Raw genomic sequence first — 121,896 nt, 5'->3', positions numbered from 1 at the left:
AGAACAGAAGCAGTGCACAGAAGCCCAGAATGACCTGGGTTGAAAAGGACCACGACAATCATCTAGTTTCAACCCCCTGCTATGTGCAGGGTCGCCAACCACCAGACCAGGCTGCCCAGAGCCACATCCAGCCTGGCTTTGAATGCCTCCAGGGATGGGGCATCCACAGCCTCCTTGGGCAACCTGTGCCAGTGTGTCACCACCCTCTGTGTGAAAAACTTCTTCCTAATATCTAACTTAAACCTCCCCTGTCTCAGTTTAAAACCATTCTCTCTTCTTCTATCACTATCCACCCTCGTAAACAGCCGTTCCCCCTCCTGTTTATACACTCCCTTCAAGTACTGGAAGGTCACAATGAGGTCTCTCCAGAGCCTTCTCTTCTCCAAGCTAAACAAGCCCAGTTCCCTCAACCTTTCCTCACAGGAGAGGTTCGCCAGCCCTCTGATCATCTTAGTGCCCTCCTCTGGACCCACTCCAAGAGCTCCACGTCCTTCCTGTAGGGGAGGCCCCAGGCCTGGACACAGTACTGCAGATGGGGCCTCACAAGAGCTGAGCAGAGGGGAAACTGACATGGAAAACATCTGAAAATGAATGTTTGCCACTGCTAATGGGAATGATCGGTGGGAATGCTCAGCTCTTGGCTCTGCTCCTGCTGGACTCCAGAAAGCTGGCAGTGTCACCACCTGCTCCACAACTGCAGGACAAAGCGAGATGCTGCTGAAACTGGGAGGCTTCCACTGGTTGCTACGTGAAACTTGTACACCGTAGCCAGAGACTCGAAAGCACCAGGGAACTACCGGACTACACCTCCCAGCGGGCCGCGGGGCGTGCACCGGAAGAGGAAGTATACCGGAAGCGGGTGGAGTACACCGGATGTGTAAGGACACCGGAAGCAGAAAGGCGCCGGAAGCGGAAGGGCGCTGCTGTCAGTGCCGAAGGAGAAGGGGGTTCGTATTGGTGCAGTGCTTGTCTTCGCGGCCGGAGCTGCGTACTGAGGGATGAAGGCGTTCCGTTGGTATGTAGTGCTCTGCAGGTCGGCTTTTACAACGGGCACTCTTGTTTGCCGTGATGGATTAGGGACTGATTCTCTTTCAGATCAATGCTTTCTGTAGATAAGCACGTTATATCTGTAGATAGACGTTCTTTGTCCCGGGCTGTGTGCGCGGGGCCCTCTAGCAGCGTCTCGCCTCTTCCCCGGTAGCGGCCAGAGCGGGGCACGAGAGGTGCATGGGGCTTTGCGGCAGCGGCACTCCTGGTGGGTAAACGGGTGGGAAGCGGGTAGGGGCTGCCGACCGCACGCTGTGGAGGCGTTCTGAAGCGCTGAATGATTTTTTTTGTTTATTTATATATATTTTTTTCTGTTAACTAGCATGTCGTTTTGCTGTCCCCAGTTATGTTTTGCATCTAGGTAGTTTGTTGACTCCAAGATTTACTTAAGAGTCACGCTGAACGTAATGCTTCCTAACCTTTTTCTGTGGAAACTACAATGGTTTCAACGATGTTATTTGATAGAGCAGATTCTCAGCTACGACAATGCAGTCACCACCATTAGTAGTGCATTTTTGCTAACAGTGAATAAAAACCTGCTTACCCACACTTGTAAAAATCTTTATGGGTGTCCAAAATATGGCTTGTCTTTCTTGTCTCAGTCACCACTGCTGAAATACACCACCCACCTTCTCACTGTACTCACATCTGCTGTTTGATCTCCATCAACACTCAGCACATATTAATGAATGTCAGTGAGTGCAGTTTTTTCCCCATGGAGGAATTTGGTGGTGCACCTTTGCTTCATGTGCACTTCCATGTTAGACACCATTCTGTCATACTGCCCCTCTGCTGCCATTTGTCACAAGGCAACAAAATGTAACAGAATGCTGGTGGGAAGGTTCAACCTGTACTGACACACCATCAGCATTTACTTTTGATGTTATGGGCCAACGTAATAGAATAGGAGGCATTACTTTTGGAACAGGCTTGTGTATGTTGTGAAAGGAAAATCACATGTCAGGAATAGTTCCATGGAGCTTGCAGAAAAAAGAGGAAGTAACTGTTGGAGAGGGTCCAGAGGAGGGCCACAAAGATGATCAGGGGACTGAAGCACCTCCCCTGTGAAGACAGGCTCAGGGAGCTGGGCTTGTTCAGCCTGGAGAAAAGAAGGCTGCAGGGTGACCTCACTGCAGCCTTTCAGTACCCAAAGGGAGCCTACAGACAGAAGGGGAATCAACTCTTTGAAAGGGTTGACAACTGCAGAACAAGGGGAAATAGTTCTAAGCTGAGGTAGGGAGTATTTAGGTTGGATATCAGGGGAAAGTTCTTTACTGTGAGAGTGGTGAGGTGCTGGAACAGGCTGCCCAGAGAGGTTGTAGATGCGCTGTCCCTGGAGGTGTTCAAGGCCAGGTTGGATGGGGTCCTGGGCAGCCTGGTCTAGTATGAAATGGGGAGGTTGGTGGCCCTGCGTGTGGCAGGAGGGTTGAGATTCATGATCCTTGAGGTCCCTTCCAACCCTGGCCATTCTGTGATTCTGTGAAGGATACAGAAGTGGTGCATGTGTGGGCACTAGCAGCAAAACTGAGCTGAGGAAGGACCCAAGCTTGGAAAGTTGTTTTTCTGGGGTGAGTGAGGTTGTTCAGTAAGTGAAGCTACTTAAGAGAGAACTTCTTACTAATGAAGTTTTGTCCCATATTTGACTTTTTCAGAGACAGATGCCTTTATCTTAAATCATAAAGACTTACCAAAAACTGACAACAAGTAACATACTGAACAAATTCTGTTTGTTCTTAAGCTAGGAGACTAAATCGTCTATCTCTGTAACCCAAACAGTTACGAAACTGGTCTTTTTCAGAGGGTGTTCTGGAACCAAAAAGATACTGTGTCTGTTCCAGTTCCATCTTGTCCAGGACTGGTTTCCCATCTGCTCTCAGCATGGCAACATCACTTAGGGCTGTGTGGTCCAGCTGTCTCTGGATGCGTTCAGTAGCTGCTTGTAAGCAAGTCCCACTACGAGGTAAGGGATATGGAATTGAAATCCTATATTAGCATTTATTCTTTGAGAGCTTCTTTATTATACTCTGTAGAATCATGGAGTGGCTTAGGTTGAAAGGGACTTTAAAGATCTGTGTTATAAAGGTTTGACATCTTTATAAGTAAAGATGAGTTTATTTGGGAAAACTGAAGCATGATGGTGCTGATCAACATATAAATGTAGAATTTTAAATTCTGAAATACATCTCAATTTCTAGATAAACTTGTGTTTGAATTTTAGAATTTAACACATGAAAATACTTCTAAAAGGAAAACATCTGCAGAAAAGTTTCCCCTTGGTTCTTTGAATCTTCCCAGCTTTACTGCACTGAATTTGTCTCCACATCCATCTTGGGCTGCTAAGAATACCATTTATGGCTTGTAGAAAGCAAAATGCCTATGGTACAGTTCCTATAAAAAGTACTGTTGCTGTTTATCACCTTATGCAGTGGAATCATGGGAAGGCTCATTTGGAGGGGTCCTTGGGTGATTTCCTCGGGTCAAACCTTCTCTCAATGTAGGCTCAGCTGTGCATCGATTCCAGGATGCTCAGGATTCTGTCCTTCTGGGACAAATCTGCCCAGATGAAAGACAGCGCAAACTCCCTGTTCCCTGATTACCTTCAAGGGGAAAAGTTTTCTCTGTCTAGTCAGAGCCTCTCTTGTTTCAACTTACTTCAGTGTTTTTTGTCCTCCCACCACATAGTGCTCTAAGCAGCCTGGCTCCCCCTGCTCAGTCACTCGAACCTTTATGACCTCTGGGGTCTGTTGTCAGGTCTCTCCAGAACTGTGGCTTAAACGTTTGAAACAGCCTTGGTCCCTCAGTCTCTCCTCACAGGGCAGATGTTGCAACTAAAAGCCATTGTGGTGGGCATTCACAGCATTTATTCCATTTCACTTTTACTGAAAGGGCCCAAAGTGGCCACAATATCAAGATGTGAATGCTGAGTGCAGGGTGAGAATCTCTTCCCTTGGTCTGTTTGCTAATATAGTCCAGTATGCTGGTGGCCTTTACTACTTGTAATTCTTGTGATTGCTTTCCTTGGAGTAACAGGAACTTGTGGAAGGAATTGAGTTCTCTAGTGTTAGAGCAGCCAAAGCATTATAGTTTTGTATAGCATATACACCACGCTTCAGCAAAGCAAAAATTCATTTTAACAGTGACTGTTACTATGAATTAAAGGAAAAATCAGATAATCTTCCCTGTAAATCGTATGATGATGTTCTTTGCCCTTTCAATACTATATGACCTCAAAATGGGTCTATTTTGTTAATGTATTTATAAAGGTATAACAGTGTTTTGTTCAAGCTGTGTTTTTTTCTTTAGGAATACAGTACAATGGAAATACAAAAGTAGGACATAGCTACGTAAATGCTGCATTTTTGATAGCACTAGAAATCTTCATGTAAAGTGAGCTTCTATTTAGACAGTGTTTTATACTTGTTTGTGTTTTCTTTCCTTGCAGTTGGAGCTGTATGTCATGCTTGTCGTAAATCGACGTACTCAGTGCTCCCTGAAGACTACAACTGGTACGTCAGCGTGCCCTGTGTGGCCTTCTCATGTGATGTATGTTGCATGTTACTGGCTCTGCCATCACGTTGTCATCTGATGGTATCAAACACACCTTCTGCCACTTTTGGATATAGATGCATAATAATTTAAAGCGAAGTACTGTTTCCAGTCATAATGATTGTGAAGCTACTGTTTCAAAAATGAGCAGAATGAACAGTCATGCATGACTCATTCTAAATGTGATGATGACCCCAGGAGCACTTCGGTTTTAATTGTGGAAGAGCTAAAGAAAGAGCACTCGCTTTCACAGATACTTATTGTTAAGACAAAGCCCAGGTAATTTTGTGCTGCTGCATGGGAAACTGCAGTAGAAACTGGAAAAGATGATAAAAATATAATGAGAATTGCAACATGTGCACTGCAGAAGTTTTTTGGAAGCTAATGTGTCACAGAAGTTAACAGGGAAATAAGGTGAGAAAAGCTGTAGTCCCTCAAGGAACTTGTCAGTAGAACTTGTTTATCATGCTTACCATCATTTGTCAAATGATGGAACCTGGAGCTTTATTTCCTATTCTTTCTCTTAGTGGTACCACACTTCTTATAAAGGCACGTTGTAGATATCGCTGACATTCATTACCTGCTGTTAGTTTTAATGTGATTCTTCAGTGTCCTATGGCTTTTCCAAGCCACATTTCCAGCTGTCTGTACAGCTCCATTGTATCCCTTTGTTCTCTTCCATCAAAAAAAAAAAAAAAAAAAAAAAAGAAGAAAGATGAAATAGTTGGGGGAAGAAAGAAGTTCAGATCGAGTACTTGTGAGCCTTATTTTTTCAGGTTTTATTTGATAGAAGATTTACAAAGAATTCATAAATAGAGGATGAAATCGGGTTTTCTTTGGGAATTGGGCTGCTCAGTCAGTCAGCATTTCTGGAAATTGTAAGGGATTGTAATAATGTCACTTTTTATTTTCATAGCAAAGTGGAACTTGCCTTGACATCAGATTCGAAGACAATTGTCTGCTACCACCCTTCACTCGAGATTCCATACGAGCACACACAAGTATGTCCAACGGTACACATTGCTTAGTCATGTAAAAGCATAGGAAGTTCTGAGTCTTCAGGACAACTGTTTGTTTTTTCTTGCAGTTTGAAATACAGAGCTACTGTTCTTTCCACGAGCAGCATATCTGTGAAGTGAGTGATGAGTATAGCTGCTGCTCTAAGAAGGACTTTTAGCTGAAGTGACAGAAAGCTACAGGCAAATAAATGCTCAGGTTCTTACAGCATTGCTCAAAGTGAATTAAGTGAGGTACTCAAATAGTTGTGCACTACAGAGAAAAGCAGTGTTTGTCTAAGAGCATGCTCCTCAGAGAAGGTGTTGGAAATCTGGGCGATAGCTCGTACATCCTGCTGTGTTCAGTTGCAGCAGCATGGGGGACATGAAGAAGTGCTGTTATTTTAAACTCCATTCAACTCTGAGTTCATAAACTTCACAGGAAAACTTTCAATAAGAACTTAAAAACTTAGTATGATAAAATGGTGGTCGTCAGTATGAACAAATGTGTAAATAGCAATAATGTGAGTATTTTATGTTAGTAAATTGATGCTTATGGTTCAGCTAGTGGGTTGTAAGTATGAGAGCTCAGCAGTAGCACTGACAGTGGGACACAGTAATCAGCCGTAGCACCTGCAGTAATGAGATGTTTCTGGAATTCCTCCCCAGAGTGATGTGGTTTTGATTGAGAAGGGAGGGAGCCTTTTATGATGCTTTCTTTTTTTAGTTCTTTTGTTCTCAGCTTTAAAGAGTAAACAGTAATGTTATCAGTGCAGCTTGAGTGTTCTTCCTAAAGGGGAAATTTACATTCTTGTTTTTGTAGCCCGTGCCGCGACCAGATCCGGTGAATAACAAAGAAGAAACTCTAGATCAAATTTTAAAATCCAGATTGAATGAAGAAGAGCTAAAGAATGATAGAGGACTTAGAATTGAAAAGCTCAGCAAAATGTTTTACACTACAAAACATCGGTGGTACCCTGTGGGACAGTAAGTTTTCTTTTTTTTCAGTGTGTGTTCCTTTTGGGCATAAAGAGAAACACAGGCATGATTGTAATTTATCCAAACTCATCCTATGAAATACTCTTAGCACGTGGGCTATTACATAGAGTTCTAAATGCAATGTCGTGTAAATGGAAGACTGTATTATCTTGTTTTTTAAAAATTCTGCCCCTTCCATAGCCTTTGCAACTTGATTGGTAAAATACCATGGAGTAGAAATTTCTCATATTGTGTAATTAGCTGCTGCTCCACGTGATTTGCTAAAATTGCATAAGTGAAATCACACTCTGAGTGAATATAGCCAATACAGCTTGAAACCATGTAATTATCAGACTTAACAAAAAAAAAAAGGTTTTCAAATTTCATTTGAAATGATGAGAAGTGTACCTTGGTGCACTTTGTATTCAGAAAGCTGTAAGGAGAAGAGATGTAACATGCCTGACTGAGCTTAAGGAGAAACTCTGTGTGTTGAGGTACACCACTGGAAACAAGTAGCATTTTAGTTTGTGCAGCTCCGCTCCAGTCTGTATTATTACATTGTATGGTAATTGCTGATTTCATAGCTATAGAAACTTGATACACTGCAAACCTTTTTAATTGTTATGTTTTGTGAACAAGTGAAGAAAACAAATGGTAGAGCTCCCTATGGCCAGAGGGTAGTTGTCACTTAATGAGTATCGTACTGTATTTCCCTTGTTTAAGGGTGGCTAATTAAGAAAGTAGGGATGCAGTTTATCTTTCTTTGCTGTGAAGAATTTTTTTGAATGATATGACTGCAGAATATTACACTATTTAAAGTAAGGTCTGACATAACTCCTTCTTGTACCCCTGATTATTCTGTAGCAGTCATTTTGGTCAGAGGAAGCCCTGACTATACAGTGAAATTAATCTCACACAAAGGATTAAGAGTAAAAAGCAGCCTTTGTATCTACAGTTGGCTCTACAGCTGAATGGATTATTGCGTGCTTGCAGCAGATGTGCAGCAGCAATGAGCAGTGTTGTGTAACTTCACGAACAACAGAGATGGCAGCTAATGAATGGTCATGGGCTGTGTTTGTGTGTATTACATTTTGCTTACTTGTGTAACCTCCAAACTGCTTCTGGAGGGAAGAAGGTCAGGAAAGTCAAAGATTTTTCCAAAACTTACATTCACAGCAGCATTTTTTTTTATCTTCTAGGTATCAGAGAAGACGGAAGAATCCTAATCCTCCTAAAGAGAGATAATTAAGATGACTTCTTGCTCATGAGCATGTTGTTATTGATCCTTATTTGAAATAAAAAAAAATACAGAAATGTTTTTCTGTTCCACATGTGTGTGTTTTAACGAAACCGGGCTTAACTAAATTTGATTTGTCCTGTTACAGTTAGTTGATAATAGAAAAACAACAGAAGTGCACTGATGACATAAAGGCTCTGAAGAATATTGTGCCTGTAGGGTCAGAGAATGTGCCGGCCTTAGATCTGGATGTACCAGATGATGGAGTGCTCTGATTAAACTAGGTCAGAGGCTTATAAAGTCAGCACATAGAAGCAGTATTTCAGAGTGGGAGTTCTAGAACTGCACGTGCTGTGGTTTCTTATTTTAGAAATCTAATACTTAGAATGCAGATGAGCTTTGAATACTGAGGTTTAAAGAATTTAAGGCTCTTTTCTTATACTGAAAGTTGGATGACTCAGTTAAACTTCAGCTTCCGAGGCATCACTCACTCTTTGATCATTCGGCATTTGCAAATATTTGAGATATTTGTGTACACTTCTGTTGTTATTTTTGATTTTAAATTCATCCTAACTTGTTCAGTGAGGATGCTATGTATGTTCCTATAAATAGGTGTAGCTCAGGGAGGAATAGTTCTTTAGCCCAGCAATCATTTAGTGAAGATACCGACTCTTTCCAGCTTACCAAGGGGGAAGGACTGGTCCTTCAGATGCTTTAAATTCAAGAAACGTGATTTTAATCTGCTTCATAGCACCTTGCAGTGCTTAAACGTTTCTGCTAATAAAATATTGTCACCTACCGTTTTTCTCAGAAATGTGAAATTATTTTCTCCAGCCTTCAGTTTTAGGCATCAGCCTTCTGACAGAAAGTGCCATCTTGGGACGTTGTGCCCCCACAGAGATCCAGTAACATTACTGTTATCTTTGCACATCTAAATAAATAACGATGGGGGAAAAATCCCAAACGTCATACATTCTGATCATACTTCCTTTCCAAGGCAACTTGGATAAGACAGGGAGGTACTTGTTTCTTCCATTCATCTGGTGTCATTTTGCCAGTTTGTGTTATCCATATGTCTTGCTAGAAGGTGAGTACCGTATAAAGTCTAATTCTGGTCATTTCAGTGTGAAGTGCATCTGCTTTTTTCTAAACAGTTTGTTTTTCCTGAACACTTTGTGTGAAGTTAATGTCAGCTGCGACAGGCTAGTCTGAGTATTTGATGGGTGTTATTTTTAACATGTAAGGCCAGTTAGCCCATCATGATTTATCCTGGGATAGCATGAAATAGCGCTGCTACGCTTGTATGTTAATCTGATGCCATGTGTAATCCTACGTCAGCACAGCGATTCTGGCTTTGTGTGATACAGTGTGTCATCAAGCACTCTGTCATGAAGGAATGTTTGTTGTGTTTCTGGAAAGGATGTCTGCTTACTCTGCAAATCCAGTTGAACAAAAGTAATTTTTCTGCCCATAGTACGACTTTTTTGAAGGGTTTTAGGAATTAAAAAAATTTAGTAATAGTAATTACTAAAAAAAATGTTAGTAATAAATTTTATTATTTGCATCAGTTTGTGGTGACTGTTACTGACATAGGTCCATAGGTGAGAGGCTTACATCTATCTATCTATCTATCTATCTATCTATCTATCTATCTATCTATCTATCTATCTATCTATCTATCTATCCATCGCTCATTGTTTTGTTATAATCCACCATGTAAAACAACCACCATTATTTTCGGAAAGCTGAGACCTAAATTGTCTGCCTGGTTTCATTCCAATTTAAAAAAAGATGTTCTTTCTTGGGTTCAGCTTTCAAATATTTATCCTCCCCCCCAAACAAATTCTTGCTTACGCCTGCATAATGCTGTTAAGACATTTTCCTTTGCAGATGCCTTTTGCCATCGCAGTACTACTGCGTTTGTCTGTCCTTGTCTGTCAAACTTGATGCTTCATCATCTGCAGTCGCTGCAGAAATGTTGTTACATTTCTCACTTTTTCCCAAATGTTTTTGAACACTCCTTAGGTATTTGGAGCACTAAAAATCTGTTGTGTGTGAGACTGCTATCTGATTTAAAGCACTTCCTCTTCTGAGCAGTTACTGGGAACTGAATGAGTCTGAAACACTCACTGCATGTACCCTCTGCCAATTTGTTGTTACGTTAATCCATAAAATGGGTGTTTTAAAATCCTTCCCTGCACTACGCTGCCAATATTTCTGTTTTCTTACACTAAATCTTTCGTCTGGGTCATCTGAAGCGTGACCCAACTAAACTCCTATTCCCACAGTCATTTCAAGTTGTCCTCCTGGCTTTCATCATCTTGAACAGCTACATAAAGCTGTCTTTAACTGTGTGTTTCTCTTTACTTGAAGACTTGGAATTGGAAATCCATCTGCTGGAGTCTTTTCCTGCTTTTACCTAAAAGAACAATCAATTTGAAAGGTAGTTTGGGACTTTCTGTTGTCTTTTCTCCTCTTGTTGCTAACTTTGTAATTGAAAATCTGAGTTACATAGAATTGGTAGAATGGGAAATCTGCTGTAGTGCTTTTGTATCCAACTTAAGGCACTCAGCCATTTCCCTTGTGCTTAATAGCTATTGTTTCAGACTTCAGGAGGCTCACTGCTGCGGATAGTGTGCAATTGGGTACAGCTTACTGATTTTTAGCTTTTTTTTCACATTCTGAAAGTCTCTGAGCTTTCCTTGTTAGTATTCTATTCCACTAGAAAGCTGTGCTTCGGTCGCGTATCAAAAGGTTTGTCCTCAATTCAGGCCGTTAAAATCACACTGAAATTTTCCACTTACTCTACGTAGACCTGAATTCAAAAAGGAAGCGTTCCTTTCATACGGGTTTTTTGCCTTTTCTGTGTGCAGCTTGTGTCATTCTGCAGGTTCGTGGTACCACCACCGGGAGGCAACCTTGCACAGTGGCTCTCCTGGATTTGTTCGAAGCCGTAGACGGTGGGACTTAACACTATGAGAGACACGCGCCAGCTGTTACTTAATTAAATTTGCAAGTACTGACGAATAAGAGATTTCCTGGGAGGTCTGAAAGTGCTTGGATTCAAAGGGTCAAAGGTTCTTTTCTAGCACTTTCTTGTTTGCTTTGAACTATTTGACTTTTCTAATGTATCAGAGTTGCATCTTTCTTCATACATATTCAACAACAACAAAAACACCCAACCCTTGTGGTTTTGAAAAATTGAGTCAATAGTACAGCGCTGCCAAATGGGCCCATTTGACGAGTTTCATGTCTGTGTGCTCAAGCTCCTCGGGACAAGAATGGAGGGAGTGGTTAGCCACCCCATCCCCCTACCCCTATTCAGCCCCATGGAAAAGCTGGCTGTTGGGAGGGCCTGGATTTCACCTGACATCTTCAAATTCTACTGTGCCTCCACTACATCTCTGCTGCAGCTCTATAATGTATCACAATAGGAATTTATGTTTGACTTCAGTGCTTCCTCAGTTATTCCAGTTTTCATGGTGCACTGTTACAATTTCCCATGTGCTCATTCCATCGTGAAAAATAGTACAAAATTACATGAACAAGCAGACATAGGCTGTGCAGGCTGCTTTCCTCTCCTGTAATGGAGGATGTGTGTCTCACTTTATTACTACTGTAGAATAAATTGACTCAGAGCCCAGTTTTCATAAGAATGAAGTTCAGACTAATTGTATACCTATAATATGTAAGAGCTAGATTTGTTTCGTAACACTGAGGCAACTACTAATTAGACATGTAAATCTGAGTTACCTGTCATAGACTCACCTTATAGTCAATAGGCACGCATACAAAGTACCTCAACAAGGCAGTAAATCCTATTAAAAGGTTGGAATAAGCCACACATTGTTTTCTGGAGGTGCTTTTCTCTCTTCTGTGAAGGGAGGAGGAGCTTAGTAGAGATTTAGATATCTATTTCATAGCAAATAAAGGTAGTTTTATTGTGTTTGGAAATTATTTTTTGGTTGGTTGAGTTGGGAGGGTAGGGCAACAGTTTGAGAGCAGAGACAGAAATACAGAAGTACTCTGCTTAAAGGTGAAGACTTCTTTTTTGCTGTTCCTGCTAAGCTTTAGTAGCATGTAGTCCATATACAGAAGTCCTGAATGAAGAGATGAGAAAGTCAGCAAAATATTTTAAAGACTAAGCAGTTTTCTCTTGCTAAGCAAATGAAGCAATGTGTTTTGCCTTCACTGCAACAGCTTTCTAACTTCCTGGTTTTTGTTCTCTGCATGCAGTAATGCACATGCTTAATAACCGTGTATAGGATTTTAATCTCTCACCTCCTTTTGTTTCATCAGCTCTCCAATACTAAAAGTTATAGTGAAGCTGTTAATCTTTTTTTCTTTCATTCTATTTATTCTGAATAAACAAGAGGTGCTTATTTTATGCATCTCTATACTCCCTCTTCTGATGAGCCCATGATTCTCTGTTACCTCCAGGTAGCTACACAAGACACAAACAACAAATAACAAAATGGCTGTGCTGCAGACATGCTCTTCTGCTTTCATTAAGGCACTCTGAGGCTTCCAGTCAATACAGTAATTCCAGGAAAAAAAAAGGTCTGCTTGTTTACATTTGTTTATGGTAATATAAAAGTTCATATTCCCTCTCAACTTTTTGGTTATTCTATATTTTTTAGTCCTTACTTAGAATCATAGAATCACCGAGGTTGGAAAAGACCTCCAAGATCATCCAGTCCAACCATCCCGCTACCACCAGTATTTCATCACTAAATCATGTCCCCACTTTGATGTCAGGATTTGCTTGTTGTTTTCTATGAATACCTTACATCTTTATAAAACTATCTTACTCCCATCCCATTTTTTATGCCGTTAAAATCTTGCATTTAGTGATGGGGAAACTGACCGTGGCAACGAGTTCCATGGATTTTAGAAATTGGTTAAGAAAAAGGATTTCTGATCAAGGGGAAAGGCACACACAGTGCAAGCAAAGTGCTCGCCATACAGGGAGAATAAGAAAAATGGCCCAGCACTTCTCTTCCTAGAGCATGTATTTGTATGTTCAAATCTACTGCAGCAAACACTCCACGTGTGTTGTGTTGGCCCTGCGGGTTAAAATTCATTGACTTTATACAGCTGTATTTGTTTTATTAAAAAAAAAAAAAAAAAGACTTGAAATGAAGCCCAAAGAGGCCAATGGTGGCTGAAAGGCGACGCGGTGACAGTGGTTGGGGCACCGCCTGTGAAGGAGGGAGGGTGTGGGCAGCCCTGAGGCAGGTGGCAGTGGTGAGCACCCCAACACTGCTTGGCTGGTCCTGGCCCTCGAGCTGCTGGCTGTGTTGCTTCAACATGGCTGGGATTTTAACCCGTGACTTGAGGAAATGACCCCTTAGAAGCCCTGTGCTTCCTTAGGAGTGAAGCACACCACCTGCAGAGCGCCACTCACACCCAGCCAGCTCGGCCCAGCAGCAGGCAGTCAGGCTGGTCCCCGTGAGCCTGAGCACCGAGCTCAAGCTTGGGGCTGCTAAGCACCTACACTGCTTCACCATATACCCCTCAGCCCTCTCCCAGCCTCTCCCAGCTGGACCCCCCAGCAGTGAAGAGCCTGCTCCCGAGGCCAGGCCTTCTTGTGCCTCTGCCCAGAGCAACCCAAGATGGCTGCTCACCCTCAGACATTACCACGCCCCAAAACACACGTGTACCTCATGTTCACATTAGGGAAGCACCGTTCTCGGAGGCTGCAGAGCTGTTTCACCTCATTTCAGGCACTCTAAACTGAAAGAAACACAAAAAGGCATCATTCCACATTGGACCCACAGAGCACCAGAGTGCAGGCAGTGCTGTGGAGTGGGGAAGCAGGAGGAGCCCAGGAGGAGCCACGTTGGCACGGCGGTAACATCAGGAATGCTCTTATACAGAAGTACAGACATGCCCTGTGGGAGCAGGTGGCTGTTCTCACAGACAACCCAAGCTCAAGTCCTCTTTGCTCCTCTTATAAACACTGGCACAGGCACGTCAGGATGTGTGAAAGCAACAGCTCGCATGCAGTTATTGCTCCCTCCGCACAGCTTGAGTCCTCAGCATGGTCCTGCCCTGTTCACAGGTGTTCCAGTTGAGACGGCAGTAAACATCAAAGTATTTTTCTTCTGAATAAGCAAAATAAAAAATACAGTAACATAAAAAACAGCCCGGATTTAGGAACACACAGCTCTCAGCGGTCTGCATCAGAGTAAATGGAGTGAATGAAGGGTAACTAAATATCAATGTTCTGTAATCCTGAGCCTTCAGAGGATCCAAAAGTCTAATGAAATAGCTCAGGTTGAGGCATTTGGGAAAATAATGAGGCTTCTGGACAAAAATAATAATCGAACATTAATTTCTTGAAATCTTCATTGAGGCATTTTAAAATAAAAAGGCTGTATTTTCATTTCAGAGCTAGTGACATTACAACAAAAGATATATCAGAGCATTAAAGAGCTCCCTTTCTTCTCAGGATGCAATAGGTTAATGCATTTAAAAATCTGCGACACTGGCAGATAAGCTTTTCCCTCTAAATTACTTGCCATTTTTTCCCCTGTTCAGCTGCTCTACATGACAAATTAACTTTGCCTGGAAGGCACTACCAGCACAGCTCCTCTCCTCACTTGGCACCCTGCTACCCCTGCAGCAGCCCCAGAAGCCAGAGCTGAGGCTGCCTCAGGAATGAAGTTGCCTCCACAGTGCATCGGAGCATGGCCGTCAGCATCAGCAATCCGTCCTGTGTGGGGATTCCAGAGCTGCAGCTGTATACTTTTGTCAGCCAGTCCAGAGGGGTTTCATTAACCTCTCCCCAGTACCTCTGTCTAAGCATGGATGGTGACTAGATTGTGAAACTTCTAGAAAAAAAACTATTTTGAAGTGTTAAGTACATAAATGCAATTGAGTGGAAACAGCTGTTATTTACATACGCTGAGCACAGGATTCTGCTCCCAGATGGATAGAAAAAAACTTGCCACTACAGGAAAAAAAATTGGAAAAATATGGATTTAGAAAAAATACATGCAATGGACCATGCTGTCAAGTTTTATAAGCTATCACAGCTCCACAGGTTTGCCACAGTGATGGGATACAGCCCATCGACTGGAGGGCTACGTGCATCCCTGCAATAGAGCACTAGAAGGAGTGGGCATGCTGCTGGGCACAGTGAGGATGCATGGGCCATGTGTCAGCCTTGTACACAAAGGCAGAGAGCCAGGAGTCTTCACAAATAGTCTCGCAGAAAACAGACCCCTTCACAACCAGATTTTGCCATGGACTTCTGTAAATTCAAGATTATGTTCTAGTAGAGAAATAAAAAAATTAAAAAAAAAAGAAAGAAAGAAAAAGAAAACAAAGCAAACTTTAGAACAATGCAAGCAGCATAGAACTGTGTGGCTAAAAGTGGTAGATGGCTGGGAATGCCCATCCCATCCCATCCTGTCCCAGCAAGCAGCTGGCCCCAGGACATGAGGTGGCTATGGCACTGTATAGAAAGGGGACACAGACCACCTTGGTACTCTCCACTGGGAATCAGGTTGGGAGCTTAGGTGGGAAGGTTTGGTTGGCTTTTCCTCATAGGAGCTGCTGTGAGAAACAGCAAAAGCTCAGGCAGAGCGAAAGCTCAGGCACAGCAAAGCCGCTCAATTCTTGGAGCTTGCCATGGGATCTCCTCCAGGATCTGTTGTGTTCCAGGGCTGCTGTGTGTATCACTGCACACAGAACTGATGCAGGCACATGTGTGGGACATAGGTGCCACCTGTCCCACTTCAGATACAGACCCCCCACAAGCCAGCCAGCAGAGGGACATCGGGCAGCTGAATGTGTGTGGCCGAGCAGAGCTGGGCCACGACAGCAGAGCTGGTTCCATCAGACACAATGGGGCCCAAAATGCTGGGGCAAAGTGTGCCGTGCCCTAGGCGGCTCGCTGGGCCAAACTCATATCCAGAGGGATAAGCTATCAGGGGAGGGAGCTCTGAAGAGAAAGCTAAAAATAGTGTTAACATTTTGAAATATGGGACAATGGCACTCACAGTCAGAAGGGACCCAGCCCCAGACTTAACACTTTTTAAAAAGCTCTGCCTGTTTTGTAATAATCCCAGATATTATTTCCCCTCCCCCATCCATTTACAAAAGCAGAAATAATAGCAAAAACTTCAGCAAATCTAAACCCGGTTACACGGAGCCATCTGTTAATTCTGGTCCATGGCAGCAGAGGGCATCTGAGGATTTCGAGCCACATCTGGCGCGGGGCTCAGGCAGATAGCTGAGATAGATGCCCACGATCCGGCCTCGGTCACGGCTCGTCCCAACCAGGGCTCCCACAGCCGGGCGTCCCCAGGCTCCGCACCACAGCGTGTGACCGAGGTGCTCCGAGCATCCTTGGGCAGCAGGCGGGCGCTGGGCAGCTCACTGAAGTTGTGCAGCGCGTGGGGCTGTGCGAGGCCATGCCCAGCCCTGCAGGCCTGCAGCCACGGGGCCTCGGGCAGGCCGTGTTCGTTGCCTGCTGTGAGCGCTCTGAAAACACGCCTGAGGTGAGCACTGTGCACAGCCCCAAGCTGCACGTTGTCACTGTGTGGAAGAAGTTTAAAGTTACAGCGATGCAGTAATACCCATCTGATGCCCTGTTATTCAAGCTGCTAAGTGCAGAAGCACGTCAGGCCCGAAGCACTCTGCAGCCTCCCTCCGAAGTGTAGCAGTGGCTGAAGCCCAGGAGAAGGCTCTCCAGCTCCCTCCGTGCCTCCCAGCACTCCCAAAATGATATCCTCCTGCTGCTTCCCGTGGCAGTGCTCGCAATCACAAACACGTAATTGTAGGAATCCATCCTGGAGACCAAACAGCTCCGAGTGAGTTAAACATCCTCAGGACAAGAACTAGAGCAGTGATGTAAAATAAATCCTGCTCTGATGGGAGAGCATTTACTCAGAGCCACGTAACCCAGTTTCTGCTGCATCCCCGTTTCACTTTGCGCTCCGAACCCTCTCAGTCAGAGCCAGCCACAGCTGCACCTATTTTAATTTTTCCCTCTTAGTTTCAGGGCTGCCCCTACCAACCAAGGTTCTGTACTAACGCACACAGCACCCCGGAGAGCCTCCTGCCCGCTGGGGGAAGGCAGCCGCACAGCACGGGCTGCCCCTCACGGCGCAGACACCGACCCGTCCTCGCTCAGAGCGGCCGTGTTGTTTCTGGCAGCGGCCGGGAGGAGAAGGCAGCACTGCACAGCACTCCCAGCCGCTATCTCGGTGGGCTTTAAGAAGCAAAGCCGGGGGTGCGAGTGCCGACAAACACCCGAACTTCAAAGAGCGCAAGTGTGACCAGCGGAGCCGTCGGCGTGCGGCTGGGTGCGCGCCTCTCAGCCGGGAAACAAGCTGAACAAACAGCACGGCCACGGCACCGTCTGCTACAGCCTGAACGCTACAGCTACAGCCCGTCACACTCTCCCAGCAGCAGTTTGAATGACCGCTGTCAATGTGGGGCTTGCAGCAGCCTCTTTTTCTGCCGTGCTGATGAAAGGAAGGACTACCGGGGAAGAAAACGCTGTCAGAGCACCAGTATCTGCCCGTGAAACCCTCCGTACCTCTGTGCGGTGTTTTCCCCATCCCAGCCGGGGACGCGGCACCTCCATGTGATGGCAGTGACCCAGCAGATGGGGCTCTGAGCACACTGCGACCCTACACACCAGGTAGGCACTGCCAGGTACTGCACCAGGTGGGCACTGCTATGGAAATTCTCTTATTTATTATTTTTTTAAAATGCTTATTGCCCTATGCCACCACATGTCTTTTTTCCTTAACAAGCAAATATTTTCATGTTGTTTTGTCTTTGCTTTAAATCATAAATAATAAATTGGAGAAGCTATATAAGTACTGCATGCAGCATGGTTCTAATTAAAGCTCCCAAGAGTGTGTGAATCTCGCTCGGTGCAGCAGAGGCCTCTGTGTGCCACCAGGAATTTCTACAGAGGAGAGGGCACACGGGGAGAGGGGCAGAGGGTCCCGATGCCCCTTCCCAGGGGCCGAGCTCTGTGCCTGCCATGTGCTGCATGTACAGCGAGGGCAGGGGGACCGACCAGCCCTTTCCGGGGGAAAGCAGCAGGACCCAGCACTGTCTCCACACTGTTTGCTTTCTGATTCCGAATGCTGCTTTCTCTCAGGACAGCACTGGATCGTAGGAATTATTCACCCAGTTTTTGATATCTCTCCTCGAGCAAATATATATTCTTAAGGAAGAAAAAGTGTTTGTGTCTGAACAGATCAACATGGCAGGAAATAAGGTGGCAGCTGGTTAAGAGTAAAATTGTTTCGTATACATCATCATTGATTTTGTCAAAACATTCTGTTTCTCGGGCAGCTGGGAAGAGCAGCGTGGTCCCACTTAGGGAAACGCTTGTTTTCTCTCTATTTATTATGTTTTAGGAGCTCTTTGTAACAGAAGCTAAAACCTGACTGCAGGGCGAGAAGTTCCCCAGCCCCTGCCCGCGGGGTGCACCCCATTAACTCACCCTCATTTGCTCACAGTGAGGGCTCCATGCTCCCATCTCTGTGCCTGGGGCCGGGATGTGGCAGAGCAGGGAGCTCCTGCTGCAATCTGTATGAGCCCAGCAGTGCGTGGTTGATCCCTTAGCGTGGGACACGAAGCCCCCAGCCCTTTGGCTAACGCAGGTTGAGCTGAGCACAGGGCACGCTGAGGGCAGTGGGCTTTCTGAGCAGCATCCTCGGGGAGCAGGGATGCAGCAGCAAGGAGAGGCCCCTCTGTTCTGGCCAGTGAGATAAATGAGCACGTAACTTTTGCAGCACAGCACTGCAAATTTAGCCAAATCGGCTGCACCAGGGACGGAGAACTCCCCCCGTTCCTCCTCACATCGCATTACATAAATAAAGCGGTGCGAGCTCTCCAGTGCATCTGGCACACTTTTCAGGAACAAAGTGAGAAGCATTTCTAGCAACAGCCACACTTCACACCACTGCAAAAACATTGCTGCATCTTCCCTCGATCATGGAAGGGATATTTGCCTCAGGGAAAAATAAGCAGGGAACCTCCTCGTCCCGTTCCCCCCCCCCCCTACCCCCCGCACTCGCCAACGTTCCTCTCTGGGTACATCCAGAACCAAGTGAGAAATGCGACACACGCTCCATGATTCCAGGAGCTCCCCACTCTGCTGCGGATCCGAACCTCCATCTCACACGTCTACCGACGGCCGACGCACTGCCCGACTGAACTGCTCGTGTGCAGGGGAAAAGATCTGGGAAAGGAATCGAACTTTCTCATTCCTCAGCCTCAAACCTCCGACGTTTGTGCCCTCGTCCCGGCCGGACACTGCATGCCGGGTGTTGGCAGCGGCTGTCCCCGAGCCTCACCGGCAATATATAAAGCACGCTGCCCGGGCAGCATTGCCCATTTCAGATCCCTGCTTACAGACGGTCATTTTCCTTTCGTATCAGTAACCCCGATTAGAAAATTATTGTTTATAGCACGGCAAATTAAAGCCGGATTTTGTTTACATGGAGCAAAGCAAAGCTCTCAGAGCCCAAGATTTCTGTGCGTCTCCCGTCTGCTTTTCCTCTGCATCCCATCTCTCTCCCACCACGCACTTTCTCATCCAGCAAAGCACTCGTGCAGACCGACCGAGCCCGTATTAAACGCCCTAATACCAAAGAAGCTACAAAGTAGCTTAAAGTACTTTAATACACCGCATGTGGCCCGTAATCCCCAAAGTAATTTAATTTAATCGCCTTTTCTTCCACCACCGAATGGTTTTTTCCTCCCTGTGACCGTGCAGGAGTCTCACCCCGAGGCGGGATGGGGGTGGGGGGGCTGCGAGGAGCGGAGCCCGAGGTCCCTCCTGTCCCCCGCCCCGCCCGGGGGGGTCCCACCGAGCGTCCCCGCACCGCTCCGCTCCGAGAGGGAACGCCGCGGTCACGTCGCTGCCTCGGACCTTCAGCGCTGCTTTTAAACAACATTGACTTCTCGTGAAAAGTTGAACGCGAACACGTTGAGAAAAGCCCCCGCTGGAGTTTTATCGCAGCTTTTCTCGTAACAATGGCCGGAGCCGGTAGCAACGCCCGTTCATTGCATTCCGTCGTTCCCGTTCCGCCCCCGGCTCATGAATCGCGGCGCTCCCCTCCGCTCTTCGGGAGCGGTTCCCGTACGGCTCCGAGCGGCCGAGAGAGCGGCGGCGGCGGGGAGGGGAGCGCTGAGAAGCGGTGCTCCTAAAAGTGCCGCCGACAAATAACGCGGGGGGACGGAAGTGCGGCAAAGCGGCACAGCACAGCTCCGGCTCGGGGCGGGATGCACCGCCCCACGGGGAGCTCCTGAACGGCAAGGGGAGAGCTCCGACTGCAATGCTATAATCATAATATAGATACCGCAGCAAAAATAAGTAGCGTCGCAAAATATATATCACTGCAAAAATATACCTCGTAGCCGAACAATATAATCGTGAGCAAAAGCTCTGTATCTGCGTATAGGGAATTATTTTAGGAAGAAGAACGGAGAATATTGCTTTCTTGTTTTTTTAAATGTAGTTTTCTGGACGTACTGCAGCCGATGTGAAGCAGTAAGTCGGGCTCTGCACAGGCTGCCCCCCCTCCCGCCGCCTCCCCACTCGCCCACCCTCGAGCACAGCTGGGAGCGCGGCCGAGGCGGGGGACCGGAGGGGCACCGACGGTCCGCGGGCAGCGCGTACGGCACGGCCGCCTTTCCGAAAAGCCCAACGAGTGAAGTGCCCGCACATCGCACACACGCGGAGCCACGCCGACCACCTCGCTTAACAACCGTTATTCTTTCACACGAATCGCTTTAATTACTAAACGCACCGCTTGTGGCTAATTTTTATTATTTTCTTTCTTTCTTTCTTTTTTTTTTTTTTAAGGGAGAATGATTAACCCCGACGCTCCTCGCTCACACCCTGCAGAAGCGCTTTTAAAACTCCTGAACAGCTTGAAGCGGCTCCCCCCGATCCCGGCGTTGCCGGAGCTCAGTTCCCGGCGTAGGGACGGCGCGGCCCCCGGTTGGGGCTCAGCGGAGCCCCCGCGCACCGTCGGGGCGTCCCGGCCGCGGCCTTCTGCGCCGCGTTCCGCCGACGAAGGGTCCTCTGCACACCCTTCCCCTCCCCCCCCACCAGACCACCACACATACACGTGCTATTAGTAGATCTGATTTTGCTGTGACCGATACCGGCCTATAGCAAACCTAACGGCCCAATGCAACCCCGATTCCATCCTTTTTCAGACCCGAAAATTATCTCCTTCCCAACACCGCGGTTAATTTGAGGGCGATCCCCACCCTTCGCCAGGGACGAGCCCGGCACAGCCGCGTCAGCTGTCTCTTTGCTCCCTTTTGTTTCCCCGTCAGACCCCCCCGCACCTCGCACCGCGCGGCCGCTCCGCGGCACCGCGCCCGCACCGCCCCCCTCCCCCGCCCCCCTCCGGGTTCTCCCTGCCCCGAGGCCGCGCCCCCCCCACTCGCTCTCAGGTGCCGCGGCCGCGGAGCTCCTGCTGCCCGCCTCCCCCCCCCCTCGCCCTCCCCGGCGGGCGCTGACCTGCGGTGGCGGCGGCCTTGCGTCTCCGCGCGATCTGTGCGGCGCGGTGCGAAGCGGCGGCCCGTGCGGAGAGGGGGGTTGCGCGGCGATGCGGCGGAGCGGCGCGGCCCGGGAGCGGTGCGGCTCGGAGCGGGTCCTGTCACATGATGCGGTTCCTGGAAAGTTCCTGGAAAGCGGCCTTTGTATGGAGCCGGGCGGGGGGAGGATGCCCGCGCCTCCTCATCAAAGGCGCGCGGAGCGCTCGCTCCTGCCCGCTCCCGGGGAAGGGGGCGGGCGGGGGGTGCTTCCCCCGGAGCGCGATCCTCCTCCTCTTCCTCCTCCTCCTCCTCCTCCTCCTCCTCCTCCTCCTTTCGCGGCGGTAGCCGCCCGCCTCTCTGTCTGTGTCCGTCCGGCTGCGGGAGGGAGTGCGCTCCGCCGTGCGCCCGCACAGCCCGCACCGCCGCGCCCCGCCATGCCGCCGGCCCCCTGACGCCGCCGGGAGCCGAGCGAGAGCCGCGCCCCGCCCGCGGGCGGCCCCGTCCCGCCGAGCCCGGGTGAGTGCCGACCCCGAGCGCCCGCCGCGGGGCCGCGCGTTCCTCGACAGCGGGCGCGGGGCGGGGGGGGGCTCGCGACCGCTCCGTCCCCTTCGCGTCTCCTTCCCGAGGTTCCCCACCTGCGCCTGCGGCCCCGCGACACCTGCGAGTGCCGGGCGCCGCGAAGTCAGCTCCGGGAAAACTTTCGGAGCTTCGCCGCGGGCCGTGCGGCGGGAGGGATCCACTGCGCTCTGCACCGCAGCCCCCGCAGCACCCGCCGCCCTCTCCCCGCCGGCACCGCCCGGCCCCGGCTCGGCCGCGAGGTGACAGAGGTGCAGCGGTCGCTCGCGACTTTTCCGTCCCCGCAGCCGGGCGGACGGGAAGGCGATTTTTCTTTTACGATATCCCAATTTAATGGAACGGGGAAAGCGCCGCGTCCCCGCCCCCGGCGCGCCGCGACTCGCGTGTTCGGGAGCCGCCGAGCGCTGCCCCGCGCCTCTCCCAGTCCCGTTCCTCGAGGTCTCACCGTGCCCGGCGTCGCCTCAATCCGGGGCGGTCTCCGGGCGCAGACCCGCGTGAGCACCCTATCCCCCCCACCCTCGGCACTGCCCAGGCCGAGACCCCGCTCTCCCCGGTCCCTCTATGAACGCGGGGCGGTCCCGAAGCGCCGCGCGGAACCGCTCCGGGTGCGCCTCCAGCGCTATAACCGCTCTTTTCTCCGCTCACAGGCGGCGGCGGCCGCGGGGCCGGGGCCATGCCCCCGGCGCGGCGCTGAGTCCCCGACCCGCCGCCGCCCCCCATGACCCTGCGCTCCGCCGAGTCCCTGCGGAGCGCGGGGAGCGCCGGGCCGCGCTGGGGGAGCCCCGAGGCGGCGGAGGCGGCCGCGCCCGCCGCAGAGGAGTGCCGGGAGGCGGCTCAGCTGGTGGCGGCCATGGAGGAGCTGCGGCGCGCAGGTAAGCGGGGCGGCTAGGGGAGAACGGAGGTGCCGCCGGGAGCGGCGGGCGTGCGCGGGGCGCTGCGCGGCGGCGGCCCCGCGGAGGCGGCTCCGAGCGCCAGAAGCGAAAGCGGCGGCAGCGCCGCGCCCCGGCGGGAGCCCGGATCGCCGGGCGGTCCGGCGACGGGGAGCGGACAGCGGCGGCATCCCCGGAGCCATGCCCGCCGCCCCGAGGGGTGCGCGGTGCGGGACGGGAGCGCCCCTGCGATCCGCCCTCTCGCTCCCCTCTCCCCAGGAGGAGCCGCTCGGGCATCGCGGCCACGCGGTGCGGGGCCGTTCCCGCGTGTCGCCGAACGGAGCGACTCCACGGGACGCGGGGGGGGGGGGTCCGGGGGTCGTGCACGCACTGTCTGGCAACAGCCGCCGGCCCGAGGGGCGCAATAAAAGGAAACGCGTCGTAAGGCAAATTATTTTCTATGGCAAATAAAACTTTACGATGCCTGCAGGACTCCAGCTTGCGAGCAGCGCAAGAAGTGGGTTAGTGCAGATCTGTCGGGCAAGGAGCAGGCTGTTAAACAGACAGCCAGCAGCAAATCGATCTGTGCTTTCTCCCCTCCTTTACCAGGGTGGTACTGGGGCAACATGAGCGTTGCCGAAGCCAAGGAGAGGTTGCAGGATGCCCCCGAAGGGACTTTTTTGGTTAGGGACAGTTCGCATTCCGAGTATCTGCTGACCATCTCGGTCAAAACCTCGGCGGGACCGACCAACCTGCGCATCGAGTACCAGGACGGCAAGTTCAGGCTGGACTCCATCACCTGCGTCAGATCGAGGCTCAAGCAGTTCAACAGCGTCGTGCACTTGATCGAGTACTACGTTCTGATGTGCAAGGACAGAACCGAAACGCCTTCGAATGGGACGGTCCACCTCTACTTGAACAAACCCCTGTACACGTCAGCCCCGTCTCTGCAACATCGCTGCAGAATAACTATAAACAAATGTACGAACCAGATCTGGGAGCTGCCGTTGCCAACAAGGCTAAAAGAGTACTTGAAAGAGTACCGGTACCAGGTATAAATGTCTTTTCTAAATGCCTCTAACGTAGAGTAACTTTTAAATGCAATTCTTAAAATCAGCCAAAGAACTGAGTAACCAGTTGTACAACTCAGCGTGGAATTCACTATCAAAACAGTGGCAGTTCTGGGGAAAAGGTTTTTATTTCAGATGCCACAAAGGGAGACTTTATGTAGAATTATCCCCGCTTGCATCCCTGGGGTTGGACAAGGTGACACGCTGTCCCTGCAGGGGGAGCAGAGCCAGGAGGCTGTCTGCATGGCATTGCTTTGTCAGTGGGGTAACATAGTACCGTGTAAGGACAGAATGCTGACTGAGAGGGATGGGGAGAGGCTGCGGAGTGTCAGAGATGCGCAGGAGTGCATGAGGAGCTCAGCTGTCTAATTCTGAGATTCATGTGGTGCCGGTGTTCGTACAATCCTGAAAGTTTAATTGGATCACACTGTGATAATCTTGCCAAAGTTATGCAACTAATCAAATCCAGTCAAAAGAGTGATCATCTATTCAGTTTTTATTGAACTCTGATTTTTGTGCTTTTCTGCAAGGAAAGGTGTACTGTAAGCAGTTTTAAACCTTGTTTTTCAAAGTTCTCTAAAAGTTGATGTTAAGGAGCAAATGCCACATCTTTCACAGGAACCCAGTATGTTGCTGATTATACCAGATTGGTATCCCAGAGTCTTTGTTAACATGTTAACATCTTCCCGGTGGTGAATATATCCATGTTGTTACTATTAAGCCTCTTTTGGTTGAGGCTTTAGGACTCCACGCTGCAGAGCTGCAGCCGCTCAGTTCCGATGTCAGAACATGGATATCAGCAGATACAGCTGTCTTCTACAGTGTAGAATGTTTTCTTCAGCTTGTTTCCCAAAATATGGGGATATTTGGATTTTTTTTTTTTTGAGGGGAATGGTTTTTGTGGTTTTGTTTTGTTTTGTTTTTCTTCTAATTCACGAATGTAGCTCTCAGACTATTACTCAATAAAATCAATCAGATTGCACATCTATCTTCATCTCTGTATGTATGGATCTGCTACTCTTCAGGAAAGAGTGACACTAAGAACCCCTAGCATTTCCCATCTAATACCTACATAAGTGGACATGTATCAGTGATGATGAGTACCCTCGCTTTGCCTCTGTGGTGCTGCTCACAGGTGCAGCTGCCTGGTGTTCAGATTACTGCCTTATAAGCTGCCTGCTGAATTCCTATAGTTAATTAAGTCGAATATTAGCATAGGACTTTGATTTGTGTATTACAGCAGTCCTCCGAATGGGAAGATGGGGCCAAGACCCTCAGTATCCTTTCCTCTCTCTAAATGTAAAGCATTTAACAGAAGAAACATTCCAATTTGGGAGTAATATGGGATCAGTGAAGAGCGAAACTAGAGCATAGATTCATTCTCATTAACAGTTTCACATTTTTAACGCTTTTCCTAGCTTAACTTAATTAAAGCAAAAAGACTTGTGTTTGAACAAGGAGAGTTGTCAAGACTTGCTGCAGTCTAGCCCTGCCCAGGCTGAAACAGAAACAACAGAAAACAACTTTGTTTTCCCTGTGCCTTAGCTGCTCTGCAGCGCTACTGAGCATAACTGAGTAAATAAGGGGGAACTGACCAGCTCATGGCATTGCACCCAGACTTCTCACGCCAGGCACTGCGATTCCAACAAGCACATGGGCATGGGAGACCAACAAAGCTGAGGGGATGTTCCCTGAGCACCACGAGTGCTCAGTGTGCCGTTGTTTCCTCTGTGGAAAGGTGACTTCTCTCCTTCACTCAGCTTGCATTCTCTGCCCGAATTTCATGTAGAGATGGGCTGGGGGCAGTCTTCTCCTGGAAAACAAAACAAAAGATTTTGTTACGTAATTTTTTTCCCCTTGCCCTGCCAAGATGCAGCAGTGCTGGAAGGTTTCCACCCTCTGCGTCCCACCCCAGCAGAACTGTGGCACCGCAGGGACGTATCACCGCGACCTGCCTGCCCTGTCCTTGTCACCTTGCTGACTGGCACCTGTCATCTCAGCACGAGGAGCAACTGCTGTGGTCAGCAGAAACACTTTTCATTCCAGTAAATGTGCATTTTTTACAGCTCTTGCCTAAGCCTAGCCCAGAGTTGAGGTGGCTGCTGTGTGGAACAAGCAGCGCCTGTCAGGGTGAGGAGATGCCCTGGCCCACTGCCGTGCTCACTGCCCGTTCATGGGCACACACCGCCAAGATGGCGCCCGCCACTGCACTGTGGGACTCGGTGTGAGCACGGTGCATTCAGCACCCCTACAACACCCTTACAACGGGTTCCCTCCGGACAGCCCCTGGCTTAGCGATCTGAAACAGAGAGCAGCTGAGAGAGGCTAGTGAGGTATGGGGAACAGTGGGGGGCAGCTGGAAGGGCCCGGTGCCCGCTGCCAGCCGTGGAAGCTTGCCAGGCCCTGCCCTGTCCTGCCCAGCGATGCCAGGCTGAGGCATGAGAGGGCAGAGGCTGTGCAGCCCTCGGGTGTTCGGCACCGCTCCACGAGGCACACGGGCTGAGGGCGAGGGGTGAAGAGGGGGAAAGGTGGCAACGGTCGTAATTAAGCGGCAGAGGTCCCCGTGCTGCACAGTCACATTGCAAAACGCGCAGCACCCCGACAGGTACTTCCTCTCCTCGGTGTTGGATGCTGGGAGGAGGGAGCAGGGTCTGCAGCAGCGCTGTGCTGGAAGCAATGAACAATATTTTGAACAGACTGGAGGGGGAACTAGACCTCTTTGTATGAGAGCAGAGCTCTTGTCCTCATTAGGATGCCAGCCCTAGGGCTGATGCACTCACACAGCTAAACTTTGCTTGGCTTGCTGCAAGCTCTTCTCCATCCTAGCGCAGCACAGGGGAAGGACTTGCTCTGGAATAAAAAATACAAAGATAGCACATGATTCAGATCACAGTGGTGAAAAAATCTTGCATGAAGACTCCTTGATTTTTCAGGCATGATCATTTGCCCAAACATTTTAAAGAAAGACCCATTGCTTCTTAAATTTAGTATTACTTTAACTGCTGGCCCTTCAGATCCCCAAAATGACTTCTAACTGACAAATGTCAACCTGAATTGCAACCACAGAGTGTTTGGTGAAGGCAGTCTCACAGATTTAACACCTCTGAGTCGACCAAAAATCATCATCAGGACTTTAATCACAAGTTTCTTTTCCTCTCATTTTTCATTTTTCAGTCTTGAGGCTCCTGATTTTTCAGCCTGCACCTGAATGTTAGTGTCTGAAAATGCCTTTGCTTTGATAAATGAAAGGTGAGAAACCCACGACTGTAAAAGTAAATTGTAAAACCTAATTTTTATTTTTATTTTTTTGTGAGATGGATGGTGAAAGCAGAATTGTGCCGGGATATAGCTGAGCGCTAACGCCAACACACATGTGAGATACGGCTCCATTTCAGCTGTTCGGGCATTCCTCTGCCACCAGCATTGGAACCAGAGACAGAAAATGGTTCAGTACAGGATAGGTGGGCAGAGTGGGAGTATAACCAAACAGCTGCATTCATTGCATTCTAATTAATTTTATTTCCCTCTGATCTCATCAGCATCGTCCTAATTGCAATTTATGTAACCACGTTCTAGATGTACAATATGTAATTACTGGTGAGCAGGAGAACGGTGCACTGGAATATGAGGTGGGAGTTGTTTATTTTTAATCTCTGAACAATCTGCCACTTGCACCTCGCTATAAGCTGTGGAGTTTTGAAATCTAAAACCTTCACTGAATTTCACCCCCTTAAGAAAAAAAAATCTAATTACAGTAGGAAAGAGTGCTGTGTAGCTGCATGAATTTGTGTATGTTGGTATATGTTACCTCTTGTGTCTTAGAAAAGTGTTTCTCTGGAGAAATGATCTTGTTGCAGAGTGTAGAAAAGCTTTATTTACTCACATATTCTATTCTATTCAAGAGTTTTTCCATGTATTCCTGGTACAATTCCTATGGATTTTTGCTTGTCGGGCAGTGTATTGCTTTGTTCTTCACCCAAAGCACACGATGGGTATGGGTGGAGACGTGGGTGTTGTGTCTGACAGTCATTTGAAATAAAGTAAAACAAAACCTCAGCCGACTTTGCTATTACTGAAATAAATCTGTGTGTCGTACTGACTGCTGGAGGAAATAACGGGTCGAGGGGCTCTGAAACTTGTATTACTGGTTCTCAGGGATTGTAAGGAACTTCTCTGTCAGAGGGGCAATTAAACAACTACAGAAATACGGGAAACTTGTAGCAGATAAAAAAATGAAATTTCCAAATAAAATAACCAGGACGTTACTTAAAAGATGCAGCTAGTTAGGGCTGCGCACAAAAGCGTGGGGGATGACAAGCTCCCTCAGCACAGCCCCTGGAAACTGCTTCCTCAGTGCTAACTTCAATACGACTGAGAATGCCTGGAAACAGCATTGCACCGACACATCCCTTCAGATCACCCAGACCTGAGCTCACTTCACAACGCCATGGCGATTTGCCACGGTATTGCTCAAATGGGCTAATTTCCACAAAGGGCTGAAGATCAGCCAAAGGAGTGAGAAGGCGGCGTCGCTGTTAGCGGGGCTGGAAAGGTCATCGGTGCCAAACACCCTCAAGACGGAGGGCAGCTGCATTCTCGGTAAGGCACAGCACGCGTGGAGCCGGTGAGAGCTGCTCTGCTCATTGCACAGGCAATGACCCGCCTGGTGTCCGAGGAGGGCTGGCTTCAGTGGGGCAGAGACAGCAGGGAAGGACACGGCACGGCCGGCACAGCTGCAGGGCTATGGGAAAGGGGGAGCCTCAAAGTCAAGGGAGGGGGGGACAAATATCTGCACACAACTGTGAGCTGCACACCAAGTCTGTCAGAAAACTGAACTTCGGGAAAAAAAATCAGCTTACAGCAAAACCAGTCTGTCCTTGTCCCAGGGTTGCCAAGGGGATGAGGGATTAACCGTGTTTATTCATCAGGTGTCTATAAGGGTTGGAAGTAGCCAGTTCTTCTGAGAAAGTCTATGGGAATGTAAAAACATAGCACCGCAATTATGGTGCTTAATCTCCTTGATAAACTGGATTTTATTCTACTTAAATCCCACTGAAAGAAGGACTGCACCTGTTTTGTTTTTTTATAGTTACTCTTTTTGGGTTTTTTGTTGTTGTTTTCCTCAAAGTTGGAGCTGCTAAAACTATCCAGGGAGTGAAACATCAAAATGATATCATTATTTTTTATGGCACAAAGGAGGAAAAAAAGTGCAGGAGCAAAACCTCCTTAAACTAGCATGAGAACTAAGCTGGGTTTTACCAGGAAGGAGTTCAAATGGATAGGACTGGGGACAAGTTCCGTGCTGTGTGCTGTACAGAACAAAATACATGAAAAAAAACCCCAATTAAATGTGCCTGTCTTAATTTCTCTTTCATTGGCAGGCAGGGTTTATGTAAGTGAATCCTTTTGTTTTCAGACAAATTGTTACATAATTGATGTTTCATAGCCGAAGACTGTAATTCGGTGCTCTGTCAGCTAACAAATGGTAAAGGCAGAGAAACGGTAAATGTGGGAAAGATTTAAAGCCCTGAGCAAATTCTTCTTTCTACTTTCCTGGAGTTATTATTTATCAGACTTTAGATCGGGCTCAATAACAAGAAATAAACTAGAAACAGCTGTGGGATGGACATTTCAAAGCTCTAACCTCACTTTTCAAAATGCTTTGTTAAAATTTAATTGTGCCTCTTTAGGCTGCGGTCCCAAAACAGGATTCGTTCAGCTCAGCCTCTGTCCCCACACCCAGCCTGTCTCAGTGGGAATGCCCCAACCGGAGGGCTTCCTCCGGACACCTCTGTCACTCTCTTACCTACCGTGCTGCTCACTGACACAAGGCAGAGGAAGCTGTGGCTCAGCTGTGGTTGTTCGTGGAACTTTTTGCTGCCACATTTTCTTTTCAGAAAAGCAATATTAAATGTAACCGAGCCCTTACTAGCTGCAGTTTCCATATCTGTAGGGCAGGAGATCGACTTCATATTTCCTAGTTTTTTAGTGTGGGTGAAAAATGGCTTATTTTTCAATTAGCATTTACTCCACAACAATGGTGATCTGCCCGAGCAGCTGCTTTGCTCTGCAGAGAGCAGAAAATAAGTAGGGGAAGTGTGCTGCTTGTCTGCCTCCATTGCAGTGCCAGGGCATCGCAGCTCCTCTGTGAGCTGAGTGCTACACACAGAAGCACTGCGAGGAGATAGCAGCTTCTGGAAATCATCAGTTTCCTTTGAGTCCCTCGTTGGCAGATGCAGTGCCCACTCGAGGCTGCTGAGCCAGCGCCCTGCAGCCATGAACCACACAGGTTTCATTTTGCAAAAGAACAAAATCGAGCCTGAGGACTGTGAATTGAAGGGTATTTTTTATTGGAGAACAGGACATATGGAAGAAGTATAAGCACAGCTCCAGCTAGGCTACCTGCAAAAACTTTCCATGAGTCATTACCAGCTCCTGAAAAACTTAACCTGAAAGCAAGAGCCTTTAAAAAGAGATGCACTGTATGTGAGTTTGTGCAGCTCAAAGCCCGAGAAAGGAACTGAAGATGACAAAAATCAGTGGTTATTCTCCTCCCAAATAAATCCTGCGCTCTGTATGGAGTACTAGGCAGGCAGTTCCTGCTCTGGAACTTGCAAATAAAAGCAGTTTATTCTGGGACAGGGTTTTAGACCTGAATCTGAAATTCTTTTTCCTTATTTCTAAGTATTCAATTTTCAGGCTAATTTGTGATACTTCTTTACTCTCCCATTAGTAAAATGGTTGCTTTGCCTTAGAAAAAAAAAAGTTTCCAAAGTCAAGAATATTTCAAGGCTTTCAGTATTTAATCTCTTTCCTGAAAGCATCTTTAAATTGAACTTCAAAATAGAGGAAAGCATTAATTCATATGCTTAAGAAAAATGGACTACAAATTCCTCGTAGGAGAAATATTGAGTCACATTTTGCAAATATGCATTGCAGGTTTTTTATTACAATTCGCTGCAGAGATTCTTTTTCTCTGGAATGAACGTGCCAGTTTCACATTCGATGCCTGCTCCTTTTCTTAGGAGTCTTCTACGTCTGAATTTTGGCTGAGATCATTAGCACCAAAGTAAACAGCACTAAGAATCAATTCCTCACAGCACTGCTAATATTTATTTACTTCATTTTATTACTGAAACAAATGTAAAAGCACAGATGCTGCGGGGTCACTGCAAACCCCAGAGGTTTGATGCTTTGAGACAGTGCTTTACCTACATGCTACCCATGCCTTTAAATAAAACAACACGTTTACAAACGTTGATGACGTGTCACCTACATTTTACACCCTTTGCTCTCTTTGAAGTGCACTTAACTCCAAGCCCTTATCGTTAAAGTTGGGGGGGAGGGGGGGGCTCAGGAAGCATCAGAATAGCCCAACGTGCAGGCTGGGGGCTGGCTCCCTCCCACCCCACCGGGTACAATCTCCCCACAGCCAGAAAGAATAGGGCTGTCGGGGCTGCCCACTGCCCTCAGAGCCTCTCTGGCACCAGCCAGCCTTTGCAGCAGCACCAGGTTTTGGCGTGAATGACAGCCAGGCTTGCCGAGGGCAGCATAGCAAGGGGAGGCTGAGGAGAGGGTGAGAAGGAAGGGATGATTCGCAGGACCCTCATCTGCTCCTCAGGCCACAGCATTTGGGCCACCCTGGCTCCTATTTTAACAGAAACGTTCTCTGTGCTCGTCTGTCTAAAAATGACAGGCAGCCCTATAATGCATGTTTCTTTTTTCCATCTTCATTTTGGAGGTTTTGTGAGAGATTTAACCAATTAGATGTGTTTTTAATAAACAAATATTGAGGCTCATATTTCTTTTCTTTTGTCCCTAAAGTTGGAATGCTGTCCTAAAGACAATTGAAAACAGCATAGTCCTAATAGATTAAATCTGGTTGCACGAGTTTTAAAAACACAGTTTGGCTCTCGTTATCAGCAGAAACAAATTAGTATGTAGAAAACAAAGAAAATACATCCACGCTAGGATGGACCTCAGCTCTAATTAGCAGAGAGGATCCTCTCAGAAGATATATATACTTTTTGATGGACTTACTACACTTGTAGACTTTCTAAAAAGATTCGGGATTTTTTAAAATGTCTACAGTACATTTAAAAATCTGACATTCTCATCTGCAATAGCAGACATGTAAAAGGGAATAGCCCTGTCAGAAGAGATGCTGTGTAGCTTGGTTCCTATAGAGTTGGACTTAGCTCTCAGAGTTGGACTTGCCGCCCTGATCTCAGTAGTCCTCAGCAGCATGGCCTGAAGACCAGTAGCCATTCCCAATCCCACAGAACCACAGTGAGCAAGGTTTTAGGTCAAATGTCCTAAATGCTGATGTGTGGGATTGATCGTGGTGCACTGACCTACACAGACCGGGAGATACTGTTTTGATCTATGTGTTTAACCAAGGTCAGAGCATTCAGACCCGAGCAGATAGCAGACAAATGAGCCAATCCCAAACTGGATCATGTGGTGTTTTTTTTCCCCTAAAACTGGGATGGAACTGAACTGTTCTTCTGCAGTTTTGTTGAAGTTGGATCAGACCTGGAAGAACCACAGTCAGAGCTGAACCTAAGCAGAACTGCTAAGTGTGAGGGCTTCTCTCCCTGTGCTGTTCTGTGGCAGCAGGGTGAGCGTGGAGTGCAGTCACTGCTTTGTTTGTGTCACTGCCGATGGACCTGAACAATTCATAGCACTTCCAGCTTCTACCGGTGAATTTACGACACTGCTTACAAACCATTGGAAAGAACAGGAAACACCAGATTTTCCCTTTAATCAAGTCTGGACCTCTGCCGTTCCCCTCTTCCTTCCGAGGCTTATCTCCTTCCTCCCACCACTCTCCTTCTCTGCATGTTTAGGCTGTAAGCAGCGACGTGACCAGTGCTGGCTGTGCTAAAGACAACGAGGCTGCTGCTATTTATTAGAGAGGGAACCGGAGCTGCTCTGCACACATCCATATGTTTTGCTAACTTTCTAAGATATTCTTGGACAGTATAAAATAAATAATCACAATTGCTTCAACTGGCAGAAAGAATGCAAGCTATCTAACGAACTGCTTGTGTCCCTTCTCTGGGCTAAGACGTGGGCTCATTGTTTGCACAGAAAGCAGCTGCCAGGATGGCAGTGGGGTGGTAATGGAAGTCCCCAGGTTTGGTCCCTCTAAACACAATACAGTCCCTTCCATGGTGACTAGAACTGAAAAACAAAGCAAAGCAAACATTGGCAAGCAGAGGTACAGGAAGTTAAGAAAGGAAACTTTCAGCAGTCAGATGGCTGTGTGCGAGGGATGATCTTATCCATTGATTGTGGCGTCCTCCGCCCCCCGATGCCACTCTGAATCGCTTACAGATGCGTTTTCGCACCGCAGTACTACGGACGGCCCGAGACACAGAAACGTGACAGCCGTATTGCGGCTACAGGGCAGCCGGCTCCTCGTCACTCAGCGGCTGACGGTGCCTCCCCGTGCGGTTTGCAGCTAAGGTCACAGCGCATGTAGGCTGTCCCGCCCCCGTTCCTAGAAGGCTGAGGTGTGCCTGAGACAAAGCATTTATCGCGGTTTGACGGACGTGCCGAAATGCAGCATCACCTACCAGTTATTTAAAAGCAATTTCAACCCCTTGCGTCGAATTTATTATCATCTGCCCGCCATCCCACACCGACACGCGTACGCCGAGCGACCCAAAGCATTGTTTTGAAGCCGCCTCGTACAGCGCTATGCGTGAAAGTGCCGGCCGCACAACCACCACTCGCGTCTGTCAGAGGCAGCGCGCCCCGCGCCCAGACGGCCCTCCGCGCCCGCTGCGCGCATCGTGTGCCCCCCGGCGATGCGCGGCTTCCGCGTACCGACCGAGAGCGGGGGAGCGGGAGGGGGGTAGGGTTCCCGCAGGCGAACGCTCTTCGCTGCGGGCCGCTCGGAGGAGAGCGGGGAGGCCGAGCGGAGCCGGCTCGCGACGTCCCCCTTCCCGCGGCTCTCGTTCGCCTCGGCGGCGACCCACCCGCCCCGTTCAGGGACAGAGCCACCCCCGCGGTCCCCGTGGCCCCCGCCCCCCGCCGCGCCGCCCCCGCTGCCCACAAGTGACATGGCGGCACCCCCCGCCCTCGCCGTCAGCGGGGCCGGTGGCGGCGCTCCCCCGGGCGGCCCGCGGCCGGGCGGCGGCTTCCGGCGGAGCCCTCAACAAAGATGGTGCTTTCCGCGCCGGGTCCGCGGTTGCCGGGGCGCCGCGTGTAGTTCCCCGGTTCCCTCTGTAAGTACGGGGAGCGGGCGGAGGGCTCCCCCGCCCAGCGCCTTCCGCTCCCGGCCCGCTCCGGGGCTCGGCTAGCCGGGGAACCGCCGCCGCGGGCCGCGATCCCCCGTTCCGGGGGCGGAAGAGCGGCCGAGCCGGCTGCCGGCGACGCCGCGGGGCGCTTGGCTGCGGCCCCCCGCGCTGCGGGGCCGGGGCCGGGGGCGGGCTTCCGCGGGGCGGGCCGGGGCCTGCGGTAGGGGCCGCCGCGACGCCGCCCCCGGAACGGAGCGGGGCAGGACGGGGCCGTGCGCTGCCCGCCGGGCTCGGCGCTCCGCCGCGTGCGAAACCCGAGTGCGTAGGGCCGGGGAAGGACGGGGCCGGGGGCTGGGTGGGCCGCGACCTGTCAGAGGGCGCAGGGCCGCTCAGTAGCGTCGCGGGCGGCGTGGAGCGTTTGGGGCTGGGAAACGCCAGCCTGTGACCAGGGCAGTGTGCGTTTTGGGTTCGTCTGCCTTAGTGGACGGGTCACTTAGGTCCAAAGAAGCCCGGATCTGTGCCTGCAGGTGTGGGGATGAGTCAGGGATCGTGGGATGTGGAGGTACGGTTCCTAAGTTTGGCTCTGCAGAGGAGAGATGTACATTTAGGAGTGTTTGGGAAGGACTGAACTGTGCCATCCTGCAGCTAAACTGGAGTCGCGTCTGTTAGTTTCTTTTCAGCAGCAGCCTTACAAGGAAAGTTTACTTCAGAGCTCACCATGGACCTCTAGGTACAGATTAATTAGAATTAATTGAAGATGTTTCCCTGTTGCATTAAACTTTGGTCCTATACTTGCCTGCATCAAAATCCTGATAACAGCTCTGTATCTGTCTGCCTGGCTCTTTAATCAAAAGCGGTAAACACCCTTAAAGAAACACTAATCCATAAAAAGACCGTAAATATCAATAAGCACTAGCCTGGCACTTGCTGGGCTGCTGACCTTGGTGGTGAGCGGCCCTGCAGGCTGTGAAGCCTCCATCGTGCTCAATCCCTGAGTTTGTGGGCTGGGCACATCCTTCAGCAGGCATTGCCACTGCCACTTCATAATCTAGTCAGCATTTCCCAGTGCACAAAGGTGCAAACATGGTTTGGAAAGGGTTTGTTTGTGGGAAGCACTGACCAACTTGGTCATGAGAGCAAGGAACGGGGCACGTGTTCCATCCATGGTGACTGGAGGCCTCTGTTTCCGTTGTTCAGTGTGTGGGGGAGGCCCATGAGGCTACTAATACCCGTGCATAGGAGGAAGCAGGAGGGTTTTGTGGCATCAGGAAGAGCTTTCTGCTTGGGTTCAGCACAGGATTTACAGAGGTGCCTGTTTTAGGCTCTGCAAGCACATCATGAGCTCACAGGTCAGTAGGGAATCTGGGAAGCAAGAAATTGCAGGGATCTGCTTTCTGATTCTTGGGCTGCTCCCACATGTATAAAAGCATCTAGAGACCTAAAAAAAGCATCTAGAGATCTAGAATGTTGAGTTTCACCGATCCCTAATGAGCGTCCTAACACTAGACACTGTTTGTCTGCCTCCTGTCTCTCACTGTCACCACACTCCATGGAGTTCAATGTTTAGGTTGCACCCCTCAAACCAGGCCTTGTAAAAAACATGTGCCAGGGGGGAGCTGCTCAGCTCCGAGATGGCCCAAAGCAGAAGGTGGGCACTTCAAGATTCAGGGTAACCTCCTGGGCAGGTGCCATTAGTGCTGCATTCAGCACACAGGGAGAGTGTTCTCAGAAAGCTGCTTTGTCAGAGGGTGTCGCAGATGGAGTTTTCCAGTCCCTCCCTTTTGGCTCTTGCGTTCTGTGCAGAACACCATTTGTGTGCTTGTATGTTCTGCTAATTAACTGCCCTGAATGTCAACAATTAGGCCACATAGGCATGTCTTTAATGGAGAGTTAACGGGCATCTCTGACAGTAGAAAAACTTAAGCAGAGCTCTTAAAAATCTTGGTCTCTCTGTATCTTCGAGCTAAATGAAATATAATTCCTGTACAGTCGAGCTGTTATAACAGCAACTTCTAATTTAATTACTAGAAATTCTCCTGGTAATCACATTCAACACCTGCTACAGTTTTTTGGCTTCATGATTTAATCACAAGAAAGTATTTAATTGTATTACTAAGTCATTTTCCTTTGCAAGTGCCATTAATGGTCCTGGGGATATGTTTGTCATTAGGGACTAGACTAGACATCTTGATTTAGTTCCTAGCTCTGGCACTGGCTCTTGATTTGATCTTGGATAAGTTGCCTGGTCTCTCTGGACCTCGATTCGTCTTTCTCAGAACGGCTATAAAATGCATCTTTTCCAGCTTTTGTCTAGTTGGAGCGTTAGTTGAGTGAAATGGAAGCTGGCAGGCAGCACCCAATTGCTTCCTATAAACACATTAGAAGGGTGAATACCAGGGAGGGAAAGGAGCTGTCTAGGCTAAAGAATGATATTGGCAGAAAAAACGCCTATAAATAGAAGGTGAATGAATTTAAGATGGAAATTTGAGGAAAATTTCTCATCACTGGGTCAGTCAAGTCCTAAAAGAGCCGTCCAGGATGGACTGGGGGAGAGGACAACCTGGTGCCTGTGGTACGTTTCCACCCCTGCTGAAATTAGAATGTGTTGGATTGCCAGGACCACTTGCTGGCTGGCGGCAGTGCAGCAGCTCTCATGTCTCAGGTGTTGAGACCAGAGGTTAGGTGTGACACTGGGTTAACTTTTTGGGGGTAGAGTCTCTCATGGACTGGCAAATGCTCCAGCTGCTTCAGGGGTGGACTTTGGCCAGTTAGTGAGCCAGGTACTTTGGCATGGTTGTCATTCCATCTACGCACTGGTATTCACAATGCCAAAAGTTCTCTTCCTGTCTAATATTTCCCAGAAATGGCTGTGTTTTAGCTTGTGAGACTGTATGATTTGGGCAGAAAGGAGGTGGTGGAGATCGTTAGTACTTTTCCTAGGCTGATGATTTTGAGAATGGAGTTCTTTCTGAAGAATGTTGGGCATCAAACATCACTTGGGGGTGTTAATGGTTCGTGTTTTAATCTTGCATTTCCCCAATCCCTTCCTTATGTTCTAGGTAGCCAGATGGATGCCAGAGACAAGCAGCTTTTGCGCTCCCTGCGCCTGGAGCTCTGCACGGAGGTGCTGGTGGATGGACTAGTTATTCAGTATCTCTATCAAGAAGGCATTCTCACTGACAGTCATGTTCAAGAAATAAAATCCCAAACCACCAGCCAAAGGAAAACCATGATGCTCCTTGATATTCTTCCTACTAGAGGACCCAAGGCTTTTGATGTGTTCCTGGATTCCTTACAGGAGTTCCCATGGGTTAAGGACAAGTTGAAGGTGAAGCGTAAGGAAATGACAGTACAAGATCCTGCAGGTAAGGCCAGGGTTGTTGTTGCTGATATTTTGAAGCTTGTTCTCAGCTGTAGTTTTGAAAGTGTTGAACATACCAGTAATTTCAAGTTATGCATCGTGTAGATACAGAGCACGATAGCAACATAGGGTACAGCCTGAATTTCCTGGAAGCCAGACCAATGCCAGGAAGCATTGCCAAGCTTGGGGTGTGAGCAAGGCTGAGTTTCTGGGTATGGGGAGACAGCAGCTCAACTGAGGCTGCCTTTGGAGAGCTGGGAGATGTAAAAAGACCCAGACTCCTTTACTTGAAAGAGATAAAAAGTAGTTTTCCCTAGCTGAATAATGGCCTCTTTGCTACCCATACCTGATTAATGTGTATTCTATGTATGTTGTCTGGTATTTTGTTTCTGGATTGACAGAATTTTTATTTACGTAACTTAATTATTTTAATGTCGTTTTAATTTAGTAGCATATGCTAATTTAGAATTACGTGGTTTATCATGTTTATTGGAGTGCAGATATCTGGGATTATTGCCACCAAAATTACTAGCTGCTGCTTAGTTTTAAAAAGAGTTTAGGAGTTAACTGATGTAGTGTATGTTACGTAATCTTGTTGAACCTCTGTTTTTCTGACATTTAAGCATACTTCTAAAACAAGTTTTCTGGATTTGATGTTTATTCTGAAACCATTTCTCTACCAATACGTGTATGCAATTACTAAGCTGTTTTGAAGTCAGGAAGATCGCTTAAAATACATTTCCTTGCCCTAGTTTCTTGCAACATGTGTTAGTTGTTAAATAGTTAGTTGTAGGTAATAATAGTTAAATAGTGAAGTAGTTCTCATTTGGGAACATCTTTTTCTGAGCAGTTGGATTAACTTTCCTTCCTTCCCTCCCCTAGCCTCCCCCCTTTCAGATTTGGTCATATTATGATGTGTGATCTTTCCAGTGTCAGTGTGCTTTGCGTGAGGCTCTAAGTTTGTGAAGATGTGTGACTCAGGACTGTTGAACATCATGTGCACCTGCATCTGAATTAGCTGCATGCTGGAGAACGTTTTGTCAAGATCTGCTGGACAAATATGGCATTATCTTACCTTAGGACGTTTTTAATGAAATGTCACGACAGCTTATCTTTCTGCTGGGTCTCTGTGGAGACCTGCTTTATGCTTGCTCCACAGCTGCGGAAATAGTAAATAATTTTCAGAACTTTTTAGAGATGAAATATCATGTGGTGCCCATGGGTGAAAGCACTGTGAGTTCTCAGCATGGTGCAGACTCGTGGTGTTGAAAGTGTTGGAAAAGATGGTGCTGTTATGACAAATCCTGTCATGCTCGTGCTCCTTACTTGCCTTACAAATGAGAGCGTGTGTCTGTTTGCTGATTACTGGTTAAGCTATTGAGTAATCCTCAGAGTTCTTCAAAAACACACGCAGCTATCAAGTACAGGCAAGGTCCCATATTTTTTTTACTAGAAAAATGCTCTCTGATTTTTATTCTTTTGGCTGTTTTGTGGATTGCTTGTTTCCATTGTGACTAACATAATGTATTCATGCATATCAGGTTCTTTAGTTTCGAGTGGGCTGATTGTACTTGATATTGCCAAATCTCATGTATAAAGAAAAGATTTCCAGATTAGATCAAAGGTTACTGTCATTTTGTACTGTGGCAATCCGGAGTGTAAGAAAAGGGTAAGCTTTAATATTTGGGCACGTTCTTTAGTAGCCAAAGAAAGAGCACCATCTGGACCCTAATAAATGATGAGTGCATCCTGCAGTGAATTGGAAACTATGGTGACATCATCAGGGCTGATTACATGCAAGAAAATGTGGTTTGGGATAAAAAGCCTCACTTTGCATTCAGAACAACAAACTTGTAAGCTTTTGTCTCAGCAGAGTACTTGAGCATATGCTTGGCTTTAAGCATGGAAAAAGCCACTGCCTCTAATAAAACTGTAAGCATGCTTAAAATTAAATGTGTTCTTCAGTGCCACGCTAGATAACTTCTACCTTACTGGAAACAGTTCATATAAATGATGATTTGTCACTGGCAAATTGTTTTAAAGAATCTACTTCTAGTGAAAAGAGCCTCCTACATACATCTTATGTTTTTTAAAATTGTAAGACCTTTAAAATTGAAATCTGTTTCATGGTCTCAGATTTTAAAATCTTTATTCCTTGGAATCATGCATACTTATGGAAATGGCATGCCTGCTGTTCACTTGTTTATGCTCAATTAAAATTCTGTTTCCTCAAGCAAAATATCCTCAGTTTTTGCAGATCTTTTGCAGGATTAAGGACTGGTGGCAAGTTGTTTCTTGGAGGAAGGCTTTATTTTGTAGTCCTTCACTTCTTACAAACTAAACTGCACACAGGGTTTTTTAAAAGTTAATGCAGGCACACAATTACTTTATCTGTAGGTGAAAACTCTGGCACACGCACAGTGATTTTTCTATTTAGGGCTTCGGACTGTTGTGCATTTTGCTTGAAGAGATCAGGCTTTCTGATCTCTTCTGTGGATCAGCTGAGAAACAGTTTGTTGGTTACCGCTTCAAAAAAAAAAAATCACAACTGTAAATGTTAAGAAGCTTTTAATTTATTTTGTTCTCCTTGTAAAAGCAAAACAAAACAAACAAAAAACAAAAAACAAACAAACAAAAAAAAACCCAAACCCAAATTAAACAGGAATTTTAGGACAGAAATAAGAACACTTTTGGTGATGCTCTGTAGTTATGATCTGGTGGACTGAGCAGCTACGAGATGGAAGCCAGAGTCTGAGACATAAACAAGACACTTCTACTGACTCATCGTGAGCTTTGGGCAGATTTTTCCAAGGCAATGCATTTGTCAATCGCAATTTGTGTAACTCAGTGTAACGTTCATGGAGCGGCATAGATTGCAACTGTAAATTGGCCTGGGATTGAACCCAGAGTGTGCTGCTTGGCTGCTTGCAAATAAATGAGCCTTAAAAGCTGTGACATCCTGAGTTTCATTGTTTAGTATCAGTTTAGCTTTAAAGTGGTAGTTTCAGATACGGTGAGCTGCTGTAGTTACACAGAGCACAGAAGACCCTAATCCTGCAGAGCTCGAGGAACAGTTTCTGCTGGCATCAGGAGACTGACTGCAGGTAGGGCCACTTACATCTATATAAGTCCAGCAAAGAGATCAGAGATTGCATCCCTTTGCTTGTTTATGCGGAGGACAACCTTTTGTCTAAGGTAGCTTTTCTCCTCTCCTATACAGTTCTGCCAGGTGGCTGCACCCTGGGGAAACCTTTCTTAAGGTAGGAAAAACATAAGTGTAAGCCCAAAAGGATCAGGAAGAAAACTTCAAGTCATGTGCTTTGGAGGTAAACACTCAGGTCTTTGATCGATTTCAAGATGATTAGGATGTACTTCTTGTTTTTTTAAGAACCTGAGATAGAGTAGCTGACCCAGTGCGGTGTCAGTGCTTGGCTTACGAATCGTTATAAAGATCAACCCCAGTTGTGGGTGTCTGTTTTTGAAGGTCATAACTTCTGCTGTAATGAGAGTTAACAGAAATAGCACAGGTCTTTTAGAGGACGATTGTTTTTTTCTGCCCTAGTTTGGATAGCTTTAAGCCTTTGTCAGGAGCATAAATCTTCAATATAGTATTATAAGTCCTCTGAAAAGCTACAGCTGTTGGCAACAAAATTCCATTCTTTCTAGGAACAGCACACAGTTACCCAATATTTTTTGCTCTGAGGAAAATAACATAAGCTTTGAAGGCGTTTGTTTATCAAAGTGCCTTTCTACTCTCTCTCTGCTCAGGAATTTCTCTACCCAAGTATTATATTTCTATATATACTGTAAGCTGCTGTAAAATTATTTACTTCAAAAAGTGTTAGTACTGCACCTCTTTGTAGTATAGATTATTTCTCCACTCCTCAGGAAATCACAGCATATTGAGAAAGAGAAAAATGTGAGATACAGTGTTTGCCAGTGGAATTCTGCAGCAGCCGTTGCTATCCTGGCAAATGTTAGTGAATGTGGGGCACTGAGTTACACAGAATCATCTTGGGAAAGCTGTTTTGTCACATCTAAGCCAGGAATATTTTCTGATTAATGATTTCTTTTTCTTTGTTGTTGTTCTTTTTGCGGTGCCTAGTGAGCGGTCTGCACTAGGGTCCTATTAGACTCAGGTGAGGTTTTATGTTTTAAACAGATTTTAGTGGGGTTGGGGTTTTTCCCTGGACCTGTGTGAAGTGCATGTTTTTGTATAGCTCTATAAAACTCCATGTTGTGTAACACTTTGGATGAAGCATGCAAATACAAAGCAAAACAAGTACTTCTACTGAGAAAGCCATCCTTCCCTCCACCCCAGCTTTACCAAAGTTCTTTTCCACAGCTGGGTTGTAGATTTATAAGAGTTTTGATTCAAATGCAGCAGCATTAGGACATGGGGAAGTTTAACATCTCTTCTTACCTTTCTTGGCTGCTTCCTGCCCTCTTCCTATCCTGCTTCCTCTCACCTCTAATGCAGCGAGGAAACAAGCTGGTTTCTGCCTTTTCCATTTGGATGTGAGATAGGAGAGCAGCTGAGGTATTTCATTTCTTTTCTTTCCCTAAAATGGTGGACAGAAAGGGGTGTTTTTTTTTCTTTCTTCTCTTTCCCTCCCCTCTCTTGTATAGCCCAGTGACAGAAGGGGGAGTTTCCTCCCATAGAGGAAAGGGATGGGCTTAGCAGTTTTGGCTGCACTGAATTGACCTGGATGAAGGAATGCCCTTATGCCACATCCCAATGCCTGAAGGCTGTAGAAAAAGTACTTTAGTTCTCTGGAGAGATTCAAATCCATCTTTGTAGGAGAATTTCCCAAACTCTTTTCCATATTCCCATCTCCCCTGAAAATCGGGTGTTACATTTACGGCTTTGGCTTTGCTCCTGACCGCAGTGAGATCTGGCATTAAGGGTCTGTGCACACACTCAATAAACAGCATACATTGTGATATGGACAAGTAATCAACTTCCCTGGTTCTCCTCAGTGTTCTGTGTATGTATTTTAGTTTGAATGTGCATATGACTGTAAGTTTTTTTTTTTTAATTATTTTTTTACAGTTTAAGGAATATTTTTATTGTTTTTTTTTTTTTTTCCCTGTTAATAAGCAGCCATGTTTTCACTGTTTACATTTTTCACATTGAGAAGCCTTAATCATAGGCATCACTAATGAAAACTGTAACATTCCCCATCAGGTCTCAAGCAGTTTCTTTCATGCAAGTTAACAGTCATATTCATTTGTAATAGGTATCATCCTTAGTAACACAGGTATGTGGGACTAATGGTAACTAGAGACTTAGTAGAATGTTTAGTGCTCTGGGAACAGGAGAGGAGTGAGTTCTGGCAAGAAAAGTGTTTGGGCCAACTCTGTCTGGTCAACTACTCATAAGCAGTGCCAGTGGTTTGTAGGAAGCAGTGGGTAACAGGGATTGAACACTCCCTAGCACAAGGAATGGGAACATCCATCTGCTGACCAGACCTAATGACTTCCGAGGCTTGCTGCTTTCCCAGGGACTGGATCCAGGACATCATGGAGGTTGCGAAGGCCAATCATCAGACTTTGCTACTCTTTCATGTAGGCACTAGTAATACTTTGCAGGTTGAGGATGACTGCAGGGCTCAGTGACCCAGAGTGAAGAGATGAAGAAATGTTCTCCATCCTGGGCAGGAGTGGATGCATCCTGTGTTCTCACACTTTCCTGTGTACCTGGTGGCACGGTCATACAGGACTGTGTGGCCACAGGATCCTTTTCAAGAAGTGGGGATTGCTAGGGACCAGTGGTATCAACTGAACAGTATGGGGCAAAAGTGTCTTTATCAGCAGGCAAGCTGGAAAGAAGTGGCTTTTACATCGTGCAATGATGTCATTTTTGCATTTGAATTTGCAGAGACACGGTGGGAAGTTCACACAGTTGCTCTTGGACAGAGGTGCTATTGGAGTCTGGGCAGCAGGCTGGTCAAGAGCTATGGGTGAGGATCAGATGGGGATCTCAGTACAAAACATTGTGGTAGCATCTGTGGTCAGCTGGCCTTGCTTCTCCAGATAAGGAGCAACAGTTTAGGGATGTGATAGTTGAAGTCAGTCTTGGCTGCAGGTACCATGCAGTACAGTTTCAGATCGTGAAAGAAGTGAGGAAGGCAAATGGTGAGCAAAGATCATGGACTTCAGCTTGTTTGTGAAACTGGTTGATGTGGCACTGTAAGGGACAGTTCTGAAAGACAAAAACATCCAGGGGACATGATTGATTATCAAGGAAAACTTCATATCACCAAAAGAGTCCATTCCTGTGTGCAGAAAAAGGAATTACAAGAAGCCAGTTTGACTGTAAGAGGAGCTTCCAACTGAACTTACGATACAATGACTACTTTTCTGGATGACAGGGGTAGATTTTGTTTACCTTAGGGCTTTCAGCACAGTTTCTCTTAGTATTCTAGCTATGGAAGTATGGACTTAATGCATGGACTGCGTGGTAGGTGGAAGAAAAAAAAAAAGCTGGACCATCAGGCTCAAAGGATGATGGTCAATGGTTAATTAATTAATTCTTTGTCTGTTTTGCTCCTTAGCTTGTATCATAATATAAAATCATGCCAGTGTTTTTTATGTCCAAAACCATGCATAATTGCAGTCCTCTGTGATCCTTAAGATCTTTAGTTAATTGTTGCCAGCTTCCCACTGTTGGCCTTGTCTCAGAATGTGGCATGGGAACCACTGAAAATGCTTTGTGCAGACAATAATCATTGTTTTCTGAAACAGAGGAGAAATGTTCTGCTAAGTACCTACAGCTTGATAAAGCCAGTTGTAAACTTAAAAAAAGATGCAGTTGTTATTTTTGCATTATGTTATATACCTGTACTGACATTCTGTTGATACTGATTAATGACTCTTGGGGCCAATATGCACACACTAATAAATACTCCTGAGGAACTGAGATCAATTCCTATTTAAGTCTTTTAAGATCTCTTTTCACAAAATTTTTCTTAATGGATATTTTCTTTCAGAGCTGGCCGGCAACTTTTTTTACCACCTCCAGAACTGCCTTGGAGCTTCATCTGAAAAAGTTTGTTTAATGCTTGTATTCCCACTGTGTGGAAAAATCCATTGTCTTTTATAAATTAAGACTGTGAATGCTATTTTTAAAAAGAAATTAATCAACAAACCACAACCACCTTAGTTTGCATGTGTTGTGGAGGCTGCATAGCTATCCAGAGTCAGTAAAAATGTTGTCTGATGTGTTACAGTAAAAACCTGACTTTGCTGAAGTCACAGGATGCTGTTGGCTAGAGGAGGACCACTGGTAACTTGGTGATCAAGGATGCTGAAGGTCTTGGCACTGATAACTGAAATGTTCCTTCCGGTGGGGAAAGGATGCACTGCTGTCTTCCCTACACTGACAGGGCACTGTGTCTTGACCTTCAAAGCAACATCTTTTCTGCAGCTGAAAAGCTATTTAGTTCAGACTGCCCGTGCTGTGGCATTTTGCCTGTTGACTGAGAAGATTAGCAGTGTCAGAATTCCCTCTGACTGGGAAATGTCATGTGTATGACAAAGATCAGGAAGTTTCTCTGAGATCCAGGTAGTTATTTATGGTTATTATATGTGAGAAGCCTCCCTGCTTTGCTATGCTCAACTAGACTTTCCTTCCAGATTTGTTTATTTGCTTTTGATCATATATGTTTACATAAATGAGAAAACAGAATTGGTTGTAACCTCAGGGGGATGCTGCTTCAGTTTATCTTTTTAGACTTAAGATTTTGTATACAGGACTTTAAAGGCAATTTTTATATATTTGGCAATTGTCTGTGTAAACAGAAAACCAGTTTTGTTGCTTTATTAAGCCATTAAACCTTGTTCCACTGTACTGTCAGGTTTTCTTAAAGTTTTCTTCCTGCTCTTGCCTTGCCTGTGAATAGATTTGTGTTCCGTTATAGACTGATGTATTGACGAGGAGTTGTACACGTGTTTTGATAAACATTTCTGTTTCACAATGCTGTGAACTAAAGCTTTACCGTTTCTTCCAATCCACATTTAGAGAAGGAGCTGATTTGATTTATACTACACAGTTTGTGTGTGCGGGAAATAAGCATTAATGCATCAGGTCAAGGGGAATAAATTGCCATTAGTGCACCATTTCTTCTGGCAGCCTTCTTAATCTTAGTGTTTCACCACCTTGCCTGGGATTTGCAAAGTACTCAGAGTTAACCCAACCCTCCACCCTTCAAGGTCAAGGGTAAGCTCCCTGGGCTTTAAAGAAGGCAATTTTAGTCCTGCGCTGATGCTTTTGAAAATCTTACCTTTCATTTGTGGTTAATGATGTGTTGAGCTCTTTAACGAACAGCTTGTTTCAGTCTTTGGACCTGTCTAATACATGGGCTACGATTGAGTGAAGGGGCTTTGTGCGAGTTCAAACAGGTAAAGGGTTAACAGAGCCCCTTGCCAGCCCCTGGGCTTCCAAATAGGCAGCAGATTCCGCCTTTATGCAGGAGTATGTGAATCCTCAGCAAAGTAACTGCTGAGAAGGGACAGCTGGACCAAAAGGAAAATCAGTACTATCTAGTATTTCTGGGTAAAAAATGTAATTCTTCCAATATGTTTTTATTTACTGCAGCTGATGGCTGTGTTCACTCAGCTTTTTGAAGAGACATTTCATTCCTACTCCTCTTCTGCTTAATTAAGAAGTCATGTGTTTCTCTGTGATCCAGTTCTGCCACATCCCACAAGAGATGAGCTTTTTCTTGGTGTCTGAAGGCAGTGACTGCTGCAGTCATGATTGCAGGACACTCCTGATCTCCTTGTTTTGTGTGCTCATGGGGCATCTGACAAGTTTGTCTGCAATGCCCACATTTTAGAAGCAACTCAAGGTTATAACTGGAAGTGCTGGCTGGCTGTTTGTCATAGAAGTTAACTCAGGATTATGGCGACGTTGCCTTTGCAGGCACTCTGATCCCAGAGGGGAAGCCTTAAATCATTCCCCAGGGAGCAGCTGAACGTGCTGCAGCCAGGCCTCTAGGCCTTGCAGCTTTTGCTCCCCACGTCCCTTGTCACCCAGGGCATGTCCCAAGGCTATCTGCCTCTTGGCAGCAAGGTCAGGCATTTCTCCAGCCATCTGTCTGCGTCGCCTAATCCAGTGGACATTCTTGACACTGCTAGAGGGCTTGGGCAACCTCTGCCAGCAGCAGGGCAAGGAGCCTGCACTTCCATTTTGTCCCATGTTGCTGCATGGATGGTGGATCCTGTGCTGAAGGGCCCGCTAGCTTTATAGGAGAGGGCTCTCAGTCCTTAATGCCGCAGCCCTTTGTGCAGAACATTTGGCATTGATGTGGCCCAGCCATGTGACAGGTAGATGCTCCTTGGTGATTTGCCTCTTAGGCACTTCCTTGGGGTGTGCACCACTGGTAGATGTGTATGTGGCCACTGGCCCCTTCAACTGTCTTTAGCAAATCTGGAGTAGCGGAAGCACTCCAGGAGAGCTACGCAGTGCTTTGTGGCCATTGAAAGAAACATACCTAAACCCCAGGAAGACATAAGACAGGGCTCAAGATCCTCTCATCCTTGTTTCCTCCGGGCTAATTTAGTCAGCTACTCAGTTGGCATGCTGCCCTTTGTGAATCCTATTCTTAATGCACCTAACTTTCCCCAGAAACTGTGCCCGGATTTTAGTGAAATAATTCAGACCTGTCCTGGAAGTGATAGTGCTGTGCTTCTGCTTTACACCTGACCTCAGAGGAACTGATGCTGTGATTGTGAGTCTCATTGAATTTATCACTATTTGTTTGTATTTTTGTTTGTTTGTTTGTTTCTCTAGTTTTCTTACATAGCAATATCATTGTATGTTTAAATTGTTCATGTAAGAACATGGTCTTTCCCATGCAAAGTATAAGTACATACACTTCACTTGACTGTCAATAGCTGTTACATATGCTAGGGATTTTTCAGCTGCCAGTGAAAACAAGCAGTGAAAACTGAAAGATGCATGCTGAATGTAGTATGTGTCGTGTGGATTTTGTTAGGCTTTTTGTTTTTATCAGTTTGTGATCTACTATAGTGTAAAAAAGAAAAGAAAAGAATCTCAGTAGTGCAGTACTTTCCCTAATATTAGGAATATGGAAGGTAAAGCTGCTGTTGTTCACTTGGCTTTCATGCACTAGTCTGTTACCTGACAAGGTGTTTTCATGACTAATGCTGATCAGAGGCATTCCTAATGTGATTATATGTCCGCTGCAATGTTCATTTTGCCTCTGGTATGTTACCCTCTCAGAACATTCTTGGCACCCCAGGCTCTAGTTTAGAAAATTTCTCCCTGCTTATTTTGTGAAGCCAGATAAGAAGGAATCCGTGATTTACAGCCTTGAATGTACGATTGAACAGCCTTTACTTCTCCTGCTCAGCAGCCCGTGCACTTGGTAACCTTCCTTCCATATCACTGAATATTTTTGTTGACAAAGATTGCGTTCTGATTAAGAAGACAGTGTGCTGAACTTTTCTCCAATTGTTCTGCCTGCCCAAATACACTACTGCTTCCTATTCAAAACCTTTTTTGACAAGTGCTGAAAGAAATTTGGGATGTATATATTTTTAAAATCAATTCTGATAATGTGAGCAATCGTATTATCTTCAGATTCTCTGCATGTCTTCTGCAATCATCCGTAAAAGTAAGGGAAGGTATAACTAGCCTTTTGTATTTGTTCATAGACCTTTTACACGGGCTTTAAGCATTACATTGTGTTGTCAGTGCCCTTCCCTTCTGGTTTTGTCCCTCAAGATGAAGTTCACCACTGTATGCATGTCCAGTTTTGTTTTTCATTGTAAGTGCTTAGCTGAATTCTATCAAGTATCAGGTATTTTTGTCCGTAAAATTTCAGAGGTCTAAACTAAGGAAATATATGAGATGTCCGTCTCTTAATGCTGGTTCTCAGACAGCTGATTCCTCACGGTACGGATTGAGGAATGACTGTGAATTATTTGTGCAGTGTACAGCATTGCTAGTTTCATGTACTAAATAGCATACTGCCCAAGTAAAATTGCAAACCCCCCAGTTTATGTAAAGATGGACGCTGCTTGTTTTGGTATTTGCTGGCCTTTCCTTGGAGATTCATTCTGGGAATCCATTATCATGTCAGCAACACTGTTATAATGTCAGCAGCATATATGGACGAGACTGGAGCTCTTAAGACTTTATCACTGTCTTACATTTCTGTCTGTGAGATGTTTGTGAACTCCTCCCACAAATGGTTCAGGAATGCTGGAAAACACCACTGCACTAAACAGAAGACCTGGATTTGGACACCTGGTAGTGTTAATCCTGGAGCATCAGATAAGCAGGCAGTCACAAAGCATTCATATTCCTGGGTGTAAGAGATTCTGTACTGCCAGAATTAATTAGCTTTTTGATTTGGCACCAGCTGATGTTTATGTGCTTATAGGCTTTGCACTGATAAACAAATCCCTTTCCTCCTGTTCTATGCCGTAAGTGTGGCTTTTAGCTTTCACTAGCGCTCAGTTCCTATCAAGTGTACAAGTTGATGCAGTAGCCCTTTTTTCCTCCTGTAGTGCTACGACCTTTTAATTACTCAGATTGCTGATTTGATCTTGTGCATCAAGAAAAGTCTTTACAATACTATATTATTAATGAAGAGTTACCCTCTGAAAAGATTAAGTCCTTTGGTTTATTGAGTTAGTGAATACCTGAGCATGGTATAAAATCTGGAACATCACTTGTGTTCCTACATCATTGCTGCCTGGATCTGGTTCTAAATGACTCCTTGACAGTCCTTATTTGGTACCAGTCATCTGGGAGCCACAGCAGTTGTGCTATTCCTCATTTTGGATAGCTTTTTCCCTCTCAGTTTACTGTTTCCACTTGCATAACCCTTTCTCAGATACATTAGCATTATGGCATATAGCTGACTTAGTTCTGAGACGCGAAGCACATTGGTCATACATATCAATGAAGAGTTTAATAGCATTTCTGTGAACAAACTGAACATCACTGTATTGCATCTTCTTTGAAGATCTAAAAGTGAAGGTACTAGGACCTTTTGCTAGGATTAAATACTCCACCTTTGTCAACAGATGTGGAGTAAGTACATTATTATTTCTTATTCTTATCAGCTTCCAAGTCCAATGCCATCACAAAATTACAAACAGAATTTCATTGGCATATTGAATATACAGAGAAAGAATCAAGAATTAGCTTTGTATCACCATAGGAAACAGCCATGAGTTACCTCTGTGTTTGCTTTTCTTCATTGCACTAAAATAGACTATTACATTTTATTTTATTTTTTTAAAATCATTTCTTTTCTGGTTAAAAGCAGTCCACACCAAAGTGACCTTGAAGTGTTCTGCTAATACAACAGTTGCTTGTCCTTCTTTTGCAGTGGTAACATTAATGCTTGCCATCATGGTCTTCTGTCTTTTCCAGGATATTGTGTATCTGCTGTAAAGACTGAAGAACACTTGTGGCTCCTACTTTGTCCTTAAATCATTGCAGCTGTGCAGTAGACACTCACCGATGATGGGCTTACATTTCATAGTACATTTTACTGAATTCCTCACCTTGGTTTTGAAAAAAAAAAAAAAAAAAAAAAAAAAAAAAGGAGCTTATAGAATCATAGAATCACCAAGGTTGGAAAAGACCTAAAAGATCACCCAGTCCAACCGTTCCCCTATTCCCAATAGCTCCTACTAAACCATGTCCCTCAACACAACATCCAGCATTATGAGCTTTATCAAGACTTAATCATAATCCTGTCTTATCCTTGCATAGCACACATTATGACCTATTCAGTATTCGTATTGGATAAATCTTTGCCTTGCCTCAGAGCTGTACAGGCATATAAGCTTTGAAATGATTGTTTTCCAACTTTCTGTTATGCTTCTAGGAATATTCCTTTTAGTATCGTAGTCTTGTAGTTGCTAAGAAAGCTTCCTTGCCCATCAAGTCTTAGCTGTTAAAGGAGGGGTGCCTGGGGTTTTGATCTCTATTTCCATGATACAGCCTCTGGAGTAAGAGGATGGAAGGAGGAGGAAGGAAGATGATAGGACAACTATGCTGGATCTGTCTTGCTCAGTATATCCATTGAGCCAAGAAACTCACTGTCAGTGGCTGTGGGAGAAGCTAGTCTAATCTATCTTTTAACCCCACAGTCATAATTATTTTCATGTGAAGTGGTAGTGCAAGACATACCTGAATAAAATGTGTATGCTATGTCTGGAACACGGAGATGAATTACCTCAGAGGTAGAGGCAGAATGGAGTCATTTTAAACGAAGTATGATTTAAGATTCAGATACGGGAAATGTGTTATCAGATAAACTTCCCCCATCATTCCAGGCTTATAAAATAAGGATTGGCGTCAGACCACAAAGACAGTTGGTGCTTCAGGAATGCCAAAGAAGATGCAGTTATTTGTCAGAATAACTGCTTGGTTTGGTGTTTTTTTTTTTTGCCTACAAGCTACAAGAAAGTTTTGAGAGCTGTTCTCAGCTTTTAGAGGGTCACCCTTTCTTGGTAGCTTGAATTCAGGATATACGTACATACAAGCAATTTATTTCCCATGAGAAATCAATGTGCTTAAGTAGATGAAAATAATTTGTTTCAGGGAATTGGTGCTACTAGCAGACCACAATTCTCTTACTTTATGATGTATGCAGACTGACTGTTAGATGTTTGGTATTGGGAGGAAAAACAGTAGAATCTGATGCTGTTCTTTGATGTTTTCTTATGGGGGAAATGATTGAATTATGTTTAGTACAGAAGAATTGTTTTAAATCATTTACTTTTTTCTTTCGGATGTGTTGTGCTGTAGGCAGCACCCAGCTGAGCAGTCTTCTCAGAAAAACTTCTAGCACTTTGAACAAGCAGTACTTAGCAGCTGGACATTTGTCCCTGTACAGAAAGTGTGTGTGTTATATTTACACTGTAAAATACACCAACACTTAATTTCAGGTTAGTTGTCTTTGTGACGAGAGCCAGGTGAAAAGCTGAAATTTCCTCTTTGTCTACAGTTGTCTTGTAGTGTCCATAAATCACCAAAGCCTTATAATTGGTTTAGTTTCATTACAAAGTCTTGAAATCGAGCTTTAGAAGATCGCTCCTATTTGGAGGTGAAGCCTGTTGTAACTCTTTTTATTGTAAGTTGAAGTTTTGGATTGCTTTTTATTTTGTTTTGTTCTGAACACCGAACACCTCTTTTAATGTCAAGAAAAAACAATGAGGACGTGTGCTTGATGTATGCAGTCCTGTCCACTTTGGGTTTTCTCATCATATTTCTTAGTATGTAGGTTGCTCTAGAAGTAATGTCTTCTACTTATTTCCATGGACACTACAATAGATGCAAAGAGCACAACAACACCATTTGATAGAGCAAATTCTCAGCTGCAAAGCACTATTTTCCAACATAGTCACTTCCATTAGCTGTGCATTTTCACCATTGATGAACAAGAGCCTGCATGCTGCACTTAGAAAAATCTGCATCAGCGGAGGTGATCCACCATTTCACAACTGCTATGACAGCACTGTTGCTGGGAAAGTTTTGCCCCTTCAGTCAGTCCATCCTTCATTGATCAAAGCAGTCAGAAAGTTCCAAATCCAGACTGTATGGTAGGTGTGGTGAGACAGTCCAGCCCAAGTTGTCAGTGTGCTCCACAGTCTTCAAACTGGTATTATTGTATTGCAAGAGAGAGGTTGTCTTTTTTTTCTGGACTGACTCTGGAAATTCAAACCTTCAGCTTAGTCTGTGGTGCAGCGTAGCAGTCAGAGTTCATGTCTTGTCCAGGTTCCTGGAAACCCAGAAGGATCACTCCTTTCTTATTCCAAAAGACAGTGCACATCACTTTATCCCCAGAGGGCTGCATCTTGAATTTGTTCTTTGATGGAGAATTCACAAACTTGCGTACAGTATTCCTTCTGGTTGTGCATGAATATTTGTGGGACCTACCTGGTGCAAACTTTGCAATATTGCAACATTGCCACCATCATCTTCAAAGCATTGAAGTTGCTATTCAGCTGTGTATGCAGTTCACTGGTTATAATCTGCTAATCAGCAGAGAGGAGCTGATGGAGATGCTCTTCATTTTGTGGTGTGACAGCTATGTATGGCCACCTGGAACAGGGCTTGTCTTTCATGTCAGTGTCACCACTGCTCAAATGCACCAGCTATTGCCTCTTTGTGCTCACATCCGCTGTTTGGTCTCTGTCAACATTCAGCAAGCATCATTGGATGTCAATAGGTGCCGTTTTTCCCCTGTGGAAGAATCCAGTGATACACTTTTGCTTCATACATACTTCCATGTCAGATGCCATTCTGTCACACTGTCCCTCTGCTTCTATCTGTCGCATGGCAACAAAATGAAATGGAATATTGGTGAGAGGGTTCAACCTCTACTGCTATACCAATGGCATCTGCCTCTGATGTCTTGAGCCAACATAATAAAATAGGAGGCAGTGCTTTCAGAGCAGCCCTTGTATAAATGGAGCCAGTGTTGGGTGACATCCTGTATTCCTATTTGGCACAAGCACTAGTAAGAGGACTTCTGTTAATAGAAACAAAACTTCCAGACTTCTTGAAGGCCAGCAGTGATTTTTCTTAAGAAGTATATAAAACAAAACAAAAGTTCTTGTAAGGCTTGATCTTCCATAGGAATTATATTCTTAAGCCTTAAAACTTTTACTTTATGTTTAAAACTCGTAGAAGATACGGTTGACGGGTGTAATGCTGAGAACCCTTTAAGCCCAGGGGTCTGATGTCAGAAGACACACTTTTCAAAGATTCACACTTCTCAAAGATTCACACTTTTCTTGCAAGGCTCTGTTCAGTGCTGCAGGGGAGTTTAACACCAGAGTGAAGTCTGGATGTGCCAGGTGTTCATAACTTGCCACAGGAGACATCCTCATTAACTAGATCTCTGTTTCTCTAGCTTTTCAGCAGATTGTGATCAGCAGCTCGTATTGCATTTAGAAGAGAAGTGAAAACTGGTCTGAAATATTCACAGTCATTCAGCAGAGCTCGTGGTTTTGGTATCTGTGCAAACCTCGATTTTCCTGTAGTTAACCTGTTCTGATTTGACTGCGTGATGCTATCCTTATCCTGGTGCTTTTGTCTCACACTGCTCCCCTGGAACTGAGACAAGCTCACTGCTGGTGACGTCTGGCACATTCATTGCCATGTTCTGCCTTGACTTGACTGTTCTGAAAGATGGCATCACTTAACTGGCTTTTCAGGAATAGCTCCTCTTTTAAACAGTTTGGTTTCCTCCATCAGTAGGTACCACTGCTGCTTCACTCTTTCAGAATTTCTGATCCAACTAATTTATGGCACTGGAACTCCTTAAACCATTCTGTAATTTGCCTTACGTATATTTTAATCTCCCTGCTGACTACCATAAAAATATTTGGAAAAGAAATTTCTCCTTTTAACTCATAATGAAACTGATGTAAAAAAAAGTCAGTGTAACCGTGTGCTGCACTCCCATGGGTGGCTGCGTTACTCGGGCCATCTTATTGTTCTCCTGCTTAAAACAGTGTTACCAGGGAAAATGGGTTTCAGAAGTTTGTTTGCACACAGTTGGGCCTGCAGAAGTGGGATTCCAGTGGGGGCTCTGCTCTCCAGCTGCACCGTGGCTGGAGTTGTCTGGGTGCCAAACCAAGGTCCCCACAAGGCCCCTGCTGAGATCCCCACTGCCCCTCAGACCAACCCAGGCCATGGGCACGGAGGAGCGCGTAGTGCTTGGCTTCCATTCCTACGCCTCAAGGGTTAAGGTTCCTGAGTCCTCCCCCATCATCATAAAGAATGTATATATACATATACTTTTCATGACAGCTAAGAACGGTGGGTCTGGTAAAATGTCTCTGTGAGCCAGGCACTTAGACCAAGCAGCAGATAGCGTCCCCTGGGAGCGGTGCTGTCTGGGCGGCAGAGGTGAGGGCAGGCTGGGTGCCATGAAGGGAGGCCTGCCCATCAGTGCTGCTCAGGGGACCTTTCAGCGCATGCCCTGCCTGACGCACAGATCGCGGTTCTATTCTGGCAGTGAGCGGGGTTTTTATTCTTTGAAGAACACTTTGGTAGCTCTCAGGCATTCGTAATTCTCAGCTTACTCTCTCAGGCTTAACTGTTCCCTTTTGTGGCCTGTCTTGTAGGTCACAGACCATTTTCTAACGTGCTGCTGTCAGCTCGCCTCTAAGCCCCTTGTGTGGTCTGATGGATGTTGTACTTTCTGGTGCGATCGGTGCCCTTCCCCAAATGCCATACATCTTGTGCTTCCCAAGATCTGTCACGTCTGAATTGGGGCAGTAGGCTCCCTTCCCCCTATGCAACAGCTGTATTTATTTCCTACCATTATACTCTATATGGTCTCTTGAAAGTCTTCCTTAAGAGCCTTTTGCTTACGTTTCAGTAGATGGCTTCTCAAAGCGCTCCCAGCTGTGCCATCCATCCGGGCAGCATTGGGCTGCTTGGCTTCAGAGCTTTCTGAGAAAGTTGAAAGGATCCTCGTATTACTGAGCTGTGAAAAAAAGCCTCTGTGAAAAATTCCATCCCTTCCTTCTTGGGGTTAATGGTTGCATTTAAGTTGCAGAGCAGAAGAAAGCTTGTTTGGGTATTTGAAACAAAATAAAGAAGAAAAAAAAATTGCTCTGTGTGCTGGTGCCCCCTTGGTTTCGGTTTGGTTTGGTGTTAGTGCAGAGCACAGCCCCGCAGCGCGTTCGCTGGGCAGAAGGTTGTTTTCTTTAAACATTTGCAGCCTTTTCACTCTATATTCTCTTTTAAATGGGTTTTAAAGATCATTCCAAGCAGCATGCCAGGGCTTTGAAACAACTCTCCTGGCCTATTCCACCCATCTCTCCCGTGTATTTCTAACCTATATTTGCTGTCAAACTTGCAGCTCAGATTCTCTGCACTATATGATTTCTGATTCAGGCAGGCATCTGAACTTTGCTGTTTCTGCTCATTTCTATTTTCGTGTCAAGTGCTGTACGGCCCGTTTTGCTTCTGACCTTACTGAATCAGGACAGAAGGCTGCTTCTGTGTCTCTGTGGACACATGCATTTGTTTACTGGCAGTAATGGGGTGGTTGCTGTTTTCCCAGTGTGTTAAAATCCTGCTTTTTTCCTGAACTGGTGAGCCGATAATGTCCAAACCTGTTCAGACTACCCACTTTTCTTTGAGGTTTAGCAGCCCTCATGTTTCAGGTGGGTGCTCAGACCGAGCCCAGATGCACGTCACTCAGCAGCTGTTCTCCTTGTCACAAAGCTCCCCTCTTGCAGTACTTTCCCCTCTGCACCGAGCTGTTAATTTTGTCTGTATGCCTGTTTGGTTTTGTGCTGCAATCTTCTGAATCGTGCCTGAACCAGGAAAGCAGAGTGATTTGGGAATTTTATTCCCAGTTCTGCCCCTGATTTAAAGTGTGGCCTCGGGCAGGCGGCTGTCGGTCTGCCTCGCCGTCTGCTCACAGGAGGTGGTGGCATTCCCTTTGCATCTTAGGGACCGTCGGCCGAGGTGCGGGGCATGGTGGCACGCTGCTGTGGCATGGTGAGCACCTCCGAGCCGCCTGCTGCCTGTTTGAGTTGTCCCCTCCCAGGCCAGATGGATTTGAAATTTATAGTTCTGAGAAACTGAAGTCCTTTGTTCGTTCTGCAGAGCTGGGGTTTTGTGTGTGTGTGTGTGTGTGTGTGTGTGTGTGTGTTTTCTGTTGTTTTTTTTTTAACCTCAAGATGGGGGTACCTAATTTAATAAAGGATTCGATCAGCTGGAATGAGCACTTCTGAAAGCAGCACACAGCAGAGGCTTCCAGGAGGAGGCCAGATGCACGAGCCGGCTTTAGCAGAGAGAAAGAATGAGGCAACTGTAAAATAAAAGATGTCTAATGTAGTTAACATACAAATACCGTGCTCAAAATGAATAGTCTGCTCTCTGTCTCATCCTGCTGGAGCATGGTGGTGTGTCAGACCTCGCCAGCTCTTTACTTTGAAGAGGTTTAATGCTTTCTGTCAGGTGACAGGTTTGGTGGCATCTGCTTTTCTGAGATAAAAAATTAAAAAATCCACCTGCCTTCCCTTTCACGTGGGGTCTGCAAAGGGTTAAGGACTGCTGAATGCAGACGTATATGGTGTTGTATTGATATAATGTACTTTGTAATAGAAAACAGAACTATCCAGGTCAAATATCAATAACATTCTATAAGCCTTTCTAGGAAAATATAATTAAAACCATTCAAAGCTGTTTCCCATAACTGAATTTACTGTGTCTTATTGACTTCAGTCCCACGTCTACAGTATGATATTATTATTGACTGTTAGAGTTCTGCCTATTTTAGAAATAAAGAAAAACACAAACTCAGGTGGTGGTATTCAGCATCCATTAGAAACCTTGTCCTCCTTTTCTCCCTGAAGCAGGGGTAATGTGGTATTGTTTGAACCACAGAAAGGTTGGGTAGCCCTTGGGTTTGTTTAGCTCGAAGCTAAGTCAGTGGACCATCAACCGACAACCTCTCCCACATCCTACATTTAAGCAAGTTACTAATTTGCACCAAAGGCTGCTGATTACAGCACGACCTCTGGTTTTATTGTCAAGCTATATTCAAGCTATATATTGTTTTCGTATTGAGTATCATGAATAGGATCCAGAGTAGGAAGTTCACTAAATTGGTTAAATATTTATGACAGAATGACTTTGCTTGTCTAATCTGTTCCTCCCTCTCCTTGAAGCAAATACTTTGTCATTTCATATACATTTAAATCATGAATGTAGTCTCCCAAGCATATAATTTTCATGATAAATACATTTGGTACATTCAGTGAGTTCTTAAAAGCTAGCACAGCCTCTTCAAAAAATAAGTGTAGCAGACTCAAAACCTGAATAAAGACCTGATACTATACATTCACTAATTATATTTATTCTGAAGACTTGTACCAAATATTGACTATGCTTGTATTTTTTTTACACAAATCTGCTAGTGGAATAATCTTTAATTATAAATAGTAATAATATCGAGCTGTTTGTGCAAGTATTTCAGAGCCTAAGAAAAATCTTTTCAGAGAATAGATTTGTCATTGTTGTTGGCTGTGGGTAGATTAGCACTTTATGATTATCACTCAGTGTTTGATCAATATTTAAGACTTTTGAAAAAGTCAGGTATATGCATGTGTATAAAATAGGTACTCACACAGAGATGCATATATAAAGAAGAAATGGGCACAGAACCCCACAGAGAGTTTTAATGCACACTTCCTTAAAATTCAGTGTACTCTTTTAACACTGGTCTGCTTTTGCTGAAATCAGAAATTTCTCAGAGGTTGGTAGGGGTTGCACTGCAGAAGAGAGAAGAATTCAGCCTGTTTTCTTTCTACTTGAATTGCACTGTATTGGGTACATTTGTGGCTCGCACGGAGCACCTAGATTTAACATCAGCTTGCTTGAAAAACATTTAGATATGGAAATGTATTGGTTATGACAGCCTAGAATATTTTCAGTTTACTAATGTTTTGTGTGTCTTTTTTATTTAGCCGGAGTTTAATTGCTAAAGGAGAACCCCTCGTGTCCAGAGGCAGACAGTGGTAGCACTCAGAAAAATCTGATAGTCAGTAGTGAATGTGCTCAGAAAGAGATGAGCTATAAGAAAATAAGTGTGGAGAGCCAAGTAGGAATATTGTGTGTGGAACAACAAAAACTATTTTTTTTTTCTTTCTTTTAGCAAGTATCCTTTTGCCTCATTATAGCTTAAAAGGTACGTGTGAAGTTGGTAGACAAAATGCTTCGGTAGGAAACATAATTTTATTCCTCGTGCTGTCAAAATTGCTAGAACTCTGTGACTGAGTTTTTAAAATTACAGATTTAAAATTCAGGATAATTTGAGCTAGTGTCTTCATTGCTGTTAGATCTGAATGTTCAATACAAATTCATCTGAGTGAATAGTATCTTAATTTCTTTTCTTGTTCAGTCATTTTAAGTTGCCTGCAAATTGTAGGCAGGTCTGAGCCATAATTTTAATATTGAACATTCTGAACAAATAAATATAAAAGCCCAAATCCTAAACATTTCAATTTAAACTGCAGAATATTTTACACTCTTGGTATTTGTTTAATATTGTAATAACTATATTTTTGATATCGATATTTTTTGCTCAAAGTATTAGAAACTACATTAATATGTAAAATAGAAAAGAGTAAATAATTTGGAAATTGGAAGGACTCTGGTGTCAATTTCATTACTTCTTGTCATTTCTGTTTCTCTCGTGTTTGGCTTAAAAGGGGCTCTGCAGTCTGGTTTTGAGTCAATGCACATCTTCTCTAAATATAAAGATGCTGATTGTGAAAGACGTGCCAGGGGGAATCTGTATGGGATTTTCATGTGCAGTCCTGTTGTTCTCTTATCTGTAAAGAAAAATGCCTCCGAACTGATGGACGAGCACACAGGCTGGGCAGTGGCTGTAGAACTGTAGTCCCCCAGTTCTTTTTTCCCCAGAACTGATAGTCCTGTGCTATGGCTCTGCAAGAGCTAATATTGCTTGCAAGCATTATAGTATCACAAAATGCTCTGCATTAAACCCCCCATGTTTTAGCATACAGGTGGCAGTAGGAAGATTAAACCAAACAAAAGAACATTACTAAAAGACGACAGGAAACACAGTCTATTTCTGACCTGCATCACTTGTTTTCGGTGTAAACTCCCCACCTCCTCCTGATTTTTCATATAACCAATGGATGCTTGGAGAAAACATTGTTAAATCAATTTTTCACATGCATGTATAAATTTGGCAGTGTCAATTACTTGTCTGGGCCCGCTACTGTTATATTTTTAACTCTGTTCTCACTTGCTATGTGAGAAGCATCACTGCAGCATGTAGAAAAATTGTTGCTGCAGTAACATCTGGAGCTGCCTATTTTTTCCAGCTTCAAATTAATTATTCTCTTTATCTTTAGGATTACTGTAGAACGTTGTGATTTTATGATTATTATCAGGCCTTATGAGGTAGTTAGAATTTCATGTAATAGCTTCATGAGTTCAGAGACCAGACTTTACTGTACAAGAGTGGTTAATGCATATGGATACACCCCCAAAGTTTCCAGTAACAATTACATTCCAAGAAAGGTGCTAAATATATTGCTACCAAGAATCTTCTGTTTTTTTCCTCCCTGGATCTTTGATGTCATTTGGGAGTGCCAAGAATTTTCACTTCACCTACTTAAAACTTTTAAATGTGAATATAAAATTTGCTTCAGATTTTATTCTACCCAGGAAGCTTGATCCTGTGGCTATCACCTAGCAGAAATTCCCACTGCATGAAAGCCAGTCTCCCTTGTGTCAGGGCTGCAGCAGGAGGTCCGCAGCTGCAGGCAGCCCTTCGTGAGGAAATTATTCGGAGCCCATGTGAGGCTGCCGGTGCTGCTCCTCTAACTGCAAGCTTAACTACAGCGGCACACACTCCTGAAAGGAAAGTTCTCAAGATGGGTTCCGATCGCTTGTTTATGTTTTGTAATTCGGCCATGTGAACCGGTTGACAGTGATCTGCTCAAAGTTTGCTTTAATTCGGGGAGATGCTGGACTTTTAAATTTTGGGGAGAAGGAGTTCTCAATACAATTTTTATATGCCCAGAGCAAAAGCTCTGAACGGATCTGAAAGTATGACATACTTCTTTAGGTCAGCGTTATACTTACTACATAGTTTCTACCCATGGTTACTTAGCAAAGAGAGAGCAGATGATAATTGGGGTAGTTTGCAGGCAATAATAACCTGCATTTTCTCACAGGAACCTTAGTAACAGTGTGACATAATGAAGGTAAAAGCAAATTGAATTAGAAAAACAGCAAACATTGTGTTTTATAACCCAAAATAAAATTCTTCAGCAGCAACTAGTCCTGTAATGTAATCCAATCTGTTTTAATACTGAGATTTTTCCAAGAAAGCAGGAAACAGTAAAGGGTAAGGCTTTCAAACCTCTGCTGTTTCGTTTACAGATCCCTTGTGTTAATTTAATGCTTCTAGGGAACTGGGGCTCTTTCTTTTTCTCAGAATCCCTTCTCTAGGAAATACTGAGTGGTGTGGCGCTGAGAAGCAGTCATGGTTTACAACAGATAAGCCAAAGGACCTGGCTTCAAATTCCACACTTCTTTGAGAAAACAAAACACGCCAATGTGTGTTTTCTCTAAAGCTAATGTTTTCTTGCTCTGATACTAGAAAAAGTTTACCTTAGAAGGGGTGTAGCAGGCAACCTTGCAGGCACTGACTCTTCTCCCCTTCTCGTGTCCCTTCAGTGCATGTCTCAGCATCTAGTAGTTCTGTGCAAGAGGATTGTTAAGCACTGAAGATAAACATTTACAGCTAATGCTTTTGAAGCACTGAAGCACTGCCCTGAAAGTTTTGCTGGCCCAAAATTTACACTCCTGCCGATGCAGCCGTGCCAGCTACAACCCTGGAAGATGCACTTGCTGCCCCTTCCCAAGCCCTGGCTGTGCACTTTTCCTGTTCTTCTCTTCCCGCAAACTGGAGACACCCACCTGGAAAACTGGATTTTGCAGAGAAAACTCATTTTGTCTGGAAAAAAATAGAGTGAGTTGCTTGCAAAAACAGTCTAGCTGACGTCAGCTGCGTGCTTATTTGTAGTCTTCCTGTTGCAGCAGCTTTAGGAGATGCTGGGGCAATGCATGTTTTGGCCTCTGTTTCTTTTCCTCATTTTGCTTGTTCAGAAAAAGGCTTTGCACAGTGAAGTCTGAACTTACAACAGCTCTGGCTTCTGCGGTGTGGTTGGCGGGGGGTGTATTGGGCATAAATCATAGGTTTTGGGCAGTGGGGGATGTGAGGCATACCCACAAACTGCCAGAGCCCTGCCAGCCACAGCGCCTGTCCCACACCTGCCTGGGGAAGAGCAACAGCTGACCATGGGAAGAGGCGCTGGGAAGGGGACGCGGCAGGGGACATGGCTCCAAGGGCTCCAGCTGTGGGTGATGCATGCCCTGGTGGAGGAGAGCAAACAGCAGGGAGCATTGGAAGAGAGGCGGTGGGAGGGAGGCTGAGCAGGGAGGGCCCTGCATTGCCAGCCGCAGCATGGCCTGTCTTCACGAGGCGTGCAATATGTGGGGAGTTGGGGGGGGGAGAGAGAAGGGGGAAGAAGGGCTGCTGGAGCTCAGGGATGGAGGAAGAAAGGTGTTTCCCAGAGCATTTAATTGTTCCTGTCTTCTTCTTTCCCCTTTGCATCTGAAGCAATAATTAAAATTTTGTGTTAATTAGTAACAAACTAAGTGAAATTAAAATTAGAGCTGGAACAGCTCTGCCCACCACAGGAAGGGAAAAGCAAAACTTAGCGTGCTTTGTAAGCAGCAGCCTCTCCTGTCTTCAGCTGCAGCTTGGCTGGCCTGGGAGGAGATTTTCAGAAGCTTTGTTCTTGTTGTGATACAGAACATCCTGATGGACTGATTCTTTCCCTCTGGTCATTGATTTTTTCATTACTATGTACAGGCAGGGAGAATATCAAAGGCTCAGCTGTATCCTCTCCCAGGTCCTGGGAAGGCCAAAAGGATCTTGGATTCAAACGAAGGGAGTAGAAATTTGGCAGGAGGGAAGAGTTTTGCACTAAATCATACGTTCCTAGTCTTGGCCCCACCTCCAGTGCCATACAGCTTGGGAAAGAAAATTCAGCAAACAGTCCTAAGTGTAACACCGAGAATCCTGCTGCCAGGCCGGGGAAGGTGCAGCTCCTTCAGGGGCACGTTCTGTGTTTAAGGTTGTGAAATTGGTAGTTCCTGGAATCAACACCAGAGTGGGATGTCGTGGCATTCGTGAGATTACCCAAGATCTCATCTAAAGAAGTATCTTTAGAATCTTCTTGAGGGACAGCTGTTACTCCCACACATGCAGAGGATGAGAAACCTCATGTGTGGTAGATAAAGCACCACCCTTTCTTCTCAAGTTATCTTTCCAGGGTTTTATATGGGAGGGAGAGCACTTCATCAGTGTCGTCAGCAGGTTCGGTTTATGCTTACACTGTGTATTAGAAAAACTAATAATGAGGTGTACTGGGAGAGAAAAAAAAAACAACAAAGTTATGATTTTAGAGGATATTCCTGTAGCTATTACAGTTATAGAGCTTCTTATGTCATTCTCATTTTCTGAATCCTGTGAAGAATTCTTGGTAATGCAGAAGTGCTGTCCCTACCAATTTTGGAAACACACTTTGAAAAACAAATTGACTACCGAGCCAAGAATTTGCAAAATAAACTTCCTCTCTCTGCCATTTCCAGATTTTTCTTTTGTTTTGTCTTCCTTGTGCATGAACTGTTCAGGACTGGCAGTGTTATATCACTCATTTCTTCTAGGTTGCTCTAGCTCTTTGAAACAGCATCACATGCGTGGTATTTCCATGAACAGACTTGGAGAAAACCAGAATGTAAAAATTAACCTAAGGATTGCCAAACCAGGCCAGAGTCAAGTCCATCTGTCCTATCAACCTGTTTCCAAGTGCAGTCAGTAGTCCGGTAGCTGAGGGAAAGCTGCATGAGGAGGCTGTGTGTGTAGGCTGTACTCATGCTGTGGTCTGATGCTCAGAGGCTTCCCGAGCTGAGTTTGTCCCTCACTGTTTTGTGGCCTTTCGTGGACTTTTCTCAGCCTTAACTCAAGAAGGTGCATGTTGAAATCTGGCACCCATGTCTGGAGATTGTGAAAGATTTAACTTTTGGCCCATTCCTGTTCTGCCGCGTGAGATGCATTTTTGTTCCCAAAGCACCTCTCACTTGAAGGAGAAAGAGCAGCTCACCAGGGGTCGGTGTAGGCTCAGGAGACTTTCATGGTTGGCCCTCTGAGGTCAGCCACTGAGACTGTTTTCACCCAAGGAGTGCTTCCGATAAAAAATACTGGCACATTACAGTGTTGGGGTGTCAGTTTGATGTTATTTACGTAAAGCCTTGCACAAAAAGCCAGAGCATTTTTTTGTTGGTGTGTGATGTATGGTAGAGCAGCTCCATTCACCAGAAGGCAGTGCCTGTGGTCTGCGTCCCCCGCTGAAAATAGCCCACGGCAATGTTGTGGCTGGTGGCTGCATGATGGCAGGCACAGTGTTTGGTGGTGATTATTTCTTTCCTGTGTAGGGTTAATCTGCAGCTATGTGTGTAGTCGCTCGGCAGTCGTGTGAAATTATATGTCCTGTGATGTGGAAGTTGGTTCAAACTGATCATCTTCCAGACCTATGGAAAGAACCTCTCCATCTATTCTGTTGCTTTGACACTGAGCTGAGTTTCTTGGCAGACAGAAGGAAGATAATAAAAAAGTGCTCTCTGCACACAAGGCAGATTTGTCCCATGCCGTAATAATTGTGCTTAGTAATTCGTAGCTGCTGTGTTTTTAAATGAAGAGTGAAGTTCATAGGAGGTCAGATGGATTTCTGCATTGCAGTATAGGTTGTAGGAGTAATAATCAGCAAGAAAGTTATGAAAGGCCTCACATTACAAAATACGGATTAAAACAACTCAGCTTTTATGCAAATATGGTAATCCTTGCTTCCACAGAAGTTTCTTCAGACCCGCTCACAATGACAATATTGTTTTCTGTCCTGTTTCTTTTTGTTATGCTGCTGGGAGATAGTGAATAAAACTGGTGGATTCAGAGAGACACTGACATGTAGTATATGTTCTGTAAAGAGAAAAGATGTTTGAAATGATGTTAAAATGTATGTTTTTATTTAAGTAGTGACAATATGACTAACTATGACCTTGGAACCTGGAGTCTAGGTCCTATTAATATGTTTGTGACTGCAGTTTTATACTGCATGGAGTGTAGCTGTAATTACTTGCTCCTCCATGTACACATTTACAAGCAAAAGTTTTGATCTCTCACATTGCTCCTGACCGAAACAGATCAGCCTGTGATTGGGAGCTCAGGACACTTGTCCAGCACTGAAAGCTGCTGCAGAGGAGTGGTGGTGAGGTTCCATCCAGAGTGGCAATGCTCTTGGGACTGGGAACAGCATGGAGGTGGTCTGGCTGATTGCAGGGGGCTCATCAGGTTGTTGTGTGATTTTGCTTTAAGGCTCAGCCTGGTCAGTCTCCAGAGGCTGACACACTGGGAATAAGCCAGCAGAACCAACGTTGTCCTGTGATATACACCTGCTTGTCCCAGTAGTGTGAGAAAGGTAAAATGAGAACAGGCCCTGTTGTTTGCATCAGTCACTGTCTCCAGGTGTGGAGGTTTCCAGACACAGGGCAAGGGAAAAAGATAATTATTTTAATTTCACAGCTAGCGAGTGGAGCAGTAGAATGGATAGTTTCCCCAGAGTTTATGGCAAACTCAGGAACTGAACTATTAAGTCCCAGTCCTAACTGCAGACAGTTTTTCCTATTGTCAATTAGATGAAGTAATTTTATATCTGTCGAAGCTTTTTTCATGAGTACTGCCCGTCTTCACCTGTGAGTATTTTAAGGTCTAGCACCTATGTTAATTAAACAGTGAAATATTTACTTAAATAGTAGGATAGTACCTGCTTTACTTTATTTGCAGCAATTTAACTTCTGAGGATAAAATCACCTCATCTTTGAATCCTTCTGCAGTCCCCCGAGAGTGAGAAACTGTGTGTTCCTCTGCAGAATATTACTTGAACCAGCAGTTCAAAGTCACGATTAGACATGTTTTCTAGAAAACCCAGTGAAATAATTCTTTAAATTCCTGAAATATTGCAACCCTGTCTTAGCTCTAAATACTTTTTCCTATCATTCTTGCTCCCTCCTTGTGAATGTGGGAGCGTAGTCCTGCTCTGGAGATCAGACAGTGCAGAGATGAATGTGTTAAAAAGAGAGAGCCTCTTCTGCAGCGCAGCTGTGCATGTCTGAACATTGGCTTCCAGTAGGCATAAAGAATAGGTATCAGATTATTTGCACTGAATTTTCACGTGGTGTCTGGAATTGGATGTGGGGAATTTTACCAAAATACATAACTCTAGAATGCATGAGCTTTGAGTTGTTTCAGTAATTCCTCATTTTTATAGTTATCACTGCTAATAATGAATTTGCTGCAACTGATGTTAATGGCTTTCAACGTACTCATTAGGCTTCCAGCATACTTACTGTTTGTATATCATAAAAATACAACGCTGTCTTTCAACAGACAGGTTTTCTTTTTAACAATCTTTTTAAGTACATTTCATGAAGTAACAAAGACATCTATTAAAAGACAGTATTAAATAACTTCTGCCAAGTTTCAGTGAACAAATTTTTATTTAAATTAGGAATGGAAAAGATTTCCTGAACCTAGCATTCATTCTCTCACTGTTCCAGGCAATCTCCTCCTGCTGTTCCATTTGCAAAGTGATCAAAATCCCGTTAAGTTCTTTGTCTTCCTACTATTATTAAAAACATGCTTCAAAACCTCAGTGTGGTCAGGCTAGAGGCCTTCCCCTAACTTCAACCGAAATTTCATTGTGGCTTGTTTATATCCACTTGTTCTTAACATTGTCATTTTGCTTAAGTAAATCTTTTACATCCTCTGTGATGCATTTATAGAGACAAATCTTAGAGCTTTCTCAGCCTACTCCTTCTGAGACTGATCAAGCCAAGCTCCTCAGAAGCTGGTCTGTTCCTCTCACCGTTCTAATCACCCTGCTCTGCACCAGTTTGAGTCCAGTTTCCTCCAATACGAGCAGTAAAACCTTTGCTCAGTGCTGGAGGTGAGGTCTTTTTTCTGCCAAAACTCTGCAGAATGGCAATGATTTGTATCTTACAGAAGCCTATCTGAAACAGTTCTGAAGTTACCTTTGCCTTTAATGATTATTTCAGGGCGATTATTTGTGTGATTTTATGGATTGCCTTTGACATTTCCAGGTGATGCATTTTCAGTTTATGGCAGAGTTTTTTGCTTTTAGACCTTTTGTTCATCTTTTTCAGTTTGTTTGGCTTTGTTCAGCTTTTTCAGTTCCATTTCTGTAGCTATACTTTGCAGGTCGGTTAGCTCCTCCTATTTGGTATCTCCTCAGTACAGGTGATTCTTTAATAACTGATCTCTTTTAATTTGTCAAACATGCCCTTTGAAATCCTGAACTTTTATGACAGGCGTTTAGCTTATCTGTTTAACTAGAACAAATGTAAATAATGCTCTCTCAACTTATAATTATTTTCTTAATCCGTTTTTATTACAGATATCTCTACTCCTTCAAAAATCAACCCTGAGTTTACAACTGTTAAAGCAGTTGTTGGTAAAGAGATAAATGGGATCTCAGAAATCTCCTCTCTCCTGCTGTCCCATGTGTTCTATTATCTGTGTCTCCTGAATTAAAGTCTTGTTTTCTGCTAGGAATTCTGCTTTTTGAATCTCAATGAAAAACTTCTTTGGCGGAAAGAGGGAAAAATATTTGCTGCAGAGGAACCTAGTCTGCTGCAGAGCCCATCTTCCCTAAGCAGATTTTGTGTTGTCAGAGGTATTCCTTGCTATCACACTGCTACTGACATTATTAATGTTCAATTCTTTCCCATCATTTTCACTTGTATTTTTATTTCTCCTAAACATAGTTGTGTTCCCATCTTGATTGCATTTTCTGTTATTCCTTCGAAGTATTGCTTCACATTTTGCACCAGCAATTAAAATTCCTCTTTTCCTTTTCTGGTCCATGGCCTAAGTATTATTAGTACACAAACATTTCACTTGTTTCTCGCTAACCACATCCATTTCCCTCACCGAATTAGGTATAATCCTGTGTTTCCTTTCAATTACTGCTCTCTGCAGTACTGAATCTGTTTTCTTATTTTTGTCTTTCCTTTCCCTCGCTGACATTCCTTTGTCCATTGTCATACATTAAAACAGAAGATTTTTCAGGATCATTCTTAACTCCATATCCCGTAAGCATTGGGCTCACACTATTCTTTTTTTCCTAGACCTAATCGTATGACACATTTTGCAGATCTTCCTAATCTCCCTTCATCTATAAAATGTCTTTTTCCTCTTCCCAGTGTGAGTACATATCTGACTCCTTTCTCTTCCATTTCTTCTGTCCATGGATCACCCTACTTCCCAAGTAAGCCTCAGCCTCCTGAGCGCTGTCAGCCTGTTCCTTGGTGCCCCGTCCCTCAGTGTTGCTGTCCTTTTCCTTTCTTGTAATGCTGCTTTTCTCCACCGCTGGCAGGTCTCCTGATCTAGGGGCTTCTTTTTGTTTTCATTTAGTTTAGTTTGCAGATCTGTGTGCCAAGACTGTCACATTATTGGGCTGTACCAGTACTCTTCCTGCATAAAAAGCACCCGTTGTGTACCCAGTTGAGGATAAGGGGTGTCTCATTTTCAATATCCAGTCATTTTGGTGTCTTTGTAATTATTTGGGTCTGCCCCACCACTGCCATCATCACCCTTTTCTCATCATTGCCTTACATTTATAACACCAAAAACAATAAGAAAAAACCTTCCTCTTCCAAACTCCTGAACACTGCCCTCTTTTCTGCTTTCTGTCACTGGTTCCAAGGCTGCTGGCTCTGTTCCATTCTTACTGGCTTCTTTCTCAAGAAAATACATACCGTAATCACTTGGTGAATTGCTTAATAGAAGGACTTACATCGAGGAACTGTGTGCAGTGTAGTAAAAGTTGATGAATTTAATATAGCTTGTTACTGTATTAAAGAAACGTCTGACTATAATACATACCTACAAACTAACGCAGCAGCTTTGCAGGAAAGCCTTTTAATGTTGAACTGTATGTATTAGCATTAATACTTTAAAGTTAAGGTTTCAAATAATGTTTTCTTTTCCTGGAAAAGAAAAAAAAAAAAGATGCTTCTGTAAATTAACTTTTCCCTAGTTGAAGCTGTACAAAAGCCTGACAGCCTAAGGAAATGTATTTCTCTAGTACGGCTTATTCTAATAACATTAATTCTCATCATATGTTTGAGCCTGAAAAAAATGCAAACAATGTTGAGAATAATTTCTTATCGTTCATGCAAATCATTTGCAGTAATTGGGGCATTATTAAATCATTACTTAGTAAAGCTTGTTGGTGGAGTCACAGAGCATTACATGTTCACTCTTTCTCAGGATTGAGGATTTTTTTTTCTACAGAACAGCATGGTTTAAAGCTTTTGAAAAATTAGTAGATGATCCTTCCTGTTCAGCAAAACCTGCATTAAAACTACATTAAAATGCATTAGGTTGATTACTTATTCCAGTCTGATAGTTGAATAAGAGACTAGAATTTCTATTCCATTTGCAGATGTCTCCTGTAGCTGACTAAGAAATTAAGTAAATTTTAATTAAGTTACAGTTGCTATTTGTTGAGCTTTTGCTGTTCCTATTTTTTTTTCTCAGTTACTCTTACTGTTTTCCAGGAATTCTGGAACTAAGAAATGTTCTACTTAGAATTTGAAAACATAAAGCCTTCAATTCAGGGAGTTTGTTTTTAAGTTTGGAAGACCAGTGAAATAGAGGTTTCTAATTTGTTACTCTATGTACTATCTTGTAAACACGTTTAATATAATTTAATTGCACTTCATGGAGCAAAGAAACCCACAAACAGTAATTGCAGATAGATTCCTGCAATGTTAAACAAACATCATTCACCAAAAGAGAGTACTTTAGTAGCAAGAAAGGAAGGCATGGGTACGTAACTAAATAATGAAGTTTTTAGAAGTACAGAAATTATGTAATAGCTTGTTGACCTTCTTCCCTGCACTTGAATTAAACTTATCTGTCTTTTGTTCTTCCTGGCTTCTTTGAAAGTAGTAAACTCCTTCTTTCCTACCGTTCTCCTGTTGATTTGTTTTTCACATTAAAGATGCCAAAATTTGAACTTTCTCTTCCTTTATTTTCTTTCTTTTCCAGCTGTTTTCCTCGGAAGCATTCTATCTTTAGTCCTTTTCTGCCTTTTTTATTTCTCTACCCTCATTCTTCATTTCACAGGGCCCAGCTCCAATGATGCTCAGTACCTCAGAGGAAACCACAACAGTCTTTTGCATAAGCTGGTGGGTCCAGTCCTATTCTTAGTGAGGAATAGAAGAAGACATCAATCCCTTAGTCACCCACACCAGATGCTGCAAACTGAAACTGATTATCAATGCTCCCGCTTCATTTTATTTTAAGTGAAAAAATATGAGAGGAGAGGGAAAGAATCTCTAGGCTAGTAGTTGCAAAACACAAGCAGGCACCATATCAGCAGAGTTTCAGCTTGTTTTTAGGAACAGGAATTCGCTTGCCCTGCTATTGCAGTGTTTCTCTCAGCTGCCAGACCTCTCCTGTTTTATTTTTAATATCCATCGTAGCTCACCTCATTCTCTTTTCAGTATAACAATAATCACTCCTGGGAAGAGATGAAATAAGTAGTTTATGAAGTTAAATGCATTTTAAGGTAAACAGGCCGGTTCCCACATGGTGTAAATTGATACAGCTCCACTAATCCTGGTTGGGATTACAGCAGTTTCTGCCATTTGAGGGAAGTGAATAAAGCCTTTGGTGGAAGACCCTGCGCTTAGCTTAATTGAGTTGTCAGCTGAAAACACAAGTAGTCGGCCATTGGACAGTGACACATGCATTAGTTATCACAGCCCAAGTTTATTTTATGAATAAGTATTACTGACGTGTGCTTTCCAATGCTGTGTGAGTGAAAGCCGATCTGAAGCAGACAATCGGTAGCAAAGCCAGTTGCCACCACTCACTCGTGAGAAATGTGAGTGATTTTTGACGTTTGGTCATCAGGTTTGTTGTTAAACCCGACTCAGCTCTCAGGACTCGTGCTGATGCTTTCTCTGCTCTCCATTACTTCACCTCACACGCAACAAACTGCTTGCTCAGTGGGTGCCAGTTTGCAGGGCTGGACCTGCCAACTTGGCCTTCTGAGGAGAAACATTCTGTTGTTTCTGCCTGTGCTTTGCCTCTTTGCAGGTGCTCCAGAGCTTCACGGAGGGCTGACCATAGCCCTTCCTTCCAACTAGGGCTCAGCAACATCATTACCACTCACCTGAGCCTGCGCCTCACCTCCCTCAAACCAGCTCAGTAGAGGCCCAGCAGCTCAGACGTGCCACGTGGCAGAGCAGCACACGTCCTTCCTCCTTGTCCTGCTGTGTGTCTTTGGACACGTTCCTCGCTTCACCTGTTTGAGAGCCAGTCCCGCAGCATTTGCTGGCGGTGTGGTGTCACCCAAGGAAGGCGACAGGTGGGAGGACGTGCCAGCTGCATTTCTGTCAGGTGCTGAGGGGACTTTTAGAACCAGATACGTGGTTATCCATTTGGGGATTTCATGCTGCTCTTTCAGTTTGCTGGGGCAGATAGTCGATCTCTCTGCTTTCTTCCGGGGTGAACATTGCCTTGCATTTCATTTTCTTCATTTCCGTTTTCCCGGTTATGAGCTTTTTCTTCTCTTGGAAGAGGAAAAGGAAAATGAGTTTCCTTACTGATAGCTGGTGTTTGCTTTATGCCAACTGTGGTAAATTAAATTATAGCTTTCTCAGTGCCGAGAAAACTATGTTCTTGTCGATAAATATGCTTTCGCTAGACGTGTTGGCGCTTGTACCCGTGGGTGGAGACTGGCCTTAGGTTTACTTTTTAGTACTTGCTGGTGACAGGGTGACATCCATTTCCTCACCTCCTTGCAGCAGGTAATTTGGAGCAAAGCTCTGTATTTGCAAGGAACGCTTTCTCCCCAGCCTGCAGATCTTTCCCCATCTAGGAGCAGCAGTAGGCCTTTTAGCACAGACTCACTCACAGCGTTGCTACCAGCTGTGTTAAATCTGACCATTCTGCTCTTCACCGCACTTTACTTTTCCCGTCATTTAAGGACTAATCTTCTAATATTTAAAATGAATTACTTTACTTAGGTGGTAAGAGTTTTCTGCATATCATGATCCTGCTGGACAGAAGTCACTGGCTGCAGAAATACTAGAAATGACTAGAAAAAATAGAAAGGCCGTCTATAAAACATCTCTGCATTTGTGCTGCTAGGAGCAGGTGTTGAAACTAGGTGTGAAAAATGCCTGTGCTGTCTTGGAATGTAATCATTCAAATGATGTACTGGGAGATAACTGAAAACAAGAAAGGAGAGTGTGTGTTCTGGTGATGAAATGTGTTAAATGTGATGCAATCTGCACAACACATTTCCAGGTTGGGGCATGCTGGACTCTGGAACCTGTGCTGCTTCCGAGCACCTTGTACTGGGCTTTGTGCTGGCTGCCATCACCCTGTTGGGCTCACACACCGACCAGGAAGAGGCAGCAGATTGCCACCCTATGCATGCAGTGCCAATGTCGGCACCCGCAAGTCTGTCTCTAGCTTGTAAACCTCCCACTGAAGCCCTCTTTTTTCTTCAACACTTTAATATATTCTCCCTTTCAGAAACATTGACCACAGAGCTGGATAAGGTAATCCATCCAAAATCTCGTAACACTGACTTGAAGGGTATATGTTTTATTGTTTTCCCTAGAGAGCTCTTTAGATTCTAGCAAATTTTTCCATTCACAATTCTCTTGATTTCCCTCTCAGAAACCTCAGGCCTTGCATACTTCCACTCCCTGGTCTCCAAACCCTCATTCCATTCTATCAGATCTCTGGGCTCTGTGTGTGGCCAGGGCCTCTCTCCTCACCCATTCCTGTTTCTGACTGCTCCCAAATGTGCCCAGTCTTCTACCCCACATGCACACATGCTGTCACAGTGCAGTGGATCTGTTTGTTCTTTCTTCCCATTGCATTCTGGAATGGACTAACTCTTAAGCTTATGAACACTTTATACACAGGTGGGGCTCTCCCCAGGCTTCAGGAAGAAGAAGCCGGTGCCTAAGTTGTCTTAGTGCTTGAAGCAATCTGCAAAAGAAAAATCTGTTTCTTGTCCTCTTAATGAAGAATACACGTTCTTCTTGAAAGAAGCTTTCCGGAGTTTCCTTGCATGTCATAAAAAATGAGCTCTCCTTTTTTCTGCATAGCTGGAAGGCGGGCTTGAATGGTTGAGGAAAGATGTGGTCACCATCCTACATAATCCTTTCCAGCTCTTTTGAAGGAAGATCTTTGTCTTCACTTTTTCTCTTTCCTGCTGTTGCTGTGCCTACCGCTCAGTGTCTTGGCCGGGCTTGGCTTTGCTCAGCAGCTTTTCCTTCTGAATCTTCCTGCTTTCACATACCAGCTGCCTACCCTGCCATCCGGACAGCTTTTCACACCATATAATGTTTTGCTGTTCTCCTCTCCCTGCAATGCTGCGTGGTGCTGTGCCAGGCTGGGGCACACTCAGTCTTGCAGGGATGGTATAGGGTGGCAGGAGGGACCATGTGCTGTGAGAGGTAAGCCTGGGGAACACCGGGGACCAGGTGTCAGTGCAGGGCTGGGAAAGCCTTCACTGGCTTGGGGAGAGCTGTTCTGTGGGCCTCCTCCCGCCATCCCCTTGCTGCCTTCCCTGTGATTTTCTATGCAAGAGCAGCCTCAGCTTGCTGTTCCCCATCCCTCCCTTCCTGCCTCCTCCTTCTCAAGCTGGCCGGGGAAGGCAGGAGGAATGTCCCCCAGGAGAGTGGGGAGGGAAAAATGTTGAGGAACTGCTGCTGTGGCTCTCTCCTTCTCATTAGTAAGAGAAGTGTCACAGTGAGCTGCCTGTGACTTGGTGTGTCTGGGACCACTGCCAAAATATCCATTTGGTGTGAGTTTTATTGGTGGAGTGATACAAATAGCAGAGGGGTTTGCAGAAACCAGGAACTACCAGGCTTGGTCAGTGCTTTGTTTTCTGTTTTTGAATTGCTGTTAGGCTTCTAAAGTGACTTGAAGTACTTTTTGTCCGCGGTAAATGGAGTCTTTATAAAGCTGGCATTAGTAAAGAAATCCTTGAAAACTTAGGTACAGTCATTGAGGTTAGAGAGACTACAGCAGGTGGCTTGAGTGTTCAGAGCATCCCCCATTCCTGGTATTCTTTTCTCCCTGAGGTTTGTTTGCTCGTTTTAATAGAATCTGCATATCAAGGCCAAACCACTGAATCAATCTCTCTTTTTTCCTCTCTGAACTTGGGTTTGCTTTTACGAGAGTAAAAGGGGAACTGGAGGCCCCTTGGGGCTTTGAAGTAAATGGCAGGCTTTGACATCTGCAGAACGTGGGGAATGTGATTGGTATTTTCTTTAGAAAATTTAATGGTGTTTGATAAGGAACCTGAGAGTTAGGAAAGCTGCACTTTTGAATTTGCGTCTTAAACAGTAAAATTCATTTGGGGGCTGTCTTGTATTTTATGTGAAGGAGAGAAAACAAGCAAGGGAAAAACTGATTCCTTCCATGTTTCTTTTATTCATGTAATAATAAAAAAGAGCTCTTTGAGTGTGGTTAGGGCGTATTTGTTCACCAGTCCCATAGGAAGTGGTATTTTCTGAGCAGCACAAAAACACGCAGCTCTCAGGTACTTCTCTCAAAGTTATAAAAAAAGAAGGCAGCACGCATGCACAGAAACAAAAAGAACTCCCCAAACCAAACTGCAGGCAGAGGGGTACATCCAGACAACATCATCACCTACTCTGAAGTTTTCTGTCCCCAGATTTTCATTTTATTTTCCCCCCGGAGTACCTACATCAAAACGTGGGCAAGTTGCTAAGCTGATTTTCTAGTGAGCAGTAGTGAAATTGGTTAGAACTTTCCTGTCCTTCTTCCCTCGGATCTCTTGACCTTAAGGGACAATTTTACGTTAAAGCACAGTGGAGATTAGAGATCCCCTGGTGCCCTGTTTTGGCTAAAATGATCCCATAACAAATAAAACTACCTGATACACTTTTTCGATGGCATGCTGTACATATATCGCCTCTTCTAACCTTACTGTGGCTATGGTGAACTTCAACGGATGCCTTGGCATAATTTGCATTGCAAGACATATATGTGTCTATTTGAGAATTACCTTGTTTTCCTGGTAGCAGAACTGTTCTGCCATTTTTATAGATTCATGCTATCTGGCCATATTCAGGAGCCTTACTGTCTTTTTCCAACAGGTTGTGTTTCAGAGTTTGAAATGGAAATAATTTCTTTTCAGTGTTATGAACATAGACTGAATTAATTGTGAACTGGTGTCTGTGGCATAAAAACTCCAGTAAGTATATTAGTAGGTGTAACTTAAAGGGCTGCTGGATATAGTCCATTAGTATGTTGTGCTTTAGTATCTTCAGTAGGAAGGAAAATCAGGGAAAACTCAATAAGGAATACTGCTGCACTCGAGAATTTTTAATTTTGGCTTGTTTGGCTGATTGTATTGCTCTAGACCATGTCCATATGCTGAGCAGGATTTGAGGAGGTCCCCTGTTTGATATTCTGGCCCTTTTTCAATGGAATACTTAATCACAAGCCTAACTTCAAGCATACGGATGGTCTCACTTATCATAGGTGTTGACAAAGTCATCTTCAAGAGTCCATTTGCTGGCCTTTCTAAATATAGCCTGTTTTATTTTCTGCTAACACAAGTTATATTTGACCATTCATCCTGTATTATCTTCCTCTTCCTGTTTTTTCATCCCCAAAACACATTAGATTCTTTCAGACTGGAAGAATTTCATTCTTAACAGAGTGAATAAGTCACAGAAAAAAAATTGTTTATCAAGAAGATCAAGGGAAAGAAATCTACAGAACATGAACATTTCAAAACATTTGGTTTGCAGCTCGGGGCAAATGACTCCTCTGAGTGGCAAAACAATATCCCCAATGAAAAGAATTTCAGCATGCACATTCACAGCATCACAGAATGGTTGAGATTAGCAGAGGCCCCAGGACATCATGCTGTCCAACCACTTGCTGTGAGCAGGGTCTAACAGGGCAGGTAGCACAGGACTATAGCCAGTCAGTTGTCTCCTAGATTGGCTTGGGGATGGCATCAAACAACACCACTGCTCTCCCTCCATTACCCAGCAGTCTTCTCATTACAGAGGACTCTGAGGTTGGTCATACTACAGCCATGATGGAAGTAAGGATAAAAGCAGCAGCAATATACTGGTGCATTCCTTTCTCAGCCAGTGAATTTACTAGTTGAAGTCTCTGAACAGGCTGTGAAAGTCAGATGAAGTTTTAAGCCTGAAGATGACTACTTTTAAGGTGGAAAAAAAATGTATTTTAACAAATAATTAATAAAGCTCTTCTTTATTCTTTTATCCTAGTAGCGTGGATAAAATCAATACCAAAAATATTCTTCAGTTTTGTATCAAGCAAATTGGTAATCATGACTGATGAGCTCATTAGGCATTAAAAGCAAGAAGGCTGCATAAGACTACCCTATTATGGCTTCTCAAATGTGACTAAATTCTTTTGTACTGGAAGCTAAATCACATTGAAATCTGGGGTTTGGAATTTTGTGTACTGTTGCAATTCATGTTAGGTCTTTTTTTCCTCTTGTTTAACTTTCTAACTTCTGTGCTAGTTAATCATTTATAAGTATTCAATACTATACTAGATTTACAGGGAGTAACTTTGGCTCGCTGCCTGCATAAGTAGTGCTTTTTCTTTTTTTATAAAAGTTTTAATGTGCTGCGAGTCTGTGGCCACTGTTGAGTCATGCTGCATAACTAGGCCAAGTAGGGATATCTTGCCTATTTCTGTCTTTATGAGGATATTTCTAACATTCTGCTCTAATTAACAGTGTGAAGAAATGAGGGAAAACAAGATTTCATTTTTTTTTACATGACCTTCAATTACTTAAAGAGGGAGTTAAACTTAACAGTTTGAGTTCTCCTGTTAAAATGAAACTAGAGTGGTGGGTCATCTGTACTGTGTAGGTACTTTCATGGGGAGAAAATACTGAATGCTAAAATAGTGGGTTACTAAAAGGTCACTTTAACAGGAGCAGAAGGCATATCAGGAATCAGTGGCTGGAAGCTGAGGCCAGAAAACTGCAAATGAGAAGCAGGGTTCGTATTTTTAATAAGAGAAGTGGCTAACCTTTGGAGGAAATTGCTGGCTGGCAAATTAAATATTTCTCCATATCTGCAAGAGAAGACTAGAGGATATTCTTAAAGACGCAGTATAGTCGGACATAATTTTGTCCTGTATTCAAGCAGTTACTGAACTTAGTGTGTGAGCAACAGTCTGACAAAAAAGAGCTTGAGGTGATGCAAAAGGTTGGACTGGACGGGGTGGGTTAGCCTGTCTAACTCCAGATCATATGTGGCCCTCATCCACTTTCTGTTACACTGCATTGTGAGACAGGGCAAAAAGTGGTATAACTCTGGGGAAGCTGGTGGCTGATAGCCTCTTATGCCAAGACACACATTTGTTCAGCTTTGCGTCTGCTTAGATTAGAAGAATTCCGTGGATGCTGTTTTAAGACCAAGGCTGGCAGGTGAGGTCTTGCTTAGCCTGACTTTCTGTCCTGCACTTCACATAGCAGCGTATCAAGTAGCTCACAAGTAGCTCTTCTGTGAACCTCCTAACTTCTGGTGAAGTCAGTCAGACTTTTCTAGAGGAGATGCAGGGAAATGATGCAAGGAGCAAACATGCTGTACCTCACAGCATCCATGCGTACAACGGAGAAAACATGTGGCTAATTGACAAATGCTTAGCGCTGTGGTAGGGTACCCTCTGATCCTTGGATGGAAGGTACACAAATACATGTTTGTTTTTCTTGTGATCACAGGGATGCGTAAGGCCTTAAAGATGAGTCCGATATGAGTTAATAATGTGTTGAGCAATTAATAAACCCATATAATTGAGTGAAATTATTTTCTCATGGCAACACAAAGTACGTTGCGACACCTGTAGAGAGGCCATAGTTCTGTCGTTGTGTTTGGTCCTCCGACTGAAACCAATGAGAGTGTCCGACATCTGGCTGAATCGTTTCCATGGTCCCATGAATTAGAAGAACAGATTGTTGTGCCTGCAACTTAGAAACACATGTCTGTGCATCAGGATTCTGCTTCCTGTCGGCTCTGCTAGTCTTCTCTGGAAATCTCTGTCCTGAATTGCCAGGCAGATTAGCTGCTTTTATCTGGCCCTCCTGTCGGAACTCCAACTATGAGAAAGGTTGTTTATGCAAATAACAGGCCTAAAAATAAGAACAGCATTTTCAATGCGTTTCAGCAATCAGTAGATTACAGTTCCTGGGGACTTGTTTTAAGAACGTGGCAATAGCTCTGATTCTTCTGCAGAGGAATGAGAAGATGGTAGAAAGTAAGGCATTGTTGGGAAATCAGTATTTGTTGTAAGATGATTTTGGACTGTGAGATATTGCTTTAATTACTGTATTTTTGCTGTTATTTTTATGCAGGGCATTTTATTATGAGCTAAGGGAATAACCAAGGATGATTATGTAAATGCAGAGTGTCATCTTTGTTCTACAGATGGTTCTGCTCTGTCATACTTTACATAAATTACCGTAGCACGGAATAACTCATTTGATACCTGAAGTTCTTAGCTAGACTAAGGAGAAACATGCTTTGTTTCTAAGATCTAAAATCAGAGGTATCCTTAAAATGTGTAACTCCACTAGCAGTCTGAGATCTCGCACTGTTGAGATAAAGAGAAAGCTCGAAATACATGGCTTTTTAAAAATCATACAAATCAAACCATCAGATTTGCTTTCTTTTTGTATTTACCTCGTTTTTATTATATTTACCCTGCTTGTAGATCTTGAATATAATCAGTGTCACATTGACCTTACAAATTTCTTACCAAAACTTTTTATCTTCACGTCACCTCTCAAGTGTCTTACCCAATTACTTTCAGCATCCTTCATCACATCATCTTTCCCACCTTCTCGATGCAGTCCAAACTGCCCGTCAGCTTTTTTCGCATTCCGTTGCCTCTTACCAAATTTGAAGAAAGCAATTCCATCTTTTGAGTTACAGAAAAAAAAAAAAAGATTTGTCTTTTAGGCCAACCAGTTGAGATCTTAATCTGCTGGGTCTCTCAGAAATCCTGACCTTTATTCACACCGGCGCGGTTATTTAGCAAATAAACAACCCACCACGGCCCACTGCGCGTAACAGAATGATGGCTGTCACCAAGCTGGTATGTACTGAACTCAGTGCTTGAAACGCTGCTGAGGTTTTGTAGGCAAAAAGCAAAGGAGAATTTTCGAGAAGGAGTTGAAAGATGATTTTCTGAAGCAAACTACAGATTTTCTCTCAAGTTTAGCCAGCTGCTGTAGGAGTGAATGCTATTAGAAGATGCTGACATAACCTGTTAATATTAATAGAGCAATTCCAAGAAGTTCTGAAAGCGTTCTTGTGATTGCTCCCAGGCATTCAGATTTATTTGAACTTGGTTCTCAGGATTGATTCATTTCTTTTTTTGTACCATACCATCTAATGTCATGATAGCCTGTTAGAGGTATTTAGCACCAGCTTGAAGTACCATGAAGTCTCATTCAATGGTAGGATCTTTCTGCTGGAGCTTAGAATCTAATTTCGAAGCCATTGATGGGATTTATTTTTATTTTTGGTGGGAGGCTCTACTTTTAAGCATTTCTCTGTATTTGAAAGGCCAGTAAAAGGTATGCACTGACCTGGAAAAGTAGCCCTACCTTGCACAGTATTGATCTCGGTAAGAGGCTGGTAGGAGGCACTGATAATGTAGAGGACATACGTGTGTCCAAAGCAGCATTTGGATGACTATATTTTGGAGACTGCTTGTCCTCTGAATTTGTCTAATCTGTTTTGAACCCTATTTTAGTTTAACTTCCAGAACATCCTGTGTCTATGAGTTTGGCAAACTGTAGGGTGAGGAAAAAAAAGCTAATTGTTTCCTTACTGCTTTTTATGTGCAAGCCACCTGTTAACCTGGTAAGCACCTGTGCTCACGGGTGGCTTGCATCTGTCTTTCTGTTCCTTTGTATTCAGTGAGTGTTGCTGACATGGTGATAGGTACTAAATATAAAAATATGATTACCAAATGGGAAGTATGAGGATAAATAATCTTTTCAAGAAGATTATGTATTCTGTGCACAGATGGTGGCTTTTTAGTGCCCACAGACTCAATTAGTCCAAGTAAGATAAGCACATACTTTTTATGATCTTTTGAAACACGGTAAGCCACAAAGCAGTTTGTGATACTGCTGTTGTGAGAGCACTCATTTTTGCATAGGTGATGCAGTCTCTTGCTCTGTGGTGGTTTGAGATAGGGATGGACTCTGACAAGGGTTAATGAGTTATGCTCAGCCTTGGACCTCTGGCAAGCACTGTAGCACAGGATCTGTCGTAGGGTATGACCTGATTAATAGCCAGGTGCTGGGGAGGAGGAGGCCAGGTGAACGTTCAGCAGGTTTACAGATGGCATCGTACTGGGAGAACCAGTCAGTATGTAAAGCACAAAGCTCTGCCATTCAGAGGTGCCTCGACAGGCTGGAGGCATGTGTTGGTGATAACCTTAAGAAATTCAGTGGGGACAAATGCAAAGTCCTGCATGTGGGAAGAAAGATTCCTGGCAGCATTACAGGCTGGGGACCGCCTGGCTGGGGAGCAGCTGTGCTGGAAGGATCGTGACACACAGCAAGCAGAATGTGAGCCAGCAGTAGACCCCAGCAGCAAAGGGGCAACAGCAGTCTGGGTTCTATCAAGCAAAGCAGGGCCTGTAGATGGAAGGAAACAGTTTTCTGCCTGAGCTGTCACTGGATCACACCTGGATACTGCAGCTGGTTTTGTCCCGTTGAGTGCAGGAGGGATGTTGATAAACTGGCATGAATTCACTGTAGGCCCACCACAGTGATTGGGCTGGAGCACCTTCCCCGTGTGTGCAAAAATCCTATATGTTTCAGAATGTTTTGGGGAGCCTCACTGAATGTATAATTTCCAGACATGGTGCTTAGAAGACATGACATCCATGAAAGCTTTGGAACTTTTGCCTGTAACTATGATATTGTATTCACACTTTTCTCAATAGTCTGCAGTGGAGAACCTGATGGACGTGATCTCTGTGACACCTGACATGAAAAACAAGTACATTCCGTTTCATCATTTCTCTGAGAACATGAGAGCTCTTGAACTCCTGAAATGATGCAACCTGTATTGAGGTCTCTGTTAGCACTTCACTTTCAGGAGGTAAAGATAAACTTGTAAATTTGAAGAGCGGGGCAATTGTTGAGAAGTTGGTACCGATTGATCTCTTTGCTGACAAAGGTGTTGACAAAGCCAGCATTTTAATTGCAGGAGCATGAATTCAAGGATGCAGAATCACAGTATTGCAGGGATTGGAAGGGACTTCAGAAGATGATCAAGTCCAACCCCTTTGCTGAAGCACGTTCTCTACAATAGGTTGCACAGGAGAGTGTCCAGGTAGATTTTGAATATCTCCAGAGAAGGAGATTGCACAGCCTCTCTGGGCAGCCTGTTCCAGTGCTCTGCCACCCTCACAATCAAGAAATTCTTCCTCATGTTTGTATGGAACTTCCTGTGTTGCAATTGGTGCCCTGTCACTGGGCGCAACTGAAAAGAGCCCAGCCCCATCCATTTGATTTCCACACTTAAGATATGTATAAAATCAGTAAAACCCCTTGCAGGCTTCTTGAGACAGAACCATCCAGGTCTCTCAGGCTTTCATCAAAAGGGAGATACTTCAGGCCCCTCATCGTGGTCTCTGCCAAACTCTGTAGAAGCTCCCTCTCTTTCTTGAACTGAGGAGCTCAGAACTTGATCTAGTACTCCTGATGTGGCCTCACCAGAGACCTGCTGGCCATGCCCTTTTTCATGCACCCCAGGATACCACTGGCCTCTTTGGGTAAGAGGGCACGCTGCTGGCTCATGGCCAACCTGTAGACCACTAGGACCTCTGAGACCTTCTCTGCAGAGCTCCTTTCCAGCATTTCAGCCCCTAACTTGTAGTGAAGCATGCAGTCATTCCTTCCCAGGTACAGGACTCTACATTTGCCCTTGTTGAACCTCATGAGGTTTCTTTCCACTCATCTCTCCAGCCTGTCCACATCTTGCTGAATGATGTGTGCTGCTGAGCACAGCCTTCTGGTGTGCCAGCCACTCCTCCCAGCCTTGTGTCATCAACAGAATTGCCGAGAGCACATTCTGTCCCTTCATCCATGTTGCTGATTAAGATCTTGAACAAGATTGGACCCAGTACCTTCCCTTGGGGAACGCTGCTAGTTACAGGCCTCCAAATGTACTCTGCACCAGTGATGACAGCACTCTGAGCTTCTGCCAGTAAGGTCTCAGTCCAGCTCACTGGTCCGCTCATCTATCCCATACTTCCAAACTTATCTGTGAGGATGTTATGGAAGACAGTGATCACTATCTTGCTGCATGTGGTCTCCTTTCTCAGCCAGGAACTGGTTTCAGCAAGATTTCTAAAGGCTGAAGAAAGAAAGCCATGATCACTCTCAGAGATCCAAACTAGCCAGGACAGAAGTGGCAATACCCTCTCTCTATTGGGACGTCAGCAGCTAGCACTTCCTTTACAGCGTAAATACATGTCAAAGAGCGTAAGCAGTTCTACATTCTTTTCAGTGAACATGCTGGTTACACACATGGTCATCGTTTCTGGTCCAGCTGAGGGAGGCCTTCACAAAACTATGGCCAGATTCATCACCTGGATCAGAGCTCGGTTTGGGGCATGGAACTGTCACAGGCTGGATGCCGAACCACCTTCTCTGGCACAGCACATTGCCAGTCTAAGTGTGCATGGAGACCCATAATTTTGTATTCAATCTGTGCTCTCTGTAGCTACAGATCTCAGAACAGAACCCTTCAGCTTTTCAGTCAGCTCTGTTAATGTCCACCTCTGTTGTACAGGTGTTCTCGACCTCCCCTCACCACTGGTGCTCTGGTTTCTTAGAGCCTTGCTAGAGAATTACCTATCAATGAGGAACGTGTCCTGCCCACAACATCTTGAAACCTACCAGTTCCTTTTTTTCTTCTTCTTCTTTTTTTTCTTCCCCAGAATGCTGATTAGCTTGTGCAGTTATGAACTATTCCATATACAGTGTCACTGAATTAACTTGTTTCTCAATTATTACTTTCTGCTTTTGCTTACGCTGCTGTTCTCTTAAATGCAGATCTTATCCTCCATAGATGCTCTTATCAACATTAAAGAGTTGAGCTGAGTTTTCAGCTTGTAGGTAGTGAATGGGACTGAGAAGAGAAGACATTGCCAAAAATCCCCCCCAAGCCTATGAATTCCTTGTGAATTGAATTAATTTTATCCTTAAGTCGCCAATGCATAAAATGTACTGAGTTGTAATGTATTTTTGATGAGGCACTTTCCAGAGCAAATTGCACTTTAAAAACTCAAAGTTTTAATAGCTATGCATGTTTGCTAAAAGCTAGCAAGTACAGACAGATGTATTTTTAGAATGGAATAGAAAGAGACAGACCATTATTGGTTATTCAGAGAAAGTAAGGGAACTAATAAACCTCTGCTCTATATGGAAAAAGACCTCATGAGAATATTTGGGTTGCTACAAGAATTATTAATAATTAAGAAGGCAAAATTGTCCTCATTGTTTAACTCCTCATGACTGGTTATGGTAACATTCTTGAATTATGCTGCCATAAATACATATTTTCAGCAGTAACACTGCATCAGTGAGGTGTATATTGGAATAGGTAAGGTGACATCACTAAGGTTTTACTGAAGACTTCGAACAAAGGCAAGGAGATCTTAAGAGATACATGGCTTCCCTGCAGCAAGTATCTTCATCTTCATTATACAGACATTATGCTGTGCAATGGGTTTCCAGTGTTGTTTTGTTTTGTTTTTTTCTTGTTTTATTCTCCAGCTGAGGAAGGATAGTATGTAATTTAATATGATGAAGGTTATTGCAGAGGTAATTGTTGCATGGGTAATATTAAAGTAGCACTTTGCAGCTGATGAGCTCTTCAGTTCCCATCTCAGAGCTAAAAAAAAACCCCTCGACTTCCCCTCCCCAAACCTCTGAGAAATGGCATCATTTAGATCTCTTTAAAAGAAAGCATTAGAGCGTTCTTCAGGATGTGGAATATTTATCATTTCTCCCCATATGTAGTTTGCCAGCAGAAGCAATTAAGAAAAATAAGACAAAGTCACCAAGTGCTGCAATTGCAGATCCTCCATTATTGGCACTATGAATGCTTTTTGAAGTTTAGGAATAAATGAGGATGCATTTTCAAACATTTTTGCCCGATGGAAACACTTACATGCCATAATTAAAATTTGTCTTTGCGTCATTAGTTTTCATAATCCTACTTGCGTGCTTGCTGTCGTTTACATCCCGTTGTGGGAGTATGGTCCTATCTGGGATTAATAATCAGGGCCTGGCTGTGCCCTGCTCTCCAGTTTGGACTCAGGCGTGTTCTGTTCATATGCATATTGCTTGACTTGCAAGGCAGCTGTCTGACTGTGACGAAGATGTGGATAAGAGAGAACAGCTTCTAGATTCTTGGCAAGCCTTCTGGATTTTCAGCAAACCTGCAAGACCAATTTGATTAGTGAAGCAGGCCTTGAAGGTGATCAAAGGACATCACCTGTCAGCAAAAGGTGACAGAACTGCCATGATGCTCGTATATGTTTTAATATAGCTTTAATAAGCGGAACATCGCTGCTGCCTGCTTACAGAGCCAGATCATGAACTCCTTATCTTGTAAATCTATACTGAGCTTATGGGATGGATGGAAAACCCACAATATTTTCTGAAGAAAGAGATGCCCACGTTCAAACAACTACCAAATCTCAAATTAATTAGATTTTAGAAATTAAAGGGGAGCTTAGGTTATCAGAATATAAGAGATTGCAGTACTTCTCTTTACATTTAGCTGTATGCTTTTTTATTTAAGTTACCAGCTTTAATCTGCCAGATTATAATTCAGATGCAGCAGAATTTCAGTAATAGACAAAATTATTCTTAAGCACAGCATGTTTGCAGAGCTGTTTGGGACACATCAAGGACTTGTGTAAATGTTTTCTCTGAAGGCACAGTATTCAGGTCAAATACGTAATATGCTGCTGGTGTCTTAAATTTAGGAATTTTCCTACACTTCAGTGCTGTCTCTCTCTCTCAGTGTATCAGGTTTACAAATGCCACCGATAGCCAACTGGCTTTTCTTTTAAGAAGGCGCAGAATCCTTGAACAAATTAACAAGCTGCGAGGGCTTCCAAAGGGAAATTGCCTAGACTGGAGTTTGTCTGAGGAGAGTTTGTCATCAAGAGGAATTCTCTGCCATCTAAGAAATCTTTCACCAGCAGTAGACATCCCTTGCATAGAAATCACTGCCAAGCACTTATGGAAATATTTGAACTGGAAATGACTGACTAATTGATTGACTGGGCTTTTTCTACCACAGCCTTTTTTTTCTTTTTTTTTTTTTTTCTTCCCTTTTTCAATCAGGCAGTTTAGAAACCAAAGACATTCCTGGCCACGACTGCTGACTCAATTGACTCAATTTTCCCATTTCCTCCCTGGCTTCCGCTGGGATCGCTGTGACAGGAAGTTTCGTGGTGCTCTGTGTGAGACTCACCTCCTTCTGCAGCTCAGGCCCAGAGGTTTTCTGGTCACTGCAAACCCTCCAGAAACCTCAGGTCTGAAGGGAATGTTTGCCCTGCAAGACTTCAGAACTGACTTTATTATCATCCTAAAACTGTGCAGCTTGGCGAGGGTCGTGTGGCGGGTCAGGATCCTCTCCAGCCGAGGGGGAAGGCTCTGAGCACCTCGGCGGGAGGCCAGAAGGCCACGTGTGCTCCTATGCCAGCCAGCAGCCAGAACAGTTTCATTGACAGGGAGGGGAGAGCAGAGTGCCTTTGGGAACCTAGAGGTGTAGCTTCAAACCCTTCAGACCCAGAGATACTGGACAAAATGGGTCAGCAGCAGCACTGGTGCTCAGGTGTTAGGAGAGAGTACTGTAGCATTGTTCACCTGTGAAATTAAGGGTTTGTCCAGGTCTGGAAGAAGATTCTGGACTGAGAACGCCGACCAGAGACTTCTGGTAACCCTCTGCTAGGTGCTTTAGGTCTCTGGAGGAGCATGGCCTGGCCCTTCTGATCTCTGTAAGCAGGTTGTTGGTCAGTCTGCCAGCCATTATGGATCATGTTGTCCAAAGCCCAACTCACCACATGCATGGCACTGAGGGAGTCTCAGTGTTCAGGAAGGCATGTGAAGCCCCATCAAAATTCAGTCTTTGAAATCCTTCAGGTCTGCACTTCCCACTTTCCCTTTGTTCAGGTCTCTGCGGAGCCCGTAGCTGTTTGGAGCAGTTCTCTCTTTCCATTTTAAGCACACAGCACAATACCTTTCATCAACGTCTTTTCCCCCGAGCGCTGTTTACGTGTGCCTGTTCCTTTCAAGAGATGCAGACCTCGCTCCCTTCAGCAGTCTGAAGTGATCAGCTTGCAGCGTTTGAACAAGTTTCCCTCTCCCGGTGAATTCCAAAATAGAGAACATTTTATTTCTCCATTTTTCTCCTTTGCTGCTGTTCTGTCGGGATGACATGTCAGGATAGACAGAAGTTCCCCTGCCCAGCCTCTGAGGTAGTTTCTCTCCAGCCTCATTTCCTCCAGAGAGACTTGACATCTCAGGCTTTGTCAGCGTCCCCCAAAAACGCACCTCCCAAATCTATTCTCCCAAATTGAACATTTCTTACTTCGTTGCTTCAAGTTGCTTCATCTTCCTGTAAGATCACTTCTTTCCCTCAATGGTGCTTGACAAGAGGTTTGGAATTGCCATTTCTTTGATGAAGGCTTTTGCTTGGACCTCAAGTGCTTTGTCTCTCAGGCAATTTAATGCTTAACCCTCTGGTTCCCCGTTGAATGCTGCATGCCTTGTTCTCAAAGAGCAGCGGAAGGAGGGAGAAAAATTGCCATATGAACATTTTGCAATACTGCCAGTTTACGAGGCATTGAGGGGGATTGTGGCTAAGCCTGTCTATGAGAATCTGTTAGAGACAATGTCACTGCTTTCCATTGCCACAATGCTCTCTTTTCCCTCAGCTCCTTAAACTTTGAGGCCCCATGCAATAAAGGAGAAAGGAGCCTGCATCGGCATCAGGATGCGAAGTCTGAGTGTTATCAAACATTAAAAAGGTTAATTTCCTTCAGTTCAAAGGAACATATAGAAGAAAACTTGAGTATTGCAATGTGTGAACCAGGCTGTTAGCTGGGGTATGAAGCCGTTAAGACTTAACCTTATGGTTATAAATTACTACCAAGGCAGCTGCCAGATGCCGTTTTTCTGATCTTGTTGACAGTCATAGTGAGAGAACTTTGCTGAACTTCTGTCTGTGAGGAGACAGCTTGGAAGTGCTGGGACAAAGGGCTGAGGACAGATCATTGTATTTTAGATGTGGTGGAATTGTCATCACTGTTTTGTAGCGCTGACTTGCAGGACTAAGTTGATGCATTAAAACTACAAGTACCTTGCAGCTTTTTGATGTAATGTGATTTTTAAGTCAGTACTGTCAGACAACAAATGAAATATTTTAATCTAAGTTTACATACAAGTAGTTGTACCAGCCTGGAACTCTTAAGTCTGAAAGAACTTTAGCAGCTGGATGTGTGTTCTCTCTTGGATTTCCCATGCATAGGCTGCAGTTTACTGACAGTCAGTGTTGATACCAGAGCCCAAATTTGTTTTTGTTTTTTTTTTTTTTAATCACAGAATTTGTATTTCATGGTCACAAAAGGTGGAGAGAGACCGGTCACTTTCACTTTCCTTTTTAAGGGCTATTTTTAATGCTTTTCATTTTCTGGCTTCCCTCCATTTGACCTGTGTTGTAATGTTTGGATTAGAGATGCTGCTGGGGAAACATTAAATCCAAACAAACTCCCTTCCACCTTGTTTTCATGAAATCTTTCTTGGAGAGTCACTGACGCTCTCTTTTTTTTCCATTACATTCCCTGCTAAACACAGACATGCACTAGAAGTCTCATGATTCGTAATTTCCCAAAACTAAAGCAGCTTTAAATGCTTTTTTGCATGTTCTCTATTGAAGAGAAATTAGAAACACCATGGTATTTGCTTGTTTGTTTTATTTTGCTTTGCTTTGCTTTGCTTTTCACTGTTTTTCCTGAGGGTGAGCTGTAAGAAGTGAGGAATTAGAAGCCCTGGAAGTACTTGGCACTAAAATGAGAATAAATTTTTCCCCTTTGTAGCACGTCTGGCACTGAAGAGTGTGGAGTCATTACCTGGTTGGTCCCTTATACTGTGATGCATGGAAACTTTCCATAGTGACAGTGCCTTCGATCACACCTCAAAATGTATGAGCTCATTCTTTTGCAGCATGCTCACGTGTTGCGTCTTCCTGAGGCTGTGTAGGCCGTGCAGATGCAATGCAGGCAAGCACTGGGAATGTTTTGGAGAGGGATCTTCCTTTTTTACAGAGAATGTGGCAGAAGCACAATGAAGTATTCACAGCTCACTATTAAGAATTTAATGAATGGCTCCTCTTTGGCCGATTCCCCAGTAGGTGTGACACAGCAAAGAAAGAAGCAAAGGTCAGAAATGGAGAAGAACAGCAGCCCAAGCGATCAGGATAGAATCGTTGGAAGGTTTGCCGTGGCTGTGCTCTGCCTGAACCTTCTGCGAAACCAGGCTTCCTGAGCAGTGGCAGTATTTCTCTGTCTTGCTTCATCCATGCTTTATTATTTCATATCAAGTCTCGTAAAATCAGCAACTTGAAATGCAATAAAATCTGCATGCTTTGTTTATGTCCAACACAACTATATATCTTCCTCCTTACGCCCTGCACCTGGGATAACACGAGAAAGGGTCTCTTTCTCATGTCTTCACAGAGTGCCTCTGTTCCGGAATTTTTAAATCTAATAATTTACTTTGTATCCTGTTGTTGGGTAAAATATGTATTTCATATGCAGCTTTGGTAACTCAAGTATCTTATGAGACTTACATTCTTCCTGCTGCTGCATTGGATTTTTTCAAATGTATCTGGTTTGAGTTGATGAATCTGAGAACCATAATCTGTATTTTTATTATGAGCTTCTTGGCACTGATGTGTAATAAATTCGCTTCATTACCCCATCCAGAAGAAATACTGCTAAGTTGAGGGCCATGAATGTTTCATATCAATATCCTGTCTTTAATAAAGCCTGGTCACTGCTGCAAAAAATGTGTCTGCTTTATGTTTTGGGATATTCAGGAAGAAAAATATGGAAAAATGAAATGTTTTAGTGTGGGACTTCCTTCCTTTTCACTGCTGCTGTCTCCTTTGTCTTTCTGGTAGATATTGATGGTCTGTGCTCACTGGTCCAAGCCGCAGCTGAACTCAGGAGCGGGAGCTGAGTCAGTGCATCCGTACTTCTGGTAGCTCACTTTCTAAAATGCTCTGACGAAGAACATTTTAAAGCTTGTCTGGGGAAGAGGAGGTGGTTACTGGTACTGGAGCCATCTGCCCTGTGAATCTAAATCTCTTGAATATAAGGCACTGCCCTGCATTAAGCAGGTTCTAGCCTAAACTCAGTCATGGTGCAAAAATCTCCATTTTAACAAGGAGGATTGGACTGGCTATTTAGCTTAGATCCAGCTGTGCTCTGCCCAGTCTACCCTCTGTTCCCAGTTCTGCTGGCACATGTTGGTCAGGACAGGGAAGGCACAGTCGTGGATGCCATGGATTATCTGCTCCTAAGAACTGCTGCAGTGGCAACCAAAGGTCTGTCTCCAAGAACAGGCAGAGGCAAAATCTTTTGGAGCAACCTAAGAACATGACACAGAAAGAGTGACCCTTGTGCTTACTGTTGTTATGTAGAGTAGGAGAAAGTAGATGAAAATAAATTAAGACTGCATCTTTTTATTATTTTATTATTTTTATACTTCCAGGAGATGGCATATACAAGGCCCATGCAGGTACAAACACCTAGTGATGGTGGGGATTGAAATCAATACCTATAACAACACTTGTTGTCTACAAAAAAAACCTCAAGCTATGTGCTCATAACAAACGAAAGCTATGGCATAGTAGTTTTCCAAGTGAGTGGTGATACCAAATCTTCAGTTTACTTTGGAAGATGCTACCAGGATGTAATTTCATAGGTGGGTTTTCTGTGCTGTTATAACTTGTCAAAACACACTTCAGTTAGTCCCGTTACTGGAATCCCCTGGAGGAAAGCAGCCTTCAGAGGAATGAAAACCACAGCGTACTGGCACAGATAGTTTCACCATCTGTTGCATAATGGGACAGCTTGCTTGGTTACTCTGTTGTTTTCTGCTCCTGTCCATACAGAAAGGTATTGGGAGGCAGCGTGGATTCAGATTCAGGCCATCTCACGTGTGCGTGCGGGTGCAGAACACTTCATATGCAGTGCCCATAAGAGATCACGTGTTAGCACTGCTCCACACAGAAGGTGTCTACAGTGTGTGTACACGATCTTTTGTTTTGGGAAACAACATCAGGTATTAAGAACACTTGGCCTGAAGTTCCGACTGTACTGTTCGTTGTTTGATTTGCTTTTCAGCTCACAGAGCAGTACTTTTCAACTCTTAACTGTAGCTTATCACACCAAAAATGTGCAGTGCTGTTGCAGTTGCTGTGGCAAACTTTGCTCTTAACGACACGTTCCATGTGGAGAGCAGCAATTCCATGCAGTGTAGCTAAAGACTTGCTGGAACTTGGGAGAACAGCTGGCTTGGCTGATGGATATACAGTCTGTGATGTTGTTACTGAATTTGGGCTGACACCGTAAAATCTGACCCATTGGTGCTCCATCGCTTGTGGAGGGTTGCTGGACTCCAGCTGCATCTTCTGGCTCAGCAGTTGCTGGTGGTCTGCTGAGAAGCTGCATGTGTGTGTGTGTGTGGTTGGGGTTCCCGCTCTCATACCTCCAGGTGCAAGCAGATTCAGTCGTAGAGGAAAGAGTGTGAGAATTGTTTGTCCCCAGAACTCGTCATATTTCCAAGGGCTGTTATTTCGGTTGGTTTGTGTGGAATTTACTTGTGCCAACGAAGGTCGCTGGAGTTTCACTTAGTTTGTGTTTTGTAGGTAGCTGTTAAGCATTAGGCAGCAACGCCCCACAGGGTGGAGAGGTACTGGGTCACACCTGGAGGTGTTGGGATGTCTGGCTGCACTGCAGGAAGGAAGGGAACCCCAAGGTGCTGCTGCCATGGGGACTGCTGCAATGTGCACAGTGGGTTAACAGCCAAGCCTTATAAGGAGGCTCCTGGCCAAAGACAGAAAAGCTGCTGAAGGAATAAGCTAAACTAATATATGGTTCCGACACTCTTTTCTGGTACAGTTCTGCCTTATGTATTTGCTAGTGGTAATAATGTCGGGGTGTTGATGTGGAATGACCAGAGTGGCAGGTCACAGTCTGAACTGGTGGTGTAGGCACTGCTCTGAACTGTAGGGAAGTCAGATTTATGGTATGGCCTCAAACAAACCAAAACAACAATGGTTGGAGCAGGAAGATTGTTGCAGGTAGTTAATTAAAAATTGTGTAATGGTAATTATGTCGTCTGGCTAGATACTTACTCCTGAAACATGTAAAATAATAGTTTGACGGAAAGAATTGGAGAGACAGCTATTTTTGCTTTGGTAAAGAGAGAAACATTCTTTATTTTTGAAAACAGCCTGGGGCTAGTTTGGCAGAAAAATGTTAACCCAGCAGCCATCCCGCTTGCCATCTGCTAAGACAAAGCCTTGAACAAGGTTGACTCCTCAGTACAAACACAGCGTGCAGTGTGTACATACATACATTCCTCACCATCCAAACTCCCTCGAGCCTCTGCATGTCAAAGCCATGTTGAAGTCTGTGACCTTGGGGAGTTTGTCTTGCTCTTCACTGGTCACCCCTCTCTGTCGTTCCATACGTGGGAAGGCTGTCTCGTAGCTCAGGGTGCTCCCTCCCTCCCCTACCATGCAGAAATAGTGGGGATTACTTTGGGGTGTGTGGAGCCAACTGGCAGAAGGAAAGCATCACACACTGCGCTTCTACGCTGGACTGTGGGGTGTCATTTCTTCCTCCAAAACCCCAACAAGCATTCCTTAAAGACACAGTTGAAGAGAAAAATTCAAGCTGACCTCTTGCTACCCGTAAAGCTGGGCTTTGTGATAAACAAAACAAGGTCAATAGTTACCGGCTCTGCGCTGCCTTCCACCCCAACTGCCTGTATTAGCTGGACACTCCTGTAGGAAATTTTTAATAAAAACAGGATTCTGAACTTCACTGAGACAAAAAAAAAAAAAAAAAGAAAGAAAGAAAAGAAAAACCAGGAACAAAAATCTGTCTTGGTGGAAATTTTTTTTTTTTTTTTTTTTTTTTTTTTTTTTTTTTTTTTTTTTTTTTTTTTTTCCAACAGAAGCTGAGGAAATCATTATTCTCCCTGTCACTTTCCTTCCCACTAGAAAAAGTGGGAGGAGGAAAGAAAGCATTAAAGGAGGAAGAAAAAAGAGGAAAAAAATGCATTTTCTAGAAGTAGGAGGGGATTTTTATTACAGAAAAGCTTGCAACACACCTTTGGCACAGCTGCTTCCACCCATCTGGACACAGGACTGCATGTTGGCTGGTGTGGGATATGTGACAGACAGCTGTGGCAGAAGATCAGCCATGGGCTTGAGATACTTGCTTGTGAAAGCATCAGTTCCTTTGAGAAATAGTCATGATGACACCTGCATTCACAAAGAGAAGGCACCAAAGGCCCACAGTTGCTGTAGGCCAACCACTGGGGTGTCAGTGCTCTGAGGAGCCACATCAGCGACCTCCACTCAGCCCCAGTGAGCAGCAAAGGCTGAGCAGCAGGGAGTGACCATTCCAGCACTTCAGTTCTGTACTTACGATGGCTTGGGACAATTTTTGGTTTGCATTTCTAGCACCTCGTAAATTAACCTCTCTGATTAAAACTGCGGAGACATAACGGATCTCCATCAGCATCTAAATATAGGCACCTTTCACGAGCAGGAAATCCAGCATGGATGAGCAGGATTGCTCCTCATCTGTGATCCCTTTGGATGCTTTTCCTGTTTGGCCTGTTTTGGCCCAGCTCTTTGGAGCTGTTTGAACTCTCTGACGGCAGTCTCTGCATACATAAATGGAGACACGCAGAGCCTTTTTCAGGAGCTGGGATTGCCAACTGTCTGTCTGTCCTTCCTTCATTAAAGACAATGAGGCCAGTCTCACTGGGAGTTTCCAGACAGTACAGTGTGGAAGCCACAAAATACAGTAGTTCAGATATAAGACTAGAAGGCTGTTGGTTTAGAGTTCCTGGAAAGCCTGGGATGGTGTACAAATGAGCTAATATCTAAAACATCTTCAAATATGTTTCTAAATCAAATGTTGCACAATTAATGCTTCAGAGGAATAAAAAGTAGAAACAGACTTGCTTTTCTGTGCAACAGGACAAGCGTGTCACATCTAGTGATTCCCATAGAAAAAATGTGAACTTCAAATAAAAGTCAAAACTGTGCTGTCAGTCTAACCAAGTGTATCAGATTGGGACAAACAGACCTGTAGATTCTTGCATAAAAGCAGAGAAGTTCTGACCATCTCTCAGGCAGAGTTTTGTCTTTTCAAGGTCTTCTCTTTTAGATTCATAGTTATATTCATGCATTAATTAGACTTTGTCTTGGGGTCAGAGACGGATGCGCACCAGGGCTGTGCTGCAGATTGCTTCAGCTGCCTCCTGCTGTCCCTGCACGTAGCTCTGATCTTTTCTGATAGATATTCTCAAGCTGTGTTTCTTAATGAAACTGTCTTTGGAATAGCAGTTTGTGGGGTGACAAGGCTACATTTTTTTTTACAGTTGTGTATCTGACACAATTTGATACATTGCTTGAGATTGCTGCATTCAGTTCAATAGCTCCGAAGACACTTCTGTTCCCTACAGACAGCACGCTCGGGTGGCACATACAGATGGAGGCATCGTTTATTGACTGAGTTTCTCCAGTTGCATGTGGAAACAATTGCATGACACAAAGAATGGTATTAAAAATGGCTTGTGCTTTCCCTGCTTGGTTTACAGAAGAGAGAGGTCTGTTGAGTCAAATGCTTTGGACCTGGCTTTGGTTTCTCATGCTCATCCTGAAGCTCTTGTCTGCGGTTTCGCAATCCGTCTGTACAGAACTTCCTGAAAACACTCAGGCTCTTTGCAGTTTTCAGCTTGAGTATCCAAACTCCCTCAACAGTTCTGGAAGTGAGTACCTTCATAAATCTTTAGGCTGTAAAATGTGCACAGCAAGACCTTCTCATGACATGCCTAAAGTGCTCAAACAATGTAAATACGGTATAAATACCACTAAATAATAGGTCTTGAAAAGCCTGAGTCAGAAATACTTTTATGTTCTTCTTGACCTCTTTCAAGTGGACAAGAAGGCCTCATTTTCAACATGAAAAACTGAATGGAGATGTTTAAATAATTTAGTCCTGCATCTTCAGGGCAGAACTCCTAGGCTTTATAATCACCTCAAAAAGCTGTGATCTACAAAACGAAGGAAAACCAAAGCATGAAAGCCAGATTTTCATCTGTTTCCTGCACTTGAACCTGTAAACTTTGCACATGACCCCCCTGTGCTTGTTATTAACATATTGATACACACTAAAGTGCAAATGGAAGGTCAGGTTAGGTAGCAGGGCTCTGTTGGTGTGGTTTGTTACACAGCAAAGTTCAGTTTGCGTATGTTGATGTGGTGTGTCATATTCCTCAAATCAAAACCTGAAGACAGTTTCTCAGAACTTGTCAGCCTTGCATTTCAGAAACGTTTGGTTGTTCTCACTGCAGCTGGGAGGAGCCCATAGACACAACTGAGTGTGGAGTGTGTGAGGTTCAAACTATTTCTCCTTGTCTGACTCCACAGTCAGTTAGAAAGGTCACTGCATCATGCATTTTGTTTATTAAAGTCAACCAACAGCTAGCACTCAGATCTGAAGAAGAGAGGAAGAGAAAAATGTTCAGGTTTACTGTTCTGGCATGAAAATTGACAGCATTATAAAAAATCCTGATATCTTTATGAGTTTGTTTAACTAGAGAGATGTTTGCTTAAGAAAAATTTTTATTTCCATGTTTTAAGATTGCTTTTCCATTTTTACCTCTAGGAGGTAGATGTGATGTCAGCTGTTTTCAGCTGCTGAGCAAGTAAGAAACTCTTCTCGCTTGTTCCTAGCATGGCTTCAGATTTGGCTCCCCCAGGGATCCAAGCATAGTTTGTATTTCTGCATCTCTGTGACAGAACAGAGTTGTTTAGTTTCTTGTTTCGCCTTTTGGTTTTGTTTCAGTCTCACTAAGATTAGCAGAACTGCGTCAAATTCCCAAACCAAGTAAAATAAATCTTCTATGGTCTGTCTGATCTTCCAGCCTTTTCATTTCTGATGTTAAGACATTTTTATTTCTGATTTGCTATGCATAACAGCCAAAATGACTGAAATTTTGATTCTGAATCAAAATCTGACAGCTAGTAGACTATGAAACTGTGAGGGAGAACATTGCTCTGCATGCACGAGACATGAAAATTAATTGCTTAAACACAAGATTTTTTTGGATGTTTAGGTTTGCTATATGAATTATCCCACTAATACTGGCATAAATCTTATATAAATATCTTAAGTAATACGAGTGTTTGCTTATAGCCTGTTTGATTTTGAATATGCTTCAGTTGCTTTGGCAAAATACTGTTCCTAAGAGAGAAAGAGCATGGCTACAGCTGTGAGTCACCTCATTACTTTCAGTACTGCCCTGGGACCCTCGATGAGCGCAGTTGGTCGGAGTGCTGCATCCCAGGGCAGGTACAGCGTGTGCCAGCAAGCACATCCTGCCGGGTGTGAGATCAGCACTGAGGCAGAGGGGAAAGAAAGGCAAGAACTTGTAGTGCAGAGTGGTTTGTGCAGCAGGCTATACCTGCACTCCTACTTCTATTTCTCAAAGGGAGGCTTGCCAGTTCTCTAAAGTGAATTGCGGAAATTAAATCAAAAAAGGGATGAATTTGACTTGCAGATACCTCAGACTTTCATCTTTTTTTTTCTTTTTTTTTTTTTTAATAAAAAGTTGGAAATGTTCGTATACCTATATATACACACACAAATGTGTACACCCGCAGATGTGATCTCCCATTTGCCGTAGAGATAAATGAAAGTCCTCTGACTGTGACCCTTTAAAATTACTGTCCTATCAGTCAGCTGGAATTGCTTTCAGTCCAGCTGTGTCAAATAAGTCACGAGATTCCAGATTCATTTCTCCCAGATCTTTATGTGACTTGGCACCTGAGCAGGCTGTGGTGCTGAGCCCCATTATTTTGGGAACACCGGTACCTATGGAGCACCCGGCCGCAGCTGAGCAGTGCATTTTAATACCAGTAACTGGTTTTCCTGGGGATTTTAAAATGTCAAAAACTCTACGAAAGCTCATAAGCCTTTAGGGAAAAAGGTTCTGTTGCAAGAAAAGGAGCAAAAAAGAAGCAGAAAGATTGAAGTCCATCTTGCTTATGGCAGTTGGTGAAGTCTTTCACACCTGTGCAAAATGTTTATAGAAGGACACTCAGCTGACCCATTGGTAGCGTTCTGATTACTTGCTTTGCATGGGTGTAAATGATTAAGTGAAGTGCCAAGCAGTGGAGAATTCAGCATAATGATAGCACTGTTTTAGCTTGCTCTGCACAGCTTGTTCTATTAATATATGTGGTCAGGAAGGAACGCAGTCTCACTTTGCTAAAATCTGAAACTCAGTAAAGCATAATATGTGCAGTATTAATTTTGGTTTGACACCTGCCAGGCAAAGATCTTCATGAGCCAAAGGCATTCTTCTAAACGGAGTTCCATCTGTTGCACAGATCTTTGATTCTGATATTTCTGATTACTCAAGCCAAGGCAAAAAGAATAGCCAGCTTGATGAGAAATCTCTAAGTGGAATGAGCAGTTTTATCAGGGTTAAGTATAACGGCTTGTTGTCCTGTTTTGTTTAGGTTCTGTAAGGGAAAAATGTGTGACTAGTTGTGTTATATAACAGAACAGTCCTGCGTGTTGGCAGCGCTAGCTTTGTTGTTGCATGAGAGAAACATCTATAGCAAAGTCCAAGTGCGTGTTTTTATCTTTGAAATGCCTCAGTCTTTAGAAATATTCCTGTGAAGGAAAGTTGCTGGTAAAAAATTTACTCACTCATTGTGGTTATCGGTAGATAAACATCCCGTGGGTCCTCCTATGGCTCTTGCACACAGAGGAGCAACAGAATTAATGCGTGCCTCAGCTCCTTCAAAGACATTTGAAGTCAGCATTCAGGTAGTTTCTGTCAAAAGAAGTTATGTGCCAATCCCTCGACAAAAATTGTATGGTGAGTTTGTCATATAACTGACAAAATAATCATTAGTTGCTCCAGCTGTCTTTGTTTTGCACTTAGAGTGGTGAGTTCTTCTGTCAGTGCTGCCCTGCCCACCTGGATAAACATTGGTTTCCTATGGAACCATGAGAAGTCTGCTGCAGATACAAATGTCCCTTATGATCGTCATGACTTTGTACAACCAGCCACTGATTGTTAATTACTATTTGTGATAGTGCACAGAAGAGACTTGATTGAGAGAAATGATGGCTCTACATGGTTCAGACCCATAATTAATGGTTGAATGTGTTGTGAGTATTATCAAAGTCCATTGAATTCACTCAGAACTGCCGAGCATTCAAAATTAAACAGAAATTCGCAGACATACTTTAGAATTTGATTTTCAGCATTGTTTCTAGAGTTGACTCTTGGTGTGACTGATGGCATATAAACCAGGGACTCTTGTCTCTGCTCTGGCAGGCTATCAGATAGCTTTGTACTAGCACATAGTTGTACTTGGCTTCCAAAAGCATGGCCTTACCTGTTCTTTCCATGAAACTTTCCAAGTCATATTTGGAAAAATCTTTGGCCAAGATCTGAATGCTGACTATTTGTATTTATGCAGTTCTTCCAAGCTCAGGTGTTCCTCAGAATCTTCCCATTAACGGGATGTTTGTTTGTTCTTTCCTTAGTGCTGCATGTTGAACTTGTTAATGCAATTCATAGAGTCATAGAATCATAGAATCAAGAGCCATTGAATCATTAAGGCTGGAAAAGACTTTTATGAACATCTCGTCCAACCATCAGCCCATCCCCACCGTGCCCACTGACCGCGTCCCTCAGTGCCCCATCCACACCGTTCTTGAACACCTCCAGGCATGGTGACTCAGCCCTGCCCTGGGCAGCCTGTGCCATTGCAGCACCACTCTTTCAGAGAAGATATTTTTCCTAATTTTTAGCTGAAGTATCACTGCAAGGATGCTGTGGCTTCACTACTGTGTGTGTGGCTTATTTATGTACAACAATGTTCTATGTAAACGCATATAATAAATAAATGTAAATCCATGGGAAATATCAAGCAAATGTTATTTCCACTTCAGGTAGTAGAGCAGTAAGGTATAATGCTAAAACTAAAAAATCATAAAACACACTATAATTCAGTCCAGTCCTGTCTGTAATGCTTAGGTGATCCTGCTTGAAAAGGGAGCAGGCGTTACAACCTTTTGTGTTTGTGCTTTCTTTGCACAGGAATTCTTTTCCTCTTACGCATCGATATATGTCATTTAATTTATACAGTCAATTACGTGATTTCTCAGTGTGCAACAGCAGAGAATTACTGGGTAGGGTTGTAATTATTTAATTTTCACATGAAACAGAACAAAATTGGTGGTATTAACTGCTGAAACTTCATCCATGCTCTTCCTGATAGAAAGCAATTGAAAAGTGAAAAACAGATTAGCTTCAGCTCCTCAAACCCAGGGATTGCTTCCTGCAGCCTGAAGAGGGTGAAAGCATGGATTTATTTAGGGACTTCCCTGTCAATCTGTTTAACGTGGATTAAGCAGGACTAATACTGAAGGCTAACAGTCTGCAGAAATCCGTGGAGGTACAAACATGTTAGACACATTACAAATAATAAATCCTGGAAACCATGCAGCTACTGGAACTGAATAGTGAGAAAACAATTGAAACCTTTTGTCATGAATGTTTATGTTTCAGGTTTTACTAGTCTGCTACCGCATCCACAGCTACTGTGCATCCGTTAGTAAGTGATAAAGAAAACATGAATTAGCTGCTGGTACTGAGCCATAATAGAAACATCTGCATTCTGGAATTGCCTGTAGATTTACAAAATTTTATGCCACCTTTTTTTCCTACTCTAATATCACAAGTTTATTTAATGTCACAAAGCACAAAGCTTTAGAGCTTGCAGATGAAGAGGTCACCAGTGAATGAAGATATATGTACCTTTATATTACTGCAGAAACGCACAATAATATAATAATAATCTCAGTGGGAAGGAGTTGAATTTGGTGCCAGGGGTGGGTAGGATCTTACTTGAGGGAGACTATTTAAAGTTGCTGTGGCAGAGACCTTTCTGTTATGCAGCGCGTTTTAAAACCAGCATGATGTGGAGGAACGCAGCCAATCTTTGTAACGTGTATTTACTTTCATTTTGATTAATGTCTGATAATTTAATTATGAGAAGTGGAAACGTAAATTACCGTAATAGAAGTACACTTAAGGGTAAGCTTGTTTTACGATCTCTAATTGCTGAGGTTGGTTTTAATCATACACATTCTGTATATTAATGACTGCATGTATTCATAAGATCAGAAAATACCCTCTTGCAGAAACTTTAAAAGTCTGCATCTGTGAAGCCTACCTATAGCATATACTCAGGTGAACATAAAATTCTCTGTCAAATTTGTTTTGCTGTAGCATAGTCAGTGCTTTCTGCCCTTGTATGTGCTTATAGTTCTGACTCCATTCTGTAGTTTAGTCAGAGTATTTAAATGAAAAAGGTTTCATTTTGATTACATTAGAGAAGATAGTATTTATTCTGGATTTATCCAGGCATTCTTAGGAAGGTAACTGGGCCTATTCTTCCTGCAAAGCTGCAGGGTTGTCATCACCAGGGTTTTCCTGTGTTGATACAACTCTATGGAAGAAGGGGGAGTTTCCAAGTGGAGATCAGCGCATTTTTGCCAGTCATCATTAAATGATGTCCCCTGATACAGTGAAATGGGTTGAAAGAGGTAGGTGAGACTATAATGACAATAATGAGCAGAAAGCTACAGAGGAGGCAGCAAGCATTGGCAGATGGAACAACGACCACACTCTCCCACCATGACAGACAAACAGCTGGGCATGTGCTAAAAGCAGAAGTACATCTTCTCAGTACATCTTCTCTGATGATCTTCTATTTTAGTCTTCCTTTGTAGATTATTTTAATCTGGGTTTATTAATTTTATATACAGAAATCTCTGTAATGGGGTCAGATTTCCATGTTAAGGTACTGCAACGTATGGTTCCATTTTTCTCATTCCCCGGTCCAACAGTTTTTGAAACTCACCGACATCAGGAAGCAGACCACAGTGGTTTGAAGAGTCTCTTCTGGATGGACTGCATGATCCATATTTACAGATTTGTACAAAAAATACCTATATGGTGATATATAGAAGATAAATATTTTTCCATATTCCACGGAACATGATTATTTGAAGCCGCTGCATTTTACTAGTGTTCCCTTCCCAGCCTTTGAATCAGTTTGATGTATAATTTGCAACAGCAGAAAGAAAAAATCAGCACCCAAATTATGCAGTATGAGTTGGTTTCTGGATAGTCTGCTTGTACTTTTTTTTTTTACTCATCAGTGTTTTGAGCTGCTTTGTTGTGTTTGAATGGGTCTTGAATCAGGCCTTCTACAGTTCACAGCAATGAACTAATCTTATAGTGCTTCCTCAACATTTTTAATTCGCACAGGACAGCATAAGTGCTTCTTTCTCCATGCAAGCCCACCAAATAAATCTAGCATGGTACATTCCGTTCAGCACTCCCGTCATTCATTGCCAGAGGCTGGCTTAATGCTCATGAATTAGGATATGGCTGTAAGAAGAGGGCAGGCATATGCCTTCCATTCTGCCTGTTAGGACAGGGATGAAAGAGAAGAACTGAACAAGAAAGCAGAAGAGCAGCCCCACAAAAGGAGGCCCACTATCACCTCCCATCCCCTTTTCTACAAATTGAGCCAACCCGCTCCCCGTGGTTACCCAGCAGTTACCCTCTTTATTCCATCCTTCCCACCATGACCACTTTCATCATCTGGTCTTGGATTTTGTGAAGTACGTTGCTTGCTAGGAGCCCTCAGGACTCATAATTTCCTCTTTCCCTTTCACCCAAGGTCTCTGATAGCTCATGGAGGGCTGCTGCTCTCCAAAATCTCAGATCCCTCTGTTATCAGCAGCCTTACACTCTCACCTTCCATTCAGGTTCTGCAGCCCCTCCTCAAAGCTCTTGAAAGCTTGTCCCAGCCTGATCCTCCAAGTGTTGTTCTGCTTCACGATCCAGTTCTGCTGTTGTGCTCGGCCCAAGGGGATTACGCTTTAAAGCAAATCGACATGATTACACGCAGGTTTTTTTGCTATTATGACACTTAGTCATTAAATGATTCCTGGAACATAAGGCACCTGCCAAAATACACAGCACACAGTCTGGCAACCATGACCAGACCTGCTCAGTCCTGGGTCGGCTGTTCTGACTAGTTGAACAAGTGCACTGCGTTTGGAGGGGGCTGGAGGGAAGCAGCGACTGCCACTGGTTCTTTCTTATGTATGTTTTCATAGAATCATAGAACCACAGAATGGGTTGATTTGGAAGGGACCTTAGTTAGTTCCATATTGCTCCATGGGCACGGCTGTCACCAAATCAGGCTGCCCGGGGCCCTATCCAGCCCAGCCCTTAGCTGAAGTGCTCCACATGCGTCTGGCTGCTGGCACATGAGCTTTGGTGTTCTGTGCTGCCCTTGTCACTGGGAGTGCCCATCTTCTGTAACTTAGTTTCCTATTAACCAAAGCTGTGCTGTTCTCTTCTGAGGGCTAATATGTATACTTGTCTACCCTTAGTACCTTCTGAACCTGTTGGCCAGTTTCAAGAAACCTGCCTACTTGCAGCAGTAGAGAAGGGTGATTTCATCAGTAAGCCTCCAGAGAGGTCCTGTGAGGACTGGCTGAAGCAGGAGTCAATCAGCTATGGGACTCACACCTGGGGAAGCAAGGCTTTTTTTCGGCTTGTGCTTGTGGGACTGCTTGCTCCAGCTTTAACACTTCTCGGGGAAGAAGTGTACTCCAGATGCCAGAAAAGACGATTAAAGAGGACTCTGAAATGCTTGCTTTGAACTCTTTAGATATTATGAGTAGGATCTGGTAAGCGTGTAAAGAGAATAAAAAGGGCTAGGCAGTTGATTCAGATCACTGAAGGACTGTGCGCCTACCAACAGGAGATGTGGAGGCCAGAAGCCTGCCTAAGAAATTATTCCTTTCTGCAGTCTCATTCCCAGCTGTGCAAGATTTGAAGCCCAGAATCACCTGCCTGTTTGTGAGGTGATAATACAAAAATAAGAGTGTTTGCCTAGTACTTTCAGCCAAGGATCTTGCATTTGATTTTATTGTGTCTAAGCATACCTTTCTTCCCAGGAGTTTTCTCCTTCTCCACCAGCCTCTGTTCTGGAGGCTGGGAAGTGTTCTTAACCCTTCACAGGGAAAATTTTCTGTTTTTTTACCAGAATTATTAATGAAGAGAAAGAGAACAAAGTAGAGCTTTATCATGCTGCTCAGCACTGGGATGTGCAGCTCAGAGAGACCTGGATTCCAGTCTCTTCCAGGACTGCTTCTGCTTTCTTATCCAGTGAGTGTACTTGGCCATTTTAACAGATAAAACACAGAGGCAGTGCTGGAAGCAGAGACCAGTTCCCAGAACATCCTTTCCCAAGGGGCAGCTTTAACCAGCAGTTATAGATAACAGGTGGGCCCAGTTATCCCTAACTCTGTCCTTAACTGCCTATGGAGTTGTCCTCCAGGATTAGGTGGCAGCTGATTGGGACTTTTTCAGCATTTTGGATTCGGGCACATCATTTCCATCAAAGTACTTCTTACACAACAGATAGCAAAAACCAGTAAAATGAATTGACTGCATGAGGGAGAAGGATCTTTGAAACTCTTAACAGATGCTTTTGGTCACACACAGAGAAGTCATATTTACACAGAAAAGAGTCGTTCAGAGAAAAGCACTTTAGGTTCTGAGGAATCAGCTGGGCACTTTGCAGATCACCCAAAAACACCTCAGTGCTTATTACTGCTGTGTCCCATGCTGGAACCAAGCTTGTTTGCTCCCTTATTCAAAGCTCACTTCGCTGGACTTTGTGTTATATCCTCTCACTTCTACCAAGGGGGGCTGAGCTGGGGTGAGTTTCTTTTTCCATCTCCCTGATTGCTACAGCATCCTGGAGTTTTGTGCTTGAAACTGGGAATGTCTCAAAGAAAACTGAATGCCAAAGTGGGACCCGGATGCTTTTGCCCCAAACATATTTTTGGTATCTGGGTTGCTCTGTTTTGTTTGGTCCCTGTCTGTGATAATTTCTATTTATATCCAGATCTGTTTCCTGTCCATACTCACTAGCGTGGCTATGTCTCCCACTTTGAGCCACGGCCCAGAAGCACGCAGGCTGGTAGTTGTCAATGTTTTCTTTTTGTTTTCAGCTGGGATGGCTAGGATTAAGGTTGAGGGTAAATGATCTTCCTTGACCAGCTAGAGCCGGTGGCAAGGAGCAGGTGGAGAAGGGGAGAAGCCCTTCCCTTCGTGCTGCAGCTTTGAACAGGAGGAGCCATAGTTCTTTCTCTGGGTCAGTTCCAACTCCAAATCCAGGGTGGAGAGCATCCTCCCTGCTTTCAGCCCTGAGAAAAGGAATTTTTGTGGTCCCAGTGCTGCTCCAGCAATCTGGCATTAGAGCAGCCCTGCCCCAAGTCAACGTGCTCCCCAGCATAGAGCTGTCAGCTTGCCATTTCTCAGGGGCTTGGTGGTTTCGGTGTGAGCAGTGAAAGTTGGACTCTTAATCTCCACAGCATGCAGCCATGACACTTCACAGAACAGACTATGTCCACAGCTGTTGTGGTCTTTCACTTAGCCTGCTCTCTGGAGGTAGAAACACCGCAAATGGTCTTTTCTGTAATACCCATCAGCACCTTGCAGGTCCTCCTGTGAAATACAGCTCGCACCACTACAGCAAAATAATGAGCAAGCAGCCCAGTGGCACCTTGGGTGCAAGTCAGGTCACCCTCCACAAGTCCCACTTCTCCCCATTTCCAACGATGCAGAATGAATTTCACAAGCCTGTATCTATCTTAAACACAGACATCTTCATATTGGATCCACCTAAAGCTAGAAAAGCTTCATATCTTTGCAAATTTAGGTCTTAGTTTCCTGAATGTATATTTCAAATGCAGTCAGAGCATCTGCATAATTGGAATTTATACTGTAATCTTGCTACCTCGCTCAGCCTGTTCTGACCAGTGCAGATTGTAAGCGGGGGTCTGCAGTAAAAATAACCAAAACAAGCTGTCTTTAATGTTTTTGCAATGTGTTCAAAGCAGCTTGGTTGCTGCGGACAGAAAAAGCATTTCCCTTTTACCTGAAATGCCCTTGTGTTTATTAAATTAAGAGTGTTATTAATCGTAGATCATATCCAAACCTTTATATTATTTTACATTTGTCATAACTAAATGATCTCACTAAATATTTCTGTATACCTCTAAATAATGTTGCCTGTCATGTAATACTTGTCTTGGTTTTTTCTCAGTGAGAAGTGAGCTGAAAAAGAGCTATCACAAAAAATAAAACGGGACTAAAGTAACAGGCCTTTGTATTAAATTTAACATTTGGCTCCTGTCCCAGAATTTCCTGCATCCATATTGGAATCAGATGCTAGCCCAAGATGAAAAGATTTCCTGGATGGGTTTTATTCTTATTCTTATTAAAGGGCTGATAACAGGCTGAAGGCAAGATACTTGTTGTAGTAAAAAAATCTGCCTGATATCAAAGGCTGGATGGACAAGCTGACATATATTGTTGTTAGGCCTCCCTGCTTGATCACATTTCAGTACAATAAAATCATTCTGCTAGTGAACAGGAGATGTAAAAATCTCAATGTGAGAGCAAAGATCTTGGGCTGGCAGGTCCTCCTCCTGGGCACAGAGTTCTTGCTTAGTATCTGAGACAGTACGTGGGTTCAATAGCAAGAAGTACTGTTTGCTGCAGTGCAGGGTAGCTGTCTTTATTGTAAATCCTACTTATTACCAAATACGTGCGTTCGCTTTTGTGTTCATGACAGGCGCTCAGTGGCCTCGATGTGCCCATGGAACTGGCATTGTGTGTAACGGTGGTGCTGCTCTTCCTTCTTCGGGAGAGTTGTGCTGGGGTGACAGGCCGCGGAGGCTCCTTTGCCACTGCTGACATCGACAACAAAATGTACAGCCTGCATGCCACAGAGCCTTTGTCTTTGCAGATGTGTTCTTGGGAGGAGGTGAGCTCTGCCTTGGGTGTTCTTGAGCTCTGTGATGAGGACTGGAGCCACTGACCTGACACAAACCCTTCTGTCTCAGAAGCCGCTGAAGCTGAAAGGTGGTCTGGACATTCAGCCTTTGCTACTGTAGCTGGGACCTGTGCAAGAAAGCTGTGTGACCTGTGTCCTACCCAAAAACCAGCCACTGTGCCAGTTCCTTTGGCAGCCAGGAGATGAGAGGCCCTAGTGCTGCGGTTTAACCCTGCAGGCAGCTCAGCACCACCCAGCCACTCACTCACACTCCCCAGGTGGAATGGGGGGGAGAATTGGAAAGGGAAAAGTGCAGAAACCCGTGGACCTGAGATAAAGACAGTTTTCTAGGTAAAACAAAAGCCGTGTACGTAAGTGAAGCAAAGCGAGTAACTCATTCCTTGCTTCCCATCACCAGGCAGTGTTCAACCACTTCCAGGAAAGCAGGATTCATCATGCATAATAGTTTCTTGGGAAGACAAGCGCCATCACTCTGAAAATCCACCCTTTCCTCCTTCATTGCCCTGGCTTTTATTGCTGTCCATGATGCTGTATGGTATGGGACATCCCTTTCATCAGTCTGGGTCAGCTGTCCTGGTTCTGTCTCTTCCCACCCCTTGCTGCCAGGGCAGCACGAGGAGCTGAAAAGTCCTTAGCTCTGTGCATGCACTGCTCCACAGCAGTGGAAACATCCAACATCAACACTATTTTCATCAAAAATCCCAAACACAGCATCATGTGAACATCTAGGAAAAAAAAAATCTCTATTCCAGCCAAAACCGTGACACCTAGGTGCTCTCCAGAAAGCAATTTTGCCTTTACTCAAAACAGCTCCATACAACACTCATGTGTGATTGGCCTTCAACGGTACGAATGGTCACAGGCTCTGGGTATTCTATGCAAAAACAATTTTTGTTTTCAGACAGTGGAGTAGTGCTTTCTAGTGTTGCTGTTCTGCTGTGGCAGAGACTGTGAGCAGGGTATTGGAGCTATAAATTAGATTTTGCAAAGCAGCTCTTCTGGAGGGAGGCTGCTGTTTCAGATTGGCAGGCTATAATTAGCATTTTCCTGAGGTTATTTTTGCTCTGTTTTGACGCAGTATCTTCAGTGACAAGAGTAGAGTAGCAATTGCAGCTTGCATTGACCCTTCATTACAGCTTGTGATCTCAAAAGGTATCAGTGAATATGTTTTGCAGATATGCTGCTTTTCTGGATACACCTTTTCAAAGCAACTGATCTGTGGTTTGAATTTACAGGCAGAGAACTGTTTCACCAGCACTGGGCGTTTACAGCATCGACGTCAACATGTGAGCTTATACTCAGTGCTCCTATTATAGTCAGCGGAGAGAAATGTGTGTTTTTAGAGGAGTAATTCATCTAGTCTGTTTTAAACATCTTCTCAAATATACAAATTGTATTCTAGAAGAGCCTATTTCTCTCCTCAGAAGTAATTAATCCTAGCAATGTTAGGGTTTATTCAAATAAAAGAAAAGCCCCCAAAGCTGGCCATCCAAAGATGATTTTGCTATATATGACAGCAAACAAAGAATAAGCAGCATCCTAGGAGACTGAAGACTTTCTGGTAACTAAGGAATCAGTTATTTCTGATGTGTATCAACATAGAGACAGGACCGAAGTGATAAGTTATGATTGGTCCTATATGTGTCGTTGTCATACTTGTACAGCAAGGCTGATTTTTAGAATGTGCTGACTGCTGGAATCATGTTCCTTTAAAACCTTTCTTGTTCACTCTCCCAAAATCTATAATTACTTTTGAAAGTTCTGGCTTCAGAGTAGAATTCTGATATCTGGATTATTGGCATTCAGAAGCTCCAGGCTCTCTAATAAGGTCCATTGAGCATTAGTTTTCCTCTAATTAATCTTGTATTTGATTATGTAATTCATTTTTCCAGTTGAGTGTCCTTGCTGTTTCTCTAATTAATAAATTATTTCACCTCAGCTTTGCTTATTGTCTCCTTGTCAAGGTTCTGCATTAATATTTGCAGCATTGCCTAGTGACGTGTATTTGCATTTTCTTTCTTTTTTTTACAGATGCAACCGAAATTGCCCCATGTATTTTGAAGAGTTCACCAACAGATCAACAGATGAACAAGCTTGCGAAGAGACTGGGACCCGAATGGGAGCATATTGTTCTGTGCTTGGGTTTGTCCCATACTGACATCTATCGATGTAAAGTCAATCACCCTCACAACGTTCAGTCACAGATAGTAGCTGCATTTGTGCTGTGGAGACAGCGCTTTGGGAAAAATGCAACAATCCAAAGTCTGCAAGCCAGTCTGATGGCAGAAGACGTGGATCCTTCTGTGATGCAGTACATGCTTGAGTAAAGCCTTGCCATTCATTGGGAGCTTTCAAGTACTTTGCTAAATTAAGTACATCGCTGAGACGAGTCGAAGATCTGGTGCATCAAACTGGCAAAACCGGGGTTGAGAACTGTGATTTTGTTAAGTTTCTATGTTTCAGTTTTCTGTGGCACCTTGTGACTTGTAATTCTTTTCATGCCAGGTTTCTTTTTAGCAGGCTTTAGAAAATGGATCACTCTTTCCTCTTTCTTTGCTCTTGTACTATTCCAGTGGGGATATAGGGTGACACTTAAAGTCCTTGCACACAGGAGGCCCTGCAGTCAGTTCAGCAAGGTTTCCCATTTCACTGTGGAGGCAACACTTGATTTAACCTGTTTTCTGCAGTATGGACTAAGAACCTTTTTTACTGCTGTTCCATGCTAATTCCCCGATATCCCAGTAAGAAATGAGAATAATCACTGTTACTAATAAAATGATAATACAGCAGTTACTACAGGTGACCCGTTTCACATGGGTCAGAGTCTTAGCACGTATCATTTCTTGCTCGGGTAGATGGCTGCCACCTTACTCTACCTTTTAAACTGGCCCTAAGAGGGAGTAACAGGAACCTGGTGTGCTCGTGAGGTCTTTTCCCATTATAGTTTAATAGGTGTAGGTTTCTCCAAGGAGGCAGACACGGTGTAAGTGTGGGTGGGGAGTTCTGTGGGAAGATATGCAGCAGGAAAGTGACCAGAGGATAGGCAGGGAAGGTGCCTGAGAAATGAGATGACTTCTAAGTTTCCCATCTTTGTCTCAGCTAGAAAACTGGAAGACAAACGGATGTCTGCTGAGTCTTTGTACTATAGCATGTGTGCAAAGGCAACAGAAGCAACCAGCTGCTCTTAGAGACCTGATGGCAAAAGGCTAAATACATGTTAATTCTTTATAGGCACTTTACTGTACTGTAAATGAGGAACAATGTTTGAGTGCAGGGTTTCCAGGTCTATTTATGAGCAAGTTCTGGTAGACCATTTCATCTATACAGAGTCATTGCCAAATAACTTCCCATCCTACAGGATCTGCTCCATATAATTTAACAGCTTAACAGGCTTGTCAGAAATCTTTACTAGAGAAAGAATGAGCTTTATTGCCTTTTTTTCTTTTTTAATTCTTCCTCTACTCTGATTTTTGAAGCCATTTCCCAAAGATGGGAAATTAGGAAGAACAAAGACATTTTCAGGAGACATTGTCTGCCTTGCTTTTCAGAAGCATGAAGAGAGAAAACATGTCCTGGCAATTCCTGCAGGTCCTGAAGTGATCTGGTAGTAGTCTTCTGCATACAGTTTTCACCTTCAGTAAATCATGATCCTGTTATACCTCATTTGGATCTTAATTAATCATATAATTAATCATATCCTGTCACAGCTATTTACAGAGTCTAAGTCTATCAACAAGTCCGAAATAAACAGTTTAAATCGATTTAGGCCGTGTTACTTATTTTACTAGTTTGTGATGCTTTCATGCCAGCATAACTTTTTGTTGAAAAACTCCTAGAGGTATGCAAAGACATTTGGCAAATTCACATAGACACGGTGCAAAGAAAGGAGTGCGAGGACTCTGAACCTGTTCTGCCACGAGATGAGCACCAGTGTGACATGGAAGAGGGGCAGAGCGGCGTCCTTGGCAGCAACTTGGAGGGAGATGTGGAGAGGGACGAAGTACAGAAAGCATGGCTTACAGCAGGAATGCAGCTGACGTGTGCGACTGACATCAATGGAAGGACCTTGTCTTGTTCTGAGCCGGCATGGGCCAAGTCTGAACACAGACTGGTGGCATGGGGATCCATCCCCAGTTAGCCCAGCCTGAATGCAGCCAGTCCTGCAGTGAATCAGTAGGATGGGTGGCACACTCACAGGGTCCTGCTACTTACTTCTCCGCATGAACTTTGGATTTTACGTTTTTCTTTTATAAGGCCAATGTCAGATTATACATAACTATATTTACAGCATTTTAAAGAAAAAAGCTTGGAACAGGTACGAAGTCTCATGCCAAAGAAGCCTTCCTAACCAGTCAGGTATCCTGACAAAGCACCTAATTCATAATTTATAGCTGCTTTCACGTTCCCAAGCCCAAAATTAATGCTGTAATACTTGAGCTGCAAATACTGAAGGGAGAGGTTTACTTGTTTTATGAGACTTTTTCCATTGCTGTTATTTTTAAATTCATGGAAATGTTTCTATTAGACTCTTCAGTTTTATTAAGGCTTGTTTTTGCACCACACAAATACAGGGACACATTAAACTTGACAGTAGTATTCCTTTAACCCAGTGGATTTTTCCATCTACTTAAAAATATTTTTCTTCTGTATGTAATGCTTTATTTTACACGAGGATGTAATTAAGACAATTTAATTCTTCAGATGTAAAGCAACGCCTCTTATTCTCTCTTAGCACAGCCAAGAGATCTTAAAATGTTTATTCTTCTCTGGCTAATTTGGGAGCAAATGTTATTTGTTTAAATGTCACTCTGAGGCAAGCCTGCACTCGAGCATTGTTCAGGGGGAGGCAGCTCCACCAGCGAGTGTCCTCATCTCTGCCTTCACACTTTGGGTGACAATCCAGGGCTGGTAGGGGCTGCTCCCTGCCCCAGGGACGGTGATGGGAACAGCCCCCACAGAGGTCATCTCGCCTGGTGGCAGTTCAAGTGTTTTCAGCTGTGTTCTGGTTTCTGAGCTGAAGCCAAAAAAGGCTTTTGAGCGCAACTGGTGTGATTGGTCTGTACTTGTTTGTGGCAGTGTTTAGGTGCCCTGAGAGAGGAAAGCAAAGGTGGCTTCTGGGTCTTCTACAGAAATGAATGGCTTGACTTCTAGCTCCCGGAATAAGCAGCCATTGCTTTTCTTCCTTGACTTATAAAGGAGATACTCAGATCCTATTTAACTCTTCAGAGGTAAGTAGGCTTTACAAAAAATTGTTTTGTACTCGGAGAGTACAAGCAAACTCTTAGCATAGCAATAGGAAAGGGCTAAGAGCAGTACTTCCCATCTGCACAGAGCAACGTGGATTATGACAAAGGAGGGACCACGTGACCACACGGATTAGGCTTCACATTGCTCTAAACAGTGGCTGGAGTGTAGAGGAGAACTAAAATGCATTCATCTTTGAGCTGCTTCTCCGAGATGATGTGGGGGAAGTTTCCGCCTTGACTCATATATTACGACAGCCATCGATCTATGGAATAAAACATGTTGCTGAAGGCTGGAAAAACAAACAAAAGTCACATTATATTCAAAGAATATAAAAGGCATGCTGATCTTATTCTAAATATGGTCATGCTGCCAATTTTGTTTCTTACTGGAAATAAAAACAAGCTCTGAGAGCTAAACTATTTATAAGCTTCTGTATTCTGAATGGCTGCAAACTAATCCTGAGACATAGCAGAAGTAGAGCTGAAAAGACAGTTCCTAAAAGGTTTATGTATTTACAATAATTTACAATCTTTTTTTTTTATTATTATTATTTGGTGAATTTACAAATGGTGTCCGGATTTCACTAAATGAGAAAAAGATTGACCTTCAAGGTGTCTATCACCCGATAAGTAGACCTAAAAACAGACCTAGTGATTTGGCTTCTTTTTAGCCTGAACATAGGGTCTTTCCTAAGAAAGAGGAACAATTGCTGGAAATGGAAATAATCTTTCAAAACATCTTTCCAGATTAAAAAAATAAGGATGTGTTTTATCTGAATTCACTTCTGAACCTGGCATCTTAGTTGTGAGACAGATGAATTGGTAATTTTCCTTTGAAGCTGTCGGGGAGGGCTGAATGCTCAGTGGAGCAGAGCGGTTACCAAAGAGCTGATGGTGCAGGAAGACTCCTGGTACTTCTGAATGGAGACAGCATTAAAATGCCTGCACGTGCTGCAGATGCCATTTCTGACACTGATGTTGGATCCAGACCCCAAAAGAAAGGAGACAAAAAGTCTCTTATTGACTTCAATGCGCTTTGGATTAGGCTGTCTCTAATTGGAACCTGCTGAAGCGTGGTACTTTTACTACCTCCCTTTGAAAAGCAGTCTTTATGAATTTGGGACAATAAAATGCGAAGGGTTTTTGTGGGTGCAGAAAGCATTCTGGGTTATGGGGTCCTCTTTGCCTCAAGTGCTGTTTTGCACTTCAAAATCAGTGTCATGAGAAAGGAAAAATAAAAGAGGAGCAGAAAAGGGCAGAGGATGGAACAAGCCAAGCCCTTGACCCAGAGCTCTCACAAACCAGCAGCAAGCTTGCTCAGCAGAGAGGGCATGCAGCTGCCCAGCTGCTGGCTGCCGTTGCTCTTTGAGTGCTGTCGTAAGCCTTGATGAGGAGCATGAGCACAGCCCCAAACGCATCTTCCCCATGGCCATGGCCACCAACAGGCTAAGGGCCAGGCAGCACAAGGCCTCAGCTGGGAGCACAGCTCAGCCACACGTCTCTCCGGCCATGACCAGAGCCTGAGTCAGGGTTATTTTGTGATGAACAGTGTCTTTTTATTTTGTCCCATGGTGAGGATCCTTGCTGTCGGCCACCTGGCAGATGTGAGCCAGCCTGACTCATGGCACGAGGCTCTGGGTTAGGCCCCAGAGTTAGCCATTCTGGCTTTAAAACATGCACAGCCTCCTAGCACCCAGGACATCTGCATGTTGCTGCTAAATGCCATCTCAATCATTCTGTTATTGTTACTGACTGTAATCTTCAATTGTTGCGCTGCTAGTTTGGGGTTTTTTAAGGGAGTCACTCAGTTATTCTCACAGGGCAGCGTGGTTTCTTTGTGCACGCACGCTGAGTATCATTCCCTAAGAAGCAGCACACGGAGCTTATTACGTTCCAGCAACGTTCATTTTGTTTTTTCAGCAGTATGTTCTGTCATGTCCCACTCCAGAAAGTCAGAAAGTATTTTTTGCTTTACACCTTTCCTGCTGAAACGCGGTGCTTCCCAGCTCATACAACCCAGCCCCCAATTTCCAAGGGCTTCTGTTGGGCCTAGGCTGGCATGGCCGAGCCAACCACCCCAATTCATCTTCAGAGTACCTTGGTGGGAACAGCACTGAGCACACACGGCCCGTTCACCACCCTCTGAATTCTGAGGGGCACACAGCCGCCCTGTAAAAAGATATAAAGGCCTACTAACAGGAAACGATACAACTTCCAATTAATTGAGCAGGCAGACCTCAGTGATACCGTCTTCTATAAGGTAATTTTATTTTTATGGACACGTTTGCTAGCTTTTATTTGAATACTGAAAGCAGTTAACAGCTAGAACATGTGGAGCCTCCTGATAAGGATCCTTCTTTCAGGTTATTAAGCGGACTGCATAACAAGTGCTTGATTATTCTGGAAAATGCTTAAGCAACACCTTTTGTTCAGAGTCCCGTCCCAAGCTACCTCCCAGTGCGGCGCCTCCCAGCAAGTTCCAAGAAGCAGCGTGTGATCAGCACACGCCCCTGTGCTCCATAATAAAGATTTCTGAGAAAAAGCATTAACAAGCCAGCCACGTATGGACCTGGGAAATCGAGCCTTCTGATGGAATTTTATTTGCCTCATGCTGGGCTCTCTGTGCCTTCGGGTCGGATGTCTGTATGTGAAATGAGCCTCCATAATTAAATATTCTTCCTCTCCATTGCCGGCCCTGACTTAGCAAAATTTGAGAAACGACTTCAGGCTGCAACCCACAGAATGATGCAGATTTCCTGTGAGAGGAGCCCAACTCACGGGTAGCAAGTCCTGGGTTATTTGCTACATGAACGTTTGCCTTTGGAGCAGGGTACAACAGAAGCCTCAGCAGAGCACCGTGAGGAGGCAGAGCATAGGGCTTTCTCCTTGTGACACACAAGGGTCCTCTCACCCAGCACCCAGTCTTTGGGTCCCGCAGACCCAAAGGACAAAAAATGACAGGAGCTATCCATCTAAAGCAAAAGTCACATCACAGAAGCACGTGAGAACAGAGGCATACATCTGAAGAAAGCCAAACTAGAAGTGAAACCCAGAGACGGGCTGAACAGTTTGCTGTGAATTTGAGGACCATGATTTCGTTTTGCTTCAGCCCCAGAGCAGGCTCTGTGCCACAGGCTGTCAGTCCCTGCCTCTGTGGCGGCTCTGTGCTCTGGTGAGTCAGCTCCTGGAGCTCCTGGTAAGGACAGCAGAAAAAGCAAACAGTGCAGAGAGGAACACGTGGGTCAGCATGGTGGCAATAGAGAGCAGGGGGACAAATGTAACAGGAGCAGGAGAGGAGGGAATGAGCTCTGGAGACAAAGGCTGCTTCCCAGTACCTCTTTGTCCCTACCATGAGACCCCATGTCAGGAGATATCCATCTTGACCTTAGCAGATAGCGCAGCAGGTAGGATTTTTATTTTTCTTCTTTTTCTTTCACTAGGTGAACACAGTCAACACATCAGATTTCACCCTGAAATCCAGCTGACGGGCTGGGTCCAGGTTTAACACATTTTCCTAGAAGGGACATTGCTCACAGGGCATTCAGCTGCCATTTCCAAAAGTTAATCCCAGGAGGCGAGAGATCCTGGCGAAATGACAAGCTGTGAATGACTGAAGCAGAGCTGTCATCCCAGAGAAGTGCCAGCAGGCGCGCTGCCACGCACTGCCAGCAGCAAACGCTCCCGGCCATGGCTGTTACCCACCCAGTACCGCATGAGGGACACGCAACCATCACCACCGCCGCGTGCAGGACATGAGCACTAGGTCAGTGTTGGGACACAGGGACATGTGCCACCCTGGCCACCTCATCCAAGGCCAACTGCTGAGTTTTGGCCCCAGTCTGGGGACGTGTTTAACCTCCTTTCTGACCCTGAGCCATTGAATCCAGCTCCGATGGAGCTGGAGGACTTCACTGGACGACACAACCTCCCCGCTGCTGTGAGTGCTGTGAGGGACTCGCCCAACTCTGGTGTGGGACTGTGAGTCAATACACAGCCGGGCTTGGAGAAACTCGCACCCAAAATAGCTGGTTCCTTGGGAAACGAAAAGTCAACAGAAACTTTGGCTGTTTCAAAGCCCTTCTGGAGTGTCTCATCTAAGAAATGCAGGTTGTTCTCTTAAGTGTTATAAAAATAAACATTTCAAGCATGGGGAATAGGAATGGACGAGTGCTGGGCGCAACGCATAGGCGTGTGCTCCTGTTTGCTCCTCAGGGAGCACCCCTTGGTGCATGTGCCTGCCTGCCACTGCTGGGGGCACTCCACTGTGGGTTTGCACAGACCCTCATGGTGGGCCATAGTGACACATTTCAATCTGTATTGTTCTTCACCATTCGCCCGTATGGAATTCCCTCTCTCCTGGACACAGAAGACATGTGCAGTGCCCTCAGCATGCTTGCTCCCGTGTCCTCTTTACCCCATGGTAGTACTACCTAACAGTACCATGCAGAAAAGTCCTCTGGGAGGACTTGAATGAGGCAGACAGCCAGGCCAGATCAGTTCTGCAGGCAGCCTGGGCTTCACTGGTCATAACAACACAGGAACTGCATCTGGAGGCACTGCACACATGCCCAGGTGCAGGCACCTGTACCCGGGCAGCAGTGTAGGCATGGCAAAAGTAATCAATTCTGTAGTGCACTTCTGATGAGCCCAGCAGAAATCAAATAACAAAGACTGTTCCATGTTGAGTCTGTTATCAGGCAGTGGTGAATGTCAGTTCCCCAGCAAACAGCAGAGTTTTCCATCAAAAAGCCAGCACTTCTCCAGTAGTGCCATTGTGCTCTCCTGTACTTGAGCGTGTTGGCAAATGTTTTTAAGGGCCATTACAGCAACAAAGTGGGAGTGCTGCACAAAAGTAAGCAAGCAGTGCAGCTGATCAGAAGCAAGATTGCCATGTTCGCTGCCATGAACTCTGCTGGGGACATCAGCTTTGTAAGAGAAGGAAGAAAAGAGGAACGGCATCATTTGACATTGGCTATTACTAACATGGCAGGAAAAGCCTAGGCCTAGTTTGCAGAAGACAATCATATGCCATAACAGAATTGCTCATCTGTTAAGCATTACTAAATGCTTACTCTACTAAGCATTGCCGATCTCCAGGAAATGTACCTAGGTGAAGTTGAAGATTTTTAAATCTAAAACTGATGGCATAAATCAAACCCTTCTTAGAATCCTGCAACAAGAGGAGAAAAGGAAATTGCTTTTCAGCCCACAAAGCATGCTCCTAGTAGCTGATAAACTGGCTGTGACTCCCCGTAGAAGGTACAATGAATAGCGAGAGGGCAAATATCATAACTATAATGAGCCTCCAAAGGGACACAGGGAGTGACAGCAACTGCTGCTGGAGGCACCTGGGGCCACAGGAAATCTTCCTTAGATGGACTGTAGTGGTTAGGAGGGGGGACTGTGCCTTCCAGGTGAGGACTATTTCCTGGGGTGGAGTTTCTTATCAGACAGGGGCTTTCCTTTGTCATTTTACCTGCTTTACCTGAGAAACGGTATCCAAGAAATGCAAAAGCAACATGCCAGCCAAAAGATGAGCCTGACTGAGATGATGGGTGAGGACGCACATGTGAGGGTGTGATCCTGAAGCAATGTAACCCTGTGAAACAGGAACCTGGCTTCTTCCCCTCTGACCTTCCCCATCTGAAGATCAGACACATGGCCCAGGCTTCTCCCACATCCAGCAGAGCAACGATGGCACCACTGTGGTCAGCTTAGCCCACTTTGCAGATCAAAGTGACATGTTGCAGAGGGATCTCTTCCACTGATTATCACAGGCACTTAGATGAGTTGCTTTGACCAGCCCCTTGGCTTTAGAAAGCCAGGGAAGGATCAATTTAACTTTAGACATCTACAGTAGAGACACTGACATCAGAGCTGATCCTTATTGTGTCCTTTCATAGTCAAGAGACAGAAGTGGGACCCTTTTGGGAGTAATGCATCTACTTTTCCATACATTTTTGGTAGGATGAATGAACTCATACCCTACTGACTACAACAGATGCTTGACTCAGCTGTAGGTGTGTACATTTACTGAGACAAACCTCATCCTTCATGGCAGATTAAATGAATCCTGTCCCAAAATCTTGATCCTTGGAGAGAGCATGCCCCAGCAGGAACCAATGCTCCCAATAGTTCTGGCTGCCAGAGCAGATGGCCCCTGCAGTAGCGCTGCCACCTCGCCTGTCATAGAGGTCCGTGGGAGCCTTGACAGCATCAGTTTCAAGGAGGCCTTTCAAGGAGTAATAAAGGGCTCGTAGATCCAATAAAAGGAAATTGAAACTTGGTTGACAAGCTTCCTTGGAAAAAGACCTACTCAGTTTGTATAAACAGCTCACACACAGCAAGAGGGATTCTGGAACATTGTAATCCAGTTCTACTCTTAGCCATCCACAAACACAGAGTGGATCTCTGCTTCAAAAGGAAATATATTAGAGGGAGCCAATAAAGATGATTGTGCCTACTAAAGTTGATAAAATACAAAACAGTACATCTTACATGTTAACCTTTGCAGACGTATTTTATCATGTGCTTTGTGAAGCATCAGAGCAAAAATGTTCCACTTTCTGCCACGAGAGGTTTGGTAGGATTTGTTGGGTTGTTTTTTTCCTCCTCTTTGTTGCTAGAATTTTAGAAGCTTGAATTTGGAATAGACTTGCATTTCCTCATGTCTGTATGTCTCACCTCAGTGCCATTAAAAGTCATGACACGTAATAGAGAAACAGCTGTGCAGGAAACTTCAGGCATCTGTTTAATATTAATTGCATGTATTCCTAAAAAGTCATAGCATGTTTTTAAAATTTCACTGCACATCTGGTGCGTCACTACTTTGGGTTTTTTTAAATAGGTTTTATCTGTGAGTCACTGAGGATTATCAGCCACAAGCTGGCCAGACAGCAGAGAGATATATAAGCAAGTAAAATGGAAGAGACATTTCTAAATAGCTTGTAAAAAAAACCCATCTCTCAACAAAAAATGACAAAGCAGCACTGACTCTGCTCATTAGAAGACACTGAGTTGAAGGGAATTTAGGCGTAGGGAAGGACAGCACATTCTATAAATAAACAGTGTATGATTTGAAAGATACAGTTCTAAGTCCAGTCTTGAATTTTAGGTTAAAACTTCTTTCTCAGCCAGAGAAGCTACTCAAGAAAATATGACTTGTTCCCTTCTACCTCTGAAAAGTATGTGAAGTTTCTGAGAAGCTGCTTCTTCTGAATGAATGAATGCTTGATTTTTGCACATCTTTCTGTATGCCTACCCATTAAGAGGAAAGGATGCCTAAAAGAGTCACTAGGAATGATTCTTTTCTTAATGGAGAGTTGTGTGGTGTTTTTTTTTTCAAGAGCTGTTATTGTACACCACACGGCAGGGTGTTTCCTACTGTCAGTTCTTTAAAATATTTGCTACGTGGTCATAACTAGTAATTAACTCAGTAACAAATGATGATTAATGTATCTAAAAAGAACTAAAAGGCATAGATCTGAAAAAAAACAACACAGATCTGTCCATGTTACATAGCAGGCATGTGCCACAGTGAGCACCATTTAGAGAAATATGGAAGTAAGCCAATGGCACTTGTGTGTCTGGGGTTATCTTCAGTAATGAGTGGAACCACAGAGGCAAGGGCAAGGGAAGAAAGGAAGGGAGCCCTCATTCCAACCTGCACTGGCACAGGTTGCCCAAGGAGGCTGTGGATGCCCCATCCCTGGAGGCATTCAAGGCCAGGCTGGATGTGGCTCTGGGCAGCCTGGTCTGGTGGTTGGCGACCCTGCACATAGCAGGGGGTTGAAACTAGGTGATCATTCTGGTCCTTTTCAACCCAGGCCTTTCTATGATTGTATGATTCTACGATAAGAAGGTGTTTATGGGAGTTGTCCTCTCTAGTCCCATGCTTTGGAGGTTATTCATAGGAGTTATTCATAAAAAATAAAGACACGTTCTCATTCTCTACTCAGGAGGGTTACGACTTTCTCCTTTTGTCTTGGAAAGAGCTTCATCGAAATGAAATAGTCATTTCACACCTGCCCTCAGCTCTGGGGAAAGTCCCTGTTTGGGGCTAAAATTCACCATTGCTTCCTGTGTTTCTATTGGGGTGAGCAGCTTTGAGTGCCAGCGTCCTCTTTGGGGAGCTTCTTGTCTGAACTCGATAGTCTGGGCTCCTTGACAGCTGTGAGCTTCACACCTCTCTCTGCTTACCTGTAAATTAGGGCAGTGACTGTACCTTCTCCTTGTGAACTGCTTTGATTTTTTCAGAAGGAGAAGTCTTACAACATCTAGGAACACGTGGGAAGGTGTGAAGTGGGTGTGCTCCAGAGATGCAGGGACTGATTGTCCATTGTGCATTCCCTGTGTTTGCATTGCCAGCACAAGGAGTACCTTCCAGTCCTTATTTTTCCCATCTCAAAATTTATGGCTCCTTATTAAAAAGGATTATACTCTGCAGCTGAATGCAGAGCTAGTTTTAAAAGCTCCAGGCCAAGGGGAATCGGTCAGAAAAGGAATGATAAGGGGTAAATCAAGAAACAATGCAGTATATCTGTGATGTGAGAAGGGGAAAGGGAAGACTTCTCTGAGCCTCTGCCGGCAATCCAGTAGGTCTGGTGCCAGCTTAGGCCATTGTTTGAGCCAAGTGTATTTTATCTTGATCTTTTTACAGATATGGATGAAATTAAGTTCCTGGCAGAGAGCAAGAACATTATTTGTGGACTGAGTCGAAGGGAAAACACAGAACCTGCAGAATGCTATTTTAAATTAATACTAGTGAACAGCTGCATTCAAAGGCTGCAGAGTAGAAAAAGTAAGAAAGCTCAGGGGCCTCTGAGCAGGGGCAGTATTAAGCCCTCACAAGCACTGTGGCCCAATGGAGAAGTAAGGGAGGCTTCTTGCTTTGTACTCCAACTAGCCTAGCCCCTTTGCTGGCCCCCCCTTCCTGCTCCTGCTCATGGTGAGGTAGGTGAAGGCAGCCACTGCTTGTGCTCTGGGACAGAGGCAGGTGGTTGCTGCCTGTGCCATCAACAGGCAGCACTGTGCCGTGCTGGTGCAGAGCAAAGACTGTTAACTCACCCTCTATGCACAGCGCCCTGGCATTCTCTGTGCATTGAAGCCAATGCCCTCTCACCAGGCAGATGGGAGAGCTTTTGCTCACGGCCCATCCCTGCTGTGGCACTGGGGCTGGCATGGCCAGCAGTGCTCACTGGGCTACATGAGAATACCAGAGAGCATCCTGAGTGGCCCAGCTGCGGCTGGGTGTCATCGCTACCCAGGGCCTTTTCCTCACTTAGCAAGAGGTACCAGGATCCACCCCAGTATCGGTGAAAGAAAGCGATCTCGCCAGGGTAATTACTGCCAGTAACAGGTTAAAGGCATGAGGAATGATGAAGAAACCACCCGACATGGATCTTTGGTTTTTTTCCTCGCCAGCATTCCTCACCTTATGCTGCTTTCTCACAGCATGACTTCACTCTGTGTTTTCTCACTGCTGGCAAACCCTGATGTGCTGCAGCCCTGCAGCCCTCCACAGTGTGTGCTCAGCTCGGGCGGCAGTGGGACGAGCAGGAACAGGGGCCGTCTGTGCGTGGCGTTGCCGTCACACCAGTGAGCGGGCAGCGCTGCAATTTACAGTCTGGGGCCGTCCGCCTTCATGCGGCAATTGTTCTGGCAGCACAGAACAACCACGGCAGCGCTGCCAGGAAGGAAATAGGACTCCAAGTATGCCGAGTCCTGAGGGCCTGCGCGGTGCAGGGTGCGCTCTGAGCGAGGCCGGTGCCCACGGAGCCCTGGGGCTGTGCTGAGGTAGGGCTGAAGCGGGGGCACGGGCCCAGGGAGCAACAACAAGAGGCAGCGAGTGGTGCGCAGAGCGGAGAACAAGATCTGCTCAATTCCATCAGTCAGCACTCTCTTCCAGAAGATGACCTATTGAACATTTCCAGGAATAGCTGTGCCAAGCCTGTCAACTGTTTCTTGGAAATACACTCAAGAAAAATGGCCTCCTTCCAGTAGGGATCTGCAGAAAGCCTGGACTGGATCGAGGGCTGCAGCCTGGTGCCAGGATGGGTGGGTGGATGGCTCTTGCTCTGCTACTCGCTCAAGTTCTGCGGCCTGGGGTGCTCAGGCCACGTGGTGTCCCCTTCTCCTCCTCCAAAAGTCCTCCTGCGTCTCACACAGACGGCTGGAGGGAAGGGACAAGGCCTTGCAGACTGACTTAGCCCTCAGGTCTGCTTCTCTCTAACTTTCAGTCTTCACAGTGAGCCCACGTGGAAACCGGCAGTGCTGGAAGTACCACATGAGCACGTTGGTGCCGTCCCACCGGCTGCAGTGGTGCCAGCTGTCCAGGGCTGCTCAGGGCCTGGTGTTCAAACCTCTTCCCTGTGTGCTCTTCCTGGAATTCCCTTATCATTGTCTTGCTGATACTGACACCGCAATCTGAAGTAATTGCTCTGACACCTGAGTCTCAGCATGCTGCAGCAGCAGCTCCATGTGCCAGCCTGGCTGCAGTGGCCCCATCCCAGCAGGAAGGCCCCACTGGCTCAGGTCAGCCATCAGGGTGCGGGACCATGAGTCACAGTGATGGGGACATCTGCCTGGGCCCAGTCACAGGAGCGCGCACTGTGGCCTGCTGCCCTGCCGTTGCCAAATCCATTGCTCTTCTGCTGGCGGGAAGTGGTAAAATACAAACCGGAGGCACATACCAACCTGATGTACAAATTTAAGAGGATTCTCTCAGATTTAAATGTTGCAAAGTGGTACTGGTGCAGCAAATGGCTTTTGGAAGATGTGTGCCAAAGTCCTTCGCATCTCACCGGTTGCTTTCCACCATTGTCCTGTGACATGTGTCCGGGTAAGCAAAAACCCACAGAAATAAATATTTCCCCACTGTCATATGCCAAGAGAAAATAGCCAGATGCTGTTCCGTTATGCGAGAGAGATTGTAGAGCTGCCCTTCGGAGTTGTTCTGGATTGACTCCAGATCTGGATTTACATTGGGTCCTTCATGACGGGTTACAAATAAACCAAAGTAATGGGATCTGGCATGGCTTGGCAAATTTTTAATAGGATACAGAGCCATTCATTTGTGGGTCATTAATTCAAACCAGCCCAGATCAGTAGTGGGCTGGTTTGTTGCAGTCTAATAGCTGCATAATGACCTCTCTGAACCGAATTAGGGAGTCCATCACCATAATTTAAATTAATGATAATAACTTTTGTTGGCTGTCTCATGAAGAAACCCAAGACTGAATCCTGCTCAAACTGGGGGGCTCTCCAAGAAGAGCGAGCAAGAGGTGTGGGGCAAGTGATGTTCCTCCTGCAGCAGATGAGTGCAGGCTCTAGCACTGGTCCTCAGGAACTGTTTACAAGGTGAAGCTCTCCAGTGCAGATAGACCACCTGAGCAGTGTGCATCCCTGCGGCTATTAAAAACTGGGCTCCAGATGTAGCCTCCAGCTTAAGAAAGTCCCTGCAGCCCCTAATTGACTGTTGGAAGTGTCCGATCACTCGATAGTTGCTTGCTTTCTTGTATTCTTTCCAAAGCATCTGTCATTGGCGACTCTCCGAGTCAGGATACCGGGCTGGCTGGGCTAGTATTTGACCTAACAGGGATCTTTTAACTTTTTTTTTTTAATATTCTTATATTCTGAAACCCTCAGAGGGAACATTAATGATAAACAGTGCACTTGTGTGGGATCTATACACATGGATGCATTCACCTCTCAGTTCACACATGCACTTGTATATGCTCACTCCCATCCAGAGATCGTCTGCATTTTTGCAATGGCCCAGTAATTAAAGAACCTTCGAATGATTTATAATTCCTTTGTGAGGAAGGAGAGCTGTTCTTCTTTTTTTTTCTCTTTCTGTGTCAGATCCAGTTAGCTCGCCACCATCTCGCTTGAAAAATTAACTAAAATAAGCCTTCTGTTTTCCTGGGAGGAATATTTTCATGTTTCTTTCTGGGTGTGGTCAGAATTTCTGGCAGCACTGTGCTGAACTGCAGCATATGCCTGACTAATGCAGCAAACAGGCTAGTACACTGTGCCATCTGCAGAGATTATTCATTTCATACCATCAGATCATA

At 44.6% G+C, this 121,896-nt stretch overlaps 3 protein-coding genes and 1 long non-coding RNA gene across 5 annotated transcripts; 3 read left to right on the top strand and 1 right to left on the bottom strand.

Annotated features, from left to right (window-relative positions):
- The first annotated feature begins 874 nt into the window (after positions 1–874).
- MRPL42 (mitochondrial ribosomal protein L42) lies at positions 875–7,884 on the top strand. Its single transcript, XM_052668432.1, has 6 exons — positions 875–1,015; positions 2,846–3,007; positions 4,490–4,553; positions 5,510–5,594; positions 6,412–6,575; positions 7,766–7,884. Exons 2-6 carry the CDS (start codon positions 2,926–2,928, stop codon positions 7,809–7,811), a joined length of 441 nt encoding a protein of 146 aa, XP_052524392.1. The 5' UTR covers positions 875–1,015; positions 2,846–2,925; the 3' UTR covers positions 7,812–7,884.
- Positions 5,349–21,631, bottom strand: LOC128073473 (uncharacterized). Its single transcript, XR_008202726.1, has 2 exons — positions 21,320–21,631; positions 5,349–15,082 (listed from the first exon to the last, which is right to left on the bottom strand). It is a non-coding gene; the product is annotated as an uncharacterized LOC128073473 (long non-coding RNA).
- A 1,062-nt stretch (positions 21,632–22,693) lies between these two features.
- Positions 22,694–24,833, top strand: SOCS2 (suppressor of cytokine signaling 2). Its single transcript, XM_052668930.1, has 2 exons — positions 22,694–22,784; positions 23,391–24,833. The coding sequence occupies exons 1-2, from the start codon at positions 22,763–22,765 to the stop codon at positions 23,837–23,839; spliced, it is 471 nt and encodes a 156-aa protein (XP_052524890.1). The 5' UTR covers positions 22,694–22,762; the 3' UTR covers positions 23,840–24,833.
- A 9,110-nt stretch (positions 24,834–33,943) lies between these two features.
- On the top strand, positions 33,944–108,337 carry CRADD (CASP2 and RIPK1 domain containing adaptor with death domain). Of its 2 annotated transcripts, none has more exons than XM_052667400.1 (3): positions 33,944–34,086; positions 37,158–37,463; positions 106,608–108,337. In XM_052667400.1, the coding sequence occupies exons 2-3, from the start codon at positions 37,166–37,168 to the stop codon at positions 106,901–106,903; spliced, it is 594 nt and encodes a 197-aa protein (XP_052523360.1). In that variant the 5' UTR covers positions 33,944–34,086; positions 37,158–37,165; the 3' UTR covers positions 106,904–108,337. The 2 variants fall into 2 exon arrangements, with proteins under 2 accessions (XP_052523360.1, XP_052523361.1); XM_052667401.1 differs by lacking the exon at positions 33,944–34,086 and adding an exon at positions 34,315–34,416.
- Positions 108,338–121,896: the final 13,559 nt, after the last annotated feature.

This window comes from Tympanuchus pallidicinctus, unplaced genomic scaffold, assembly GCF_026119805.1.
Source record: "Tympanuchus pallidicinctus isolate F22 unplaced genomic scaffold, pur_lepc_1.0 scaffold8, whole genome shotgun sequence".
Lineage (NCBI taxonomy): Eukaryota > Metazoa > Chordata > Aves > Galliformes > Phasianidae > Tympanuchus > Tympanuchus pallidicinctus.
The sequence above is the reverse complement of the archived record's forward strand: the minus strand, read 5'-3'. Positions and strand labels throughout refer to the sequence as shown.

Coding starts and splice junctions, on each gene's coding strand:
- MRPL42 (XM_052668432.1), top strand. CDS start 2,926: ATGGCAACATCACTTAGGGCTGTGTGGTCCAGCTGTCTCTGGATGCGT. Junction 3,008..4,489: donor TAAGCAAGTCCCACTACGAG/GTAAGGGATATG, acceptor CTTTCCTTGCAG/TTGGAGCTGTATGTCATGCT. Junction 4,554..5,509: donor CTCCCTGAAGACTACAACTG/GTACGTCAGCGT, acceptor TTATTTTCATAG/CAAAGTGGAACTTGCCTTGA.
- SOCS2 (XM_052668930.1), top strand. CDS start 22,763: ATGGAGGAGCTGCGGCGCGCAG. Junction 22,785..23,390: donor GGAGGAGCTGCGGCGCGCAG/GTAAGCGGGGCG, acceptor CTCCTTTACCAG/GGTGGTACTGGGGCAACATG.
- CRADD (XM_052667400.1), top strand. CDS start 37,166: ATGGATGCCAGAGACAAGCAGCTTTTGCGCTCCCTGCGCCTGGAGCTC. Junction 37,464..106,607: donor GACAGTACAAGATCCTGCAG/GTAAGGCCAGGG, acceptor TTTTTTTTACAG/ATGCAACCGAAATTGCCCCA.